The sequence below is a fragment of the Lucilia sericata genome, unplaced genomic scaffold, assembly GCF_015586225.1.
Source record: "Lucilia sericata isolate MDLA Ls3-8-SP2 unplaced genomic scaffold, ASM1558622v1 Contig000834F_arrow, whole genome shotgun sequence".
NCBI lineage: Eukaryota > Metazoa > Arthropoda > Insecta > Diptera > Calliphoridae > Lucilia > Lucilia sericata.
The window spans coordinates 92618-209366 of record NW_023994826.1 but is presented as its reverse complement, the minus strand read 5'-3'; the positions used below and the strand labels follow the sequence as shown (position 1 = coordinate 209366).

Sequence of the window (116749 nt, the reverse complement as noted above, 5' to 3'; positions counted from 1 at the left end):
TTAAAAGTCCATTTTCTCGGCAACTATAAGAGATAGAACGAAAACAAAGAAAATCTGTGATCACTTCATTTCCGAGAAAACCATGTTTTTTTCGGAAACTATAAGAGATAGAGCAAAAACAAGAAAATCTGTGATCACTTCCATTTTCCGCAGAAACCCTATTTTTGAGTGAAAACGTAAAAGTCCATATTTCTTGGAAACTATAAGAGATTAGAACGAAAACGAAGAGATCTCTGATCACTTTCAACCTTCCACAGAAACCCTATTTTGGGTGACAAACTTAAAAGTCCATTTTTCCGGAAACTATAAGAGATAGAACGGAAACAAAGAAATCTGTGATCACTGCCATTTCCACAGAAACCCCATTTTTGAGTGAAAACATAAAAGTCCATTTTTCTCGGTAACTATAAGAGATAGAGCGAAAACAAAGAAAATCTGTGATCACTTCCATTTCCCAGAGAAACCATGTTTTTTTCTGGAAACTATACGAGATAAAGCGAAAACAAAGAAAATCTGTGATCACTTCCATTTCCCACAGAAAACCCTATTCTTCGAGTGAAAACATAAAAGTACATTTTTCTCGGAAACTATAAGAGATAGAGAGAAAACAAAGAAAATCTGTGATCACTTCCATTTCCCCCATTTTTGAGTGAAAAACATAAAAGTCCATTTTTCTCGGTAACTATAAGAGATAGAGCGAAAACAAAGAAAATCTGTGATCACTTCCATTTCCCACAGAAAACCCCATTTTGAGTGAAAATACAAAAGTCCATTTTCTCGGAACTATAAGAGAAAGAGCGAAAACAAGAAAATCTGTAATCACTTCCATTTCCCACAGAAAACCCCTATTTTTGAGTGAAAACATAAAAGTCCATTTTTCTCGGAAACTATAAGAGATAGAACGAAAACAAAGAAAATCTGTGATCACTCCATTTCCCACAGAAAACCCCATTTTTGAGTGAAAATACAAAAGTCCATTTTTCTCGGAAACTATAAGAGATAGAGCGAAAACAAAGAAAATCTGTGATCACTTCCATTTCCCACAGAAAACCCCATTTTTGTGTGAAAACATAAAAGTCCATTTTTCTCGGTAACTATAAGAGATAGAGCGAAAACAAAGAAAATCTGTGATCACTTCCATTTCCTACAGAAAACCCCATTTTGAGTGAAAACATGAAAGTCCATTTTTCTCGGAAACTATAAGAGATAGAACGAAAACAAAGAAAATCTGTGATCACTTCCATTTCCCACAGAAAACCCGATTTTTGAGTGAAAACATAAAAGTCCATTTTTCTCGGAAACTATAAGAGATAGAACGAAAACAAAGAAAATCTGTGATCACTTCCATTTCCCACAGAAAACCCCATTTTTGAGTGAAAACACAAAAGTCCATTTTTCTTGGAAACTATAAGAGATAGAGCGAAAACAAAGAAAATCTGTGATCACTTCCATTTCCCACAGAAAACCCCATTTTTGAGTGAAAACATAAAAGTCCATTTTTCTCGGTAACTATAAGAGATAGAGCGAAAACAAAGAAAATCTGTGATCACTTCCATTTCCCACAGAAAACCCCATTTTTGAGTGAAAACATAAAAATACATTTTTCTCGGAAACTATAAGAGATAGAACGAAAACAAAGAAAATCTGTGATCACTTCCATTTTCCACAGAAAACCCCACTTTTGGGTGAAAACATAAAAGTACATTTTTCTCGGAAACTATAAGAGATAGAACGAAAACAAAGAAAATCTGTGATCACTTCCATTTCCCACAGAAAACCCCATTTTTGAGTGAAAACATAAAAGTCCATTTTTCTCGGAAACTATAAGAGATAGAACGAAAACAAAGAAAATCTGTGATCACTTCCATTTCCCAGAGAAAACATGTTTTTTTCGGAAACTATAAGAGATAGAGCAAAAACAAAGAAAATCTGTGATCACTTCCATTTTCCGCAGAAAACCCTATTTTTGAGTGAAAACGTAAAAGTCCATATTTCTTGGAAACTATAAGAGATAGAACGAAAACGAAGAGATCTCTGATCACTTTCAACTTCCACAGAAAACCCTATTTTTGGGTGAAAACTTAAAAGTCCATTTTTCTCGGAAACTATAAGAGATAGAACGGAAACAAAGAAAATCTGTGATCACTGCCATTTCCCACAGAAAACCCCATTTTTGAGTGAAAACATAAAAGTCCATTTTTCTCGGTAACTATAAGAGATAGAGCGAAAACAAAGAAAATCTGTGATCACTTCCATTTCCCAGAGAAAACCATGTTTTTTTCTGGAAACTATACGAGATAAAGCGAAAACAAAGAAAATCTGTGATCACTTCCATTTCCCACAGAAAACCCTATCTTCGAGTGAAAACATAAAAGTACATTTTTCTCGGAAACTATAAGAGATAGAGAGAAAACACAGAAAATCTGTGATCACTTCCATTTCCCCCATTTTTGAGTGAAAACATAAAAGTCCATTTTTCTCGGTAACTATAAGAGATAGAGCGAAAACAAAGAAAATCTGTGATCACTTCCATTTCCCACAGAAAACCCCATTTTTGAGTGAAAACATAAAAGTCCATTTTTCTCGGAAACTATAAGAGATAGAAGCGAAAACAAAGAAAATCTGTGATCACTTCCATTTCCCACAGAAAACCCCATTTTTGAGTGAAAACACAAAAGTCCATTTTTCTCGGAAACTATAAGAGATAGAGCGAAAACAAAGAAAATCTGTGATCACTTCCATTTCCCACAGAAAACCCTATTTTTGAGTGAAAACATAAAAGTCCATTTTTCTCGGAAACTATAAGAGATAGAACGAAAACAAAGAAAATCTGTGATCACTTCCATTTCCCACAGAAAACCCCATTTTTGAGTGAAAATACAAAAGTCCATTTTTCTCGGAAACTATAAGAGATAGAGCGAAAACAAAGAAAATCTGTGATCACTTCCATTTCCCACAGAAAACCCCATTTTTGAGTGAAAACATAAAAGTCCATTTTTCTCGGTAACTATAAGAGATAGAGCGAAAACAAAGAAAATCTGTGATCACTTCCATTTCCCACAGAAAACCCCATTTTTGAGTGAAAACATAAAAGTCCATTTTTCTCGGAAACTATAAGAGATAGAACGAAAACAAAGAAAATCTGTGATCACTTCCATTTCCCACAGAAAACCCGATTTTTGAGTGAAAACATAAAAGTCCATTTTTCTCGGAAACTATAAGAGATAGAACGAAAACAAAGAAAATCTGTGATCACTTCCATTTCCCACAGAAAACCCCATTTTTGGGTGAAAACATAAAAGTCAATTTTTCTTGGAAACTATAAGAGATAGAGCGAAAAAGAAAGAAAATCTGTGATCACTTCCATTTCCCACAGAGTGAAAACATAAAAGTCCATTTTTCTCGGAAACTAAAAGAGATAGAGCGAAAACAAAGAAAATCTGTGATCACTTCCATTTCCCACAGAAAACCCCATTTTTGGGTGAAAACATAAAAGTAAATTTTTCTTGGAAACTATAAGAGATAGAGCGAAAACAAAGAAAATCTGTAATCACTTCCATTTCCCATAGAGTGAAAACATAAAAGTCAATTTTTCTCGGAAACTATAAGAGATAGAGCGAAAACAAAGAAAATCTGTGATCACTTCCATTTCCCACAGAAAACCCCATTTTTGAGTGAAAACATAAAAGTCCATTTTTCTCGGTAACTATAAGAGATAGAGCGAAAACAAAGAAAATCTGTGATCACTTCCATTTCCCACAGAAAACCCCATTTTTGAGTGAAAGCATAAAAGTCCATTTTTCTCGGAAACTATAAGAGATAGAACGAAAACAAAGAAAATCTGTGATCACTTCCATTTCCCACAGAAAACGCCATTTTTGGGTGAAGACATAAAAGTACATTTTTCTCGGAAACTATAAGAGATAGAACGAAAACGAAGAAAATCTCTGATCACTGCCATTTCCCACAGAAAACCCCGTTTTTGAATGAAAACACAAAGTCCATTTTTCTCGGTAACTATAAGAGATAGAGCGAAAACAAAGAAAATCTGTGATCACTTCCATTCCCCACAGAAAACCCGATTTTTGGGTTAAAACATAAAAGTACATTTTTCTCGAAAATAAGAGATAGAACGAAAACAAATAAAATCTGTGATCACTTCCATTTCCCATAGAAAACCCGCTTTTTGGTTGAAAACATAAAAGTACATTTTTCTCGGAAACTGTAAGAGATAGAACGAAAACAAAGAAAATCTGTGATCACTTCAATTTCCCACAGAAAACCCAATTTTTGGGTGAAAACATAAAAGTACATTTTTCTCGGAAACTATAAGAGATAGAACGAAAACAAAGAAAATCTGTGATCACTTCCATTTTCCACAGAAAACCCCATTTTTAAATGAAAACACAAAAGTCCATTTTTCTCGGTAACTATAAGAGATAGAACGAAAACAAAGAAAATTTGTGATCACTTCCATTTCCCACAGAAAACCCAATTTTTGGGTGAAAACATAAAAGTACATTTTCTCGGAAACTATAAGAGATAGAACGAAAACAAAGAAAATCTGTGATCACTTCCATTTCCCACAGAAAATCCAATTTTTGGGTGAAAATATAAAAGTCCATTTTTCTCGGAAACTATAAGAGATAGAACGAAAACGAAGAAAATCTGTGATCACTTCCATTTCCCACAGAAAACCCCATTTTTGAGTGAAAACATAAAAGTCCATTTTTCTCGGTAACTATAAGAGATAGAGCGAAAACAAAGAAAATCTGTGATCACTTCCATTTCCCACAGAAAACCCCATTTTTGAGTGAAAGCATAAAAGTCCATTTTTCTCGGAAACTATAAGAGATAGAACGAAAACAAAGAAAATCTGTGATCACTTCCATTTCCCACAGAAAACGCCATTTTTGGGTGAAGACATAAAAGTCCATTTTTCTCGGAAACTATAAGAGATAGAACGAAAACAAAGAAAATCTGTGATCACTTCCATTTCCCACAGAAAACCCCATTTTTGAATGAAAACACAAAAGTCCATTTTTCTCGGTAACTATAAGAGATAGAGCGAAAACAAAGAAAATCTGTGATCACTTCCATTCCCCACAGAAAACCCGATTTTGGGTTAAAACATAAAAGTACATTTTTCTCGAAAATATAAGAGATAGAACGAAAACAAATAAAATCTGTGATCACTTCCATTTCCCATAGAAAACCCGCTTTTTGGTTGAAAACATAAAAGTACATTTTTCTCGGAAACTGTAAGAGATAGAACGAAAACAAAGAAAATCTGTGATCACTTCAATTTCCCACAGAAAACCCAATTTTTGGGTGAAAACATAAAAGTACATTTTTCTCGGAAACTATAAGAGATAGAACGAAAACAAAGAAAATCTGTGATCACTTCCATTTTCCACAGAAAACCCCATTTTTGAATGAAAACACAAAAGTCCATTTTTCTCGGTAACTATAAGAGATAGAACGAAAACAAAGAAAATTTGTGATCACTTCCATTTCCCACAGAAAACCCAATTTTTGGGTGAAAACATAAAAGTACATTTTCTCGGAAACTATAAGAGATAGAACGAAAACAAAGAAAATCTGTGATCACTTCCATTTCCCACAGAAAATCCAATTTTTGGGTGAAAATATAAAAGTCCATTTTTCTCGGAAACTATAAGAGATAGAACGAAAACGAAGAAAATCTGTGATCACTTCCATTTCCCACAGAAAACCCGATTTTTGGATGAAAACATAAAAGTACAGTTTTCTCGGAATCTATAAGAGATAGAACGAAAACAAAGAAAATCTCTGATCACTTCCATTTTCCACAGAAAACCCCATTTTTGAATGAAAACACAAAAGTCCATTTTTCTCGGTAACTATAAGAGATAGAGCGAAAACGAAGAAAATCTGTGATCACTTCCATTTCCCACAGAAAACCCCATTTTTGAGTGAAAACATAAAGGTCCATTTTTCTCGGATACTATAAGAGATAGAGTGAAAACAAAGAAAATCTGTGATCACTTCCATTTCCCACAGAAAACCCCATTTTTGAGTGAAAACTTTAAAGTCTATTTTTCTTGGAAACTATAAGAGATAGAACGAAAACAAAGAAAATCTGTGATCACTTCCATTTCCCACAGAAAACCTGATTTTTTAGTGAAAACATAAAAGTCCATTTTTCTTGGAAACTATAAGAGATAGAAGGAAAACAAAGAAAATCTGTGATCACTTCCATTTCCCACAGAAAACTCGATTTTTGAGTGAAAACATAAAAGTCAATTTTTCTCGGAAACTGCAAGAGATAGAACGAAAACAAAGAAAATCTCTTCCATTTCCCGCAGAAAACTCGATTTTTGAGTGAAAACATAAAAGTACATTTTTCTCGGAAACTATAAGAGACAGGGCGAAAACAAAGAAAATCGGTGATCACTTTCAACTCCGACAGAAAACCCTGTATTTGAGTGAAAACATAAAAGTCCATATTTCTCAGAAACTATAAGAGATAGAGCGAAAACAAAGAAAATCTGTGATCACTTCCATTTGCCATAGGAAACCCGCTTTTTGGTTGAAAACATAAAAGTACATTTTTCTCGGAAACTATAAGAGATAGAGTGAAAACAAAAAAATCTGTGATCACTTCCATTTCTCACAGAAAATACCATTTTTGAGTGAAAACATAAAAGTCCATTTTTCTCGGAAACTATAAGAGATAGAACGAAAACAAAGAAAATCTGTGATCACTTCCATTTCCCACAGAAAACCTGATTTTTGAGTGAAAACATAAAAGTCCATTTTTCTCGGAAACTATAAGAGATAGAGTGAAGACAAAAAAATCTGTGATCACTTCCATTTCTCACAGAAAATCCCATTTTTGGGTGAAAACATAAAAGTTAATTTTTCTCGGAAACTATAAGAGATAGAACGAAAACAAAGAAAATCTGTGATCACTTCCATTTCCCACAGAAAACCTGATTTTTTAGTGAAAACATAAAAGTCCATTTTTCTTGGAAACTATAAGAGATAGAAGGAAAACAAAGAAAATCTGTGATCACTTCCATTTCCCGCAGAAAACTCGATTTTTGAGTGAAAACATAAAAGTACATTTTTCTCGGAAACTATAAGAGACAGGGCGAAAACAAAGAAAATCGGTGATCACTTTCAACTCCGACAGAAAACCCTGTATTTGAGTGAAAACATAAAAGTCCATATTTCTCGGAAACTATAAGAGATAGAGCGAAAACAAAGAAAATCTGTGATCACTTCCATTTGCCATAGGAAACCCGCTTTTTGGTTGAAAACATAAAAGTACATTTTTCTCGGAAACTATAAGAGATAGAGTGAAAACAAAAAAATCTGTGATCACTTCCATTTCTCACAGAAAATACCATTTTTGAGTGAAAACATAAAAGTCCATTTTTCTCGGAAACTATAAGAGATAGAACGAAAACAAAGAAAATCTGTGATCACTTCCATTTCCCACAGAAAACCTGATTTTTGAGTGAAAACATAAAAGTCCATTTTTCTCGGAAACTATAAGAGATAGAGTGAAGACAAAAAAAATCTGTGATCACTTCCATTTCTCACAGAAAATCCCATTTTTGGGTGAAAACATAAAAGTTAATTTTTCTCGGAAACTATAAGAGATAGAACGAAAACAAAGAAAATCTGTGATCACTTCCATTTCCCACAGAAAACCTGATTTTTTAGTGAAAACATAAAAGTCTATTTTTCTTTGAAACTATAAGAGATAGAAGGAAAACAAAGAAAATCTGTGATCACTTTCAACTCCCACAGAAAACTTTATTTTTTGGTGAAAACATATAAGTCCATTTTTCTCGGAAACTGTAAGAGATGGAGCGAAAACGAAGAAAATCTGTGATCACTTCCAACTCCCACAGAAAACTTTATTTTTGGGTGAAAACATAAAAGTCCATTTTTCTCGAAAACTATAAGAGATCGAAAACGAGAGAGCGAAAACAAGGAAAATCTGTGATCACTTCCATTTCCCACAGTAAACCAGATTTTTGAGTGAAAACATAAAAGTCCATTTTTCTCGGAAGCTATAAGAGATAGGGCGAAAACTATTACAATTAGAACCTTACAATTTTGCACGAAGAACTTTAACATCCATCTAAACATTTTGGGTTATAAATTGATGGACTACCAGTGAGGGGAGCGGTACCTCCCATATGAATTAAATAAAAAAATTTGTTTACTAATAGAACTAAAGTCTTCAAATTTAGCACGAAGAACTTTAATATTCATCTGTAAATTTTGTAAAAACAGTGCAGATTTTCATCTGGGGGCTTGGAGCCCCCATATAATTTAAATAGGAATAAATATTCATATGAAAATTTTGAGAATAACGGTGGACTGTCAATGGGGGTTTGGCACCTCCCATATTAATTAAATACAAAATTTCGTTTATCTGGGAAACTAATAGAACTAGATTCTTCATATTATATTTTTTAATAAATTATTATTAAATCAATGATAAAGATAATGATGATTGAATTGAATTAAATATTTAAGACAATGACAATAATAAATAATACTCATACGCAACTGAGTTCTAGGGAAATACAAACATAAAGTGAGAAAGGATTTGAGGTAGAAAGAAAGGGAAAAAGTACGGGTTTTTGATAAAACAATATAATTATTTGTACTTCACTATGATGCGAGAGTGTTTAATTCCCAGCAGTTTTTCAAGAAGTCAATGTATCCTTTTGAGTTTAGAAATGAGTCAATCGTCTCTAAAAATCTCAAACAAAACACTTTAAACCCCCGAAAAGTTAACTATTTCAGGGTCAGATGTCAATTTCTTTACAAAGTTAGTTTTATGAAAACATAGGCATATGGTCAATTGAATTCTGCCTAAAAAGTATCTCACATCCCATAGATAGCTTAACAACCAGGGGAATGGTTCCACAGTCTACCCGACTTAGTCTATGTATGTGCATCTGATGATGATGGTGTTCAAATGTATAAGTTATTTGGTGTATGTGTTTGCGGCAAAAAGCATGTCAAACTATCAAAAAGCTAATCTCAAACAGCGTGACGTTTATTGTCTGTGAAACAATAAATGCATAAATGAACAACAAAATTTTTGAATAGGAAACACACACAGATAGACGTAGACATACATACACCCAACCATAACAATTGACAAATGAGCCGACAGACAGAATAATATGCAATGCATTATGGATTGTTACGGATGGCTTGTTTGTACTGCTTTCCCCTTTGTTTCTAAAATGTTTTTTTTTTCAATGTATGAAGAGCGGACGAACAAGAAGAAGGGAAGAAGGGGGAGGGGGCGGCAGTCAAAAAACGGTAGAGGAAAAAAGCAGGGAGGACGGACAAGGGAAAGGGGGAGGGGAAGAAGAGAGAAAAGAGGGGGGGGGGAGACAAAGAAACGACAGAGAGCGAGCGAGCGAGCGAGCGAGCGAGGAGCGAGCGAGCGAGCGAGCGGCGAGCGAGCGAGCGAGCGAGCGAGCGAGCGAGCGAGCGAGCGAGCGAGCGAGCGAGCGAGAGAGCGAGCGAGCGAGCGAGCGAGCGAGCGAGCGAGCGAGCGAGCGAGCGAGCGAGCTAGCGAGCGAGCGAGCGAGCGAGCGAGCGAGCGAGCGAGCGAGCGAGCGAGCGAGCGAGCGAGCGAGCGAGCGAGATATCTATCTATCTATCTATCTATCTATCTATCTATCTATCTATCTATCTATCTATCTATCTATCTATCTATCTATCTATCTATCTATCTATCTATCTATCTATCTATCTATCTATCTATCTATCTATCTATCTATCTATCTATCTTTATCTATCTATCTATCTATCTATCTATCTATCTATCTATCTATCTATCTATCTATCTATCTATCTATCTATCTATCTATCTATCTATCTATCTATCTATCTATCTATCTATCTATCTATCTATCTATCTATCTATCTATCTATCTATCTATCTATCTATCTATCTATCTATCTATCTATCTATCTATCTATCTATCTATCTATCTATCTATCTATCTATCTATCTATCTATCTATCTATCTATCTATCTATCTATCTATCTATCTATCTATCTATCTATCTATCTATCTATCTATCTATCTATCTATCTATCTATCTATCTATCTATCTATCTATCTATCTATCTATCTATCTATCTATCTATCTATCTATCTGCTACGCCCATATACAAAATAATGTTAAAAGTCGCATATCTTAGAAACTGCTTGTTTATTTAGGGCTTGACTTTTATAAAAGTATAAATTTTAAATTGAATAAAGTTAAAACTTACAAAGCTACATGCTTCAGTTCAAGCTGAGACTTGACGAATCAATACGAGATTGGACGATATGACACTAAAAACATATAAATCTAGGGGCTCAACGTGAATAAGATGTTTGATCTTATAGCTAACTTTGGTATATCTCAAACCTCACCTATGTCGTGAAAGTCTTACAAAGAAACTTAGAAACAAACGGGAATTTTTACATATATATGTTCTAAAATACATTTGGGTTGTGTCATATTTTCACAGTTCTAACTAGTTCAACTAGTAACATTTTAATGTTCCTTTTTAGATTTTTATTGAGGAAAGATTTTTTAAAAATTTGTCTTGATTTTTGTTGAGAACTTCACTTTTTTGTGAGACTCCACCCTAATATTCCTATAAATGTATGTAAGGGTATCATGGTGGTTGATATTAGTTCGTATTTATTATACATATTCCTGAGTTTGTATTTGAGCTTGTATTTTGTGGTTATAAGGATATTATATATCCTATTGTAGTAATAACACAATAAGGAACTTGCTTTTGTGTGTACTATATCTATGTAGTAAGTAAATCTATTAAAATCTCATAATGCTAATATTTCAAACTTATTAATTTACGAATATGTATGTATTTGTATTGTATTTATAGTGCCTACATTTAGGCACCATGTTGAGTGCAGTAGTAGTAGTAGTAGATACTTGATTAAGGAACTGTAATTTTAAACAGAAATAAGGAGTACAATAAGCAAAGCTTATATAATATGAATAGATAGAAATTATATTAAAATTATTAAAGATTTTGTAAAAAGTTTTTATTGAAGTTTAAATCATTGTATTTAAATTTTAATTAAGAGACAAATAAGTAAAATATTTCTGAAAATATTTCAATTAAAATAAACACTTATTTTTAAATAGTTTATGACAATTATATTCTTTTTTAAAAGTCGTAAGCTTGAATAACAGCGTGTTCCTAAAACCACACTTCTAATATTTTAACGTTTATAATTAACCTCGTCAACTGAAATATATTCTTAAAACGGATTTACTTACACATAAACTGAAGGTAGAAAAATGCAGAGTAGAAACAAAAAATGAAAGCATAACAAAAATATTCTTGTAAAATAAATAACGTGGAAATTTTTTTCGCTTTTAAAGCATTTAAGCCAAAAGGTCAACAGTTGAAAAAACGCAGCGAAAATATGATTAAAATATATTGAAAAGGAAAGAGTTAGAAGTAGTGACAATAAAATATAAATTAAGCAGATAACTAAAGCTTATTTTTTATAATCAGTGTGTTATAGAGAAAATACACTTGAAAAAATATAAATATTCAGAAGCAGTTGGTTGTTTGAGTTCAGACACAGGTTAGTGTCTGTTCAGTGTATGTGTTCAGACTCAATTAAATGTGTTTATGTCCTACGAGGAAGTCAATCGTCCACCATAGGTTACGAAGAGGCAGACAAGTGCTTTTTAAGTGTCCCCTCTCTCGCTTACAAAGGGGACACTAAAGTGACGATTATCTTCACCCCCGTTTACAAAGAGTACATCCGTGACAAAAGACGAATTAGAGCCAACCAGGTGGTTCAAAGTTAGTGGAAATCACTGTCTTTTTCGGATGCATAGACTCGTTGTCGAACTGCTGGGTAGATATAATTTATTTCTTATTTGTACAATTATTCTATCAAAATTAATCGATTAATCAACTGAATACCCTAGTTAGTATAAATATTGAGAACTTTACAAAGTTCAAAGGACCTTAAGTTCTATATTATTATATAAAATTTTTAATTCATTAAAATTCTCTCCATATATTTCATTTTAAAATTAATATTAGTAAAAATTCTATTTTAATTACTATAACATGAGAAAGTTCTGAACTGTAAACTAAAAACACTCCTAGTTGTTATGTTAACATATATTTTCAAAAATCTAAATAATTAAGAAAATTAAAAAAAGAGCAAAATCTACTAACCAAAAGTTAGGTCAAGGGGATGTTAAACCTTTGCTCTCGTATTTAGTTTCCTACAAATTGTTAAAGATTTACAGCTTTTATTTAACAGGAAAACGGATGAGTTTGTTGATAACGGAAGTACACAATTTGTTGTATTTTGTAAATATACAGGAGATAAAATAATAGGTATGTTTATAGTTGTGTTAGTACTTGTGTCACAGTTGTGCAAAAATAAATTTTATTTATGCATTTGAACATTGAAGGTGTTGGTTGTGAATTTACTTGACCTAATTTTAGGGAAATGGAATGAATAAGTGATCAATTTTAAAGGATGATACGTTATCCTTAAGGCAAAAGAAAGTTAGAGAAAAAAAGAGAAAAAGTTGTATTTAAAGAAGAAGATAAGAGAAGGAAAATATCTGTTTAGAACGGCAGAATATTCCCACTCATGGCCTGATTGTGCTAGCTCACAGTATCTGTGTTCAAATACAGTGTACTTTAGACAGAGGAGGAGGGGCGGACCCAACGGAGGGGGGCAGGGAGAGGCAGGGAAGAGCGAGGCGGAAAACAGAGCAAGGGCCGAGAGCAGACGAACGAAGAACGAACGAACGAACGAAGAACGAACGAACGAACGAACGAACGAAAACGAACGAACAACGAACGAACGAACGAACAACGAACGAACGAACGAACGAAAGAACGAACGAACGAACGAACGAACGAACGAACGAACTAACGAACGAACGAACGAACGAACGAACGAACGAACGAACGAACGAACGAACGAACGAACGAAGAACGAAACGAACGAAAGAACGAACGAACGAACGAACGAACAACGAACGAAAAACGAACGAACGAACGAACGAACGAACGAACGAACGAACGAACGACAACGAACGAACGAACGAACGAACGAACGAAACGAACGAACGAACGAACGAACGAACGACGAACGAACGAACGAACGAACGAACGAACGAACGAACGAACGAACGAACGAACGAACGAACGAACGAACGAACGAACGAACGAACGAACGAACGAACGAAACGACGAACGAACGAACGAACGAAAACGAACGAACGAACGAACGAACGAACGAACGAACGAACGAACGAACGAACGAACGAACGAACGAACGAGAACGAACGAACGAAACGAACGAACGAACGAAAACGAACGAACGAACGAACGAACAAGAACGAACGAACGAACGAACGAAACGAACGAACGAACAAACGAACGAACGAACGAACGAACGAACGAAACGAACGAACAAAACGAACGAACGAACGAAACGAACGAACGAACGAACGAACGAACGAACGAACGAACGAACGAACGAACGAACGAACGAACGAACGAACGAACGAACGAACGAACGAACGAACGAACGAACGAACGAACGAACGAACGAACGAACGAAACGAACGAACGAACGAACGAACGAACGAAGAACGAACGAACGAACGAACGAACGAACGAACGAACGAACGAACGAACGAACGAACGAAACGAACGAACGAACGAACGAACGAACGAAACGAACGAACGAACGAACGAACGAACGAACGAACGAAAACGAACGAACGAACGAACGAACGAAAACGAACGAACGAACGAACGAAACGAACGAACGAACGAACGACGAACGAACGAAACGAACGAACGAACGAACGAACGAACGAACGAACGAACGAACGAACGAACGAACGAACGAACGAAAACGAAGAACGAACGAACGAACGAACGAACGAACGAACGAACGAACGAACGAACGAAGAACGAAACGAACGAACGAACAACGAACGACGAACGAAACGAAACGAACGAACGAACGAACGAACGAACGAACGAACGAACGAACGAACGAAACGAAGAACGAAGAAACGAACGAACGAACGAACGAACGAACGAACGAACGAACGAAACGAACGAAGAACGAACGAACGAACGAACTAACGAACGAACGAACGAACGAACGAACTAAGAACGAACGAACTAACTAACGAACGAACGAACTAACGTAACTAACGAACTAACTAACTAACTAACTAACTAACTAACTAACTAACTAACTAACTAACTAACTAACTAACTAACTAACTAACTAACGAACTAACTAACTACACTAACTAACTAACTAACTAACTAACTAACTAACTAACTAACTAACTAACTAACTAACTAACTAACTAACTACTAACTACTAACTAACTAACCAAGTGGCTGTGTTAAAGTTTCTTGTACAAAAAATCGACTTCTCGTGGGAAATATGATGAATTTTCATTATTTGCTCCATTGCACAGTGAGACATTTGGTACTTTTTAGAACGAAAAAATAAAAAATTAAACGCTTTCCAATTGTCTTGCTTGTTATTATAGTTAACAGTAAACATTCCATATACTATAGAAAAATAACTAAAAATAGTGCAGAGTTCCTTTAACCCGAAATATGGGTGCTCAAAGTTGCTACTTTTAAAAATAAAATAATTTCTTGTAATATTCCTGAAGCGGCATATTAATTTTGAATGCGTATATCTTGGTAAATATTTCAGATATTTATATAGTTTCTTCCCTGTATTATAATTTAGTACTTCAAGATTATTCTGCAAAGATTGTTTAGACAAAAGCTCAATTGTAAAGGTTTTATTTTTAACTCTAAGGAAAAATAATATTAATAATAAAAAGATATTTAAAAATTTTATTTTTAATGGAATAGATCTAATGACTGCAGCCAATTGCAGTTATCTAATTATAACCCTTGCATAGGAAATTTTCTATAGAAACATGTATATGAAAATTGGCTGCGATCTTCAGAGATATTCAAAAGAAAATAGAGTATACATAAATTTTGGCCTTGGCACCATATATTAGCCCACAATTAGTGCTTTTAAAAAACAATTACTTAAGCCAATTAGGTGTCATAGCATTATTTAAAAAGTAAAATTTTCTGTTTATTTCCAGATTTAAATTCATAGATTATAAATTTATTTTGTTCTTTGTAAAAACCGCGGAATTTAAATTTTATTTTAAATTTTAATTAGAGTATAAATTGTTTGTTAATGTTGCATTCAATTATTTGCAAATATTTGTACAATTTGATAAAAATTTCTAAGAGTGACTACCCTAATATTCATTAGGGTTGTTATAAAAAGCATGTTTTTAAAAAGTATAGAAGAGCATGCACTAAAACTGCAATGCAGAGCATTTGAGACAAATCGGATAATACTAACCCGTTTAAAACAGTATCTAAACGTTGAAAATGTGTTTAAATAGGAAAATGGGTTTTATTAACTTTTTGCAGAGACTATGCTACAAATATTTATATTTTGCATTTTCTTATAAATAAATAGCAATCTGTATAAAATTGTCTTTCTAAAAATATATAAAAATTCAAAATCGATTGCAAAAGTTTTGAGATATATGCGACCTAAAATTTAATTTTTATTCAATATATACTTGTAAAAAAATGGGCGTGGCAGCAGTCTTATCGTGCTGATTATTATGTGGAGCGTTTGGCCAATTGTTTGCTAACTGTAACTAAAATTAGAACTCAATATCACTAAGATTTGATTAATGTCGTTCTAAAAGTGCCAAATGTCTCACTGTGCATTGGAGTTATACTCAAGGATCGTTATGAAATATAAGTGATCAAAGATTTTTAATTGGATCATTCTATAACTGTGTTCAAAGCCAATTTAATATATTTTTTAAGATATAATTCAATTGTCTGTGTCCCAACACAGTTCAGATATTGGTAGATCAGTGTTTATTCTGTTGCAGTTTAGTATTTATTTTATTTAAATAGTTTAATCCTTTTAAAATAAAATGAATAATATAAATAAATATTACTAAATGTGTCTTTATACAGAAACATTTAACTTAAATCCTTAAGCTTTATCAATAACACACATCATCATCATCATTGTCGGTAACGTCCTTACCACAACCATTAATCTATTGACAAGCTATTTTTTCCCTCTTATATAAAAACACAATTTTTAAGCAAATTTTCATTTCACGTTTACAGCATTAAACCTTAATATTTGTCTAATACTGCGACATTGAAGGCATTTTTTTTTTTGTTACACTTCGTTACTCTAGATATTCTTCCTTGCAGCAACACGTACTACAAAATGTGCTGATGTAAGAGAAAAAATCCTAGACACCGCAAATAATACAAGAAAAAGGAAATAAGCAAAAAAAGAAACGTGCAAGACTTATTTTAAAGACTCTATTAACCTGAGGTGGTAAACGTACACTTATGTACTTAAGTTTTATATTTTTTAAGTAAAAATCGATTTATGCTTACGAGCAAGCTGTCAATGAAGACTATTTTACTCAGGGGAAATTTAAAAAACAAGAGCATTTTTTGTAAAATTATATTAAATTTATATTAAAATTTAAGAAAAAAAGTTAAATTTCATTTTATTATAACAAATCATTTGTGTCATTTGAACAGCTTTTGTTAAGCTTTTTTAAACATATGTGTTAAGTGATAAATTTAATTTCACACTTCACAAAACTTATTCTAAATTTATTACAAAAAAAAAACTGACAATATTTTAATTTATATTCAACATTTAACTTTATATTGCTTTCAATTTCAAATTCTCTGTCTCATTAAATTTTTTTGTTGTTGTGGTTATTAATCCCCATTTAAATACAATCTATTGTTGACACATTTAAATCCCCACTTGTTAAATTTATAAATCGGTTTAATTCATTTAAATGTTCGTTTTGTGTTTTTCAAATTGTATTTATAATGTAATCATTAAGCGGAAAATATTGAAGGTAATATTGATTTTGTCATTAGGTTTGGAACACTTCTGGCAATGTCGATCTGTATTGCATGAAGGGTCCTGAAATTTTAGCAATATTTTAGAAGATAGATACTCTATAGAATCTAAAAGACCTACAAAGGTAAAATTGTGAAATGAGTCCAAATATAACAAAACAAGTTTAATTGATAAAAAGTTTAGAATCACAATATAACAATATCTCTGATTCTATGTACAGTAGAGAAGTGCGATCCATTGATTTCTAATTAACGAGATTTGTAAATCACTGTTTTTTTAAAATAGTGAGCATGATCACGATTTTCATTATGATCAAAAGTATGAAATTTCATCACGGATTACAATCCAACCAAGATTGTGGGTAGTTCATTAAGTTGATTTTAACGGGAAATATGAGTGATCAAAGGTGAAGCGTTATTTTAGGATCTGCAGCTGACTTTTTGGTTTGAACCCAGATCAAATCATTCCAAGGAAAGGCCGAGAATACATTTGACACCACAAGTTTATAGGCCCGGTAGACTAGAGATACCGGTAACACCTCTTTTCCCCCTAGATTGCAATCTCACTAAGATGATGGGAAGTTCATTAAAGATCTACAGCCGATTTTAAGTTTTTTAATAAAAAATAATTTTTGATGGAAGTGATCACTATTGATCGGAATGTGGTCCAAATATGTTCTAAAATTGTTTTCCTGTTTTACAAAAAAATTACCCCAAACCCAGCTAGTACCTGGAAGATGGTTGTTTGATTAATCACTAAACTAAGTCTTTTTTGACTCCTTTTGATGACATAAAAGTGAGTAATAAGTCGCGCGGTTAAAAAATTATTCAAAAATGACCCCGATGACCCTGATTAAAAACTGATTATTTGAAAAAAAAAAATGGAGAAAATGTACAATCGTCATAAATTGATCATTTTGGTGTTTAAAATATGATGGTTTTCAAAATTATTTTGTGATCATATTTCAAACAATTGGAAGATCTAAAATTGTTTCTTAAATAATTGTCTCTGTTTTCAACGGATCAACTACACTTAAAAATGGCTCAAAAGTAATTCGCAACTAATCAAAAATGAGTCGAAACTGATTAGAAAAGGGGCTAATAAAGGACTCTTTTAGAAGAGTCAGTAAGCGATTTTGTGTGGTCACCCAACTGATGTATTTTTGTATTTCTTTGTAACACACATAAAACTGACTCAGCAATTACTCAAAAATTACTAAAATATGATTCGTAAAAGACTCTAAAACGACCAGTCATTCGACTCAAAAAAGATTCAAAAATGAATCGGAACTGATCAAAAGAAGTGCTCATAAGAGACTCTTTTAGAAGATTCGCGGCTAGGGTAACATTTTTTCGACGAAAGTATCATTTATGATCAGAAAATGTGCTCATATGCGATCATTTTAATCGTGCACAAGCATCATAAATGACTCGAATGTGATGAAAAATTTCAAAAAATGCATAAAAATGATTCAGAAGGGTAACATTTTCTTCCGACGAAAGTATCATTTATGATCAGAAAATGAGCTCATATGTGATCATTTTAATCGTGCAGAAGAGTCATAAATGACTCGAATTGGATCAAAAATTTAAAAAAATGCAAGCTGGGCTGTATTTTATATATTTGTTTGTAACAGACATAAAAATGGCAAAAATGTGATTCGTAAAAGACTCTAAAACGACCAGTAATTCGACTCAAAAACTACTCAAAAAATATTCAAAAATGAATCGGAACTGGTCAAAAGGAGTGCTCATAAAAGACTCTTTTAGAAGAGTCACGGCTTTCTCTTTGCGAAAGTATCATTTATGATCAGAAAATGAGGGCATATATGACCATTTCATTCATGCAAATGAGTCATAAATGACTCGAATGTGATAAAAAATTTAAAAAAATGCTAGCTGGGTAGAGCCTAAAAAAGGTCTAAACATATATATCCTAAATTTGACTAGAATATTTCCTCATACTTTTAATCAATCGACCATCATTCATCAATATTTCTACTGCTTTTAATCAAACAACCTTCGTTCAACAGGTGTAGTAGGGTGTATATGTTTCAAAACAGCTGAATTACAACAATTTTGTTCAAATTGTGTTGGTATTGTATTGTTTGGTTTAAAATTGTTAAACAAATATTGTTATTGTTGTTTATTGTAAATCTGTTGAATACATATTTATGAACATAAATTGCTGTTTGCACAAAATAAATTGTACGAAAATGTTAGCAATATTTAACAGATTTGTAGGGATAAAATAAATTTGCTTTGAATAGCAGTTTCAAAAAGTATTAGAAAAAAAGTAATAAAATTGTATGAGAAAAATAAACATAAAAGTATTTGTACTTTTAAGTATAATATTCTTTCCAGAAGCAGAATTACAGTAAAACGAATTTCATCCTATTTGGCAGAAAATTTAAATTAATTTTAGCTTTTTAAGAAAGACATTATTGTCTGCAAAATAAGAACAAAATGTTATGAAGTGTAAATTTTGTAAATAAATAACTCTATAATAAAACAAATGATATAGATAACAGTTTAAATAATAATTTATAGCAAAACTTTATTATAATCTAAAACCACAATTTTGTTCATAATATCAATTTAATTTTAATATTTTTAGAATTTCATTTTAATATTATTAAATGTATTTTATTAGACAGAAGAGAAATTGAAATTCAATTAAACTTGTAAAAAAATGTATTTAATTAAATTAAATGTTTTATATTTTCATAATGACTTGATATAGTATAATAATGACTTTAATATGTATTATAGACAAAAAGTTTATCATAATTTTGTTATTTATTAAAATACCAATAATTATGGTCTGAAATTACTTCATTGAAATCTAATTACTTTGAATATAGAATCATATTATAAATTATTATTAATTATAAATTGATTTGGAAACAAGTAAAAAGTCTATATTAGTCTTTGCCGAATCTTATATACCCTTCACATAGTGTGTTTAAAAAAGATTAATATTATAAAATTTTAATTTATTTCATTTTTCCCAACTCTACTATTACTTTGGCAATGGAAAAACAAAACAAACAACAACACTAAACGAAACAAAAACAAAACTTCTCGAAAACATGCCAGACAGAATTATTGAAAATTTGGATCCCGATAATGTCTGTGGTCTTCAGAAAATTGATTTCAGCATACAGACAGACAAACAAACAGACAGGCATACAGACAAGCAGACAGAGAGACAGACAGACACACAGTCAGACGGACTGACAGACAAACAGGCAAGCAGACGGACATGGCTTAGGGGTATAAAAATCACCCTGACTTTCATATTAATATAACTAGTATACCCTAACCAAAATTAAATACATATCGTCACCTAAAACGCAAACGGCCCTATCTAACATTTTTAAAATTTTGCAGGAGAAGCAAAAAACTATTCAAATTGAAAAGTTTGTTTCTATTAACGCGATTTATTTGTAGTAAATAAACAAATTGTTTAATAGTGAAACCTATCATTTCTTATGGCAGTTGACAATGACGTATATAAAAATGGATAAATTGGACTTTATACCTTTAATATTTAAATGTTTTTGTGGATAGGGCTCTTTTGTTTCTTGTCAATACAATCGCTAATTTTTGGTCGGAGGATTCCAATTTTTTGTGTGGACATTTGTTTTGATGCAATACATTAGAATCAACTATAAAAGCGATTTTGAATTTTTGGTTAGTTAGGGCCGTTTGCGTTTCAGGTAGGGTTGCCAGATTCCGATTCGCAAAAAGCTGGACATTGGGTTTTAAAAAGCTGGACAAAACAAAAAAAAAGCTGGACATAAAAAAATACTGAGAAGATGTTAATTTTGGTTTTGTGTAAAGAATTTCACAGTGATACACCAAAAAAAAATGCAGGGGTTCTCATATACCAATTCCGTTTTGTTATAGTCCTTAGAGTACGAATATATTTTTAGTTTTCCCCGATCATTTCGTTAACCCTTTTAGATGTTTTAAATTTTAACAAGGAAGAGTGTTATATTCGGCTATGCCGAATCTTATACACCCACCATCAAACCTCGTTTGACTCGAATGAAACTTACTTATGTCGAATTTCATCTATATACATGTTGTCAGTGATGATAGAAGAGAGGAAACATAACTTAGTTGTATAAAAAATGTACAAACAATGTTGGCTAACATGATTTGACAAAGATAACACAAAAATTATTGCCCAAGTTATTGCAGTGTACTAAAAAAATCTATTTAGCTGGACAATTTAAATTTTAGCTTGAAACTGGACAAGCATCAAAAAGGCTGGACAATCCAGCCAAGTCCAGCTAGGCTGGCAACCCTAGTTTCAGTTGACGATATAAAATTCAAAAAATATAATTTGATGAATGAAAAAGTACCAAAAGTCCCTTTCAGTAGATTCTCATTCACTAAGGTCCCTATATTTTAAATTTTATATTTATATGTTCAATATCGTAAAAATATCAAAAAGTACCATCGGAAAAACGAAAAAGTACAAAAGTCCCTCTCAATAAATTCTCATTTAATAAGGATGTGTTCCGGTTAACCATTGTAGAGAAACCAAAAGGTACCATTTGAAGAATGCAAAAGTACCAAAGAGTACACACTTACAGAATATTATTCAGTCAAGACCATGTATGTTAAAATTTATGTTCCCAGTTGAATATTTTAGAAAATTCAAAAAGTACCATTTATGAGATAAAAAGTACTAAAAAGTTCTCTCTTAAAGAATCTTATTCAATGAGGACCGTGTATGTTAAATAGTCATGTGTTTTGAATTCATATTATAAATTTAAATCTATATATCACACATTAAACTCAAGCGATTCAAATCTGCATTCATTTGTTCCAGAAAAATTGTGCTTTCAAAAAATACCCAACAATTTACTTGAATTTGGTCCTATATAGGTCTTAGTACTCGAATTCCAAAATAATACTTACCAATAGCTTATTTTGTGTGAGTAAATAAACTACTTTTTCAAATTTTATAAAAATTGGTTCAATGAGTTTGAATAAAATTAAATTTCCCGTTTTTTCCCTTTTTGGTACTTTTTTCCCCTGTAAAATAGCAAAAATTTTGTTACAATAAATATTACAGAGTTAGTCCGTAATTTAATAGGAATAATTCAATAAACCGAAAAAGTTTTCTTAATGTGCTAAAAAAAAGTACCAAAAATACAGTTTTCTCACTTTTATACTCAAAAAGGACTGAATTTTAAAAAGTACGAAACTGGTGTCTCCTAATTTTGGGAGATATATTCAAAATATTTACAAAATTGTATTTTGTTTATTAGTTAAATAGTTATAAAGGGCCAAAAAAGGTACCAAAATCACCTTTGTTACACATTTTTACCCCTTAAAAGTACGAATTTCAAAAAAGTACCAGACACCCATTTGCTAATTTTAAGAGTAGATACAGGTTCATTTAAAATTTTTCAGCCGTTTGGGCTGTGCGATGATGCATCAGTCAGTCAGTAACCCTACTCTTTTATATATGTATGTAAATATATAGATTTTTTGTGTTCTTTATAAAATAATAAGATCAACTTCTTACAGACCCAGACAAAAAGCTAACTACTAACAAAATTCATTAAAAAAAAGGTTTTCTTGTCCATTAGTTACTGTTGTGATGCATTGTTTGCTGATTAAGGACATCCTTAGATAAACAATTTAAATTCATACACATATGTATGAATGTGAGAATCTATGTATGTGGAAAATTATAAGATCTAAGTTTCTATGGAGAACTAAAAATTTTTGCAACATTTATGTATGAGTGTTTAAACATGATTAAAGGAAGTCAATCTGAAAAAGAAGTTTTAAATTTTGAAATACATTTTGTCAACTTATTTTCTACATTAAAATTTTTATGGCAATTTTTAAAGGACTTTTTATACTGCCTTTTTAGGGACTTACTTTTCATATATGAATATGTTTGAGTTTCAGTATCTGTCTAAATAAACAAACTTTAAATATACAACATGTATCATCATCATCATCATGTGCATTAAGGTAGTGAGCTTAGAATTGTTATACAAAAATAACAAAAATAAATCCAACATCCAGCTGGAGTTAGAATTTGATTTATATGAAAAGTTGTAAATAAAACTGGACTGCTTAGTAAATAATCTACATTTGTTAGTTATTTTATCTGTTGTAGTTACATACATATCAGGGAAACTGACTACAACGAAGCAAATTTAATTAAAAATTTTTCCTTTGAAGTTTAATTTAAAATGTAAAATGCAATCAAAAGAAAATTAACTTTATTTAAAGAACTTTTTGGGGATTATACTAAATTGCAAAAAAAAAAAAAAATTTTAAATGAAATTCTGAAAAAAATAACCTAGCTAGCATTTTTTCGAAATTTGTATCACATTCGAGTGATTTATGACACTTCTGCGCGATTAAAATGATCATATATGCGATAATTTTCTATTCATAAATGATACTTTCGTCGGAAGAAAATGGTACCGTAACGGCGACTATTCTAAACGAGTCTTTTATGAGTTTTGAGTCAATTATGAGTCGAATTACTGGTCGTTTTAGAGTAATTTTCGAATCATATTATAGTAATTTTTGGGTCTTTTGTGAATTTTGTTTTATGTCTGAAATATAATTACAAAGTAAATTTATAAAAAATCATATTTTGGACACCGATGATCAATTTATGATTGCCATACATATGTATCATATATGGGGATAATTTTCGAATCACTTTTTAAGCGCTCATCTTATAAATTACTTTTACTGATTAATCATCCAACATTCTTACAAATGTTTAATCTATATGTACTTATATAAAAGAGTAGCGTTACTGACTGACTGATTCATTATCGCACAGCCCAAACGGTTGAACCTAGAATCATGAAATTTTGACAGTAGTTGTGTTTTTAGTTATGCAGATCCATTAAGGAAATGTGTACATTTAAGGGTAAAAAAGGGGAAAACGGATAAAACTGATTTTCTTACTTATCTTACCCAATATTAGTGATACAAGAAAAGATTTTAATGCACCTGCATCTACTCTTAACATAAGCAGATGGGTGTTTGTTACTTTTTTGAAATTCGTACTTTTAAGGGATAAAAATGTGTAACAATGGTGATTTTGGTACTTTTTTTTGGCCCTTTATAACTTTTCAACTAATAAACATAATACAATTTTTGTAAATATTTTAAATATATCTTCCAAAATTATGAGACACCTATTTCGTCCTTTTTTAAAATTCAATCCTTTCTGGGTGTAAAAGGGAGAAACTGTATTTTTGGTACTTTTTTGAAGCACATTAAGAAAACCTTTTCGATTTATTGAAGTATTCCTATTAAATTACGTACCAACTCTGTAATATTTATAGAAACAAAATATTTGCTGTTTCACTGAGTAAAAAAGGTACCAAAAAGGGGAAAAATGGGAAATTTAATTGAGACAATTTTTATAAAATTTGAAAAAGTAGTTCATTTACTGACACAAAAGATCCTATTGGTATATTATTTTGTAATTCGGGTACTAAGCCCTCTATAGCACCAAATTCGGGTAAATTGTTTGGTACTTTTTGAAAGCACAATTTTTCTGGAACAAAAGAATAAAGATTTGAATCGTTTGATTTTTATCTGTGATATATAGATTTAAACAAGAAAAATTTCGTAAACTTAATTCTCAAAAAAGTCTATTCCTACACGTAGAGGGGGAAAATGTTACTCTTTTTATTAGTACTATCCACAAGAGTATAATTTATTCCATTTATGGTACTTTTTCTTTCTTGAAATGATACTCTTTGTATGTTCTATGGTATGAATCCAAAACACATGATTAATAAGATTCTTTCAGAATGAAATTTTTAGTACTTTTATCTCTCAAATGGTACTTTTTGAATTTTCTAAAATATTCAAACTAGAATGGGACTCATTGGTACTTTCCCATTCTTGAAATGGTACGTTTTCGATTCCCTATAATGGGAAATCGGAACATATAACACAAGGTCATTATAAATGAAAATTTATTGAGAGAGATTTTGTACATTTTCGTTTTTCAGACGATACAAATACAAATTTTGTATGCATTTAATTTTGGTTAGGGTAGCGAAGCACCCGGGGTATTCCAGTTCTGGTATAAGTGAAGCAAAACAAGTGGGAATGTATAGTCGGGCAAATTTATTTAGTGTTTATAATTGAATTTTGACCTTCAAGTCATTTTCTAAAGAGTAGTTTGTATGGGAGTTAGGGTCATATTAGGCCCGATCATTACGTAAATCGTTAGTATTATTTAGACTCTTATAAAACTAAGTTTTACTGATTCTACAAATTTATATTTCTTGTATTAAAAGGACTCAAAAAAATTGTTTCAAAAACACTTTTTTATAGAAAATCAAATTCTTTCTAGAAAACTTGGATCTATACAAAAATGTCTGTAAAAGACTGTAAGTAACAAAATTGTTTCAAGACTGTTCATTTTATAGAAAATGTTATTTAATTCTTATCCTATAAAATTAATAATTTTAAATTTAAATTTACCTTTTTTGCAGCAGTAACTACTTTGTTCGACATTCTGTGATGATTTCCTTCTAATATTAATAATTTTGCACTTAACTTTAAAACACTTATTATTTTAATTTAAAAACAGGCTTTAGAAAGAGCTTTTTAAAACTTAATTATTTTATTTATTTATTTTTACTTATTTTGAACTCTTTTAATCATTTATTTTCTTAATTTCTTTTAAAAAACTAAATTTGCTATTTATAAACCTTTAGCAAAACATTTTTATTTCATTTTATTAAACTTCATTTCCTTTTAAACTTTGCCAAAGCTTTGGCCAAAAGTAAAACTATGTATGTATGCACTTCCGAACACTTTTATTTCATTAAAAACAGGCCATAGTTGGAGCTTTTACTTTGCATAACATATGTATATTTACTCTTAATTTTTACTCACGCTCTCTTTTCAATTACTGATTATTTCTTCACACGCACCTCCGCCTGCGTAATACATTTACACAAACTATTTGGCTACATCAAAAAATACGAACACGAGAGAATTTGCTATAACTATAAAAACGATGGATACATATTTTTTATTCCTGACTGCTCTGCCGGCAGCACATTTTTTCTTTGAAACTTCTTTAAATGATCTATTAACGCGATTTATTAACAAATTTTAATATTATTTAATTATATACTTAAGGACTTTTATGCTCTATATTCCTTTTTATAATAATTTTTCAATTTTTATTATAATTTAAAAACATTTCTATTATTAATTAATTTTTTATAACAACACTACCGGAAGACAAACGTATTGTTAAGACATCACACTAAAAACTGATTAATAAAACGTGAAACGAAAAGGAATAGTTTAGTGGAGTTACGCAAACAAAAACGGAAAGAGACAGATTGTATGCGCAAATTGGTTAGAAACTGGCTTAAATACCTTTATTTTCAACTGTCTAGAAAGAGTAAACGTAGTTATTAGAATAATTGCAATGAACAGTGCGCATGTCCAAAATTCTGATGGGATTATTAGAGAGAGGTAATAGAAGGAAATGCAGTAGTTTTAGTGAAAAGAGACCTGTTCGTATGATAATACAAGAACAACAATAAGGCATGTCAGGAACATTCATACAAGTGTATGCGAGCTGCTAGATCATAATTTTTTGTTTGTTTTTTATACATAGACTTGTGTTTAAGGTTGTGTCATAATAATGTCAAATCTCATATAAAGTAATTTGACAGTTATAAGGTTTTTGTTGGATGCTGGTATGTTCATAAAAATACCTTAACATAGGCTCTGTTGCATTAAGAAATGAAGTTTATTTAAATAGAGCTTTTTGTAAGTATGTGTGTAAAAAATGCAGGGATGAGTATTATGAAAATAATGTGTATTAATTTTGAGTTATTTAAACAGTACCATTTCTACAATTTGGAGGTATCTGAAAATTTTAATTTTTAAGGGAATTGTAGGTTTTAATAATTGAAATATACGAAAGTACAAACCTGGGTGTTATTAAGTTAGTCGGTTAGTTAGTTAGTTAGTTAGCTAGCTAATTAGTTAGTTAGTTAGTTAGTTAGTTAGTTAGTTAGTTAGTTAGTTAGTTAGTTAGTTAGTTAGTTAGTTAGTTAGTTAGTTAGTTAGTTAGTTAGTTGGTTAGTTAGTTAGTTAGTTAGTTAGTAGTTAGTTAGTTAGTTAGTTAGTTAGTTAGTTAGTTAGTTAGTTAGTTAGTTAGTTAGTTAGTTAGTTAGTTAGTTAGTTAGTTAGTTAGTTAGTTAGTTAGTTAGTTAGTTAGTTAGTTAGTTAGTTATAGTTAGTTAGTTAGTAGTTAGTTAGTTAGTTAGTTAGTTAGTTAGTTAGTTAGTTAGTTAGTTAGTAGTTAGTTAGTTAGTTAGTAGTTAGTTAGTTAGTTAGTTAGTTAGTTAGTTAGTTAGTTAGTTAGTAGTAGTTAGTTAGTTAGTTAGTAGTTAGTTAGTTAGTTAGTTAGTTAGTTAGTTAGTAGTTAGTTAGTTAGTAGTAGTTAGTTAGTTAGTTAGTTAGTAGTTAGTTAGTTAGTTAGTTAGTTAGTAGTTAGTTAGTTAGTTAGTTAGTAGTTAGTTAGTAGTTAGTTAGTTAGTAGTAGTTAGTTAGTTAGTTAGTTAGTTAGTTAGTTAGTTAGTTAGTTAGTAGTAGTTAGTTTAGTTAGTTAGTTAGTTAGTTAGTAGTTAGTTAGTTAGTTAGTTAGTTAGTTAGTTAGTTAGTTAGTAGTTAGTTAGTTAGTTAGTTAGTTAGTTAGTTAGTTAGTTAGTTAGTTAGTTAGTTAGTTAGTTAGTTAGTTAGTAGTTAGTTAGTTAGTTAGTTAGTTAGTAGTTAGTTAGTAGTTAGTTAGTTAGTTAGTTAGTTAGTAGTTAGTTAGTAGTTAGTAGTTAGTTAGTTAGTTAGTTAGTTAGTTAGTTAGTTAGTAGTTAGTTAGTTAGTTAGTTAGTTAGTAGTTAGTTAGTTAGTTAGTAGTTAGTTAGTTAGTTAGTTAGTTAGTTAAGTTAGTTAGTTAGTTAGTTAGTTAGTTAGTTAGTAGTTAGTTAGTTAGTTAGTTAGTTAGTTAGTTAGTTAGTTAGTTAGTTAGTTAGTTAGTAGTTAGTTAGTTAGTTAGTTAGTTAGTTAGTAGTTAGTTAGTTAGTTAGTTAGTTAGTTAGTTAGTTAGTAGTTAGTTAGTTAGTAGTTAGTAGTTAGTTAGTTAGTTAGTTAGTTAGTTAGTTAGTTAGTTAGTTAGTAGTTAGTTAGTTAGTAGTTAGTAGTTAGTTAGTTAGTTAGTTAGTAGTTAGTTAGTTAGTTAGTTAGTTAGTTAGTTAGTTAGTTAGTTAGTTAGTTAGTTAGTTAGTTAGTTAGTTAGTTAGTTAGTAGTTAGTTAGTAGTTAGTTAGTTAGTTAGTTAGTTAGTTAGTTAGTTAGTTAGTTAGTTAGTTAGTTAGTTAGTTAGTTAGTTATGTTAAAATCATTTGCCTTTCAGTTCCTAGAAAACATTCATAATTACCCATCCCTGCTGCGCATGTTTGTATGGAAAGAGTACAATCCAACCATATGCATACATAAAAACAAGCCTTTATTCAGAAATATTTATGAAGATGCTTCCAACCATCTTATCTGCCTTATCGCTGTCAAATTTCTTTGTATAATGTTTGACATTATTATGATATACCGCTAAGCACAAGTCTATGTATAGAAAACATGCAAAAAATTATGAGCTAACAGCTCGCATACACTTGCATGAATGCTCCTGGCTCTTCTCATTGTTGTTCTTAAGTAATCGTTTCACTAAAACTGTTGCATTTCCTTCTCTCTAAAAATCCCATCAGAATTTCGGACATGCGCACTGTTCATTGTAATTATTCTAATAACTACGTTTACTCTTTCTTGACTGTTATATATAAATGCATTTAAGCCTGTTTCTAATCAATTTGCGCATACAATCTGTCTCTTTCTGTTTCTTTACATCGTTACCCCCACTAAACAATTCCTTTACGTTACTCGTTTTGTTAATCAGTTCTTAGTGTGATGTCTTAACAATACGTTCGTCTTCCGGTAGTGTCGTTAGAAAAAAATGATGGATTAAACAATAGAAATTTGTTTAAATTACTATTATAAAAAGTGTAGAGCATAAAATGTTCATAAAGAAAAAGTTAAACTTTGTTAATAAATAGTGATTTATAATAGAATATTTGTTTTAAAACAAGAAGTTTTTATGAAAAAATGTGCTGCCGGCAGCGCAGTCGTGAAGAAAAATTATGTATCCATCGTTTTTATAGTTATAGCAAATTCTCTCGCGTTCGGGTTTTTTTGATGAAAAAGTGTTTTATGCAGGGGGAGGTGCGTGTGAATAAATATTAGTAATAGAAAAGAGAGCGTGAGTAAAATTGATGAGTAAATAAATGTTATGCAAAATAAAAGCTCCAACTATGGCCTGTTTTTTTTAAGAAATAAATGTGTTTGGAAATGCATATGAGTGTGTGAAAGTGTTTAGTTATATTTTTTGCAAATGTTTAACAGGAAATTAAGTTAAAAAATTAAAAATGTTTTTGTTAAAAATTAATTGAAAATTAATAATAAATGAGGAAAAAGAGTTAAAAATAAGTAAAAATAAATTAATAAAATAATTAAATTTTAAAAAGCTCTTTTTATGGCCTGTTTCAAATTAAAATAAAAATTGTTTAAAAGTTATTAAGTGCAGATTATTAATGTTAAAAGAAAATTATACAGAACTGGGAAGAAATCAATTACTGCTGCAAAAAGGTAAATTAAAATTTAGAAATATTAAATTCACAAACGAAAAATTTTTTCTATAAAAAGTATACCATTTAAACAGTTTTATTGTTGTATACAGTCTCTTACAGAAATTCTATAAAAAGTCTCTTTTGAATATAATTTTTATAGAAAATTTTCGTATTAAGACTATTTTTTCGAAAAGTTTTGTAAGAAAAGTGTCTTGGAAACAAATTTGTTTGTGTTATTTTTATAACAAAAGAAATTAATTTGAAGAAATTTGTATAAGAAAATAATATTTTTTAATAGTTTTTGGCGAAAATTTACTACAGAAAAGTGCATTTTAAGATAATAATCTAATATACATTGGGTAAAATGGGTAAAAACTTTCAAACTAGCGAACATTCAAAAAATATTTTTGACTCTCAATCTCTAACTGGTACTTTATGAGTTTTCTACGATATTGAAATCGAAGCATGAAATTAATAATAAAGGGACTTTTCGGTACTTTTTCATTCTTCATTGGTAGTTTTTTGGAGTTTTCCTTAAAATGAAACCTAGCATGTAGAGCCCGGTGTAAACTAAAATCTATAAAAGGTGGCTTATTGGTACTTTATCATACTTCGAATGGAACTTTTTGAGTTTTCTATAATATTGAATCTAGAAACATGAAATGAAGCATGTAGAGCCCGGGTTAAGTGTGATCATATAAATGGGGACTATTCGTGCTACGAATGAATTTAGAATTTTCTATATATTAAACCTAGAAACATGAAACTAAAACTACTACTAACTAACTAACTAACTAACTAACTAACTAACTAACTAACTAACTAACTAACTAACTAACTAACTAACTAACTAACTAACTAACTAACTAACTAACTAACTACTAACTAACTAACTAACTAACTACTAACTAACTAACTAACTAACTAACTAACTACTAACTAACTAACTAACTAACTAACTAACTAACTAACTAACTAACTAACTAACTACTACTAACTAACTAACTAACAACTAACTAACTAACTAACTAACTAACTAACTAACTAACTAACTAACTAACTAACTAACTAACTAACTAACTAACTAACTACTACGAACTAACTAACTAACTAACTAACTAACTAACTAACTACTAACTAACTAACTAACTACGAACTAACTAACTAACTAACTAACTAACTACTAACTAACTACTAACTAACTACTAACTAACACTAACTAACTACTAACTAACTAACTAACAACTAATAACTAACTAACTAACTAACTAACTACTAACTAACTACTAACTAACTACTAACTAACTAACTACTAACTAACTAACTACTAACTAACTAACTAACTAACTAACTAACTAACTACTAACTAACTAACTAACTAACTACTACTAACTAACTAACTAACTAACTAACTAACTAACTAACTAACTAACTAACTAACTAACTAACTAACTAACTAACTACTAACTAACTAACTAACTAACTAACTAACTACTAACTAAACTAACTAACTAACTAACACTAACTAACTAACTAACTAACTAACTAACTAACTAACTAACTAACTAACTAACTACTAACTAACTGAATCTAACTACTACTAACTAACTAAACTAACTAACTAACTACTAACTAACTAACTAACTAACTAACTAACTAACTAACTAACTAACTAACTAACTAACTAACTAACTAACTAACTAACTAACTAACTAACTACTAACTAACTAACTAACTACTAACTAACTAACTAACTAACTAACTAACTAACTAACTACTAACTACTAACTACTAACTAACTAACGAACTAACTAACTCACTACTAACTAACTAACTAACTAACTAACTAACTAAACTAACTGAACTAACTACTAAACTAACTAACTAACTTACTAACTAACTAATAACTAACTAACTAACTAACTAACTAATTAACTAACTAACTAATAACTAAACTAACTAACTGACTACTAACTACTAACTAACTAGCTAACTAACTAAACTAACTAACTAAACTACCTAACTAACTAACGAACTACTAACTAACTAACTAACTAACTAACGAACTAACAACTAACTAACTAACATAACTAATAACTAACTAACTAACTAACTAACTAACTAACTAACTAACTAACTAACTAACTACTAACTACTAACTAACTAACTAACTAACTAACTAACTAACTAACTAACTAACTAACTAACTAACTAACTAACTAACTAACTAACTAACTAACTAACTAACTAACTACTAACTACTAACTAACTAACTAACTACTAACTAACTAACTAACTAACTAACTACTAACTAACTAACTAACTAACTAACTAACTACTAACTACTACTAACTAACTACTAACTAACTAACTAACTAACTAACTAACTAACTAACTAACTAACTAATACTAACTAACTAACTAACTAACTAACTAACTAACTAACTAACTAACTAACTACTAACTAACTAACTAACTAACTAACTAACTAACTAACTAACTAACTACTACTAACTACTAACTACTACTAACTAACTAACAACTACTAACTAACTAACTAACTACTAACTAACTAACTAACTAACTAACTAACTAACTAACTAACTAACTAACTAACTAACTAACTAACTAACTAACTAACTACTAACTAACTAACTAACTAACTAACTACTAACTAACTAACTAACTAACTAACTAACTAACTACTAACTAACTAACTAACTAACTACTAACTACTACCTAACTAACTACTAACTAACTAACTAACTAACTAACTAACTACTAACTAACTACTAACTAACTAACTAACTACTACTAACTAACTAACAACTAACTAACTAACTAACTAACTAACTAACTAACTAACTAACTAACTAAACTAACTACTAACTAACTAACTAACTAACTAACTAACTAACTAACTAACTAACTAACTACTAACTAACTAACTACTAACTAACTAACTAACTAACTAACTAACTAACTAACTAACTAACTAAACTAACTAACTAACTAACTAACTAACTAACTAACTAACTAACTACTAACTAACTCTAACTAACTAACTAACTAACTAACTAACTAACTAACTAACTAACTAACTACTAACAACTAACTTACTGACTAACTAACTAACTTATATGAACATACATGCATCCGACAAAAGCCTGTCAAATTTTATATGAGATTTGACATTATTATGACACAACCTTAAACACAAGTCTCTTTAAAAAAAAAAAAAAACTTACAAAAAATGATTAGCTAGCACCTGGCATACACTTGTATAAATGTTCCTGACATGCCTTATTGTTGTTCTTGTATCATCATATAAAAAGGTCTCTTTTCACTAAAACTACTGCATTTCCTTCTATTGCCTCTCTCTAATAATCCCATCAGAATTTTGGACATGCGCACTGTTTATTGCAATTATTCTAATAACTACGTTTACTCTTTCAAGATAGTGGAAAATAAAGGTATTTAAGCCTGTTGTTAAACTATTTGCGCTTAAGTAAATAAATATATATATTTGTCCTTAAGTAAATAATTAAATTATATTAAAATTTGTTAATTAATCGCGTTAATAGAACATTTTAAAAAGTTTCAAAGAAAAAATGTGCTGCCGTCGTTTTTATAGTTATGGCAAATTCTCTCGTGTTCGTGTATTTTATGTTTTTTTTGTGAAAAAGGGTTTTTTTTGTAGCCAAATAGTTTGTGTCAATGTATTACGCAGGTGCTTGTGAAGAAATAATCAGTTATTGAAAAGAGAGCGTGATTAAAAATGAAGAGTAAATAAATGTTATGCAAAATAAAAGCTCCAACTATGGCCTGTTTTTTAATGAAATAAAAGTGTTTGGAAATGCATACATATGAGTATGTGAAAATGTTTAGTTTTATTTTTCGCCAAAAGTTTAAATATAGCAAATTTAGTTTTTTTTTAAAGAAATTAAAAAAATATTGAAAGAGTTAATAATAAGTAAAAATAAATTAATAATATAAGTAAGTTTACGAAAGCTCTTTCTATGTTTGAAAGTTATTAAGTGAAAATTATTAATGTTAAATGGAAATTATCACAGACAGAGTTGCGAAGAAATCAATAACTGCTGCAAAAAAGGTATATTTAAAATTATTAATTTCACAACTGTTTTCTATAAAAAGTACACCCTTTAAACAGTTTTACATTTTTATAGAACATTTTTATATAAAAAAGTTGAATTTTTAATAAAATTTTTCTTAACTTGGCTTCTTATGTTTCTTATAACAAAAGATGTTTAAAACTTAAAGTTTTTAGAAATGGTACTGTATAAATAAATCAAAACTAATAGACGTTATTTTTATAATATCCCTTCTACTTTACACACATTGTTGCAAAAAGCTCTATTGAAATAAACTTCATTTCTTTAAGCAACAAAGCCTTTTGTTAAGGTATTTTTAAGAACATACATGCATCCGACAAAAACCTTATAACTGTCAAATTTCTTTATATGAAATTTGACATTATTATGACACAACCCTAAACACAAGTTTATGCATAAAAAACATACAAAAATTATGAGCATACACTTGTATGAATGTTCCTGATATTCCTTATTGTTGTTCTTGTATCATCATACTTAAGTAATAGAAACAGGTCTCTTTTCACTAAAACTACTGCATTTCCATCTATTGCCTCTCTCTTAGAATCCCATCAGAATTTTGGACATGCGCACTGTTTATTGCAATTATTCTAATAACTACGTTTACTCTTTCTATACAGTTAAATGTAAATGTATTTAAGCGTGTTTCTAACCAATTTGAGCATACAATCTGTCTCTTTCTGTTTCTTTGCATCGTTACCCCACTAAACAATTCCTTTAAGTTTCTCGTTTTGTTAATCAGTTCTTAGTGTGATGCCTTAACAATACGTTCGTCTTCCGGTAGTGTCGTTAGAAAAAAATGATCGATTAAACAATAGAAAATTGTTAAAATAACTGTTATAAAAAGTGTAGAGCATAAAATGTTCATTAAGAAAAAGTTTAACTTTGTTAATAAATAGTTATTTATAATAGAATATTTGTTTTAAAACAAGAAGTTTTTAAGAAAAAATGTGCTGCCGGCAGCGCAGTCGTGAAGAAAAAATATGTATCCATCGTTTTTATAGTTATAGCAAATTCTCTCGCGTTCGGGTTTTTTTTTTTTTTTTTGGTGAAAAAGTGTTTTACGCAGGGGGAGGTGCGTGTGAATAAATAATAGTAATAGAAAAGAGAGCGTGAGTAAAAATGAAGAGTAAATAAATGTTGTACAAAATAAAAGCTCCAACTATGGCCTGTTTTTTAAGGAAATAAAAGTGTTTGGAAATGCATATGAGTGTGTGAAAGTGTTTAGTTATATTTTTTGCAAATGTTTAACAGGAAATATTAAGTTAAAAAATTAAAAATGTTTTTGCTAAAAATGAATTAAAAATTAATAATAAATGAAGAAAAGAGTTAAAAATAAGTAAAAATAAATTGATAAAATTATTAAGTTTTAAAAAGCTCTTTCTATGGCCTGTTTTAAATTAAAATAAAAATTGTTTAAAAGTTATTAAGTGCAGATTATTAATGTTAAAAGAAAATTATCACAGAACTGGAAAGAAATCAATTACTGCTGCAAAAAAGGTAAATTTAAAATGATTAATTTAAAGTGATGCTAATGAAAAGTGCATCTATAAAAAGTTGTCTTTTTAATATAATTTTTCTTAAATTAGCTTTTCTTATAAAAAAAAAGATATTATTTGAAGAAATTTTTATGAGAAAAAATATAGTAGGAATATTTTTTTAAAAAAATATTGAGATTGAGGGTATTTTCTAAAAAAAAGTAACTTTTTCAAACTGAGTTTTTATAAAAAAAAGAAATTTGTTCAATCAAAAAGTGCCCTTTTGTGACAGATTTATATAGATAGATGTCTTATTAAAACAAATTTCTCTAGAGCAACAATGTCTTTTATAAAGTTTTCCCTATTAAATAAGTTTCTTAAGAATTTTTCTCTATTTAAAAAAAATTTAAGAAAATTTTTTTTTTAAATTTTCTATAGAAACTTGTATTTCTAAGGTGAATTTTTAACAGAAGAGAGCTCAACAAATTATTAGACGTTAGTAGCACTGACTGTAATTTTCAAATGCATCGATTTTTTTCGAAATCATCTGTTTATATTTTGAGATATAGTTTTTTGGGTATACAACTAAGTTTTCGATGTTTTAAAAACGCTTCATAGCAACACTGTTTTAGGTTTACTATGACGTTAATAAAACCCCTTAACTCTCACACCCATTTTATAATGGTCGCATTACATGGATTGTAAAAGAGAGGCAAAAAAAGTACAATAATAACAATAAGAAAATGCAAATTGTTGCTAGTTTGCATGTGGCAGCAAAAACAACATGTAATAATTCAATTGATATGATTTCATATAGGATCTGTAATCTAGATGAGAGCTGTCTCCAGTTCCTCAATTTGCACATTCATCCTACTAAAGTCTACCGAGTTAATGTCCCGTTAAGACGTCGACCAAGGTTTTAAACTTCTACAGACTAATCCCATTTGTGTCTTAGTTAATTTACCTTGGATATGGAAAACTCTCAATCTGTTATATGAAATCTGAATTGGGTGTCTGATCTTGTTCTTGAAGATTCCTGATCTTTACACATTCGATCGTCTCTTTATTCACGTCCCAAGAGGAGTGAAAAAGAGCTGTGATAGGTATGTATTTTGAATTTTTGATTAATCTTCATTGCATGCAAGGCTATCAAAAGGAGGTTATCAAATATTAAGATTCTCGAGTTTTACAATTCGTTCCCACCGACATTTTGTAAATAAAGTTGTATTGGCGCAGTTAAGGTCTTAAAATATCTCAAATTCCAGATGTGATGGAGAAAATCTGTAGTCAAAGATCGTATTCAGCGTGAGTCAATCCTTTAGATAAGTATAAAATAGTCTCAAGGTTTCGACATTTTTAAAATTTTACCGCCGGTGTAATCCAATGATATCCTAAAATCACGAATTTTTCATTATCGGCCGGAACATCAAAAACTTACCTACATTTTGAAGCCAGCCTAATGTACATTCATACTTACATTTTATGACATTGTTGCTTCTTATTTACTACTTTAAAATTGTTGTCGATTCATAAGGGGCTGTTTTAAGTGTTATTGTTTTAAATGTTTAGACACACACACTCTTTAATACATACCCAGCAAAAACTGGGTAATAGCTTTCAATTGTAATTACTTACCTAACAACATACTTTTCAATGACCACTACATATCGCCTGGATTACATAGAAGTGGTCTAATAAGGTCTTACTAATAATGTATTATATAAATACTTTCTAATCCATTAGTCATTAGTATATGTCATTAGTATACGTTTTTTCATGCGATTTACAATGACTACTTTTTCTAATTACTTGTAATCGTTTGTGGTAAGTACTTGCCTCCAATGACATCACCGTGTTAAAATAATGACTTAAAATGCTATTGTGTAAGTAAATTTTAGCATTTTAACCCCTTACATGGTAATGAAAGTTTTTACTGGGTAATAATTTATACGGATTTTTTAGCTTTCAAAGCACTCAAATAAACAATACAAGTAAATATAAATATGTACATATGTGTGTATGTATATTATAATTTTGTTTACCACAATACACCGCTTACTTTTTGTGAAACAGAAAAACCGGCAACGGAAATAACATAACCTCACACAATAATTTTCGTCATGTTTTTGAAAAAGAGAAAATTTACTCAGTGGAGACTTTTTACTCACCTCTCTCAAAGTTTAAAACCTAAAGTAAAAGGTTTTTTTACAGTGTATAATGTTATCGTAACAGTTTATCCAAATGTTATTTAACATTGTTTATAATGTTACTGAATGGTATACTCTTAACATGTATGGTATATAACAGTTGAGTTTTTGCTATCTCTTTTAATATTTACAGTACTGTAAACGTAATTCTTGTTTTCGTGCTTACAGTAGTCATGTTTGCTTTTACTTTATCTAACATTATTTTTAGAGCAACAAGTGTTTTATAAAATTCCCTTGAAAAAGGTCCCGAAAAAAATGCAAATATTTTAACATTTGTTTGTGTTTAACATGCGGTCTGTTATATTAAACGGTTTATTCAGTCGTAACATGAATGTTAAGAGAGCAGTGTTTATGTTTTAATTTGGTGACCATAGTTTGATTTAATTTGGTTTAACAGAAAAAAATTGGTGCTTTGGGGTGACCAGTAATACATTCAAAGACAATTTTAAACATTCTAGTCTAGTCTATAGTCTAGTCTATAGTCTAGTCTATAGTCTAGTCTATAGTTTAGTCTATAGTTTAGTCTATACTTTAGTCTATAGTCTAGTCTATAGTCTAGTCTATAGTCTAGTCTATAGTCTAGTCTATAGTCTAGTCTATAGTCTAGTCTATAGTCGCTATCGTCTATAGTCCTAGTCTATAGTCTAGTCTATAGTCTAGTGCTATAGTCTAGTCTATAGTCTAGGTCTATAGCTAGTCTATTAGTCTATAGTCTAGTCTATAGTCTAGTCTATAGCTCTAGTCTATAGTCTAGTCTATAGTCTAGTCTATAGTCTAGTCTATAGCTAGTCTATAGTGCTCTCTCGTCTAGTCTATGTCTAGTCTATAGTCTAGTCTATAGTCTAGTCTATAGTCTAGTCTATAGTCTAGTCTATAGTCTAGTCTATAGTCTAGTCTATAGTCTAGTCTATAGTCTAGTCTATAGTCTAGTCTATAGTCTAGTCTATAGTCTAGTCTATAGTCTAGTCTATAGTCTAGTCTATAGTCTAGTCTATAGTCTAGTCTATAGTCTAGTCTATAGTCTAGTCTATAGTCTAGTCTATAGTCTAGTCTATAGTCTAGTCTATAGTCTAGTCTATAGTCTAGTCTATAGTCTAGTCTATAGTCTAGTCTATAGTCTAGTCTATAGTCTAGTCTATAGTCTAGTCTATAGTTAGTCTATAGTCTAGTCTATAGTCTAGTCTATAGTCTAGTCTATAGTCTAGTCTATAGTCTAGTCTATAGTCTAGTCTATAGTCTAGTCTATAGTCTAGTCTATAGTCTAGTCTATAGTCTAGTCTATAGTCTAGTCTATAGTCTAGTCTATAGTCTAGTCTATAGTCTAGTCTATAGTCTAGTCTATAGTCTAGTCTATAGTCTAGTCTATAGTCTAGTCTATAGTCTAGTCTAGTCTAGTCTATAGTCTAGTCTATAGTCTAGTCTATAGTCTAGTCTATAGTCTAGTCTATAGTCTAGTCTATAGTCTAGTCTATAGTCTAGTCTATAGTCTAGTCTATAGTCTAGTCTATAGTCTAGTCTAGTCTAGTCTATAGTCTAGTCTATAGTCTAGTCTATAGTCTAGTCTATAGTCTAGTCTATAGTCTAGTCTATAGTCTAGTCTATAGTCTAGTCTATAGTCTAGTCTATAGTCTAGTCTATAGTCTAGTCTATCTAGTCTATAGTCTAGTCTATAGTCTAGTCTATAGTCTAGTCTATAGTCTAGTCTATAGTCTAGTCTATAGTCTAGTCTATAGTCTAGTCTATAGTCTAGTCTATAGTCTAGTCTTAGTCTAGTCTATAGTCTAGTCTATAGTCTAGTCTATAGTCTAGTCTATAGTCTAGTTATAGTCTAGTCTATAGTCTAGTCTATAGTCTAGTCTATAGTCTAGTCTATAGTCTAGTCTATAGTCTAGTCTATAGTCTAGTCTATAGTCTAGTCTATAGTCTAGTCTATAGTCTAGTCTATAGTCTAGTCTATAGTCTAGTCTATAGTCTAGTCTATAGTCTAGTCTATAGTCTAGTCTAGTCTATAGTCTAGTCTAGTCTATAGTCTAGTCTAGTCTATAGTCTAGTCTATCTAGTCTAGTCTAGTCTAGTCTAGTCTAGTCTAGTCTAGTCTAGTCTAGTCTAGTCTATAGTCTAGTCTAGTCTAGTAGTAGTCTAGTCTATAGTCTAGTCTAGTCTAGTCTTAGTCTATAGTCTAGTCTAGTCTATAGTCTAGTCTATTGTCTAGTCTATTGTCTAGTCTATAGTCTAGTCTATAGTCTAGTCTATAGTCTAGTCTATCTAGTCTATTCATAGTCTAGTCTAGTCTATAGTCTAGTCTAGTCTATATCTAGTCTTAGTCTAGTCTAGTCTATAGTCTAGTCTAGTCTTCTAGTCTATAGTCTAGTCTAGTCGTCTAGTCTAGTCTAGTCTAGTCTAGTCTAGTCTAGTAGTCTAGTCTAGTATATAGTCTATAGTCTAGTCTAGTCTATAGTCTAGTCTATAGTCTAGTCTATAGTCTAGTCTATAGTCTAGTCTATAGTCTAGTCTATAGTCTAGTCTATAGTCTAGTCTATAGTCTAGTCTATAGTCTAGTCTATAGTCTAGTCTATAGTCTAGTCTATAGTCTAGTCTATAGTCTAGTCTATAGTCTAGTCCAACGGTTCCCAAATGGGGGTCCGCGGACCCCTAGTGGTCCGTTGTAAAATCCTAGGGGGTCCGCGAAGACGAACGAAAAAAACCATGAATAAACAATATTCTGCTTTTATATGTATGTACAAATATCTCCTATTTTTGTGCAATAATCCCAAATTTTTTGTTGACTTTTTGAATTTTATTTTTTCGGTTGTTTATCAGGTAGAAGCTAGGCCCTACAAATTTATTGTATAACTTTTATAAAGTAAAGTATTGCGTGATTTGTAATTTTTATTTCCTGTATATGTACTGAAATAATGGTTTTTATTTCAGACAAATAATACTCTGCCTTACAATTAAATTAGGGATACTGGTATTCCGGAGTATGAAGTTCAATTCAAAGACAAGCTTATTACAGATTTAAATCAAATTGTAAGCAAAAGTGTTCTCGTTTGAAAGGACTAAAATTATATATTTCCAAAACAGAGGTGACTCTTTATGCATCTCTTTATAAATATTCCAATCCGACGTGATACACAGATTTTAACTTGATTTTGTCGACCAATACATATTATTAAATTAACATCAGAAAATCCATAGCGTTTCGCGTAAATATTTAGCCAAAAACCATGAAGTAAAATAATTCGTTGGTATTTTAAAATTAAAATTTAAGTTCCAAATTCACAGTACTTTAACAAAGAGTTCAAATCATATATTATGCGGATAACGCATTCCGCAACAACATAGAAGAAGTCCAACTTTCTTATATTATTTTCCCGAAAACTTAGCTCACTTACTCAGTTCACCCTTTGCAATCGCAACAAATTTTTGAAACGTGACTCCTTAAGCACATGTGACAATATTTGATAAAGAAACCTTTTCGCTACCTTAAGAAAAATGAACATGAAAGATCTCACGATCATAAAATTAAACATCATGTTAACATATCAACAAAGAAGTCATTCTATCTTCAAAACATGCAATTGAAAACCTATCTGAAATATGACATCTCTACATTTATTAGACCTAGGGATTAATGAACTAGGTCAATTTTCGGATGGACAATTATTTAGAACAATAAGATATCAAAATATGTATGGGGGTCCGCGAAATTAAATAAGTTCTTCAAGGGGTCCGCGAAGTAAAAATCGGTGGGAACCGCTGGTCTAGTCTATAGTCTAGTCTATAGTCTAGTCTATAGTCTAGTCTATAGTCTAGTCTATAGTCTAGTCTATAGTCTAGTCTAGTCTAGTCTATAGTCTAGTCTATAGTCTAGTCTATAGTCTAGTCTATAGTCTAGTCTATAGTCTAGTCTATAGTCTAGTCTATAGTCTAGTCTATAGTCTAGTCTATAGTCTAGTCTATAGTCTAGTCTATAGTCTAGTCTATAGTCTAGTCTATAGTCTAGTCTATAGTCTAGTCTAGTCTAGTCTATAGTCTAGTCTATAGTCTAGTCTATAGTCTAGTCTATAGTCTAGTCTATAGTCTAGTCTATAGTCTAGTCTATAGTCTAGTCTATAGTCTAGTCTATAGTCTAGTCTATAGTCTAGTCTATAGTCTAGTTTATAGTCTAGTCTATAGTCTAGTCTATAGTCTAGTCTATAGTCTAGTCTATAGTCTAGTTTATAGTCTAGTCTATAGTCTAGTCTATAGTCTAGTCTATAGTCTAGTCTGTGTTCTAAAGTATAGTCTGTAGTCTAGTCTATTGTCTAGCGGGAAATTTGTGTAGGTTTGTTTACTTTCAGCACTTTTGTTTGGCCCAGCAAAATACATATTTAGGGTCATATATGATATCCATAGCAATTTAGATCTTTACGCTTTAGAAATGTCATAATTATCAGAGCAAATGTACGTTTAATAAGACTAAATCATCAAAATACCCTTCAAATTAAAATCTCTTTGTACAATAAATTACCAGACTAAATTTATAGTAACACAATTTTCTTTATATAAAATTAAATTAGTAGCATTTCAACAACTTCGTTGTAACTTCCTGCTTTCTTTCATTTTACAAAAAGTTTCCTTTATCAGGATACTAATATCGAATTTTTTATGTCACAACAAAATATTGACACATTTGTACCATATTCGTTACAAAATCTAAAAATCCTTTATATATTTTTGACTGCGTGGGATAAAAGAAATGTCTACATATTTCTTTTATATCCCTTGTATCCCTACATATTCCTACAAATGTGTAAGTACATTTTGAAAAAGCCACACAAAGATACTATGTATTGACCGTAGTATTATATCCTTATGGCGACAACAATCCTTTTGACCGGATGTAATCTTAAGAGATACTGTAGTCTAAGTGCTTGTTGTCATACACATGCCCAAATGCCAAAATACCGAATACACATGTATTTGTATTTACGTATACTCTAGCAATATTTGGCAGTATGATAAACATTCCAAATATTCGCAATACCAAAGCAGAAACTATAAATACTTATAGTTGTGAATGAAATTATAGCAGAATATAGACAGACATCTTATGATATTAGTTAAGCGATTCCCTAAATTTCCTACGAAATATTTGTTTACGTGAATTCAAAATTACTCAAAGCCCATAAATCTTTCTTTCTTTAATTCTTTCTTTAATTAAAAATTCCTAAAGTTAGTGCTATATTTTTCAGCATTCTTATAATCTGTATCGAAAACATATAACTTTCGCTCTAAGGTTATTGCAAAATGACTTCTGTACTACAATTTTCTAAATAAAAAACATGGAACGAAAAAGGAATACAAAAAGAATTGCAATATATCTTAAATCTTTACATCTTTTTATAACTAAACACACTGATTTCATAGTTTTTTATAATGCAGCAAAATTTTATCTTGTCAGAGATTTTTTACATTTATTGACATTAGTTCTACAAAAACAATAAAACAAGAGCACAGAAGTAGAGAGTCCACCCATAAATCTGCTAGTAATTTTGGCAAAGGTTGTAGGAAAATGTAGGTCAAATAAATCAGTAAAACTGTAATGCACGACTAAATATATATTTGTTTAAAGTCTGGCAAATTCATCTTGTAAAAAATTGGTCAGAGTATGAACATTTTTCTCGAAAAAACTTGGTCGGACACTGACAACTTTTTCTAGTAAAAAGTTTGTCAGATTATGACTTTTTTTTTTCTAGTAAAAAGTTCTTCAGAGACCGACAACCTTTTCTAGTAAAATGTTCGTCAGAGTATGACAAGTTATTCTAGTCAAAAGTTCGTTAGATTCTAAAAAATTTTTCTAGTAAAAAGTTCGTCAGGGTCTGACAATTTTTTCTAGTCAAATTTTCAAGAAAACGTTCGTTAGAGTCGGACAACTTTTTCTAGTAAAAAGTTCCTCAGAGACTGACAACTTTTGCTGGTAGAAAGTTTGTCGGAGTCCGACAACCTTTTCTGGTAGATAGTTATCAAAGTCTGACAACTTTTTCTGGTAAAAAAAATCGTCAGAGTCTGACATATTTTTTTGATAGTTAAAAGTTCGTCAGAGTATGACAACTTTTTCTAGTAAAAAGTTCATCAGAGTATGACAAATTTTTCTAGTAAAAAGTTCGTCAGAGTATGACAACCTTTTCTAGTAAGAAGTTCGTCAGAGTATGACAACCTTTTTTTAGTAAAAAGTTTGTCGGAGTATGACAACTTTTCTATTAAAAAGTTAGTCAGAGTATAACAACTTTTTATAGTCAAAATTCTTCAGATTCTGGCAACTTTTCTAGTAAAATGTTCGTCAGAGTCTGACAACTTCTTCTAGAAAAAGTTCGTCAGATTCGGACAACTTTTTCTAGTAAAAAGTTCGTCAGAGTCGGACAACTTTTTCTAGTAAAAAGTTCGTCAGAGTCGGACAACTTTTTCTAATAAAAAGTTCATCAGAGTCGGACAACTTTTTATAGTCAAAATTCTTCAGATTCTGACAAATTTCCTAGTAAAAGTTTGTCAAAAGTTCGTCAGATTCTGACAACTTTTCTAGTAAAAAGTTCGTCAGATTCGGACAACTTTTTCTAGTAAAAAGTTTGTCAGAGTATGACAACTTTTTCTATTCAAAAGTTCGTCAGAATATGACAACTTTTTCTAGTAAAAAATTCGTCAGAGACTGACAACTTTTTCTAGTAAAAAGTTTGTCAGAGTATGACAACTTTATCTATTAAAAAGTTCGTCAGAGTATGACAACTTTTTATAGTCAAAATTCTTCAGATTCTGACAAATTTCCTAGTAAAAAGTTTGTCAAAAGTTCGTCAGATTCTGACAACTTTTCTAGTAAAATGTTCGTCAGAGTCTGACAACTTCTTCTAGAAAAAGTTCGTCAGAGTATGACAACTTTTTCCAGTAAAAAGTTCGTCAGATTCTGACAACTTTTCTAGTAAAAAGTTCGTCAGATTCGGACAACTTTTTCTAGTAAAAAGTTCGTCAGATTCGGACAACTTTTTCTAGTAAAAAGTTCGTCAGAGACTGAGAACTTTTTCTAGTAAAAAGTTTGTCAGAGTATGACAACTTTTTCTATTAAAAAGTTCGTCAGAGTATGACAACTTTTTATAGTCAAATTTTTCAGATTCTGACAAATTTCCTAGTAAAAAGTTCGTCAGATTCTGACAACTTCTCTAGTAAAATGTTCGTCAGAGTCTGACAACTTCTTCTAGAAGAAGTTCGTCAGAGTCGGACAACTTTTCTAGTAAAATGTACGTCAGAGTCTGACAACTTCTTCTAGAAAAAGTTAGTCAGAGTCGGACAACTTTTTCTAGTAAAAAGTTCGTCAGAGTCGAACAAATTTTTCTAGTAAAAAATTCGTCAGAGTCGGACAACTTTTTCTAGTAAAAAGTTAGACAGAAAGTAGAAAGTTAGTCAGAGTCTGACAACCTTTTCTGGTAGAAAGTTGGTCAGAGTCTGACAACTTTTTCTGGAAGAAAGTTGGTCAGAGTCTGACAACTTTTTCTGGTAGAAATTTCGTCAACAACTTTTTCTAATAGAAAGTTCGTCAAAGTCTAACAACTTTTTTCAGTAATAAGTTGTTCAGACTTTTTCTAGTAAAAAGTTGTTCAAACTTTGACAACTTTTTCTAGTTAAATGTTGCTCAGAATCTGATAACTTGACTAGTAAAATGATACTCAAAATCTGAAAACAATTTTTACTAAATAGTATCTAAATATCTGACAACTTTTTCCGGTAAAAGTTGCTTAAAATCTGACTATTATAATCCTGAAAAGTTGCTCAAAGTTCTGTAGTTCAATCATAAAAGAGCTTTGCGCAAAATTTTTTTTTAAATTTAATTTATTTGAGTAGTTTTAAGCACACATTTCTTCAAATACCATATATAGCTAAAATATAATATGAATAAATTGTATTATTAATACATTATTAAATATTTCGTTACTTATACATAGTACATAGATAAACATTAGAGTCAAAAATTTTATAAATTACCTAAGCTTAAATATTAGTAATTAGCTAAATATATACTATAGGTATAATAATTTCAATTTAATACTTGTAAATATAAAAAAATAAATATAAAATATACATTAAAATTACTTACACACATATAAAACTTTAGGGGATTTCTCAATGAGATTTTTTTTGTTTAGATTTATTACTATTTTTACTACATATTTGTAGATACACATTTGGTTAAAGCTTCAGAAGATTTTCTTTGTTAAACAGCATTATACCGTCATCCTTGAAATTGTTAAACTCTGGCCTCCATTGATATTGAGGATGTTCTTGGAGCCAGATTATTGGCTAATTCTCAGCTATTGTTATTTGCACTCATACAGTTGAGGTTCGAAAGCCAAGTAAATGATTTAGAAGTTCTGTTAGAAATGAAAATTAAATATTTAATTAAATTAAAAATAAAGTACCTTTTCTTGCAAAATGTTGTTCAGATTCTGACAACTTTTTCTAGTAAAAAAATGTTTAGATTCTGATAACATTTTCTAGTGAAAAGTTGTTCAGATTCTGACAACTTATTCTAGTAAAAAATTACTCAGACTCTGACAACTTTTTCTAGTAAAAAGTTGTTCAGATTCTAATAACTTCTTCTAGTCAAAATTTGTTCAGATTCAAACAACTTTTTTTAGTAGAAAGTTGTTCAGGTTGTGACATCTTTTTGTTCAGATCCTGTCAACTTTTTGTTCAGATCCTGACAACTTATGTTGTTCATATTCTGAGAACTTTTTCTAATAAAAAGTTATTCAGAGTCTGACAGCTTTTTCTATTAAAATGTTGCTCAGAGTCTGACTGAGCAACATTTTAAACTTTTTTTAGTAGAAAGTTGTTCAGGTTGTGACAACTTTTTGTTCAGATCCTGACAACTTATGTTGTTGATATTCTGAGAACTTTTTCTAATAAAAAGTTGTTCAGAGTCTGACAGCTTTTTCTATTAAAATGTTGCTCAGAGTCTGACATCTTTTTCTAGTAAAAAGTTGTTCAGATTCAGACAACTTTTTTTAGTAGAAAGTTTATCAGGTTGTGACAACTTTTTGTTCAGATCCTGACAACTTATTCTAGTAAAAATTTGTGCGAATTCTGACTTTGTCCAGCAAAAAGTTGCTCAGATTCAGACAAGTTTTTCTAGTAAAACAGGGTTCAGATTCAGACAACTTTTTCTAGTAGAAAGTTGTTCAGACCCTGAAAACTTTTTCTGATAAAAAGTTGTTTGTATTTACACAAACCTTTCTAGTAAAAAGTGGTTAAGATTCAGACAACTTTTTCTAGTAAAAAGAGGTTAAAATTTTAATAACTTTTTCTAGTAAGAAGTTGTTAAGATTCAGACAACTTTTTCTAATAAAAAGCTGTTCAGGTTTTGACAACTTTTTCTAGTAAAAACATGTTCAAGTGCAATGTTTAAAAGCTTGTAAGGTGGTTAAGGTATAAAAAGCTTTATGATGACCATGACTATTTTGTTAAAAAATTATTTTGAAAAAACTAAAACCCAAAAATCATAAAATTAAAAAGTTAGTAAAAATAAATCAAATAAATAAATAAATAAATTTTATTTAAAAATAAATTCATTAAAAGAAAAACATATTTACTAAATTAAACTATTAAGCCATAAACTTAAAACTAATGTAAGTTGTTGCTACAAAAGTCATATTAATTTGTAGTTATATTCTGTTACTTTGTCTTATTAAGTACACAAAAAAAAAAGCTTAAAAAAAACTAAAATATATTTATTATTTAAATAAAATATATAAATTATTTTTTAAAAGGAATGAATTATTTTGTTGGTGCTAGCGAGTGCAGGTTAAATGTTTGTATAGTGGGTGTAAAAAGTTTTGTGAAAATTTGTGATCAAAAACCAAAAAAAAAAACAGTTTTTCTCAAGCTCACTTGACTTGTCGTGGATCTTCTCTTTGATATTTGGCAAAATCTAAGAAAATTTCCTCTAGTGTTGTCTGGGATATTGAATAATCCTCGATGTTTAAATCATCACGATTACGTTCCATGAGACCAAAGATTTTGGACCATTTAATACTTGAAAGGGGAATGTAGAAGGTGAGAATACCTTGGTATTCCTCTCTGTAGTTGAAAAGGAGAGAAAAAGAAGAGTTAGTTTGTAAAACAAAATGTTTTAGTTTTGTTACTTACTGTAAAATAGCTTGTGGAAACTCTCTTTCCACAAATGCCTTAACATTTTGTATATCCTGACTCATAATGTGGGCAGGCGCCGAAGATTCATCGGCATTTGAGATAATGGAGCTGTAGAAAGAAACGATTTTAAAAACATTCAAAACAAGTGACAATTTCAGCAATTTACTCACTTTCTTATCTTCACCATATCAGCATTACGTTTCACTTTAATCTTTAATATCAGACCCTTGGAGAATTTATTCTTTAAATGTTGTGTGGAGCCAATACATTTAAATTCACCATTCACCATAATGGCTAGACGGGTACACAACGCCTCACATTCTTCCATACTGTGAGAGGTTAATACTATAGATTTGCCTGAATCACGTATACGACAAACCATATTCCATAGCTGACGTCTGGCAGCTGGATCCATACCGGTGGTAGGTTCATCCAAATAGATGACCGAAGGACTACCTATCACCGCTATAGCAGTACTTAATTTACGTTTATTGCCTCCACTGTAAGCTTTCGTTTCTTTATCTAAATGTTTCATGAAACCAAACGATTTGGCTAATTCCTCCGTTATGTGATTAATGCGATCCTTGTGGATTCCTCTGAGTAAACAGAATATTTTCAAAGTTTCACGGCCTGTTAAATCTTCCAAGAGAGCATCAAATTGTGGACAATAGCCGATTTCCTTATATATTTCATTCATATCGGAGGCTAAGTTAAGACCCTTAACATAGGCGCTGCCAAAAGTGATGCGTTCATCACCAGTCATCATTTTAAAGGTGGTGGTTTTGCCGGCGCCGTTAACACCCAACAATCCAAAACATTCAACTCTGAAATTGCAAAAAAATAGGGATTTCAAAAACTTTGTATAAAATAGTTTGCACGAAGTTCAACTTACGGTTTAACACACAGCGATACTTGGTTAACCGCCAAAAATTTACCATAATATTTAGTAACACGATCCAGGACCAAATTTGTGACTGTTAATTCAGATTCTGACATATTCAAAATACGTTGTTTTTCATTATCAACATCTTCATCGAAATAACCATCTTCGGGTGGTGGAGGAGGTTTACTGGAATTGTTAAAACAAATTATTATGTTTTAAGGAATATTCTGTTTCACGTTTAATTCTAGTTTAGTTCAAGTTCAGTTCTATTAGAGTCCTAGTTCAGTTCTAGTTCTAGTTCAGTTCTAGTTCTAGTTCAGTTCTAGTTCAGTTCTATTTCAGTTCTATTTCAGTTCTAGTTCAGTTCTAGTTCAGTTCTAGTTCAGTTCTAGTTCTAGTTCAGTTCTAGTTCAGTTCTAGTTCAGTTCTAGTTCAGTTCTAGTTCAGTTCTAGTTCAGTTCTAGTTCAGTTCTAGTTCAGTTTAGTTCAGTTCTAGTTCAGTTCTAGTTCAGTTCTAGTTCAGTTCTAGTTCAGTTCTAGTTCAGTTCTAGTTCAGTTTAGTTCAGTTCTAGTTCAGTTCTAGTTCAGTTCTAGTTCAGTTCTAGTTCAGTTCTAGTTCAGTTCTAGTTCAGTTCTAGTTCAGTTTCTAGTTCAGTTCTAGTTCAGTTCTAGTTCAGTTCTAGTTCAGTTCTAGTTCAGTTCTAGTTCAGTTCTAGTTCAGTTCTAGTTCAGTTCTAGTTCTAGTTCAGTTCTAGTTCAGTTCTAGTTCAGTTCTAGTTCAGTTCTAGTTCAGTTCTAGTTCAGTTCTAGCTCAGTTCTAGTTCAGTTCTAGTTCAGTTCTAGTTCAGTTCTAGTTCAGTTCTAGTTCAGTTCTAGTTCAGTTCTAGTTCAGTTCTAGTTCAGTTCTAGTTGAGTTCTAGTTCAGTTCTAGTTCAGTTCTAGTTCAGTTCTAGTTCAGTTCTAGTTCAGTTCTAGTTCAGTTCTAGTTCAGTTCTAGTTCAGTTCTAGTTCAGTTCTAGTTCAGTTCTAGTTCAGTTCTAGTTCAGTTCTAGTTCAGTTCTAGTTCAGATCTAGTGCAGTTCTAGTTCAGTTCTAGTTCAGTTCTAGTTCAGTTCTAGTTCAGTTCTAGTTCAGTTCTAGTTCAGTTCTAGTTCAGTTCTAGTTCAGTTCTAGTTCAGTTCTAGTTCAGTTCTAGTTCAGTTCTAGTTCAGTTCTAGTTCAGTTCTAGTTCAGTTCTAGTTCAGTTCTAGTTCAGTTCTAGTTCTAGTTCAGTTCTAGTTCAGTTCTAGTTCAGTTCTAGTTCAGTTCTAGTTCAGTTCTAGTTCAGTTCTAGTTCAGTTCTAGTTCAGTTCTAGTTCAGTTCTAGTTCAGTTCTAGTTCAGTTCTAGTTCAGTTCTAGTTCAGTTCTAGTTCAGTTCTAGTTCAGTTCTAGTTCAGTTCTAGTTCAGTTCTAGTTCAGTTCTAGTTCAGTTCTAGTTCAGTTCTAGTTCAGTTCTAGTTCAGTTCTAGTTCAGTTCTAGTTGAGTTCTAGTTCAGTTCTAGTTCAGTTCTAGTTCAGTTCTAGTTCAGTTCTAGTTCAGTTCTAGTTCAGTTCTAGCTCAGTTCTAGTTCAGTTCTAGTTCAGTTCTAGTTCAGTTCTAGTTCAGTTCTAGTTCAGTTCTAGTTCTGTTCTATTTCAGTTCTAGTTCAGTTCTAGTTCAGTTCTAGTTCATTTAGTTTAAAAATTTTAACCTTAATACTTACAAACTTCTTTGTTTGATTTTATAAATCAGTTCACTAACTAGACTGTATTCACGTACTATAATGATTAAGAAGAATATAACAGCTGTCACCACCATGTAAACGGTTTCAGGTAAAACACCAGGTTCCTCCCAGGCAAAATAAGGGATAGTGTCTAAAAGAATAATAAAAGTTAGTAAAATAGAGAAGAGGAACAGGTTAATGATTACAGTTAGAATAAAAAGTAAGTCTTAAATGTCCACAATCTCTTTTTTTATCGGCTAGTTATAAATTCTTGATTTAACACTAGTAAATTATATTTACTTACTACAACATTTTGGTACTAATTGACATCTCAAGGCATCTGGTAAAATAACAATAAGATTGGCGCTGCAAGCTTCACGGGTAGCCACATTTATATACAGCTTATTTAAGCCCATAGCCAAAGAGAAATGAGGGAATATTCTAAAGAACCAGCCCAATAAATTGGCAGTATCCTTGGTATCGAAGAAATCAAACGACATAACTATAACCACGATAAACAATGCCATACCTAAGAACAAATAATAAATTAGTATAAAATCTTCGACATTCCAAAATTAATTACTTACCCGCAAATATATTTATTATAGAAATTCTAGCAAAACCCGTAGCAGGTTCAGTGAAATAAAACGAAATCAAATAGGTAAATGGAAGCACAGAACAACCGAATAATATGATAACCAAGAAATAGCGAGCTATAAAAGTTTATGCATTAAACAATATTATTTAATATTTAGCGTGGAATTCCAAAACTTACCCAGATCACCAAATGCCGAAAAACCCTGCTCCTGCCAACAGGCTATGGTGGCTATGACTATAATAGCGGTCAGGGCAAATGTCAAAATATCCCATAACAATTGTGATAACCAGAAAGTCCACACTTTAACGCCACCCACAAATTGTAACAGTTTAGAGCGTGTTTCACGTTCCTTAATCAAAAACAATATATAAAAGGCACTAACGAAACAGAAGCAGAAACACAAATTTGTGGATAACTGAGTGCCCAAATTATTGCCAGTGTTTAATTGTGTTAGACGAGTTTCAGTAGTATAGGGTAGAGGAGCATTTGTAATGGTAATCTGATAAGAGTCGTCCATTAAGGCTCTGAAAAAATTTAAATGATAACATTAGTTTAGTTCGGTTCTAGTTCTTTTCTTGTTTCAGTTCTGGTTCAGTTCAAGTTCTAGTTCAGTTCTAGTGCAGTTCTAGTTCAGTTCTAGTTCAATTCTAGTTCAGTTCTAGTTCAGTTCTAGTTCAGTTCTAGTTCAGTTCTAGTTCAGTTCTAGTTCAGTTCTAGTTCAGTTCTAGTTCAGTTCTAGTTCAGATCTAGTTCAGTTCTAGTTCAGTTCTAGTTCAGCTCTAGTTCAGTTCTAGTTCAGTTCTAGTTCAGTTCTAGTTCAGTTCTAGTTCAGTTCTAGTTCAGTTCTAGTTCAGTTCTAGTTCAGTTCTAGTTCAGTTCTAGTTCAGTTCTAGTTCAGTTCTAGTTCAGTTCTAGTTCAGTTCTAGTTCAGTTCTAGTTGAGTTCTAGTTCAGTTCTAGTTCAGTTCTAGTTCAGTTCTAGTTCAGTTCTAGTTCAGTTCTAGTTCAGTTCTAGTTCAGTTCTAGTTCAGTTCTAGTTCAGTTCTAGTTCAGTTCTAGTTCAGTTCTAGTTCAGATCTAGTTCAGTTCTAGTTCAGTTCTAGTTCAGCTCTAGTTCAGTTCTAGTTCAGTTCTAGTTCAGTTCTAGTTCAGTTCTAGTTCAGTTCTAGTTCAGTTCTAGTTCAGTTCTAGTTCAGTTCTAGTTCAGTTCTAGTTCAGTTCTAGTTCAGTTCTAGTTCAGTTCTAGTTGAGTTCTAGTTCAGTTCTAGTTCAGTTCTAGTTCAGTTCTAGTTCAGTTCTAGTTCAGTTCTAGTTCAGTTCTAGTTCAGTTCTAGTTCAGTTCTAGTTCAGTTCTAGTTCAGTTCTAGTTCAGTTCTAGTTCAGTTCTAGTTCAGTTCTAGTTCAGTTCTAGTTCAGTTCTAGTTCAGTTCTAGTTCAGTTCTAGTTCAGCTCTAGTTCAGTTCTAGTCCAGTTCTAGTTCAGTTCTAGTTCAGTTCAGTTCTAGTTCAGTTCTAGTTCAGTTCAGTTCTAGTTCAGTTCTAGTTCAGTTCTAGTTCAGTTCTAGTTCAGTTCTAGTTCAGTTTTAGTTCAGTTCTAGTTCAGTTCTAGTTCATAGTTCAGTTTTAGTTCAGTTCTAGTTCAGTTCTAGTTCAGTTCTAGTTCAGTTCTAGTTCAGTTCTAGTTCAGTTCTAGTTCAGTTCTAGTTCAGTTCTAGTTCAGTTCTAGTTCAGTTCTAGTTCAGTTTTAGTTCAGTTCTAGTTTAGTTATAGTTCAGTTCTTCTTCAGTTCTAGTTCAGTTCTACTTCAGTTCTATTTCAGTTCTTTTTCAGTTGTACTCACTTGATCATGGCATTATGCACCAAATTCACTGTCAAAGGCGCTGTATGTAAAGGTTGATTATTCAGCCAAGCAGTAATGTTATTAGGTCTTATGGAAGCCGCAGCCAAATACCTTGAATTAATGCGCACTTGTATTTCTTTACCCAAATCCAAAATGTAATCAGTGAAGTTTTGTTTACCCGTTTCAAGGAATTCATAATCACTGCCATACGATGATGATATACTCTTATATTTACCAGCTATTTTGTACGACAAGGAGTCCTGCGTTACATTATTGTCCACTTCCAAAACCGTAACCGCCAAAGGATATTGAGTTAAACTCATAGTCATGGGCTGTAGTTCATTAAAGGTACCCTGAGTGCGAGTAATTAAAACGGTAACAGTAACAAAGAATATGGGCATAATATTTTGTATAAGGAAGAGCAATTTATTGCGATAGGTATAGAGGAATTTCTTTAACATCATGGCACTCCATTGATTGGTCAAGAGATTGACACCCTTTAGCAAGTGGGTATTTTCGGTGAACAGACCTTCAGCTGTTAGGAAATATTAATTTTTTCAATAAGTGTTTTATAAAAACAAAAATATAGCAAGGAAACTTACAAGTTATTGATTCTACATCATCATCGGCATAACCGGAACCACCATTCATGATGGCACTGGCTTGTTTACGACTGCCATCATTGGCATTTTCAGCTCCCACTTTCATAAATACCTCTTCCAATGATGTAATGCCTATACCGTAACCATTTAGTTTTAAATCATCTGACTGTTCTTCTAAGGAACCAAACATTTCTTCAAATTTACTGGAGTAGTTGTCAGGCAATTGATAGGATAATTCGGCACCAATATCGGCTTCCGGTTGTAAATCGGGTATGTAAGTTTGCAATAACCTGGTAATTTCGTCAGCATTACAACCATCACGTTTAACACAAATCTATTCATATAAAAAACGTTATTGCAATAGCAGATAAATATACATTTTCATTTCAAGCTTTTCACTTACCAATCTATAACCCGAACCATATTTCTTTTTCAAAAAGAACGAAGTACCATGACATTTCAATTCACCATCACACATAATCGCTATACGATCACCCAAAACATCAGCTTCGTCCATGAAATGAGTAGTTAACAAAATAGTACGTCCCACCTTTTCACCTTGCAGCAGATCCCATAATTGACGACGAGCCGAAGGATCCATACCCGAACTGGGTTCATCACATAAAACAACTTTCGTATTGCCGGTCAAAGCACAACAAACAGATAATTTACGTTTCATGCCGCCCGAAAGTTTTTTCGAGGCCACATTAGCTTTATCTTCCAACTCGATCATCTTAACATATTTATCAACTTCCCGCTTAATATCATCTCCCTGAAGACCCTTCAAACGACTAAAGAAAGTCAAATGCTCGGCCACGGTTAAATCATCAAACAGCACATTATGTTGAGGACAAACACCCAATGACATTCTAGCTCCCTCTATGTTAGTGCGTATATCACTGCCATTAATAATGGCCGTGCCTGCAGTAGGAGGGAACATACCGGTCAACATGGAAATGGTGGTAGTTTTACCAGCACCATTATGACCCAACAACACTGTAATTTCATCTTCATACATATTCACCGACAAACCTTTTACCGCCATTTTATCACCAAATTTCTTTTTCAAGTTCTTAACCTGTAAACCCACATGTTTACCCGAAGGTTCTGGTTCAAAAGCATCAGGATTTTGTCTCTCTATATGACCGTTTGGTATATCCTCTACACCAATATAATCCTTTTCGCCACACCAAAATTTGGCGGTGAAAATAAAATTCCATTTCTTTGGTACACCAAATTCACCGGGGAATATTTGCTCAACATACAAACACACACACATATAGATAACACAGGAAGCCAACATCATAAGTATAATATAACCCACAGTAAGATTGTCATCAATATTGACGGGAGTGAACAGATTGCTCCATTGGAAACCCTCCCCCGTACCTTCAAACTCGAGTATTAATTTAAATGCAAAACCCATGGCAGTATTGGAAACTAAACACCAACCAAGTTTGGAACCCAAACTTAGGTCATCGTAAGTCTGTATGGTAAAGGAGAATGGCATGTAGGCAATGAACCAGACTAAACCGGTAACAGCTGCTGCGGTACTGGCCTTCGAGAAGAATGTGGCCATCATGAAACAGAAACAAATGCTTGTAATGATGTAGATCAGCATGAAGAAAAGTAAAACGGACCAATCGGCGTGGGTTAAGACGGCCACATCATCAGCCCAACGGATCTGTAAATAGAAACGATATAAAATTTAGTTCTTGTTCTGTTTTACTCAATTTATTTCTAGTTCAGTTCAGTTCTCGTTTAGTTCTAGTTCAGTTCTAGTTCAGTTCTAGTTCAGTTCTAGTTCAGTTCTAGCTCAGTTCTAGTTCAGTTCTAGTTCAGTTCTAGTTCAGTTCTAGTTCAGTTCTAGTTCAGTTCTAGTTCAGTTATAGTTCAGTTCTAGTTCAGTTCTAGTTCAGTTGTAGTTCAGTTCTAGTTCAGTTCTAGTTCAGTTCTAGTTCAGTTCTAGTTCAGTTCTAGTTCAGTTCTAGTTCAGTTCTAGTTCAGTTCTAGTTCAGTTCTAGTTCAGTTCTAGTTCAGTTCTAGTCCAGTTCTCGTTCAGTTCTAGATCAGTTCTAGTTCAGTTCGAGTTCAGTTCTAGTTCAGTTCTAGTTCAGTTCTAGTTCAGTTCTAGTTCAGTTCTAGTTCAGTTCTAGTTCAGTTCTAGTTCAGTTCTAGTTCAGTTCTAGTTCAGTTCTAGTTCAGTTCTAGTTCAGTTCTAGTTCAGTTCTAGTTCAGTTCTAGTTCAGTTCTAGTTCAGTTCTAGTTCAGTTCTAGTTCAGTTCTAGTTCAGTTCTAGTTCAGTTCTAGTTCAGTTCTAGTTCAGTTCTAGTTCAGTTCTAGTTCAGTTCTAGTTCAGTTCTAGTTCAGTTCTAGTTCAGTTCTAGTTCAGTTCTAGTTCAGTTCTAGTTCAGTTCTAGTTCAGTTCTAGTTCAGTTCTAGTTCAGTTCTAGTTCAGTTCTAGTTCAGTTCTAGTTCAGTTCTAGTTCAGTTCTAGTTCAGTTCTAGTTCAGTTCTAGTCAGTTCTAGTTCAGTTCTAGTTCAGTTCTAGTTCAGTTCTAGTTCAGTTCTAGTTCAGTTCTAGTTCAGTTCTAGTTCAGTTCTAGTTCAGTTCTAGTTCAGTTCTAGTTCAGTTCTAGTTCAGTTCTAGTTCAGTTCTAGTTCAGTTCTAGTTCAGTTCTAGTTCAGTTCTAGTTCAGTTCTAGTTCAGTTCTAGTTCAGTTCTAGCTCAGTTCTAGTTCAGTTCTAGTTCAGTTCTAGTTCAGTTCTAGTTCAGTTCTAGTTCAGTTCTAGTTCAGTTCTAGTTCAGTTCTAGTTCAGTTCTAGTTCAGTTCTAGTTCAGTTCTAGTTCAGTTCTAGTTCAGTTCTAGTTCAGTTCTAGTTCAGTTCTAGTTCAGTTCTAGTTCAGTTCTAGTTCAGTTCTAGTTCAGTTCTAGTTCAGTTCTAGTTCTAGTTCAGTTCTAGTTCAGTTCTAGTTCAGTTCTAGTTCAGTTCTAGTTCAGTTCTAGTTCAGTTCTAGTTCAGTTCTAGTTCCGTTCTAGTTCAGTTCTAGTTCAGATCTAGTTCAGTTCCAGTTCAGTTCTAGTCGGATTCTAGTACAGTTCTAGTACCAGTTCTAGTTCAGTTCTAGTTCAGTTCTATGTCAGTCCTAGTTAAATTTTTCACTTACCTTCATTAGAATTGTAATCAATATCGCCGATATGCCCAGCATTATAAATGATTTAACAAACCATGCCGTCCAGTGGATCCAATTATTTAAACCCATGATTTTCATAACTTCTTTCAACTGTTTCTCTTTTTCTGCTGTAATATACTAAATAAAAAACAATTATTAAATATTTTAATTATGAAAGAATCAAAATAATCAAGAATCCAAAAACTCACCTTAACAATATAAGTACAAGGATAAATAAAACTCAAAAGTATAATCAATGACATGATGGATGAAAGACCCTCTAACAGAGGATCAAATATATAAGCCGGATACGGATAACGTTGCATATACACATAAGGCAAATCATTATTTCCTGTAACCAATTTCATGTACGCCATCGAAATAGCATTTTGTACGGGTAAGAAACCCTCACGCAAATAGCCCACCGGCAAACCACCATCTTGAGAATCAGCATTTCTGGGACCCGACAAATCGATGGGCATAAAAAGTTTCATTGTCAACCAGGTCATGGGTAAATTTTGTGACGATGTTCGCAATTCACTGGGAAAACGTAAAGCAAACGAGAAATCCTTAGGATACGTGTCAATATCACTCCAACTATCATTGAATTGTACTCCCGTTAAATGTTTGCCACCTTCTAGGTCATATTGCATTGCTATAGCATCTTTATAGCCTTGAATACCATTTAAATTCAAAGCATTAGCAGCTTCTTGAACGATTTTCTTTAATAAAGGATTTTCAGGAGCATAGCCTAGGGAGTGGGGAACCGGTTTGGGATTGGGCAAATTCGCCATGGTTTCTCTAAAGGAAAGAGAAAGTAATTATTAATTATATTAATTTGTTTATTAGAAAGTTATTTAGTTATAATGGTACTACTTATTATTGGAGGGTTTTAATTTAGTTAATACACATACATTAAGGCTTTTGATGTAATTAAAATTTCTTAAATAATATTAGTATAAGTAATGACCACTACCAATCTAATTAAGTCTATGGATAATATTATTTTTAAATAAAATAACTTTTTTACTAATATACTAGTTCTCATATTGAAATTGAGACTAGACATGAAATACCAAATCCAAGAATGAAATAAGTAGAAAATAAATAAAAAAAAACGTTTAGGTTAAATTAAGACTACAACTATATCGTAAATATGTAATCAGAACTTTCGTGATATCTACTATATCACGTTATTCTCTTATTCATATTCTTATCAATTGATTATGGGATTTTATAAAAACTAGTATTTATGGAAGGTGTATATATTAAGCAATTACAAACCCTTAATGTTTTAGCGTCTAGAGAAGCTTCATTCCTTCTTCTTACTACATATTTATATTTATATTAGGAAAAAAACATACAACTAAATCAGAACTGTACTAGAGCTGAACTAAAATTGAACTAGATCTAAACTACAATTGAACCATAACTAAACTATAAATGAACTAGAACTGAACTAGAACTGAACTAGAACTGAACTAGAACTGAACTGAACTAGAACTGAACTAGAACTGAACTAGAACTGAACTAGAACTGAACTAGAACTGAACTAGAACTGAACTAGAACTGAACTAGAACTGAACTAGAACTGAACTAGAACTGAACTAGAACTGAACTAGAACTGAACTAGAACTGAACTAGAACTGAACTAGAACTGAACTAGAACTGAACTAGAACTAAACTAGAACTGAACTAGAACTGAACTAGAACTGAACTAGAACTGAACTAGAACTGAACTAGAACTGAACTAGAACTGAACTAGAACTGAACTAGAACTGAACTAGAACTGAACTAGAACTGAACTAGAACTGAACTACAACTGAACTACAACTGAACTAGAACTGAACTAGAACTGAACTAGAACTAAACTAGAACTGAACTAGAACTGAACTAGAACTGAACTAGAACTGAACTAGAACTGAACTAGAACTGAACTAGAACTAGAACTAAACTGAACTAGAACTAAAACTGAACTAGAACTAAAACTGAACTAGAACTAAAACTGAACTAGAACTAAAACTGAACTAGAACTAAAACTGAACTAGAACTAAAACTGAACTAGAACTAAAACTGAACTAGAACTAAAACTGAACTAGAACTAAACCTGAACTAGAACTAAAACTGAACTAGAACTAAAACTGAACTAGAACTAAAACTAAAACTGAACTAGAACTAAAACTGAACTAGAACTAAAATTGAACTAGAACTAAAACTGAACTAGAACTAAAACTGAACTAGAACTAAAACTGAACTAGAACTGAACTAGAACTGAACTAGAACTGAACTAGAACTGAACTAGAACTGAACTAGAACTGAACTAGAACTGAACTAGAACTGAACTAGAACTGAACTTGAACTAGAACTGAACTAGAACTGAACTAGAACTGAACTAGAACTGAGCTAGAACTGAACTAGAACTGAACTAGAACTGAACTAGAACTGAACTAGAACTGAACTAGAACTGAACAAGAACTGAACTAGAACTGAACTAGAAGTGAACTAGAACTGAACTAGAACTGAACTAGAACTGAACTAGAACTGAACTAGAACTGAACTAGAACTGAACTAGAACTGAACTAGAACTGAACTAGAACTGAACTAGAACTGAACTGGAACTGAACTAGAACTGAACTAGAAGTGAACTAGAACTGAACTAGAACTGAACTAGAATTGAACTAGAACTGAACTAGAACTGAACTAGAACTGAACTAGAACTGAACTAGAACTGAACTAGAACTGAACTAGAACTGAACTAGAACTGAACTAGAACTGAACTAGAACTGAACTAGAACTGAACTAGAACTGAACTAGAACTGAACTAGAACTGAACTAGAACTGAACTAGAACTGAACTAGAACTGAACTAGAACTGAACTAGAACTGAACTAGAACTGAACTAGAACTGAACTAGAACTGAACTAGAACTGAACTAGAACTGAACTATAACTGAACTAGAACTGATTTAGAACTGAACTAGAACTGAACTAGAACCGAACTAGATAAATTTCTTTAAACTAATTATCTAACATCATCTATGGAATTTTATATAGCAACTAGGATTGAAAATTTTTAACGTAAAAAAAAGTTTTATATATTGTACTTTTGCAAGAGATAAAGAACAATTTTTTTAATGTACATATATACATATTAACCAAAGTGGTTAAACGCGTTTAAAAATTTCAAATTACATCAAACAGAATTAGTCCGATTATATAGTGACATATGTTATCGAGAAATTGCCGATGTTTGACTGAAATTATCAAATTTCTCTAATTTAAAGTTTTATTGCAATTCAAAATTATTTCAGCACAGACAAAAGACAAGTAACGTTTTTGATTAAATAAATGACGTGTCGGTGCTATTGTGTTCTTAATTTTCACATAGTGTGAACGGAAAAAATAACGAGGCGTGATGGACAATTAAAACGCAACAGTTTGTGTATTAAAAAATTATATTATTAACATGCAAAAGTACATATGTATTTATTAATATTTTATTAAAATTTAAACCATTTGATTGATGGTTTTAATTTGAAGAATTTTGTATGTGAAAAATATTTAGTTTCCATAATATGTGTGACTAATATGCTAACGTGGCCATTTACAAAATGTTTCTGTTTTCGTTAATTTAACTGCAAATTACATTATTTACGTCATTAGCTAGGGAAGCAATGTGTAAAAAATCAATTAATTTGCAGAAAATACAGTGTAAATCATTTGCTTGTGGGTAGAGCATTTAAAAATTCTTTTGAATTATTGCAACAACGAATGTTAATAGTCTTAGTATGTATTAGTAGAAATTGAAAATATGAACTTAAATAATTATTTTTAAGTTTTAAATTATTGAGATAAACTTCTAATATAAGTATAGGTGGTTATGGGTTAAACATTTCAAACTACTGGGTTAACGTTTTAATAATACGATTATTAATTTGTTTAATATGTGTTAATTTCAAAACTAATTTACAAACAATTCCAGTGCCCATTACAAAATGCAAATATAAACAATTTAAAACGTGCAATATTTTACCTGTCTTTCGATAGAGCACTTAATAAAAATCTACGTATCGCTCGGGCCTTTACTACATAATCACTTTGGTTTAATTTTTTTAATATTATTTTATTTTTTATTTACATAAAAGAAATATTAAATGAAAATGTTTAAAAATAATTGAATTGGCAATAGTTATATTCTTTTAAAATTTAATTTTATTTTAAAAAGTTTATTAAATTTTTCTAACATTTATCACAATCCCAACTTCTGTGTAATATTTATTACAAAATAAAGAAAAATATCAAAATTACAAGTTTCGAAAACTTTATCTTTTTTATCTGAGAAAGTTTTCATAAAACTGAACTGGAAGAGAACTAGAACTGAACTAGAACTTAACTAGAACTTAACTAGAACTTAACCAGAACTGAACTAGAACTGAACTAGAACTGAACTAGAACTGAACTAGAACTGAACTAGAACTGAACTAGAACTGAACTAGAACTGAACTAGAACTGAACTAGAACTGAACTAGAACTAGAACTAGAACTGAACTGAACTAGAACTAGAACTGAACGAGAACTGAACTAGAACTGAACTAGAACTGAACTAGAACTGAACTAGAACTGAACTAGAACTGAACTAGAACTGAACTAGAACTGAACTAGAACTGAACTAGAACTGAACTAGAACTGAACTGAACTAGAACTGAACTAGAACTGAACTAGAACTGAACTAGAACTGAACTATCAATCAAATCAATTAATTTGCAGAAAATACAGTGTAAATTATTTGCTTGTGGGTAGAGCATTTAAAAATTCTTTTGAATTATTGTAACAACGAATGTTAATAGTCTTAGTATGTATTAGTAGAAATTGAAAATATGAACTTAAATAATTATTTTCAAGTTTTAAATTATTGAGATAAACTTCTAATATAAGTATAGGTGGTTATGGGTTAAACATTTCAAACTACTGGGTTAACGTTTTAATAATACGATTATTAATTTGTTTAATATGTGTTAATTTCAAAACTAATTTACAAACAATTCCAGTGCCCATTACAAAATGCAAATATAAACAATTTAAAACGTGCAATATTTTACCTGTCTTTCGATAGAGCACTTAATAAAAATCTACGTATCGCTCGGGCCTTTACTACATAATCACTTTGGTTTAATTTTTTTAATATTATTTTATTTTTTATTTACATAAAAGAAATATTAAATGAAAATGTTTAAAAATAATTGAATTGGCAATAGTTATATTCTTTTAAAATTTAATTTTATTTTAAAAAGTTTATTAAATTTTTCTAACATTTATCACAATCCCAACTTCTGTGTAATATTTATTACAAAATAAAGAAAAATATCAAAATTACAAGTTTCGAAAACTTTATCTTTTTTATCTGAGAAAGTTTTCATAAAACTGAACTGGAAGAGAACTAGAACTGAACTAGAACTTAACTAGAACTTAACTAGAACTTAACCAGAACTGAACTAGAACTGACCTAGAACTGAACTAGAACTGAACTAGAACTGAACTAGAACTGAACTAGAACTGAACTAGAACTGAACTAGAACTGAACTAGAACTGAACTAGAACTGAACTAGAACTGAACTAGAACTGAACTAGAACTGAACTAGAACTGAACTAGAACTGAACTAGAACTGAACTAGAACTAGAACTGAACTGAACTAGAACTAGAACTGAACGAGAACTGAAATAGAACTGAACTAGAACTGAACTAGAACTGAACTAGAACTGAACTAGAACTGAACTAGAACTGAACTAGAACTGAAGTAGAACTGAACTAGAACTGAGATAACTGAACTATTTCAAAATTAGTTTGAGATTGCGATAAATTTTTATAAAAAACTTAAAATATATATATATATTTAAATTATTGTACTTACTCGAATAAATTAAGATTACTTATATTTTGTGGATTATAATAGGTAATCGGTTTTGGTTCGGCCACCACTAATGTACGTACTAACACCAGTAATAAGGAGAAAATGGCCGGCAAAAATAATTCGATAATAAGTTGCCATTTTTGATTCCATTGTAGAAGCCAATTTTTCCACAGTAATAACTTAAACTTTTGCCAACTAGTAACTCGAACCATTTTAGTTTTTTTCTTAAAAATTTACTAATTTATTAAATACTAAGATGAGACATTAAGATTCTGTAGGATAACGATGGAAGAAGTAGGAGCAGCGGGATTTTATGTTTAACAATTCCTTTGTGTAAACCAAATGAGAATTTTAAAGATGTTAAAATACTGTAAGACAGAAAAGAAAAGTGACAAGTTAATAAAATAATAATATATATGGAAATACATAATATTTTTATTCTTATTTAACATAATTTCTGTGAAACTCTTAAATGTTTTTTATTATAGTGTTAAAATTATCGATATATTTTTATGTCACTTGTTTGTTTTTATTAACAGACTGAATATTTCCGATAAGATTACTATATATTTTTAGTATACCCTTATTATTTAGTTTTTTATACTTCTAACATTTATTTAGATTATGTTTACTAAAGCATTTACAATTTCTACAATCTAAAATGTTGATAGAAACATTGACTTTTACAAGTTCAATGTTACTTACTACAAGTGCAAATTCTTTGATGTGAATGAGTGAAAAAATCAATAAAATTTTCGATGACATTTATCTTTTTAAAAAAACATTTGTATAGAAAATTTTAGATAAAATCTCTTTTTTTATAGAAAATTTCCGATAAAATTTCTTTTTTTATACAAAATTTTCGACAAAATTTATTTTTTTTAGAAAATTTTCGATAAAATCGGTTTTTTTTAGAAAATTTTCGATAAAATCTGTTTTTTATAAAAAAATTTTCGATAAAATTTTATAGAGAATTTGCGATCAAATTTCTTTTTTTATAGAAAATTTTCGATAAATTCACTTTTTTTATAAAAAATATTCGATTTTCGATAAAATTTTTTTTTATAGACAGTTTTTGATAAAATATCTTTTTATATAGAAAATTTTCTATAAAATCTATTTTTTTAATAGAATATTTTCTATAAAATCTATTTTTTTAATAGAATATTTTCGATAAATTTCTTTTTTTATAGAAAATTTTCGATTTTATAGTAATTTTTTAATAAAATCTATTTTTATAGAAATTTTTTTTTATAAAAAATTTTTGATAAAATCTCTTTTTATAGAATATTTTCGATATAATCTCTTTTTATAGAAAATTGTCATTCTCTTTTTATAGAAAATTTACGTTAAAAATCCAATTTTATAGAAATTTTTTATTAAAAATTTTCGTTAAAAATCTCCTTCTCATAGAACATTTTCGTTAAAAATCTCTTTTTATAGAAAATTTTTGTTAAAAATCTCCTTTTTATAGAACATTTTCGTTTAAAATCTCTTTTTATTGAAAATTTTTGTTAAAAATCTCTTTTTCATAGAACATTTTCGTTAAAAATCTCTTTTTATAGAAATTTTTTATTAAAATTCGAAAATTTTCGTTAAAAATCTCTTTTTATAAAAAATTTTCATTAAAAATCTCTTCTTATAGAAAATTTTCGTTAAAAATTTCCTTTTTATAGAGCATTTTCGTTAAAAATCTCTCTTTTTATAGAAAATTTTCATTAAAAATCTGTTTTTATAGAAAATTTAGATTTAAAAATCGAATATTTTCGTTAAAGATATCTCTTTATAAAAAATTTTCGTTAAAAATCTCTTTCTTATAGAACATTTTCTCTCTTTTTATAGAAAAATTTCGTTAAAAATCTCTTTTTATAGAAAATTTTCATTGAAAATCTCCTTTTTATAGAACATTTTCGTTAAAAATCTCTTTTTATAGAAAATTTTCATTAATATTCGAAAATTTTCGTTAATAATCTCTTCTTATAGAAATTTTTAATTAAAAATCTCTTTTTATAGAAAATTTTCGTTAAAAAACTCCTTTTTATAGAATATTTTCGTCAAAAATCTCTTTTTATAGAAATTTTCCATTAAAAATCGAAAATTTTCGTTAAAAATCTCTTTTTATAGAAAATTTCCGTTAAAAATCTCCTTTTTATAGAAAATTTTCATTAAAAATCTCTTTTTATAGAAAATTTCGTTAAAAATCTTCTTTTTATAGAACAAATTCGTTAAAAATCTCTTTTAATAGAAAATTTCCATTAAAAATGTAAATTTTTCGTTAAAAATCTCTCTTTATAGAATATTTTCATTAAAAATCTCTTTTTATTCCATTTCCATAAAAAATGGAAGATTTTCGAAGAAATTCTTTTTTTAATGAAAATATTGTATACAATTTTTTTTATAAAATTTTCCATAAAATCTCATTTTATAGAAAATTGTTAATAGAACCTAGACAAAATAAAAATGTCTAATACATACTTTTAGTTTCATAATTTTATTATTGTCTTTTTTATTGTTTTTTTTTTTTTTTTTTGTCAATTCCTATTTTTATTTCGCAATTGTAAATGATAAATTTCAATTCGATTTTTTAGTTTTGTTATCTACATTTACAAAATGATCCCAATATTATCGCTTGTCTACGAATATACATATGTACATAACAAGTTTTAAAGTACAAACATATTTAGGCTGATCACAGTTTGAAAAAAAAAATTATCTATAATTTACAGAAAAATAAATTTCAATATAAAAACCTCAAAATATTAATATCTTAAAAAAATTCTAAAAAAATTATTTTTGGTACATTTCTTTAAAAAAAATATCTTTTAACTGTAAAATGGTTACAAATTTCGTTGTATATTGAAAAAATAAGTATTTTACGAAAGTCATGATTCATAGGAAATATACAAACTGTTTAATAATCGGATTAGATGAACATTCTTTAATGGATTAACGAATTCTTTTTTACCAATTACATTTGTCTTGGGTACCAGATTTAGTTAGAAATAAAACATTCTAAGACCAAATAACTATATAAAAAAGAAAGTATAAAAAGGTACAAATAAGAGGCCAAACAAGTGCCCTCTTTGACTTACTACCAACACTGTAAACGACTATACAACAAACTACATGTTTACATTTGGTAAATTGATACGTAACTAGTCCCCTGATTGTCTACACAGGCATAGTATAAGATCCAGTGTTAAATATATTTCGAATTATTAAAATTATATCAAAATTGATCACACAACAGAACTGATGTTAATCTGTATATGTTTACTATACCCCAGTCAAGGGACTAGTACGTTCAATATAATTAAAATTAGCCGAAAAGCATAATCATTAACTCAAAAATTACCATTAATTTAGTCACTTTATTAACATTGCTTTGTTATTAAACAAATTTACATGATGTCCCCCTATGCAGGCGTTAGATTATTTATACAGAAATAAATATACATACTAATCAATTTACTCTATCAGTTATTTAATGGCTTTGCAATGAATTAACAAAAAAGTATTAAACCTGACAATAAATTGGACATCATACCTGATAAGGTAAAACGAAATAAAATATTTATGTATACAATTTGTTTTACTATTAATTTACTTTCAAATAGAATTTCTCCTCAACACGCGTAAATGAAAACAACAACAAAAATGATTTAGTTTAAAAGATAAGAAAGAATTAAAAACATTACAAAATATTCATTAATAAAATTAGAAAAAAATAAAATAATTTATGCTTGAACTTGCAGTGGAATACCTATTGACATTTATTATAATAAGATTTCAAAATTAAATTGGACTAAAACAACATATTATGCAGTTAATGATAAGAGATCATTGTCATGATCACTTGTTATTTATCATATGGAAGAGGGAAATAATTTATGTTTAAATGAACTAAAACTAATTTTTCTAAATTAAATTATGGTCTGATCATGTTTATCTAAACGAAAAGAACACTAAATACAAATTAAACAAAAAAATAAAGAAAATTTTTTATATACATTTCGTTAAAATGACATTTTAAGAAAATTTTCAATGAAACGTCTTTTTATATATGTAAATGTTTCCATTTACTAGAAAATTTTTGATAAAATATCTTTTTTCATAGACAATTTTCAATAAATTCTCTTTTTGTAGAAAATTTTCAATAAATACTCCTTTTATAGAAAATTTTTGATAAATCCTTTTTTTATAGAAAATTTTCAATAAATTCTCCTTTTATAGAAAATTTTTGACAATTTCCGTTTTTTATAGAAAGTTTTCGATAAATTATAGCAAATTTCGACAAATTATAGAAAATTTTCGATAAATTATCTTCTTTATAGAAAATGTTCGATAAATTCTCCTTTCATAGCAAATGTTCGATAAATTATCTTTTTTTATAGCAAATGTTCGATAAATTCTATTTTTATAGCAAAAGTTCGATAAATTCTCTTTTTTCATAGACAATTTTCGATAAATTCTCTTTTTCTATAGAAATTTTTCGATAAATTCTCTTTTTTTTTAGAACATTTTGAATAAATATTATTTTTTTATATAAATTATCTTTTATTATAGAACATTTTCAATAAATTATTTTTTTATAGAAAATTATCGATAAATTTTTTATAGAAAATTTTCAATAAATTCTCTTTTTATAAAAAAATTTTCTTTTTATAGAAATTTTTCGATAAATTCTCTTTTCATAAAAAATGTTCGATAAATTCTCTTTTTATAGCTAATGTTCGATTAATACTATTTTTATAGCAAATATTCGATAAATTCTATTTTTATAGGAAATGTGCGATAAATTATCTTTTTTATAGCAAATGTTCAATAAATTCTATTTTTATAGAAAATTTTGGATAAATTCTCTTTTTTTATAGAAATTTTTTGATAAATTCGATAAATTCTATTTTTATAGAAAATTTTGGATAAATTCTCTTTTTTTATAGAAATTTTTTGATAAATTCTCTGTTTTTAAAGTAAATTTTCGATAAATTCTCTTTTTTTTATATAAAATTTTCGATAAATTCCCTTTTTTATAGAAAATTTTCGATAAATTCCCCTTTTTATAGAAAATTTTCGATAAATACACTTTTTTATAGAAATTTTTGAATAAATTCTCTTTTTTATAGAAATTTTTCGATAAAATCTCTTTTTATTGAAAATTTTCGATAAATTCTCTTTTTTTGTAGAAAATTTTCGATAAATTCTCTTTTTTTATAGAAATTTTTCGATAGGTTCTCTTTTTTAATAGAAATTTTTCGATAAAATCTCTTTTTATAAAAATTTTCGATAAATTCTCTTTTTTATAGAAGATTTTCGATAAATTCTCTTTTTTATAGAAGATTTTCGATAAATTGTCTTTTTGTATAAAAAATTTTCGATAAATTCTCTTTTTTATAGAAAGATTTCGATAAATTCTCTCTTTTTATATAAAATTTTCAATAAATTCTCTCTTTTATAGAAAGTTTTCGATAAATTCGGCTTTTATAGAAATTTTTTCAATAAATTCTCTATTTTTATAGAAAATTTTCGATAAATTCTCTTTTTTTATAGAAAATTTTCGATAAAATCTCTTTTTTTATAGAAAATTTTCGATAAATTCTCTTTTTTATAGAAAATTTTGGATAAATTCTCTTTTTTTATAGAAATTTTTCGATAAATTTTCTTTTTATAGAAAATTTTCGGTAAATTCTCTTTTTTTATAGGCAATTTTCGATAAATTCTTTCTTTTTATAGAAATGTTTCGATAAAATCTCTTTTTATAGAAAATCTTCTATAAATTCACTTTTTTATAGAAAATTTTTGATAAATTCACTTTTTTATAAAAAATTTTTAGTACATTTTTATTTAAACATTTTTGAAAAATTCTCTTTTTATAGAAAATTTTCTATAAATTCTCTTTTTTATATAAATTCTTTATAAATTCACGTTTTTTCTAGAAAATTTTCGATAAATTCTTTTTTTTATAGAAAACTTTCAATAAATTTCTTTTTTTTCGTTAAAATTTCTCATGTTCGTTAAATTTTTTTTATATAGAATTTTTGTTAAAATTTCTCCTTATAGAAAATTTTCGTTCAAATTTCCTTTTTTTTTTTTAATTATCGTTCAAATTTGTTCTAATAGAAAATTTTCCTTAAAATTTCTTTTTATAGAAAATTTTCATTAAAATTTCTTTTTATAGAAAACTTTCGTTAAAATTTCATTTTATAGAACATTTTCGTTAAAATATCTTTTTATAGAAAGTTTTCGTTAAAATTTCTTTTTATAGAAAAATTTCGTTAAAATTTCTTTTTATAGAAAATTTTTGTTAAAATTTCTTTTTATAGAAAATTTTCGTTCAAATTTCCTTTTTTTTTTTAATTATCGTTCAAAATTGTTCTAATATATTCACTTTTTTTATAGAAAACTTTCAATAAATTTCTTTTTTTTTTCGTTAAAATTTCTCTTTTATAGAAAATGTTCGTTAAATTTTTTTTATATAGAATTTTTGTTAAAATTTCTCCTTATAGAAAATTTTCGTTCAAATTTCCTTTTTTTTTAATTATCGTTCAAATTTGTTCTAATAGAAAATTTTCGTTAAAATTCCTTGTTTTAGAAAATTTTCCTTAAAATTTCTTTTTATAGAAAATTTTCATTAAAATTTCTTTTTATAGAAAACTTTCGTTAAAATTTCATTTTATAGAACATTTTCGTTAAAATATCTTTTTATAGAAAGTTTTCGTTAAAATTTCTTTTTATAGAAAATTTTCGTTAAAATTTCTTTTTATAGAAAATTTTTGTTAAAATTTCTTTTTATAGAAAATTTTCGTTCAAATTTCCTTTTTTTTTTTAATTATCGTTCAAATTTGTTCTAATATATTCACTTTTTTTATAGAAAACTTTCAATAAATTTCTTTTTTTTTCGTTAAAATTTCTCTTTTATAGAAAATGTTCGTTAAATTTTTTTTATATAGAATTTTTGTTAAAATTTCTCCTTATAGAAAATTTTCGTTCAAATTTCCTTTTTTTTTTAATTATCGTTCAAATTTGTTCTAATAGAAAATTTTCGTTAAAATTCCTTGTTTTAGAAAATTTTCCTTAAAATTTCTTTTTATAGAAAATTTTCATTAAAATTTCTTTTTATAGAAAACTTTCGTTAAAATTTCATTTTATAGAACATTTTCGTTAAAATATCTTTTTATAGAAAGTTTTCGTTAAAATTTCTTTTTATAGAAAATTTTCGTTAAAATTTCTTTTTATAGAAAATTTTTGTTAAAATTTCTTTTTATAGAAAATTTTCGTTCAAATTTCCTTTTTTTTTAATTATCGTTCAAATTTGTTCTAATATATTCACTTTTTTTTATAGAAAACTTTCAATAAATTTCTTTTTTTTTTCGTTAAAATTTCTCTTTTATAGAAAATGTTCGTTAAATTTTTTTTATATAGAATTTTTGTTAAAATTTCTCCTTATAGAAAATTTCCGTTCAAATTTCCTTTTTTTTTTAATTATCGTTCAAATTTGTTCTAATAGAAAATTTTCGTTAAAATTCCTTGTTTTAGAAAATTTTCCTTAAAATTTCTTTTTATAGAAAATTTTCATTAAAATTTCTTTTTATAGAAAACTTTCGTTAAAATTTCATTTTATAGAACATTTTCGTTAAAATATCTTTTTATAGAAAGTTTTCGTTAAAATTTCTTTTTATAGAAAATTTTCGTTAAAATTTATTTTTATAGAAAATTTTCGTTAAAATTTATTTTTATAGAAAATTTTAATTCAAATTTATTTTTATAGAAAATTTTAGTTCAAATTTATTTTTATAGAAAATTTTAGTTCAAATTTATTTTTATAGAAAATTTTAGTTCAAATTTATTTTTATAGAAAATTTTAGTTCAAATTTATTTTTATACAAAATTTTCATTAAAATTTCTTTTTATTTTCGTAAAATTTTTTTTTATAAAAAATTTTCGTTCAAAATTTATTTTTTTAGAAAATTTAGTTAAAATTTGTTTTTATAGAAAATTTCAATTAAAAATCTCTTTTTATAGAAAGTTTTCGTTAAAATTTCTTTTTATAGAACATTTTCATTAAAATTTCTTTTTATAGAAAATTTTCGTTCAAAATTTCTTTTTATATAAAATTTTCTTTGAAAATCTATTTTTGTAAAAAATTTTGTTAAAATCTATTTTCATAAAAAAATTTCGTTAAAATTTATTTTTATGGAAAATTTTCGTTAAAATTTCTTTTTATAGAAAATTTTCGTTAAAATTTATTTTTATAGGAAATTTTCATTAAAATTAATTTTTATAGAAAATTTCGGTTAAAATTTTTTTAACAGAAAATTTTCGTTAACATTTCTTTTAATAGAAAATTTTTATTTAAATTTATTTTTATAGAAAATTTTCGTTAAAATCTCTTTTTTAAAAAATTTTCGTTAAAATTTCAAAAATTTAATTTCGGTCAGGGTTCATATTTCTAAAATTACTTAATCTTGTTTAACTAATGTTAATATCTTTTAAAGTTCTAATGTACCTATTTGAATAACTAAAAATAGGCCTAAATTTAGTTATAAAATTGAAAACAAAGATTTTTTAAACATTAATCACAGTACTTACTATATTTTAAGTCGTTTTTTTTTATAACTCACACCTTGAATGGTTTGTTGATAATTTTAAATATATATGTATTTTTTTCGTTAAGCACAATTAAACAAATAATTAGTAGTTATGACTAATTATAATGTTTATATATTTATTATATTGTATAGAGATAAAAATATATTAATTTAATGAATTTTTTTAAAGAATTAACATTAATACGATAATAAAATGTTTTTTAATTAATATTTTTTTTCTTTTAAATGTCCTGGCACTTAAAAGTGCTTAAAGACCTAAAATCCGGTTGAGGTAGCTTTTCTTAACCGTTTTTAGTGTTATTGACCGTTTATTTGTATTACCGTCGAAACGTTTCGTAGCTCATAGAATTCGTAACTGAGTAAATTTATTGATAAACTGTTATTATATTTTTTTCAAATGGTCGTTTCGGGTTTTTCTAATCAATATTTTTTTTTATTTAGCTTATATTGTTTAAAAAGATAATAGACCAAATTTATTTCGCATTTACGATAAGAAAATGCGAAATTTAACTCGTGTGAGAATTTCTGTAAAACATGAGTGTTGAAACGAACGTCCTAACACTTGTTGAAAGTATGTTTCTTTGACGAAAATCTTAGATATAGAAATATAAATAAATATTTATGGACTGACTGACTGTTATTGTTGTTATTTCTTTTGGGGAATGGGGAAATCGTTTGAGTATTTGTTTACGGTAAAATTTTGTTAGAAATTTTCTATTACTCGTGACATTTAACGAATGTTTATTTTTTCAGCTCCCAGCAAAGTTGAAGTTCGATATTATAGTTTTTATCAGGGCTTCAATATATTGCGGTAGTATATTTATAAAGTACTTTGTTTTATTAAAAAAAAAGTAAACTATAAAAAGCTATTTTTAATAGTACTTGTATAACCATATGGATAAAAGGTTGACTCAGACGTTTTAAGGCAAGTAATTAACCTATAATGGAACCAATTTTATGATAACTTTGGAAATAAGTTTTCAATTTATTTAAAACTTGTAATAATATTAGAAAACAACATGATCTTTCAATATAATGTTAAATATTATTAAAAAAATTTATAATTCCATCATAATAGAGACCGCAATATGCCACTTATACCTTTCGATATATGGAAAAAAAGTAACTGATTAAACTCCTCGATTGTTCCTAACAGCTTCAAAAAATTAAATCTCTTTACCTCCACAAAATCTTGTTAAATCTCATTATCTTAAATTCTATAGAAAAATCTAGTTAACAACTATTTTAATCAATAAATATAGTATTGGAAAAAGTTAAATTATCTCCCTATCACGTGCTTAATTGTCCGAAACATAAAAATTTTCAGGTTGTAAAAAAATTTAAAAACACTTAAAAACATACATATTCACAGACTTTAAGAGATGTTATCGGTTTTTCGCTTAACTGATTGATAAAGTTAATGTACAAACGCCGTATGACTAAAAACTGATGATTCAGCAATTGGTTATTTTTATTATGGAAAATAAATAAACTGGAAAAAAATTAATATTAATAACTATAACTAATAATGTTAAAGGGGGAAAAATGCATATTAATTACGCTGCACTTTACAGTTCAATTTACTAAATAAAAAACTATTGGTTAAATGCACTTAATCTTATCAAAAACGATTATTTAATGAAAATAATTCACCACGAGACCTAAGTTATAAATTTTCATAAAACGGCACACTTTTTAGAAATGCACTTTAATTAAAATTAAAAAAAAAAATTTAAATAAAAAAATCCTTCGAGCCGGATTTGAACCAGCGACCTATGGATTTCTACTCAAGATTTAACAGCTCTACAGTCCACCGCTCTACCAACTGAGCTATCGAAGGTGTTATTTTTAGATTTTCCTAAAAGCTTTAGGTCCTTCAAATTAAAAATTTTATCAAACTGAATACATAAGTTATTATAATTCCTATTATCAAATTTGTTTTACTTTTTTTAAAAGATCAAAAAGTTTTATGATTATAACAAAAATATATAAATTCTGTAGCAGATTGCTCACTTCAGACGATTTTAATCAATCATTATACAATTTTAATATTATTTTTAAAATTTTAGAAATAAATTTTTTATTATCTAAACTTTAATAAAGCCATTTTCCTAAAAAAATATTAAAGAAAATCCTGACAAGATATTAATCCTTCGAGCCGGATTTGAACCAGCGACCTATGGATTTCTACTCAGGTTTTAATAACTCTACAGTCCACCGCTCTACCAACTGAGCTATCGAAGGTCTATAGTAATGAAATTGTGGCTAAAATTATTTCGTAAAAAATTCTAATAAAAATTATACCTATAATCTTTTCTAAAATACTAAGAGAAACAGATCAGAGATCCCAGGTTCAAAACGCAAAGTTTTCACATAATTTTTGAAAACTTTTTAAAAACAACTTTCATAATTTATATTTTTTTTTAAAATTTATACAAAAATTTAAATCCTTCGAGCCGGATTTGAACCAGCGACCTATGGATTTCTACTCAGGCTTTAATAACTCTACAGTCCACCGCTCTACCAACTGAGCTATCGAAGGTATATTATGCAGGAAATTGTTATATAACTTGACAAAAATAAACTTATATAATTTTATATAAAATATATAAAAATAATCGCAAGAATTCAGGTTCAAATCCGGGTTTAACGGTTCAAAAAAGTATCAAGGTTCTCTTTTCACTGATAAGAGTCATTGTTGATAACTTTATGCCTTGTTCAGATTCTTATATAAAAAGTAAATCCTTCGAGCCGGATTTGAACCAGCGACCTATGGATTTCTTCTTAGGATTTAATAACTCTACAGTCCACCGCTCTACCAACTGAGCTATCGAAGGTACATGTTATTGAAATGTGTGTAGTTATTCACAAAACTGGACTTAGATTATTTGAACTAAAATAAGAATAATTACTAATGAATATTAGTTCAAATCCGGGATTAACATTCAGGTATATTCAGATAACTGAATATTATATGATTATCATTAATAAGTCAAAACTTGATCATACACTTTCAATATCAAATTATATATGTATTGGTATTAGTGGATTAGTGCTGCTGTCCAGAGTTAATTTTATCTTTATTATATAAAAACATTAATCCTTCGAGCCGGATTTGAACCAGCGACCTATGGATTTCTACTTAGGATTTAATAACTCTACAGTCCACCGCTCTACCAACTGAGCTATCGAAGGTATAAAAAAACCGAAATTTGTAATTAAATTTAACTTATAGCTTATAGTTTAACTTTATAAAAGATTAAAAGAGATAATCGGTACTCCAAAAAATGGGCTTCTAGTTAAGTCTAAGCAGCAAGGATAATATATTCACTGTCGAGATATTATTTATCGGAGGGTCTTGAGATAATTAAAGTCCCAAATATTATAATCGGATTATATTTACTTAAAATTTTGTATTTGTGTGTTTTTTGTAATAAAAACTTAATCCTTCGAGCCGGATTTGAACCAGCGACCTATAGATTTCTACTTAGGATTTAATAACTCTACAGTCCACCGCTCTACCAACTGAGCTATCGAAGGTGTTTGAGAGAAACTACTTAAAATATTTTGAAAAAGTTTTAAATAAATTTAATATTTTTTGTTTGTGTGTTATTTACAAGTCAAAATTTTGATCAGTTCTTAAAAAAAAAAATTTTATCAGGGACATATTAAGTGCGACTAGCTATGGTATTAAAACCGAGTATTAAATTTTTATGAAATCTTTCTATTTAACTTTAAATAGGAGCAATTCAGATAAGATTATTATTAAAATTATGAGAGATTTATATAAAGAAAACAACTCCTTCGAGCCGGATTTGAACCAGCGACCTATGGATTTCTACTTTAAGGTTAGATAATTCTACAGTCCACCGCTCTACCAACTGAGCTATCGAAGGTGTATAAAGCCACTGATTTATAACATTTACAAAAAGTTTTTATTTTGAATAGAAACTATAAGTAGAGTTTTTAAAATGCATACCTATGTATGTACTTAAGTCAAGGACGAAGCTAGTAATTGTGTAAAATTGAGCGCCCCTACAATGAATATTAAACGTCATTCACAAAGTTTTATACAACTTCATTTACGAAATTAGATTGTAATATTCACACCAGAGGGGCCTTGAGATAAGATTTAAGTTTTAATTTTGTTTTAGGTTTATAATAAAAATTGAACTCCTTCGAGCCGGATTTGAACCAGCGACCTATGGATTTCCACTTAGATTTGACTTAAACTCTACAGTCCACCGCTCTACCAACTGAGCTATCGAAGGTGCATAACTCCCAATGTTAATAACATGTTTAAAAGTTTAAAAAAAAATTGTAAATATTAATAATAATATAGTTTAAATTTAACTCAAGTCATATTTGAACTAAGGACATATGCAAATCACGAGAGCGAACCAAATGCAGTTTTTGCGCTGCACTGAATACTAAATGAATTGCCCTTCAAAAGAGTTCCATTACTGGATTAATGGAAACTAATTTGATTTGTATTAAAAATACATAACAAAAAAGACTTTGAAATAAGATTTTACTTTAAAGTTATTATAAAAATCTAAACTCCTTCGAGCCGGATTTGAACCAGCGACCTATGGATTTCTACTTAGATTCGTATTAACTCTACAGTCCACCGCTCTACCAACTGAGCTATCGAAGGTGCTGGAATAATAACAAAAAAAATTGTTTATAAACTGCAGTTGAGTTATAAAAATTTAATCCTTTAATTAAATTTAAAAAAAATCAAAGGATTTGTTTTAAAAAACTATAAAAAGTATAAAAAATGTTATATAAAAAACTTAATCCTTCGAGCCGGATTTGAACCAGCGACCTATGGATTTCTACTTTCATTCAATATCAACTACAGTCCACCGCTCTACCAACTGAGCTATCGAAGGTGTGCGTGTTTTAGAGATTTCAAGTTTGTGATATTATTTTGTTCAAATCCCTTAACTAAACTTTAATTAAATTATGGCAAAATCTGCCATATCTTGAAAGGTTTTTAAGATTAGATATTCACAATGAATATACATAGGTCAAATTACAACATAATTCCCTAATTATTCATTCCAAACCATTTGTTGTTATATTTGACACTTTAATTTTGGCAAAGTTTTAATAAAAATTCAATCCTTCGAGCCGGATTTGAACCAGCGACCTATGGATTTCTACTTAGAAATTTGATAACTCTACAGTCCACCGCTCTACCAACTGAGCTATCGAAGGTGTATGTAAGAAGAAGGCATTATAATAATTTTAAATAAAAAAAGTTCAATATTTTCAAAAAAATATTTTGGTAATTTGTAAATGTTGTAATAAAGATGATATGTAAATGTGATATTTTTTCTTTAATTATCACAGTGATATTTTTTTAAATATTCTATTCCGATTCTACAAAAACATTAAATCCTTCGAGCCGGATTTGAACCAGGGACCTATGGATATCTACTTTTTGTGTATTGCCAAACTACAGTCCACCGCTCTACCAACTGAGCTATCGAAGGTGTATTATTACTGTTAACAAATGATAATTTTAAATTGAAATTATAATTTATTTTTATTATTTAATAAAAAAAAAACAGCTTGCAGTTATAAATCATTGAATGATATTTTGCCTCAGTTATAAAATTTTTAAGTTATCACAGTGATATTTGCATATTTTTCGGCAATTTTATCAAAAATTTTAATCCTTCGAGCCGGATTTGAACCAGCGACCTATGGATTTCTACTTAGGATTTGATAACTCTCTACAGTCCACCGCTCTACCAACTGAGCTATCGAAGGTATAACCTGCTGGGTATTTAAAGGTTCTATTGGAGTAAAGTTACCGAAATTAACATAATTTTAATTTTTAAACTGCATTTTGTCCACTTTAGATCCATTTCAATATAATAAAGGTTTTCACCTTAAAATAAAATTCTTAAATTTAAATTTTTTAATGATAATGTTTGAGACTAGACAAATATCATCACAACTGCATTTTTCATCGATTGTCACATTTATATATTTGACAGTGATGATATAAATCACTTATGCATTTAAGCTCAATTTAATAAAAACGAATCCTTCGAGCCGGATTTGAACCAGCGACCTATGGATTTCTACTTAGGATATGATAACTCTCTACAGTCCACCGCTCTACCAACTGAGCTATCGAAGGTGTTGAGAGGTCCAAAACAAATTGGTTTATTTCACCTTATTCGCAGAAATACCTATTAATATCAGATAAAATTAACATATACAATCACAGTTTCAAGATAAAAGTTTAAAAATTCCAAACATTTCTTTAAAAATTGTTAAAAAGTCTAAATTTTGAACAAAATATTTAAAAAAGGTCTCAACTAAATCGTTAACAATACCTATATGTATAGTAATCAGTTCCCATAATCAAACTACATACTTCAACTTTTTGCTTAAACGCCACAAAAAAGAATCCTTCGAGCCGGATTTGAACCAGCGACCTATGGATTTCTACTTAGGATTTGATAACTCTACAGTCCACCGCTCTACCAACTGAGCTATCGAAGGTATAGTGTCAAACAAAATGCACTAGTTTTAAAAATTTTAAAAATTAATCAAAAAATTCAATAAACCTTAAATTTAAAATTTAATACTCGTATATCATTAAAAAATCTACCTTTCACTTTTATTTCTTTATTTTGTTGTTGTTTTTCTTTCAACAACAAACGCACCTATTGTCTGGCGTTTTAAGTAGTAGTATGGACTAGTACATAGTGTAGTTGTTGTAAATCTATTTGGTTCAAAATCCCATTGATATGCTGCAGCATTAACATAAACTGTAAATGATAACAAATTATATAGACAACGTTTTTTATTCGTTAGCAACTTTTGTTGTAAGCTATTTTTAGTTTTATTTTTTTGCACCAACATATAAACACACACACACACAATTGCTGCGGTTTTATGTGTTTATATTTGTCTGCTGGTTTGCTACACCTTCGATAGCTCAGTTGGTAGAGCGGTGGACTGTAGAGTGTGAATAAATCTGAGTAGAAATCCATAGGTCGCTGGTTCAAATCCGGCTCGAAGGATTCTTTTTTAAAAAAAATATTTTTTTTTTATTTTTTAATTAAATTAAAACTAATTTTATTTTTATTACAAATTTAAAATTTTTTTTGTAATTTTTTTTGGCAAAAAATATATATTGCAGTTTGTGCATATTATCAAAGAAGATCAAGTATGCGTGTCATTTAGTTGATAACGAATCGAAATACATATCTGTTGGTTCCCCCCGGGACAAAAATTTCCTCATCTTGGTAGGATTGCAATCCGGAGGAAAAGAGGTGCTACCAGTACCTCTACTTTGTCGAGACTATAAACTGGTGGTGTCAAATGTATCCTCGGCCTTACCTTGGAATGAGTTGATCTGGGGTCTAACTAGAGAAGATATCGTTATCTTGTATCACGGGAATCGGTAGTCTGGAAGGCAGTGTTTCGGACTTTGTCTTGCCCCGGTTATTGGAGAGGTACCTTTGGGTTGTACTTGGTATAAATCGAGAATCGTGGGAAAGGAATATTGGTCAAAAGGCCAAGGGAGGATCTAGATTTCGAATTTCGGTGCTGTTGCCGAAAAAGACAACAGATCTGCCAGGGGAATCGGTAGCCCGCTGGGTAGAGTTTCGGCCTTTGTCTTGTCCCTATTATTGGGCGTGAACCTGAAGAGATTTCGAATTTCGGTGCTGTTGCCGAAAAAGACAACAGATCTGCCAGGGGAATCGGTAGCCCGCTGGGTAGAGTTTCGGCCTTTGTCCCTGTTATTGGGCGTGAACCTGAAGAGATTGGAACATGAAGAGATTGGAAAAATTTGAAATCTATATTTCTGGATAAGTTCAGTGACCGCTCCGAGAAGTGACTTTAGGGCTAAGCGTTGCGAATGATTTAGTGTCAAATGAATAAGATATGGAATGGATGAAGGGGTATGAAGGCCTCAATCCACCCGTTTACCTAGAATGATGTGTAGGATATATGAAATGTGTGCTGGGTTGGCTTTTTTGATAGATTCATATTTCGGTGCACCGATTATATCTGTAGGTTATGTTGCCGAATCAACAGAGTTCACTCCATCTGAGTGGTTGTAAACGGAAGTGTGGTCTTTGCATCCCGCAACGGGACAGCAAAGTTCAGAAAATAAATAGATTTGGTACTTTAACAAAGTGCTTGTATATGGACCGGCATAACCATGTGCAAAAATTGCCACCTGCATGTTCTTTGCAAGGCGAAGGTGATTCCTCTCTAGCTCAGTGGTTGAAAAATAACATCGTGAAATAGGCCGTTTGGCAGGTGTACACGTGGATGTCGGAAAAAACTTACTTTTCAGGCTATAAGTTTAAGATTTATCTTCAAATGTAAAAAAGATTCAGTAATATAGATCAGGTATTAGGTTTCTTCCATAAAGTTATGGAACTATAAGAAACTAAAATTCCTCAAGGTAAATAAGAATTTAAATTTAAAAACTTATGCCCCCTAACCGCAGTATATAGCCCTTATAGTACGCCAAAATAAGAAGCTATTAAAAAGTTCACATACATACGTCTCTCCTATCGACAAATCCCTGAGGAAAATCAGTTCCCTACAAATACTTCTAATATTCGAGAGACAATTGACATTTTCAAACAAAAGTCATTGGTGAACACATAAACTAGACCCGAATTCTATATGTATTTAACTAAAATGTATGTTATCAAAGTATTGCCTATATTTGTAAATGTGTTCTACTGAGATAAAATATATAGATTCTGGAACTAATGCTTTTAAAAAAGTTAATTTTTATCGATTTATTTTTTATCAAAAAGTATTTAAAAATATGTGGTGAAAAAGTGGATAAAAAATAAAACTTCTGTTTAATAACGGTTATTTAAAAATTGCATGTTTATTACTAGTATATAAACTAATAATTATCGTTTAAATAATTTGAGTATATTCAAGTGATCACAAGTGCTGACCACGTGGTTTTTCTGATCATAAACCCAGTAGAAGTATTAAGTATATCGATAAGTTTCGAATTTTTATAAGTACAGTAGTGACGATACAGTCATATGCATTTAGAATGGATAAAATAGCATGTGACTATTCAAATGCTAAATGTGAAGAACATTATGCTCAGCAATTGATCAATACGTTTGAGGAATATGAAAAGAGATATCAAAATCTAACTAGCAGAATATTCTAAATGCTCTGGTCCTGTCTTTCACGTAAATTGTCCTTGACTCTCTTTCTCTCTCTACTTGCTTTGATAGAAGGCATCTGTTTAATTGAAGGCATCTGTTTAATTGAACGCCTGTCTGATCGTATTGTTATTTTAAATAATCCTTTAAATAATATTGCACATCACGTCGACTATTAACGGATTTAGGGTATTTCAAAGTACTTTATTGCAAAACAGTAATTACTTTATTCAAAATGTCATTTTCTTCGGGAAACCCCTTCAATAAATCTTTTAAGAACTTGTGAATTTTTGCACGTACATTATAAGTGTTTAATTGACACTTTAAACTTTACGATTAAGCAAAACTTTTCTCTATTAACAACAATTAAAATTAAATTAATCATAATATTCTACTTTAGAGCATTTGCAAAAAAAAAAAAAAAAAAAAACAAAGGAGAATCCTAAAGAATTTTACAGTGTCTTATCAGATGACTCACTTTCCCCGAGCAAAAAAACCACATACTATTTAAATAAATTGTTAACCCACTTTAAATTAAAATGATTCATAGGGAAAGAATTTGTTAACATTTTTTTATCATGTAATTGAACTTTTAAGGTTAAAGGCAAAACATATAGTCAGTAATACTTAGAATCATCCGACTATCTGTTAATTTTGATGCAAATATATTTTACGAAAAAAAGATGCAATCGTAATTTCAAGATAGGAGATCGTGGTAAAGGGCAACATTGGAACAAACTTCCAATACAAGTCTGATTTGGCCGGTCAGTGGTTAATTATGCTGCTCCAGTATGGTCTCCTTCGCTGAGTGATACCCAGTGGAGAAATATTCAAAACTGCCAAAATGCTGCCCTACGGACTGTAACGGTCTGCATGTAAATAACCTTGGAGCACCACCTACATGAGGAAACGAAGGTCCTCCCAGTCAAGGAACATAATGTCATGTTGACTAAATAGTTCCTCCTGGGATGTCACCGGTGGAGTCATCCCAACTTTAACATTACACAGTTGCATGCTCCCCCGAGGCATGCCAGAAAGGAACTTCGTGTATTCGTGGAGAGCATACGAAGATATGTGCAGGATACCTTGAATCGGAGTTTGCATACAGCAGCTTTGAATGACAATCATAGAGACGCCATGAATACCGCGGTTTCAGGTTACCGCATCAATGTCGTTCTTGGAGGTTGCCCACCGCCCATATCAGAAATAGAGAAGAACCTGCCGCGGAAAACAAGAGTTGCTTTGGTACAACTGAGATCGGGATGGAGCAACAGGCTCAACGCCTACTGGTCCAGAATAGAGCGTGCCGTTCCCAATATATGCCCAACATGTGGACAGGGTCCCCATGATACCCACCACATATTCAACTGTCCAGCTCACCCTACTTCACTTAGTCTAATGGATTTATGGACTAACCCTATTGAAGTAGCCCAATTTCTTGGCTTGGACCCCGGATTAAAAATTGTATAGTTTAATATGTTACAACAACAACAACTCAACCACTTCAATTTGTGGTGGCGCATACTCAACTATGCCCGATATAGTGTTCTATGGATCCAAACTTTTACTCCCTAGGTCATATAGTAGTTCGGACTGACGTTAACTGACAACTCAACTTAGGTTCAGTTGTTATCAATAATCGATCCATGATTTTTATTACATTGGATTTCCTTTTATAGATCGCTTTATAAGGTTATCACACAAGGAGCGCCCATTAGATCCCTTAGCATCTTTGGTGTATTTTTCGAATCTCCATTTAAACTAATCTAAAGGATTGTTGATAAATTGTATCATACTATTTTCTCGGAAATAGCTAAAATGTCCAATAATTGTTCATAATATGCAAAAAAAAATCAAATTAGCAAATAAAAGTCAAGACCCCCCACTATGTCCATATTATTTTCTCAAAGAAAATGCAAATTAAATCTATTTCGACTCATTAAACTACTGTTCGAATTAATAAAAAATTTAACTTTTTTCCTTCACGTTCAAAGATTACCTCACAGCAAATCATAAAATTAAAATTCAAAGAAATTCAAGGTTCAAAAACTACACTACTTCTTCTTCCTTGTCTAATATCTATTTGATATATTTAACAACAAGAACAACATATTTTCTATCGTTTGAAAAATTTTATTTTTGTTTTTATGATCTCATATTAAAAGTTCTTGGAAAGTTACTTTTATGCAAAGGACGTCTAACAGTCTGGACTAACCAATTCGTCCTTAGTGTAGTTTTTTATGTACATATTACTTGATATTTCAGTGTGTAATTTAGTGTCAAATGTTTATAAAAATTACAAAGAATGTAGGTTGGTTCATTGTTGAAGGTTACATTTATTTATATTCAATTATTACACTTATCCTTGTTGAGAAAAGGATGAAGGAAAAATAAACAGCATTATTTTGTTTTTTGCTACTCCCTAGAAAGTATTATTTCATGCATGTTTATTTAATCCTTGAGTTAATAAATAACATTCTCATATTACTGACTCCTTGTTGTGTCAACAATTATGAAAGTATAAGAATAGTTGAGCAAACATAACCTTGTTATTTTCGTATATAAAACATATTTCGAAAGACGGTCTTACATGTTTCTCATGATTAGTAGTAAGGTAATGTTCTTATTGGAACTAGAAGATTGTTCAGTTAACCTCACGAGGAGTTTCTTTCAAAATTTAGAGCAACGCATAGGTAAAGTTTTAGAGTTGACGCAGAAATCCGACTCAAATGGGACCAAGATTTATATCCCTATGCATACATGCTAGTCGGACGATAGAATACATTTAGCTTTCGAATATTTATTTCAAATAATTCCATTAGGTCGTGCTGCGTGTTGATCCTATACTAAGCCAGGCAGTGACAGAGAAGTGAGATACAGTAAAATGTTCTCTTTATTTTGATATCTGCAGAAGCCTTTATTCGACAGATTGAGTCTACTGGAGCGAAGCACTAAGTGTAGTGATCGGTAACCTGAAGATTAATTTATTGCCGATTTTTGCAGACGCTACGCTTAAAACTCTTTTTAATGATAGAAAAACGAGAGTTCACATTTTACAAAAACATAATACAATGGAAAATAAGTTGTTTTATTTTAGATGTATACGTTTAAGGCACTTCTGGATGATAGTTTTAAGGTTGTACACATTTCACAAATGTGTGAAAGGATTTTATCACCCGCAAGAAAGCGTTTAATCCCCTTCTTGATGATAGTTAAAAGAGTCTACACATAAAAAACATAATACATTGTTTTCGAATTTTCATCTTCTCGTTGTGTACGTTTAAGTTACTTCTGGAGGACAGTTGGAAGATATTAATAAATAATAAGTCTTCTGGGTTCTTCTAGCAATTACAATCATGTGTCCCATATAGAACGCTTTCAGTTCTTCCGGACAATATATATAGTAGGACGATTGAATGCGCTAGCAAATCTATCGCCCCATAGCGTGGAATATACTTGCCTCGAGTTCTGCTATACAACGTGTTTATAGAGCACTTCAATTATATTCCGTAGCTGAGCTGGTGGTATATTTATTTAGGCCATATCGCCTCATCGCACAGTGGTATAGGAAAAAAAAAAGAGGGAAATAATTCGGTAACTTCTAAACGGTTAATCCGATTTTAATGAAATTTGGTATGCACAAAGAGGAGGTTTTGTCGAGTTTAGGTTTTGAATTTGGACCTTATAGGCCAACCAGGGGCCCGGCGGGGGGTCCTCAAATTAGGACACCTCGGCTATGTTAAATTTTTAAAACGATCCTATTTCTTCATTTGAGTTCCGATTTAAAAAAAATTTCGTATATAGAATCTCCTCATCGAGCACTATAAAAAATGTCGTCGTAGCAGTAAATTATCTCTTATAGTTTAGGAGATATTCGCATTTGAATATTAAAATTTTAAAATTTTTACCGTCCTTACTTTAGTTTTTTTGATAATAGCAGGTCCAAATATTTCCGATTTTCGCCATTTTTTTTTATTTGCTTAACAACAAGTTTATATACCAAGCAGTGAAAGAATTATGTAAAAATCATGACTGAGTCCAAAGTTATAGGCATTTAAATTTAAAAAATTAAAAAAAGGCGATTTTTTGTCATTTTTTTGGGAAAAAAGTATCTTTTTCTTTTTAAGTTATCTAAAAAGTTTCTAAGAAGATGTATATAGAATTTATACTTTTTGGAAAGCTGACTTTACATAAAATACGATAAATGAAACAAAACCTAAAAATTTTTGATACCGAGGGGACCAGGTCCATCCAAAAAAACCCTATTTTTTATGGAAAATTAAATTTTGAGCAAAAATTCTCAAATCGCATAGTCGATATCAAATTATAGTGACCTGTTTTATATGACCCAATAAGTTCTTAATCATTTTGTAACGGGTTTCGATAACCCCGCCCCTGGTATGGATATAAAAGGCAAAAAACCAAAAAATCCCATTTTTGGGATTTTTTAAAACTTTTTTGGGAATTCCGGGATTTCTAATAAGAAAATTCGAAATTTTTATTTAATTTTGGATTTTGAGTAAAAAAATCTACCTAACTGTAAAATTTCATCAAAAAATATTCATAAATAAAATTTTTATTGCAATTTGAAAAATTTGTATCTTCGCAAAAACTGAATAAAAAACATTTTTTAATTTTTTTTAAAAAAAGTATTCCGCGAATTTTTTAATTTTCAAAAATTATATACAGTTTTGAAAAATAGACAAAATTACCTTTCCATTGATATATAACATGCCTACCTAATGTTTTTTAAGTGACAAATTAATTAGGGAAAACTCAACATCTTTTAGAAAATTTACCTAGCACTATTATTTTCATCCATATATGTAACAAATTTAAGAGTTAACCTTATGGATGAAAATAATAGTGCTAGGCAAATTTTCTAAAAGATGTTGAGTTTTCCCTAATTAATTTGTCACTTAAAAAACATTAGGTAGGCATGTTATATATCAATGGAAAGGTAATTTTGTCTATTTTTCAAAACTGTATATAATTTTTGAAAATTAAAAAATTCGCGGAATACTTTTTTTAAAAAAAATTAAAAAATGTTTTTTATTCAGTTTTTGCGAAGATACAAATTTTTCTAATTGCAATAAAAATTTTATTTATGAATATTTTTTGATGAAATTTTACAGTTAGGTAGATTTTTTTACTTAAAATCCAAAATTAAATCAAAATTTCGAATTTTCTTATTAGAAATCCCGGAATTCCCAAAAAAGTTTTAAAAAATCCCAAAAATGGGATTTTTTAGTTTTTTGCCTATTATATCCATACCAGGGGCGGGGTTATCGAAACCCGTTACAAAATGATTAAGAACATATTGGGTCATATAAAACAGGTCACTATAATTTGATATCGACTATGCGATTTGAGAATTTTTGCTCAAAATTTAATTTTCCATAAAAAATAGGGTTTTTTTGGATGGACCTGGTCCCCTCGGTATCAAAAATTTTTAGGTTTTGTTTCATTTATCGTACTTTATGTAAAGTCAGCTTTCCAAAAAGTATAAATTCTATATACATCTTCTTAGAAACTTTTTAGATAACTTAAAAAGAAAAAGATACTTTTTTCCCAAAAAAATGACAAAAAATCGCCTTTTTTTAATTTTTTAAATTAAAATGCCTATAACTTTGGACTCAGTCATGATTTTTACATAATTCTTTCACTGCTTGATATATAAACTTGTTGTTAAGCGAATAAAACAAAATGGCGAAAATCGGGAATATTTGGACCTGCTATTATCAAAAAAAACTAAAGTAAGGACGGTAAAAATTTTAAAATTTTAATTTTCAAATGCGAATATCTCCTAAACTATAAGAGATAATTTACTGCTATGACAACATTTTTTATAGTGCTCGATGAGGAGATTCTATATACGAAATTTTTTTTAAATCGGAACTCAAATGAAGAAATAGGATCGTTTTAAAAATTTAACATAGCCGAGGTGTCCTAATTTGATGACCCCCCGCCGGGCCCCTGGTTGGCCTATAAGGTCCAAATTCAAAACCTAAACTCGACAACACCTCCTCTTTGTGCACACCAAATTTCATTAAAATCGGATTAACCGTTTAGAAGTTACCGAATTATTTCCCTCTTTTTTTTTCCTATACCACTGTGCATCGTTCTAAATGTGGCTTCATTTTCCTTATTCGATTCGTGCGTATTCGAATTAAGGTTCTTTTTGTCGAAAAAAGTCGAAAAATCGAAGTCGACTATTTTGTTCCAAAAAAGTCGATAACTCCACTATTGTCTGTGAAAAAAGTCGAAAGGTCGACTTTGTTAATAAATGTCGAAAAAAGTCGAAAAGTCTGAAAGACGAAAAAAGTCGAATAAAGTCGAAAAAATTCGAAGAAAGTCGAAAAGTCGTAAAAAGTCGAAAAGTCGGAAAAAGTAGAAAAGTCGGAACAAGTCGAAAACTCGAAAATTGTAGAAACAAGTCAAAAATAGGCGAAAATCTTAAAAAAGTGGAAAAAAAAAGTAAAAAACTCTAATATAGTGGGAAAAAAACTCGAAAAAGTCAAAAAATAGTCGAAAGAATTCGAAAATAGTCGAAAAAATCGAAAAGTCGGAAAAAGTCGAAAAGTCGAAAAAAAGTCGAAAAGTCGGAAAAAGTCGAAAAGTCGAAAAAAGTCGTAAAGTCGAAAAAATTCCAAAAGTCGAAAAAATTCGAAAAGTCGGAAAAAGTCGAAAAGTCGACTATTTATAAAATGCTTATAGTCGAAAAGTCTAAAAGTCGACTTTTAATTAAATGAAAAAAGTCGAAAAATCGACTTTTCACAAAATGCAAAAAGTCGAGAAGTCGAAAAGTCGACTTTTAACTAAATGAAAAAAGTCGAAAAGTCGAATTTTCGTATCAACTATAGAACCCTAATTCGAATCAAACAATTACATCAAGAAATTTGATTTGATTTTCAGTGATGGAATGAATCTGCAATAATATGTCTTTTTAGTGATTCATAATAATATGTAGGTCGACAAACTGTTTTATTTTCTAATAAAATTTAATTGAAATTTTACACCATTTCCCCCATAGCAGTCAAAAAAGAACCAATTAATTGATTTACATACCCTGGGTTAATAAATTCACACAATGTTTTTACATTTACTACCCTGTACCAGTCAAACAATATTACAAACTAAATGAGTTTGTAGACAACACTGATTTACGTCATAGGGCAGGGATGGAAAAATTCGATTTTGAAATGGTTTTAAAGTTGAACTAAAACAAAATAGTGCTAAATTTTGGCACTTTTTTATACATATTTTTCTAATTTAAATATTCAGTTTGTATAGTTTTTTATTATAACCCCCAAAGATTCTATGGAGTGACGCTAACGATATCATCAGAAACTTCTTCAGAATGAGCAATTCTGAGGAGGTTAAAATTCTGGAAATTATATCTAAATATCTTGTTAGCGGTGTTATTCCAGACATAACATCAATCACGAACCTTGTTTGGAACTTTTTAAGGAACAACGTAAAGAAGAATGAGTTTCTGAACATCGTGGTTTGTATGTAAATTATCCGGAAAAAAAAGTTCTTAACAATAAATCCATTTTACAGAAGTATTTGTATGGAAGCTTTATAAGAAATTTTATATCGATTCTTTAATTTTTGAAAATAAAAACTAATCTAGAATGAGATAAACTTAAGGTTTCCATGGATTGTTTTGGAATTTTATTCATATTTCGGTTATTTATGGGCCGTGTATGTTAAATAATCATGTGTTTTGAATTCATATTATAAAACATACAAATAGTATCATTTGAAGAAAGAAAAAGTACCAAAAGTGGAATAAATTCTAACTTAGTGGAAAGTATAATAAAAATAGTAAAATTTTTCCCCTTTTCGCTTAGAAATATACTTTTTTGAGAATTAAGTTTACAAAATGATGCGTATTTAAATCTATATATCACAGATAAAACTCAAACGATTCAAACCTACATTCATTTGTTCCAGAAAAATTGTGCTTTCAAAAAGTACCAAACAATTTGGTCCTATTAGTACTCGAATTCCAAAATAATATACCAATAGCTTATTTTGTGTGAGTAAATAAACTACTTTTTCAAATTTTAACAAAACATGGGTCACTGAGTTTGAATAAAATTCAATTTCCCGCTTTCCTCTGTTTGGTACTTTTTTCCCCAGTGAAATAACAAAAATTTTGTTTCAATAAATATTACAGAGTTAGTCCGTAATTTAATAGGAATACTTCAATTTTAAAAAAGTACGAAACAGGTGTCTCATAATTTTGGGTGATATATCCAAAATATTTACAAAAATGTTATTTTGTTTTTTAGTTAAGAAGTTATAACGTGCCAAAAAAGGTACCAAAATCACCTTTGTTACACATTTTCACCCCTTAAAAGTACGAATTTCAAAAAAGTACCAGACACCTACCTATTTATTTTAAGAGTAGATACGGGTGCATTTAAAATTGTTCTTGTATCACTAATATTTGGTAAGATAATTAAAAAAAACTAGTTTTACCCGTTTTTTCCCTTTTTTACACCTAAATGTACAAATTTCAAAAAATTCCTCCTTTGTCGATCTACATAACCAAAAACACATCTACTGTCAAAATTGCATGATTGTAGGTTCAGCCATTTGGGCTTTGCGATGATGAATCAGTCACAAATCATATTTTTAGTTATTTAATATGTTATAAACATATTTCCTTAATTTTTGATTGAAAACAATTACAATAGTATTGAATTTTCCAACCCTGCCGCACTTTGTTAAAAAAAGTAAACAGAGAGTGTTAAAGTATTTTGGTAAAAGAGACAAGAAGAAGGAGAAAAGAGCTGCAATAGTTTTGTAAAAATTGTTGACTTGTTTTTTTTTTTTTTAAAGTAGCAAAGTGCAAACTATTTTGTTTAATTGTTTATTATAATTTACTTAATTTTCTGCATTTACTTCCATAATTAAACCGTATTTTATTGCTTTCTTGACATTTATTATTGTTTATTAATCATTTAATTGAACCATGACTTGGCAAATATTTTAATAACTAAAGACTTTAACAGTTAATATTGTATAAAAATTGTCTCTCTTGTTAAATAACTATAATTAAAACAAATGATTTCATAAAATACATATATTTTCTTATTTAATAAAACAGCACTTACATAAGTTTTAGTTTTCCTTTGAAATTTGTTTATATTTTTTTTGTTGTGTATTTCGTCAAAATGAAAAATATTGTAATTTTGCATGTACGCTATCTGATTTTATTCACTCTAAATCTCAGTAATTTCACCATAAATAATTATTGTAAAACACACAAAAATAAAACAAATATTTTTTCTACTATTTTTTTTTATCACAGTTCAATTTCCGTTTTTGCACATTTTAACAATACAGGCACTTTTTATTTAATTATTTCTCAGTATAGCAATTATTGAACAAAACTATTTTTATTTTAATATTTATCAGTATTCTCTATGCAAATCTTATTAGTTTTACGTTGTTTAATTTTATTTCTATTTAGTTGTGATTTTTTTTCAACTATTTTCAATGACACACACTTTGCCCAAATAGATAGAGACCACGAACACCATGTGTTGTTAACTATAGCAATACTCTCGCATTACTAAATATCTAATGTTGAAAATAACAAAAAGGAAGGAAAACTAAAAACAACAACCACCACATTTTTAATACAAAATTAGTTGTCTACTAATTTTGTATTGAAAATGCGGCAGCTACAAATACAAAAGCAATTTGTATGTACTGTTGTGTTTGCAAAATGTAGAGAATAGAGAGACCAAAACAAAAATAAGTAAACAGCTGTTTAGCTTATTTTTCTATAACTCTCCTTGTATTCTTTTGTATATGTAAATAAAACGGTATCGTTTGTTTATGCGTAACGGAGAATGTCAGAGTTTGAAAATCAGTTTGTTACAGAAAAAAAAATAAAAAAATGCACGGGCCCATTTGAACAAATCATTAAAATTTTAATGTTGGATCCCATATAACCAGTAATTCTGTTTCAGTTCAGTTCTAGTTCAGTTCTAGTTCAGTTCTAGTTTAGTTCTAGTTCAGTTCTAGTTCAGTTCTAGTTCAGTTCTAGTTCAGTTCTAGTTCAGTTCTAGTTCAGTTCTAGTACAGTTCTAGTTCAGTTCTAGTTCAGTTTAGTTCTAGTTCAGTTCAGTTCTAGTTCAGTTCTAGTTCAGTTCTAGTTCAGTTCTAGTTCAGTTCTAGTTCAGTTCTAGTTCAGTTCTAGTTCAGTTCTAGTTCAGTTCTAGTTCAGTTCTAGTTCAGTTCTAGTTCAGTTCTAGTTAGTTCAGTTCTAGTTCAGTTCTAGTTCAGTTCTAGTTCAGTTCTAGTTCAGTTCTAGTTCAGTTCTAGTTCAGTTCTAGTTCAGTTCTAGTTCAGTTCTAGTTCAGTTCTAGTTCAGTTCTAGTTCAGTTCTAGTTCAGTTCTAGTTCAGTTCTAGTTCAGTTCTAGTTCAGTTCTAGTTCAGTTCTAGTTCAGTTCTAGTTCAGTTCTAGTTCAGTTCTAGTTCAGTTCTAGTTCAGTTCCAGTTCTAGTTCAGTTCTAGTTCAGATCTCGTTCAGTTCTAGTTCAGTTCAGTTCTAGTTCAGTTCTAGTTCAGTTCTAGTTCAGTTCTAGTTCAGTTCTAGTTCAGTTCTAGTTCAGTTCTAGTTCAGTTCTAGTTCAGTTCTAGTTCAGTTCTAGTTCAGTTCTAGTTCAGTTCAGTTCTAGTTCAGTTCTAGTTCTAGTTCAGTTCTAGTTCAGTTCAGTTCTAGTTTGTTCTAGTTCAGTTCTAGTTCAGTTCTAGTTCAGTTCTAGTTCAGTTCTAGTTCAGTTCTAGTTCAGTTCTAGTTCAGTTCTAGTTCAGTTCTAGTTCAGTTCTAGTTCAGTTCTAGTTCAGTTCTAGTTCAGTTCTAGTTCAGTTCTAGTTCAGTTCCAGTTCTAGTTCAGTTCTAGTTCAGATCTCGTTCAGTTCTAGTTCAGTTCAGTTCTAGTTCAGTTTTCTAGTTCAGTTCTAGTTCAGTTCTAGTTCAGTTCTAGTTCAGTTCTAGTTCAGTTCTAGTTCAGTTCTAGTTCAGTTCTAGTTAGTTCAGTTCAGTTCTAGTTCAGTTCTAGTTCAGTTCTAGTTCAGTTCTAGTTCTAGTTCAGTTCAGTTCTAGTTCAGTTCTAGTTCAGTTCTAGTTCAGTTCTAGTTCATTCTAGTTCGTTCTAGTTCAGTTCTAGTTCAGTTCTAGTTCAGTTCTAGTTCAGGTGTCTAGTTCAGTTCTAGTTCAGTTCTAGTTCATTTCTAGTTCAGTTCTAGTTCAGTTCTAGTTCAGTTCAGTTCTAGTTCAGTTCAGTTCTATTTCAGTTCTAGTTCTAGTTCAGTTTCTAGTTAGTTCTAGTTCAGTTCTAGTTCAGTTCTAGGTAGTTCTAGTTCTAGTTCAGTTCTAGTCAGTTCTAGTTCTAGTTTCAGTTCTAGTTCAGTTCTAGTTCAGTTCTAGTGTCAGTTCTAGTTCAGTTCTAGTTCAGTTCTAGTTCAGTTAGTTCTAGTTTAGTTCAGTTCAGTTCTAGTTCAGTTCTAGTTCAGTTCTAGTTCAGTTCTAGTTCAGTTCTAGTTCAGTTCAGTTCTAGTTCAGTTCTAGTTCTAGTTCAGTTCTAGTTCAGTTCAGTTCTAGTTTAGTTCTAGTTCAGTTCTAGTTCAGTTCTAGTTCAGTTCTAGTTCAGTTCTAGTTCAGTTCTAGTTCAGTTCTAGTTCAGTTCTAGTTCAGTTCTAGTTCAGTTCTAGTTCAGTTCTAGTTCAGTTCTAGTTCAGTTCTAGTTCAGTTCTAGTTCAGTTCCAGTTCTAGTTCAGTTCTAGTTCAGATCTCGTTCAGTTCTAGTTCAGTTCAGTTCTAGTTCAGTTCTAGTTCAGTTCTAGTTCAGTTCTAGTTCAGTTCTAGTTCAGTTCTAGTTCAGTTCTAGTTCAGTTCTAGTTCAGTTCTAGTTCAGTTCTAGTTCAGTTCTAGTTCAGTTCTAGTTCTAGTTCAGTTCGTTCAGTTCAGTTCTAGTTTAGTTCTAGTTCAGTTCTAGTTCAGTTCTAGTTCAGTTCTAGTTCAGTTCTAGTTCAGTTCTAGTCAGTTCTAGTTCAGTTCTAGTTCAGTTCTAGTTCAGTTCTAGTTCAGTTCTAGTTCAGTTCTAGTTCAGTTCTAGTTCAGTTCTAGTTCAGTTCTAGTTCAGTTCTAGTTCAGTTCTAGTTCAGTTCTAGTTCAGTTCTAGTTCAGTTCTAGTTCAGTTCTAGTTCAGTTCTAGTTCAGTTCTAGTTCAGTTCTAGTTCAGTTCTAGTTCAGTTCTAGTTCAGTTCTAGTTCAGTTCTAGTTCAGTTCTAGTTCTAGTTCAGTTCTAGTTCAGTTCTAGTTCAGTTCTAGTTCAGTTCTAGTTCAGTTCTAGTTCAGTTCTAGTTCAGTTCTAGTTCAGTTCTAGTTCAGTTCTAGTTCAGTTCTAGTTCAGTTCTAGTTCAGTTCTAGTTCAGTTCTAGTTCAGTTCTAGTTCAGTTCTAGTTCAGTTCTAGTTCAGTTCTAGTTCAGTTCTAGTTCAGTTCTAGTTCAGTTCTAGTTCAGTTCTAGTTCAGTTCTAGTTCAGTTCTAGTTCAGTTCTAGTTCAGTTCTAGTTCAGTTCTAGTTCAGTTCTAGTTCAGTTCTAGTTCAGTTCTAGTTCAGTTCTAGTTCAGTTCTAGTTCTAGTTCAGTTCTAGTTCAGTTCTAGTTCAGTTCTAGTTCAGTTCTAGTTCAGTTCTAGTTCAGTTCTAGTTCAGTCTAGTTCTAGTTCAGTTCTAGTTCAGTTCTAGTTCAGTTCAGTTCTAGTTCAGTTCTAGTTCAGTTCTAGTTCAGTTCTAGTTCAGTTCTAGTTCAGTTCTAGTTCAGTTCTAGTTCAGTTCTAGTTCAGTTCTAGTTCAGTTCTAGTTCAGTTCTAGTTCAGTTCTAGTTCAGTTCTAGTTCAGTTCTAGTTCAGTTCTAGTTCAGTTCTAGTTCAGTTCTAGTTCAGTTCTAGTTCAGTTCTAGTTCAGTTCTAGTTCAGTTCTAGTTCAGTTCTAGTTCAGTTCTAGTTCAGTTCAGTTCAGTTCAGTTCTAGTTCAGTTCTAGTTCAGTTCTAGTTCAGTTCTAGTTCAGTTCTAGTTCAGTTCTAGTTCAGTTCTAGTTCAGTTCTAGTTCAGTTCTAGTTCAGTTCTAGTTCAGTTCTAGTTCAGTTCTAGATCAGTTCTAGATCAGTTCTAGTTCAGTTCTAGTTCAGTTCTAGTTCAGTTCTAGTTCAGTTCTAGTTCAGTTCTAGTTCAGTTCTAGTTCAGTTCTAGTTCAGTTCTAGTTCAGTTCTAGTTCAGTTCTAGTACAGTTCTAGTTCAGTTCTAGTTCAGTTCTAGTTCAGTTCTAGTTCAGTTCTAGTTCAGTTCTAGTTCAGTTCTAGTTCAGTTCTAGTTCAGTTCTAGTTCAGTTCTAGTTCAGTTCTAGTTCAGTTCTAGTTCAGTTCTAGTTCAGTTCTAGTTCAGTTCTAGTTCAGTTCTAGTTCAGTTCTAGTTCAGTTCTAGTTCAGTTCTAGTTCAGTTCTAGTTCAGTTCTAGTTCAGTTCTAGTTCAGTTCTAGTTCAGTTCTAGTTCTAGTTCTAGTTCAGTTCTAGTTCAGTTCTAGTTCAGTTCTAGTTCAGTTCTAGTTCAGTTCTAGTTCAGTTCTAGTTCAGTTCTAGTTCAGTTCTAGTTCAGTTCTAGTTCAGTTCTAGTTGAGTTCTAGTTGAGTTCTAGTTGAGTTCTAGTTGAGTTCTAGTTCAGTTTTAGTTCAGTTCTAGTTCAGTTCTAGTTCAGTTCTAGTTCAGTTCTATTTCAGTTCTTGTTCAGTTCTAGTTCTATCTATCAATCAATCTATCTATCTATCTATCTATCTATCTCTCTATCTATCTATCTATCTATCTATCTATCTATCTATCTATCTATCTATCTATCTATCTATCTATCTATCTATCTATCTATCTATCTATCTATCTATCTATCTATCTATCTATCTATCTATCTATCTATCTATCTATCTATCTATCTATCTATCTATCTATCTATCTATCTATCTATCTATCTATCTATCTATCTATCTATCTATCTATCTATTTAAAGTAATTATTGCACTGAATTAAAAATCCTTTATTGTCACATGAAAAAAAATCAATATATCAGAATGAGTAAATGAAAACAAACCAAACGAAAAAAGACCCTAAATGAGGTCACTGCAAAATACCGACATCTGACATTCACACACGAACAAGGATTTATACTCGAATAAAAAAATTTCATGGTTAATGTACTTGAGAACTTAAACGAGTGCTTGTGAAGAGAAACATTTGTTAAGGTGGGCATTTTGAAGGATTTAATGTAAAAAAATTAAAGTTTAATTTCAAATACATTTAGTTGTATAGGTCGATGATCCGTTGAACCATTTTATTACTTAAAATTACCGAGGAAAACTTGCAATATGTTGCTTCTAATAAAACTATTGATTTCTCCCTTTTCTTGAGGGGTGTTTAAAATTTAATATCTTACTGAGTACAAATAATTAAATTTGTAGGTGATTTAATTTTCTTTCTGGGAAAATAGTGTTTAATGTTGATACGAATATTTAATTAACTTTGTAATATATGAAATATTTGTTTAAATAACTGTGAGACTATATAGTTTTAATTATTTATTATGAATGTCTAAATAATTTGTATGGCGTTGAAAACATTATTAAATATTTAAATCTTAACATTTTTATTTTTTTTTAAGGAGAACATTAAACTTATGGTCAGTTTAATATTAGAGCCCTGCATGAGTGGCTCTATTTGTCACCCACAATGAGTAATCCACTGCATTGCACTCAACTCATTTTGTATTTTGAATATTATTTACAAAGAGTGTGTACATTTGATTTTAATAATTCAAATTTTTGTTTTACTCAATCATTGCGAGTATTTTTGTGTAAGTGTACGTCTACATTCAAATCGAGTAAGTTAACAACTTACGTATATTAAAAGAATACAAAATAAATATTTTGAATCGAGTGAATCGAGTTTTAAATGCCAAAAGAAAAATAATTTAAAAAGAAAAATAATAAAAAAACATGATATCGCAAATTAATTTAAAAATGAAAACAATGAGGTATATCTAATTAATAAATACTAAACCGTATGATAATTGTATAACGTATACAACGTTTTAGTGGATAGTGACACAAAAAGGAAAGCATTGTATATATTTACCAAATGGATTATTGAAAACTGCAGACCTTTTACATTGGTGGAAGATTCCGGTCTTCATGAACTTGTTAGCTTCGTTTTGTCCATCGGCTCAAAATATGGTATGCACGTCGATGTAAAATCATTACTTCCACACTCAACAACAGTAGGAAGAAATGTTTGTAAGCTTTACGATGTAGCATTTTCTGAGATAAAATCCGACATCACTAAAGTAAAGGACATTGGGTTCGCTCTAACCACCGATTTGTGGACGGACAGCTATTTACACAAATCATTTTTGGCAATAACAATGCATTATATAAAAGATACACAATTGATTAACGTTTTGTTGGGAATACGCAGCATGAATGGCGAAAAATGTACTAGTAAGTTGTATATACCATTATAAAATTTTAATGGCCACTGATTTCTTATTAATTATTCTGAAATCCTTTAGGTGATAACATATACTGCAAAGTTTGTAACATACTTAGCGAATTTGATTGTGTATTCACTGAAAATGTTACCGTCGTGACGGACAGAGGATCAAATATGGTTGCTGCTTTCCGCAGCACTGCCCATATATATTGTATTAACCATCTACTGAATAATGTTATTCAGAAATCCATAGATGCAGTCCCAGAAGTAAAATTTATTTGCGATGTAGCCACCAATATAGTGGGGTACTTTAAAAAGTCTGGGATAAATTCAAGTATAAGAAAGTCCTTAAAAAGCTTTTGTCCATCAAGATGGAATACTTTCTATTATCTGCTGTCGTCATTAAAAAGCAGCTGGGACGAAGTTGTTTTCATATTACAAGAAAGGCATGAAATCCATCGTATACAGAATATTGATTTAAGAAATATAACTGCTGTGTTGGATATAATTCGACCCTTTGAAGAAGCCTCGAAGATACTAGAGGGAGAGAAATATCCAACAATTCATTTAGTCTACATTTATGTAAACAGCCTTCAAAAGAAATGCGCTGAAAACAACGAGGATATAAGTATTGCCCAGGCTTTGAAAAGCAAGCTTAGGCACTACTTGGATACTGTAGTTTTTTCTAATTTGTCCATCTGGCATCGAGTTGCTCTATTCCTGTTCCCCCCTGCAAACAAATTGCTAAGTTTTTCTGAAGAAGATCGAAATCTTATAAAATTAAAATGTATCGAGTTGATACAAAGCCTAGTACAGAATTGTGAGCCTATAACAGAACCACAACTGTCAGTAGCCTCAATCTCATCGAAAAATTTAGAGCTGTTTTCAGATTTTATTCGATCATCTGATTTTCAAACCAACGAGGATTTAGTGGCCTCAGAGTTGAGACGATACGAAAACACAGAAGTGTCATTTTTTGATGATTTCGACACACTTAAGTGGTGAGATTCGCATAAGAACGAGTTCCCCTTTTTACACAAATTAAGCTGCCGAATCTTAGCAATACCAGCAAGTAGCGCACCTTCAGAACGGGTTTTCTCTTGTGCCCGCAACGTAATTTCTGAAAAAAGATGCTCCATTGCCTCAAATGATATTGCTGTAAATCAAATTATTTTCTTACACATGAATCACAAAAAATACGCTGTTCCACAAGAAGAAGGTGCTCTCAGTGCTAATATATAATTATAAGAATCCTTATATTTCATATTTTTTCACTTTACAGTAGTTTTGTTTACATCTCTAAATAACATTCAAATATAATTATTACATGAGTTAAATTAATAAAATATACATATATACATAACAATAATGCATTTTATTTGTAATCTCGCTATAGAAATTCATAAGAACGGTAATTCGTTCAAAGAATTGCATTCTAATTAAAACACATAATAAATCCTTCTATAATTCGATTCACTCGCTGTTTTGCACTCGATTTGAAACACAAAAACACTCTCAATACTCATATCATACAATACTCTTTACATTCATGTATTTTACTTTATTTGAATTTTTTGTCATATACATTTTTGTTTTGAATAAATTATTATATTCATTCAAAAAACAATGAGTGAGTCAAAAACAGTACTTTCAAAAAATTAAATGTTTTAAAATATTATTTAAGTCACTCATGCAGGGCTCTATTTAATATTTGTAATACGATTTTAAATTTTAATTATTTTGAACTCAAAAATATTAGTCTTGAATGTTTTTTCTATAACTTTGAAATAAATCATGGGATTTGAAAAATGAAATTATATAGTAAAATCAGCAATAAATATAATTTACATTAAAAACTAGTTATTATTCAGTTGTAGTTAATTTCTAGTTCAGTTCTAGTTGATTCAAGTTCTTTTCTAGTTTATACCCCTTATTTTAACAACATCCAGCGCCATCTTTTGCATAAAATATATTTAGCTCACAACTAAACACAATCATCTCAGCAAGTAACCGATTACTCGTTTATTTCTAAAAAAAAACTACAACCCCGCAGTCGGCAACAATTACGAACGTCAAATCAAAACAGAAAAATCAACAACTAATATTTTTTTTCGTATACGTTTTTTCCCCAAGTTGGGAGGTGTTGAATAATTTTTTTGGAGATTTTATTTATATAGATTTAAATTTATAAAAAATTAAAATTATGTGATAAATGAATATTACAAAATTTCTATAGTTTTAAATAAATTGTATTTATAAAACAAACAAAAAAAAAAGAACTATAAAGAAATAGGCCAAGTGATAAAAAGAAAACTAAAATCCAATTGTATGTAAATGAGTATGTGTATGAAAATAGAAAAAAAGAAAGAACAACAACACATAATAGAGGAAAGAATAAACGAGATAAGAAATGACCATAAATTAGACGAGAAGGAGTAATATTAGTTTCTATAGAGATTAGAAAAAAATATTAAAGAATTTCTTATAAAAGAATAAAATAATTTAATAAATAAATGCAGTCACTTAACACACACATGAAAATTGTGTTTTAATTAAAATTGTTGGTGGAATTATAACAAATTAAGTTTCCGTTGTGGTCACAGTAAGAAGAATTTCACAGCACAATTATGTCTTCGGCACTGGACATACAAATCGTGTCTGCTCCCAATCTGGCGAAAATAGAAAACTATTTAAAAGATGCCTCCTATCGTGAAACCATCGAGTATAGTGCAAATTTCAATACACGTTTGTGTCTGGAGCGTCGTCTACGTTTACCTTTTCTCGATCCACAAACTGGAGTGGCCCAGAATCATTCCCATTTGTTTATGGACAAGAAGCAGCGTATGCCCGGCTTTAGACAGGGTCAAATCTATACGTATCCGGCTACACGATGGCGTAAAAGTAGACGTCAATATTTAAACAAAATGTACAAGTGAGCACAAAATTTATGTTTTTCTGGTGTTTTTTTTTTTTCATTTAAAAGACAGTGGGTCTAGAGGGAAGAAAAGTGTAAGATTAAAAAACTAAAAATTTCAGTTTGTGGGAATAAAAAATTAAAAATAATAAGTTAAATATAATGAATTCAGCTAGCTGAATAAAAATTTAAATTATCTAACATTTTATTAAAATTTTTGTTATATTCAGCTGTCAAAATTGTAATTCAGCTAACAAAATATATAAAAAATAGTCTGGATCAGTTAACCCTTTAATGTACTTTTTAAATTTTATCGTAAAACGTTATTCAGCTAAATGAATTTGTAAATTATATAGCAAAACCAACAGACAAATACGTTAAAAACTACAATTCAGCTAGCTGAATAACGAAAATTCTTCAAAAAATGTTATAGATTTGAAAGAAAATAACATTCAGCTGCTTAAAATCCCATTCAGCTAATGAAATATCCCACAATTCGTTATTCTCACTATTAATATTACAAATTTCAATGTTAAGTGTAATTCAGCTTGCTGAATTTAGAAGTAGTTTAATATATCATAAATTAATTTAAAAAATTAAACAATGGCATTATTCAGCTACCTGAATAACAAAAATTTTTAGACAGCCTAATGAATTTTTATAAAAATTACATTCAGCAAATAAAACAACCGCTAATTCATTATTTCCACTGTTTATATTAACATTTTTATACAAAACTTCTTTGAAATTGCAATTCAGCTAGCTGAATTGAGGGAAGAAAAGTGTAAGATTAAATTGTTGGTGGTAAAGAAATATCAAAAGATATACATTATCTTTTAAAAACCTAAAAATTTCAGTTTGTGGGAATAAAAAATTAAAAAAAAAATAAGTTAAATATAATGAATTCAGCTAGCTGAATAAAAATTTAAGTTATCTAATATTTTATTAAAATTTTTGTTATATTCAGCTGTCAAAATTGTAATTCAGCTAACAAAATATATATAAAATAGGCTGGGTCAGTTAACCCTTTAATGTACTTTTTAAATTTTATCGTTAAACGTTATTCAGCTAGATGAATTTGTAAATTATATAGCAAAGCCAAAAGACAAATTTAAATTTTCAGAAAAATACGTTAAAAAATACAATTCAGCTAGCTGAATAACGAAAATTCTTCAAAAAATGTTATAGATTTGAAAGAAAATAACATTCAGCTGCTTAAAATCCCATTCAGCTAATGAAATATCCCACAATTCGTTATTCTCACTAATTCAGAATGCTGAATTTATAAGTTGTTTAATATATCGTAATTAAATTAAAACAGTGGCTTCATTCAGCTATCTGAATAACAAAAACTTTTAGACAGCGTATTAAATTTGTACAAAAATTACATTCAGCAAATAAAAGAAACGATAATTCATTATTTCCACTGTTTATATTAACATTTCTATACAAAATTATTCTGAAATTGTTCTTCAGCTAGCTGAATTTGTAAATTTTATAACTTAAAATACTTATCCAGCTAGCTGAATTAAAAAAAAAACTGATATAATTTAAATACATTAAATAAAAATAAAATGCTTACTGTTCTTAAATTGTAATTCAGCTAATAAATTAACTCAGAATTCAATATCCCCACTGATTATATTAACATTTCTATACCAAATTTCTTTGTGAGAGCAATTCAGCTAGCTGAATTTGTATTTTTTTTAAATAAATCCCTTTGTTATCTAAAAATATACTAATAAGATAACATTAAATTACTATTCAGCTTGCTGAATTAGTGAAATACAATCACTGGATTAATTCAGCAAGCTTAATAGTATACATTTTTAGTTAAATGTAGTAAATTTTAAATCAAGTTGCATTCAGCTGCTTGAAATGTAATTCAGCTATTAAAATATTCCACAATTAATAACTCTCACTTTTAAAACAAATATTTTTTTTTAGTATAGTGCAATTCAGCTGTCAGAATTTTAAAATTTTTTTGTATTTTTTACAGTTAGCTAAAAATTTATAATTAATATGATTTAAAATCTATATTCAGCTAGCTGAATTAGAATAATTTGATAGTGGATTAAAAAATATAACTATAAATCCTAATTCAGCTAGCTGAATTGTAATAATATGACTTGAAATCTTAATTCAGCTAGCTAAATTACAATAATTTGATTAGAGGATTAAAAATAAAGATTTGAATTCCTAATTCAGCTAGCTGAATTTGAATATCTGTAAACATTCTTAGAAAAAAGAGACAAATTTTAATGTTTCAACTCTCGCACAGATGAAATCACATTCACTAAACTGTATTTTTCTAATTGATAAAATGTTCATATTTTTTTCAGATTTCCCGATCGTCCTTTCCAGGCTTTACGCAAAGATCATGAGGCTCTAGTAGCTAGCACAGCAGGCTCGGGAGCTGCAGGCACTGCTTCACCCACAGTCTCCGCGGGATTACAACAAGATCCCGACCTTAATAGTTCTTTGATGGAAGAGTCCTCCTCTTTAGGAGCAGCTGGCGGTGATACATCCGATAGTAAAGACAGCCAACAGCAACCGCAACAACAGCAGCAGCAAACACAATCATCTCAATTAAAAGAAGACCTGCCTAAAGAATGGTTTTACGATGATATTGATATCAATGATAACGATTCATTGGAAGAGCCAAAATCTCCTGCCGACGATGAATACGATTATGATCCACGTTACGGCACCAAGAAACGAAGAAAGCGTGGACGTGGCAAAAAAGCTACTCTGACACCAGGCGAGGGAGGAGGTCCGGGTCCAGGGCGACGTCGTTCTGGTGCAGGACGTGGACGTTCAGCTTCTTCGGTACAAAGTGCCGCTTTTACTGACACTTCCCTATCGGGTTTAGATTCTATAGATGGCATGGGTACTGGTAGTGCAGAGGGAGGAGCTACTTCCACACCCACCACAACCACCGGTAGGCGGGCTCGTGGTACGGGCACTCGTGGTAGACGTCGTACTAAGGCGGGCACTTCCGGCAATTGTGATCCTCCCAGTCCTGGTAATGCTGAACCTCCCTCCTTCGAATCGGCAGCCGCTGCTGTAGGTGTTATGGATAATCTATCGGCTGTGGGTGAAGATCATAGTGCAGATTTACGCAATTATCGTAAATATTTGTAAGTTCTTCTCATTTCTGGATTTTCAATAGTAATTTTGAATTGTAATATTTTATTATTTAAAAAAACACACAACATTGTTTTTCTATTTGTTAGCAATTAATTGAAAATAGTTTTAAAAAATGGTTAATTATATTATGCATAAACAAATAATGGTTTATAAATAGTTATTCATATATTATTCTTTTAAAAAAACCAAAAATTTTTAGAAATATTCAACAAATATCAAATTTGATTTTTAACTTTTTTATTCAAATTTTTAAAAATAATAACAACCGTGTTTCCGATTTGAAAACTAATCATATTATTTCACACACTTTTATCCTTTCAAATAGTTCCAAACTATTAGACCATTTCTAAACCAAAATAAAATAATAAAATTATTTCTAAATCCCTAAAAATATTTTTATTTTTAACCAAAAAATACAAAAAAACAAAAATAACCCTAAAAAGCTTTAATCTTAAAAAATATGTTATTTCTTTTATTAAAACATCTCTACAAGAGCTTCTCTTTGTTCCTCTCTTTAACTACAATAGACAAATTATTATTATTTTAATTATTATTATAACTAAATATTTTTTTTTTTGTTAATGAACAATTTGTACATACAGACAAATATATTAAAGGTTTCATTAATACTATTATTTTATTATAAATATTATTTAATATTTTATATTACACCATATAGGTACATACACATACATATAATTTTATTTATCCTGGGGTTTTTGCAAATCATAAATTATTAGTTATACAAAGATTTTTATTAATATTTCTATAAGTTACTTAAAAATTTTATGAAATTTAAATTTGTAAAAGATAAAAAAACACACATACACAAACAAAAAAAATTTATTAAAGATTTTTAAATAATAAATCATATCTATGTATATTTCAATTAATAACTGTAATATTTTATTAATTATATTTTTCTAAGAAGTGGGATCGACTTGACTATAATCTAGTCTAAAGCCCAGTCTATAGTCTAGTATATGGTATAGTCTATATTGTAGTATATGGTAGTATGATCTAGTTTATATCATAGTATAGTATGATCTAGTCTATAGTGTATTCTATACTCTATCTATAATCTGGTCTATAATTTAGTCTATATTCTACAGACTAGTCTATAGTCTACTCTATATTCTTGTCTGTAGTCTCGTCTATAGTCTAGTCTATAGTCTAGTCTATAGTCTAGTCTATAGTCTAGTCTATAGTCTAGTCTATAGTCTAGTCTGTAGTCTAGTCTATAGTCTAGTCTGTAGTCTAGTCTGTAGTCTAGTCTATAGTCTAGTCTATAGTCTAGTCTGTAGTCTAGTCTATAGTCTAGTCTGTAGTCTAGTCTATAGTCTAGTCTATAGTCTAGTCTATAGTCTAGTCTATAGTCTAGTCTATAGTCTAGTCTATAGTCTAGTCTAGTCTAGTCTATAGTCTAGTCTATAGTCTAGTCTATAGTCTAGTCTATAGTCTAGTCTATAGTCTAGTCTATAGTCTAGTCTATAGTCTAGTCTATAGTCTAGTCTATAGTCTAGTCTATAGTCTAGTCTATAGTCTAGTCTATAGTCTAGTCTATAGTCTAGTCTATAGTCTAGTCTATAGTCTAGTCTATAGTCTAGTCTATAGTCTAGTCTATAGTCTAGTCTATAGTCTAGTCTATAGTCTAGTCTATAGTCTAGTCTATAGTCTAGTCTATAGTCTAGTCTATAGTCTAGTCTATAGTCTAGTCTATAGTCTAGTCTATAGTCTAGTCTATAGTCTAGTCTATAGTCTAGTCTATAGTCTAGTCTATAGTCTAGTCTATAGTCTAGTCTATAGTCTAGTCTAGTCTATAGTCTAGTCTATAGTCTAGTCTATAGTCTAGTCTATAGTCTAGTCTATAGTCTAGTCTATAGTCTAGTCTAGTCTAGTCTATAGTCTAGTCTATAGTCTAGTCTATAGTCTATAGTCTAGTCTAGTCTATAGTCTAGTCTATAGTCTAGTCTATAGTCTAGTCCTATAGTCTAGTCTATAGTCTAGTCTATAGTCTAGTCTATAGTCTAGTCTATAGTCTAGTCTATAGTCTAGTCTATAGTCTAGTCTATAGTCTAGTCTATAGTCTAGTCTATAGTCTAGTCTAGTCTATAGTCTAGTCGAGTCTATAGTCTAGTCTAGTCTATAGTCTAGTCTAGTCTAGTCTATAGTCTAGTCTATAGTCTAGTCTATAGTCTAGTCTATAGTCTAGTCTATAGTCTAGTCTATAGTCTAGTCTATAGTCTAGTCTATAGTCTAGTCTATAGTCCTAGTCTATAGTCTAGTCTATAGTCTAATCTATAGTCTAGTCCATAGTCTAGTCTATAGTCTAGTCTATAGTCTAGTCTATAGTCTAGTCTATAGTCTACTCTATAGTCTAGTCTATAGTCTAGTCTATAGTCTAGTCTATAGTCTAGTCTATAGTCTACTCTATAGTCTAGTCTATAGTCTAGTCTATAGTCGAGTCTATAGTCTAGTCAATATTCTAGTCTATAGTCTAGTCTACAAACTAGTCTATAGTCTACTGTCTGTAGTCTAGTCTATGGTCTACAGTCTAGTATATATCCTAGTCTATATTCTAGTCTATGGTGTAGTCTATAGTCTATTCTATAGTCCATTCTAAAGTCTAGTCTAAAGTCTAGTCTACAAGCTAGTCTATAGTATATACATAGTCTAGTCTATAATTTAGTCTATAGTATAGTCTAGTCAATAGTCTAGTCTAGTCAATAGTCTAGTCTATAGTCTGGTCTATAGTCTGGTCTATAGTCTAGTCAATAGTCTAGTCTATAGTCTACTCTATAGTCTAGTCTATAGTCTAGTCTATAGTCTAGTCTATAGTCAGTCTATAGTCTAGTCTATTGTCTAGTCTATAGTCTAGTCTAAATTGTAGTCTATATTCTAGTCTGTAGTCTAGCCTATAGTCTTGTCTATAGTCTAGCCTATATTCCAGTCTATAGTCTAGCCTATATTCCAGTCTATAGTCTAGTATACAGTGTTGTGTAGACTAGTCTATACTCTAGTCTACACCATAGTATACATTCTGCTCGAGCCTATAGTGTGTTCTACAGTCTACATCCTAGTCTACCGATTAGTCTAGAGCCTCGGCAATAGACTGTGCAATTAGGTCGCCTTTAATCCAGTATAAATACTTATATTCTGGAATATTGTCTAGTATAGACTAAACTATTGTCTAGCCCATAGTCTGTACTACAGTGTTAGCAAAATCAATTTAAATTTATAATTAAAAAATAAAATTAATTAGTAACAGTATCCAATACTTAAAAAATTTCACTAATTAATTCACTTTTAAAATATTTTTCACTTAAATATTTTCTCTTAAAATTTAACAAATCAAAATTTATGTATTAATTCTAGCATAAATTCAGCTTTTTCGAACATAATTAGTTGCCCACAATTACCGATTTTTGCATGCAACAATTTTGCGATGTACAACATGCATATTTTCAAATATTATAAAAATACAAATTCAAATATGATATCTTCAACTAACTTATTAAGAGGACATTATTTAGACAACAAAAATTGCACCTGATTATAAAATGTTAAACACTTTATTAGTTGAAAATTTGAAAAAAGAAATATTTAGTAAAATCATAATTTTTTAAAAAAGAACAAGAGGAAAATATTCAAAAGAAACGTCATCATAATTTTGAATTTTGTAATTGGCTAAAAGCCCATAATTTACGGTTAAATGAAATTTTGTATTCATCACTTAGGTGGTATCATCAGGCAACCAGTGAAATCAGCATCGTCGAAATTTAAGAAAAAATGAGAAACGATGGTAAGCTAAACAGTTATTTTAAAATTCTAATTTATAAGAGAATTTCCACAAGCAAATTTGTATAACTTTGCAACCTGCCCTCGTATAGTAAACAATGTTTTATGGTGCAGTATCGCGTTGTATGTTATTTGGTCTTAACTTTTAAAGACTCTCATTAAAATTCTTAACTACAAAAACAAAATATTGCATAATTTGTATGTGTGTTTATAAATATTATTTATTTAATATTTTTTTTACTTAAAAGCCGCATTGTTTGTAAATCCATTTGGCTGGCGTTTTGGTCTCAATATTCCTATACACACAGTAGGTTGGTTGCACTGTTGGGGTTTTTTTTCGCACCATCGTAAATATCGAAATTTAAGTTGTAAATAAATCATAAATCAAAAAACCGTTTATTTTAGGTGTGAGTTTTTGCAATAAGAAAGTAAGTTTAAAGTTCCTGCAAGATGAATCCAACACTAAACGTTACCCTACAATTCATTTACAATAGCATTCTCTTTAAACTATTAAAAGTTTTCTTAGTCTACAGTCTAGTCTATAGTCTAGTCTATAGTCTAGTCTATAGTCTAGTCTATAGTCTAGTCTATAGTCTAGTCTATAGTCTAGTCTATAATCTAGTCTATAGTCTAGTCTATAGTCAATAGTATAGTCTATAGTCTAGTATATAGTCTAGTCTATAGTCTAGTACATAGTCTAGTATATAGTCTGGTATATAGTCTAGACTATAGTCTAGTCTATAGTCTAGTACATAGTCTAGTATATAGTCTGGTATATAGTCTAGTCTATAGTCTAGTCTATAGTCTAGTATATACTCTAGTACATAGTCTAGTATATAGTCTGGTATATAGTCTAGTCTAGTCCATAGTCTAGTCTATAGTTTAGTCTATAGTCTAGTCCATAATCTAGTCAATAGTCCAGTCTATAGTCTAGTCCATAGTCTAGCCAATAGTCTAGTCTATAGTCTAGTCTATAGTCTAGTCTATAGTCTAGTCTATAGTCTAGTCTATAGTCTAGTCTATAGTCTAGTCTATAGTCTAGTCTATAGTCTAGTCTATAGTCTAGTCTATAGTCTAGTCTATAGTCTAGTCTATAGTCTAGTCTATAGTCTAGTCTATAGTCTAGTCTATAGTCTAGTCTATAGTCTAGTCTATAGTCTAGTCTATAGTCTAGTCTATAGTCTAGTCTATAGTCTAGTCTATAGTCTAGTCTATAGTCTAGTCTATAGTCTAGTCTATAGTCTAGTCTATAGTCTAGTCTATAGTCTAGTCTATAGTAGTCTTAGTCTAGTCTATAGTCTAGTCTATAGTCTAGTCTATAGTCTAGTAGCTAGTCTTAGTCTAGTCTATAGTCTAGTCTATAGTCTAGTCTATAGTCTAGTCTATAGTCTAGTCTATAGTCTAGTCTATAGTCTAGTCTATGTCTAGTCTCTAGTCTATCTATAGTCTAGTCTTAGTCTAGTCCATAGCCTAGTCTATAGTCTAGTCTATAGTCTAGTCATAGCCTAGTCTATAGCTAGTCTATAGCTAGTCTAGCCTAGTCTATAGTCTAGTCTATAGTCTAGTCTATAGTCTAGTCTATAGTCTAGTCTATAGTCTAGTCTATAGTCTAGTCTATAGTCTAGTCTATAGTCTAGTCTATAGTCTAGTCTATAGTCTAGTCTATAGTCTAGTCTATAGTCTAGTCTATAGTCTAGTCTATAGTCTAGTCTATAGTCTAGTCTATAGTCTAGTCTATAGTCTAGTCTATAGTCTAGTCTATAGTCTAGTCTATAGTCTAGTCTATAGTCTAGTCTAGTCTAGTCTATAGTCTAGTCTAGTCTATAGTCTAGTCTATAGTCTAGTCTAGTCTATAGTCTAGTCTATAGTCTAGTCTATAGTCTAGTCTATAGTCTAGTCTATAGTCTAGTCTATAGTCTAGTCTATAGTCTAGTCTATAGTCTAGTCTATAGTCTAGTCTATAGTCTAGTCTATAGTCTAGTCTATAGTCTTGTCTATGGTCTAGTCTATAGTCTAGTCTATAGTCTAGTCTATAGTCTAGTCTATGGTCTAGTCTATAGTCTAGTCTATAGTCTAGTCTATAGTCTAGTCTATAGTCTAGTCTATAATCTAGTCTATAGTCTAGACTATAGTGTAGTTTAGTATATAGTCCAGTCTACAGTCTAGTCTATAGTCTAGTCTTTTGTTTTTTTTTTTGTATAGTGGAGGAGGAAACCTTACATAGGTCCCATAAAGGGTATGTCGGATTCCTACCGACTAAAACCACCTCCATCGTCAACACCACACTCCGCGGAACTGCCACCATGTACTACTTCGCGGGGTGGTCAGCTTTGACGCTGAACTTCCTTAACTCTCAGAGTTCGTCTCCTAGGCCACGTTCTGTCCTTGCGAATAATCTCTGCATCTCGCAAAGCTATATTTATTGAAGTTATGTACATGTTCACCAATGACCAGTTATGTTCTGATTTTAGAATTGCTTCTATTATATTGTCTGTCCTTATTTGTTCGCCAATGCACGATTCCAACCTGCTTCGTAGTCCAAAGAATTGTGGGCAATTAAAAACGACATGTTCTACTGTTTCATCTAGTTCTGGGCATCTTGGTGAGTTGTCATGGCCAAACCGGTGTAAATAGCTCCTATAGATACCATGTCCTGTAAGAAATTGCGTCAAATGGTAGTTCAGCTCACCATGGCCATATATTGATGTCTGGGATTAGTTGAAAGGTCCATCGGCCCTTACTTGTACTTTCCCATCTCCTCTGCCATTCTCTCATAGTTTTCTCCCTTTCTATCCGGCTTATTTCCACCTTTGGGATATCTGGGTTTCTAAGTTTCTCTTCGTAGACAGCCGATAGTTCTTTGGCTGCTAAGTCCACAGGTATTATGCCCGCTACTACATTTGCTGCTTCTGCAGAAAATGTCCTGTAACCACTACATACTCTTAGGCAGCTTCTTCTATGTATTGCAGAAATGTTTTTTCTAGATGCTTCAGATATTGCGCATTCCCAAATTGGTGCTTCATAAAGAATAACTGAGTTCGTTATTAAATTAAATTAAATTAATTTAATTATTATTAATTTTATTATTATTATTAATTATTATTAATTTAATTATAATTAAAATTCTTCTACTCTGTCGTTTAGTATATAGTCCAGTCTACAGTCTAGTCCATAGTCTAGCCTATAGTCTAGTCTATAGTCTAGTCTATAGTCTAGTCTATAGTCTAGTCTATAGTCTAGTCTATAGTCTAGTCTATAGTCTAGTCTATAGTCTAGTCTATAGTCTAGTCTATAGTCTAGTCTATAGTCTAGTCTATAGTCTAGTCTATAGTCTAGTCTATAGTCTAGTCTATAGTCTAGTCTATAGTCTAGTCTATAGTCTAGTCTATAGTCTAGTCTATAGTGTAGTTTAGTATATAGTCCAGTCTATAGTCTAGTCAATAGTCTACTATATAGTCTATAGTCTAGTCCATATTTTAGTCTATAGTCTAGTCCATAGTCTGATCTATAGTCTAGTATATTAGTCTATAGTCTAGTCTATAGTCTAGTCTAGTCTATAGTCTAGTCTATAGTCTAGTCTAGTCTAGTCTATAGTCTAGTCTATAGTCTAGTCTATAGTCTAGTCTATAGTCTAGTCTATAGTCTAGTCTATAGTCTAGTCTAGTCTATAGTCTAGTCTATAGTCTAGTCTATAGTCTAGTCTATAGTCTAGTCTATAGTCTAGTCTATAGTCTAGTTTAGTCTATAGTCTAGTCTATAGTCTAGTCTATAGTCTAGTCTATAGTCTAGTCTATAGTCTAGTCTATAGTATAGTCTATAGTCTAGTCTATAGTCTAGTCTATAGTCTAGTCTATAGTCTAGTCTATAGTCTAGTCTATAGTCTAGTCTATAGTCTAGTCTATAGTCTAGTCTATAGTCTAGTCTATAGTCTAGTCAATAGTCTGGTCAATAGTCTAGTCCATATTTTAGTCTAAGGTCGAGTCTATAGTCTAGTCCATAGTCTGATATATAGTCTAGTATATTAGTCTATAGTCTAGTCTATAGTTTAGTCTATGGTCCATAGTCTGGTCTATAGTCTAGTCTTTAGTTTAGTCAAGTATATTCCATAGTCTATAGTCGAGACTATAGTTTATAATCGAGGCTATATGTCTAGTACATAGTCAAGTCCATTGTCTGTATAGAGTAGAGACTATAGTATAGTCTTTATTGGAGACAATATTCTAGTTCATAGTCATGACTATAGTTTGTACTATAGGAACAATAACGTAGGGTATCACAATAAGGAAATATACATTATCTGATCAAAAAATAAAAAAATCTGGTTCTTTTTGTGTTTTGCGGAACTTATAAAATATACAGTTGATTAAGTGAAGGTGTTTGAAATTTTTTTTAACCGATGCACAGTGGTATAGGAAAAAAAAAAGAGGGAAATAATTCGGTAACTTCTAAACGGTTAATCCGATTTTAATGAAATTTGGTGTGCACAAAGAGGAGGTGTTGTCGAGTTTAGGTTTTGAATTTGAACCTTATAGGCCAACCAGGGGCCCGGCGGGGGGTCCTCAAATTAGGACACCTCGGCTATGTTAAATTTTTAAAACGATCCTATTTCTTCATTTGAGTTCCGATTTAAAAAAAATTTCGTATATAGAATCTCCTCATCGAGCACTATAAAAAATGTAAATTATCTCTTATAGTTTAGGAGATATTCGCATTTGAATATTAAAATTTTAAAATTTTTACCGTCCTTACTTTAGTTTTTTTAATAATAGCAGGTCCAAATATTTCCGATTTTCGCCATTTTTTTTTATTTGCTTAACAACAAGTTTATATACCAAGCAGTGAAAGAATTATGTAAAAATCATGACTGAGTCCAAAGTTATAGGCATTTAAATTTAAAAAATTAAAAAAAGGCGATTTTTTTGTCATTTTTTTGGGAAAAAAGTATCTTTTTCTTTTTAAGTTATCTAAAAAGTTTCTAAGAAGATGTATATAGAATTTATACTTTTTGGAAAGCTGACTTTACATAAAATACGATAAATGAAACAAAACCTAAAAATGTTTGATACCGAGGGGACCAGGTCCATCCAAAAAAACCCTATTTTTTATGGAAAATTAAATTTTGAGCAAAAATTCTCAAATCGCATAGTCGATATCAAATTATAGTGAACTGTTTTATATGACCCAATAAGTTCTTAATCATTTTGTAACGGGTTTCGATAACCCCGCCCCTGGTATGGATATAATAGGCAAAAAACCAAAAAATCCCATTTTTGGGATTTTTTAAAACTTTTTTGGGAATTCCGGGATTTCTAATAAGAAAATTCGAAATTTTTATTTAATTTTGGATTTTGATTTGATTTGGATTTCAACATCTTTTAGAAAATTTGCCTAGCACTATTATTTTCATCCATAAGGTTAACTCTTAAATTTGTTACATATATGGATGAAAATAATAGTGCTAGGTAAATTTTCTAAAAGATGTTGAGTTTTCCCTAATTAATTTGTCACTTAAAAAACATTAGGTAGGCATGTTATATATCAATGGAAAGGTAATTTTGTCTATTTTTCAAAACTGTATATAATTTTTGAAAATTAAAAAATTCGCGGAATACTTTTTTTAAAAAAAATTAAAAAATGTTTTTTATTCAGTTTTTGCGAAGATACAAATTTTTCAAATTGCAATAAAAATTTTATTTATGAATATTTTTTGATGAAATTTTACAGTTAGGTAGATTTTTTTACTCAAAATCCAAAATTAAATAAAAATTTCGAATTTTCTTATTAGAAATCCCGGAATTCCCAAAAAAGTTTTAAAAAATCCCAAAAATGGGATTTTTTGGTTTTTTGCCAATTATATCCATACCAGGGGCGGGGTTATCGAAACCCGTTACAAAATGATTAAGAACTTATTGGGTCATATAAAACAGGTCACTATAATTTGATATCGACTATGCGATTTGAGAATTTTTGCTCAAAATTTAATTTTCCATAAAAAATAGGGTTTTTTTGGATGGACCTGGTCCCCTCGGTATCAAAAATTTTTAGGTTTTGTTTCATTTATCGTATTTTATGTAAAGTCAGCTTTCCAAAAAGTATAAATTCTATATACATCTTCTTAGAAACTTTTTAGATAACTTAAAAAGAAAAAGATACTTTTTTCCCAAAAAAATGACAAAAAATCGCCTTTTTTTAATTTTTTAAATTTAAACTTTGGACTCAGTCATGATTTTTACATAATTCTTTCACTGCTTGGTATATAAACTTGTTGTTAAGCAAATAAAAAAAAATGGCGAAAATCGGAAATATTTGGACCTGCTATTATCAAAAAAACTAAAGTAAGGACGGTAAAAATTTTAAAATTTTAATATTCAAATGCGAATATCTCCTAAACTATAAGAGATAATTTACTGCTACGACGACATTTTTTATAGTGCTCGATGAGGAGATTCTATATACGAAATTTTTTTTAAATCGGAACTCAAATGAAAAAATAGGATCGTTTTAAAAATTTAACATAGCCGAGGTGTCCTAATTTGAGGACCCCCCGCCGGGCCCCTGGTTGGCCTATAAGGTCCAAATTCAAAACCTAAACTCGACAACACCTCCTCTTTGTGCATACCAAATTTCATTAAAATCGGATTAACCGTTTAGAAGTTACCGAATTATTTCCCTCTTTTTTTTTTCCTATACCACTGTGCGATGCCTTTTTTTTTAATAAATTATGTTTTATATCTTCATTTTTATGATGTTTTTATTTACAGTTGATTCTGACTCAACTTGATACTTGAACAACAGTTTAAAAATGATTTAACGTAAAGTACTAATACAGATTTAAGGAAGAGATTTTAATTTGAGATTTAGGGAAAAAGTGTTTTAATTTAGTAAATCATTATTATTTAAATAAACAGCTATTTCAAAAATATTCTATTACTACATATAAATACTTTCCTTACCCGTTACCAGAATTCTCTTATCAAAATTCTTGCCCTATTTTTCTATTATTAAAATTACTCATACTGCATACTTGCGTATAAAATTGCACACCCAAAAAAATTTTATTAAAATTCCTCTAATAAAAACTGAGCAAAATCAGTATGACAAATATCGAGTGGATTTTCAAATATTTATCTATTTTTATTTTAATTTTGTGTCATTTTAAAAATAAACTTTTTGAAATGTAATAAAATGCAAATTTAACACTAACGTGTACTTTACGCATCTCAATAGATTTGTCATCAATGGTTGCCAAAATAATTTTGAAATTTGTGCAATTTTAAAAAATCTCAATATTAAAAATAGACAAATAAATTTTATAAATATGCAATTTGTTTCTTATTGCAAAAATGTTTTTCTTTTTTTGTAAATTGATAAAGAAGAAATTTTTAAAATACTAAAGGGAATTTGAAATACCCTGCAGTATGATGCTTTTAAATCTTTCAAAATTATAAACCAAACTTGTAAAACCATTTTTAAACTTCAGACGATTTGATTATTTCAAATTTGTTTTCTATATCTTTTGAAAGTTAAGATGACATGGACTACCACCGATCTCTAACTCTTACTGATTTGCTAACAATTCCTTTTTAGTGAATAGCATACAACTCCTAAAAATTTTTATTCACTTTAAATTAAATAAATACAAATTATTTTTAAGCAAAAAACATTTTTTTTGTAAATTAGAACATGAAAATAATAAAAAATAATTAGTAAATAATAAAATAAAAACTAAAGACGACATAATATTCACTTGTAATTCATACAAACTTAAAGAGTGAGTGACTTGTTCTGAATTCCTAAATGTTTACATGCCGCAACCAAGCAGCATTGAAAAAAATAAATCTTAAATGTTTTTTTATTAAATTTATTTCAAAATTTATTTCGCAAAAAGTGCATAAAACTTTAGTTCTAAAAATATACCCATTCGTATACTTAGGAATTCTATTAGAAAATTCTATTTAGAACAGGAAAAACAACAACGAAAAAATAGGATATTTAAGTGTATCCACTAGAAACCATCCGTTCCCATTTTGTGGAAATCGAGATGAATATATACATATGTACGTCTATAGAGAGAGGAAAGAATTGTTCGAAATATTTAAGAAATAGAAAAAGATTAGTGTACAAAACACACGTTGCAAAGTATTATTGCCGGTGTGTTGTTGGATTCGTTTTGTTGCATGTTTGATGGCGGCGGCGGCGTCTGTAAGTGATTTAGCAACGCCATCCGCATTTTTATGATCGTAAACAAAATTTAGCAAGTAGGGTGATGGTGGCCGTATGTGGCATTTGTAGGATCTAGTCAAAATTATTAGACTTGATGAAGAACTAACTAACTAACTAACGAACTAACAACTAACGAACTAACGAACTAAACGAACGAACTAACTAACTAAACTAACGAACGAACGAACGAACTAACTAAACTAACTAACGAACTAACTAACGAAAAACGAACAAACGAACAAGGAAAACGAACGAACGAACGAACGAAGAACGAACGAACGAAACGAACGAAACGAAAACGAACGACGAACGAACGAACGAACGAAACGAACGAAAAAGAACGAACGAAAACGAACGAACGAACGAACGAACGAACGAACGAACGAACGAACGAACGAAACGAACGAACGAACGAACGAACGAACGAACGAACGAACGAACGAACGAAGAACGAACGAACGAACGAACGAACGAAACGAACGAACGAACGAACGAACGAACGAACGAACGAACGAACGAACGACGAACGAACGAACTAACGAACGAACGAACGAACGAACGAACGAACGAACGAACGAAAACGAACGAACGAACGAACGAACGAACGAACGAACGAACGAACAACGAACGAAACGAACGAACGAACGAACTAACGAACGAACGAACGAACGAAACGAACGAACGAACAAGAACGAAACTAACGAACGAACGAACGAACAACAACGAACTAACGAACGAACGAACAACGAACGAACGAACGAACTAACGAACGAACGAACGAATAACGAACGAACGAACGAACTAACGAACGAACTAACGAACAACGAACGAAATAACGAACGAAAACGAACAACTAACGAACGAAACTAACTAAACGAACGAACGAACGAACGAACTAACAACGAACTAACGAACTAACTAACTAACAAACGAACGAAAACTAACAAAACTAACTAAACTAACTAACTAACTAACTAACTAACGAACTAACTAACTAACTAACTAACTAACTAACTAACTAACTAACTAACTAACTAACTAACTAACTAACTAACTAACTAACTAACAAACTAACTAAGTAACTAACGATACTCAAATATTCCACACTTGTATATAGTTGTTATTTTAATGACAGAGCGTCGGTCCAAATTAATATCAAAGTTGACAAAAGGAGACAATTTTCGATTCGAATTGAAAATTATAATAGAGTGCATATTCCAGACTTTGGACGAGACTATTTTCTCGACTACAGATGAGACCACAGTTTAGACTATAAACGACTACTGTGCAAACTAAAGATGATTCTATACACTCCGACTATATGAATCTCTGCCAGATACCAGACTATGGTCTGGTCTACATAGTCCAGACTAGAGATGACACTATAGATCAGATTGAAGTCGAGACTATAGGCAACACTACAAAGTTAAATATGCTCCAGACTATAGACGAGAGTTTTGACCAGATTATAAAGATTACTGTGGAAACTATAAACGAGACTATAGTACAGACTATACAGTCGAGACTATTGACAGAACTATAGTCGAGACTATATACTAGACTTAACTCGAGACAATACCCAAGACGAGGCATGAAAAATTAAAATTTTGAAATAGTACTAGTCATAACAAAAATAAGTACTTCTTTAGGTTTTAAAGTACTAAAGTAGTTTTTCGCGAGACTATAGACTAGGTTTAGACTAGATTAGAGAATAGACTATAGACTAGACTATTGGCTAGACTAAAGTATTGATGCCTGGACTAGAGTATAAAATATATTCCCTTTAATATCGATGTTAGGTATTCAAAATTCGTCCTAGCCGTCATTCTAACATTCCTACTTATTCTTACTTTGCAAATGTTTTTACTTTTCACTATTGAGTTATTTCAAAAGCTGTTTTTAGTCTTCTGATTTATTTTTATTTAAAAAAATTTTTCTTAATTTTTTTTTTTTTTTTTGTAAATTCCATTTAATATCGTTGATGTGTTGTTATTACAATTGTTGTAAAGATGAGCTGTTTCAAAGTCATTCACACTTAAGAAATTCTTGTTGATCTGCAGCAGCATTAGCATTCAGCGTCATTATAATTTTTTTTTTTTTTATTTTCAGATTTGTGGCAACGAATATTTTTGCAAAAATATTTTTACTATTTAGTTCTTGTGTGTGTTAAAATTGAGTAATTTTTAGTTATTTTGTAAATATTTTATTTTTTTGCTAAAATTTATATGACTATAATTTAATTAATCATTTTAATAGGTATTTTGACATGTTTTTTATAATTGTTTATTAAATGTTTAACATAACAATTTTTATGAGCTGCCTAGTATTAAAGACTGTCAATGATATTTAGAGATCATTAAATAATAGCATTAAAATATGAAATTATTGAAAATGTTTAGAATTTAACAAGTTGTTAATTAATTACTGATTCGTACTTGATTCAAGCATTTTGTACTTATTTCAAGTAAAACCCTTATATTTAAACCGATCTGGATTGATTCAAATAGGTATACTTTTTTATAATTGGCAACACCTGTAATTAAATTTCAATTTATTTTATACAAATTATATTCATTTCTTTAAACAAATGCACATTTAAGAAAATAAATTCTTTACAATACGTTAACATTCACTTGTATGCGTCTGGCGTTTTTCCCAGATCAAAAGTTCATTTATAGTTGGAACATCGAAATGACGTTTATTTTAAACTTGAAAAGAAACAGATTTTTGCCAAAACTTGTAAAAAACTTAAGTTCAGGGTCAATAATTCTTTGCAGTGAATTAGCCAATTTTCTTTTAAACAAAAAAAAA

The 116749-nt window shown here is 30.0% G+C and overlaps 2 protein-coding genes and 14 non-coding genes across 20 annotated transcripts; 2 read left to right on the top strand and 14 right to left on the bottom strand.

The window, feature by feature from the left end:
* Positions 1–45737: 45737 nt before the first annotated feature.
* LOC119608422 (ATP-binding cassette sub-family A member 3) lies at positions 45738–89885 on the bottom strand. 5 transcript variants are annotated; one of them, XM_037962844.1, is made up of 17 exons: positions 89422–89885; positions 62503–62870; positions 61693–61755; positions 56805–57396; positions 56590–56733; positions 53824–55104; positions 53421–53754; positions 52819–53353; positions 51158–51504; positions 50970–51095; positions 50687–50911; positions 50383–50533; positions 48649–48825; positions 47927–48580; positions 47754–47864; positions 47496–47684; positions 45738–45976 (listed from the first exon to the last, which is right to left on the bottom strand). In XM_037962844.1, the coding sequence occupies exons 2-17, from the start codon at positions 62712–62714 to the stop codon at positions 45913–45915; spliced, it is 5205 nt and encodes a 1734-aa protein (XP_037818772.1). In that variant the 5' UTR covers positions 62715–62870; positions 89422–89885; the 3' UTR covers positions 45738–45912. The 5 variants fall into 5 exon arrangements, with proteins under 5 accessions (XP_037818772.1, XP_037818771.1, XP_037818773.1 ...); XM_037962843.1 differs by lacking the exon at positions 89422–89885 and adding an exon at positions 71092–71203; XM_037962845.1 differs by lacking the exons at positions 61693–61755; positions 89422–89885 and adding an exon at positions 71092–71203.
* Trnay-gua lies at positions 72857–72951 on the bottom strand. The gene is made up of 2 exons: positions 72915–72951; positions 72857–72892 (listed from the first exon to the last, which is right to left on the bottom strand). It is a non-coding gene; the product is annotated as a tRNA-Tyr (tRNA).
* Positions 73261–73355, bottom strand: Trnay-gua. The gene is made up of 2 exons: positions 73319–73355; positions 73261–73296 (listed from the first exon to the last, which is right to left on the bottom strand). It is a non-coding gene; the product is annotated as a tRNA-Tyr (tRNA).
* Trnay-gua lies at positions 73559–73653 on the bottom strand. The gene is made up of 2 exons: positions 73617–73653; positions 73559–73594 (listed from the first exon to the last, which is right to left on the bottom strand). It is a non-coding gene; the product is annotated as a tRNA-Tyr (tRNA).
* Positions 73854–73948, bottom strand: Trnay-gua. Its single transcript has 2 exons — positions 73912–73948; positions 73854–73889 (listed from the first exon to the last, which is right to left on the bottom strand). It is a non-coding gene; the product is annotated as a tRNA-Tyr (tRNA).
* Positions 74212–74306, bottom strand: Trnay-gua. Its single transcript has 2 exons — positions 74270–74306; positions 74212–74247 (listed from the first exon to the last, which is right to left on the bottom strand). It is a non-coding gene; the product is annotated as a tRNA-Tyr (tRNA).
* On the bottom strand, positions 74912–75007 carry Trnay-gua. Its single transcript has 2 exons — positions 74971–75007; positions 74912–74947 (listed from the first exon to the last, which is right to left on the bottom strand). It is a non-coding gene; the product is annotated as a tRNA-Tyr (tRNA).
* Positions 75286–75382, bottom strand: Trnay-gua. Its single transcript has 2 exons — positions 75346–75382; positions 75286–75321 (listed from the first exon to the last, which is right to left on the bottom strand). It is a non-coding gene; the product is annotated as a tRNA-Tyr (tRNA).
* Trnay-gua lies at positions 75673–75768 on the bottom strand. The gene is made up of 2 exons: positions 75732–75768; positions 75673–75708 (listed from the first exon to the last, which is right to left on the bottom strand). It is a non-coding gene; the product is annotated as a tRNA-Tyr (tRNA).
* Trnay-gua lies at positions 75912–76006 on the bottom strand. The gene is made up of 2 exons: positions 75970–76006; positions 75912–75947 (listed from the first exon to the last, which is right to left on the bottom strand). It is a non-coding gene; the product is annotated as a tRNA-Tyr (tRNA).
* Positions 76239–76334, bottom strand: Trnay-gua. Its single transcript has 2 exons — positions 76298–76334; positions 76239–76274 (listed from the first exon to the last, which is right to left on the bottom strand). It is a non-coding gene; the product is annotated as a tRNA-Tyr (tRNA).
* Trnay-gua lies at positions 76796–76892 on the bottom strand. Its single transcript has 2 exons — positions 76856–76892; positions 76796–76831 (listed from the first exon to the last, which is right to left on the bottom strand). It is a non-coding gene; the product is annotated as a tRNA-Tyr (tRNA).
* Trnay-gua lies at positions 77172–77268 on the bottom strand. Its single transcript has 2 exons — positions 77232–77268; positions 77172–77207 (listed from the first exon to the last, which is right to left on the bottom strand). It is a non-coding gene; the product is annotated as a tRNA-Tyr (tRNA).
* Trnay-gua lies at positions 77542–77636 on the bottom strand. The gene is made up of 2 exons: positions 77600–77636; positions 77542–77577 (listed from the first exon to the last, which is right to left on the bottom strand). It is a non-coding gene; the product is annotated as a tRNA-Tyr (tRNA).
* On the top strand, positions 78065–78160 carry Trnay-gua. Its single transcript has 2 exons — positions 78065–78101; positions 78125–78160. It is a non-coding gene; the product is annotated as a tRNA-Tyr (tRNA).
* An 8073-nt stretch (positions 89886–97958) lies between the features above and the next one.
* LOC119608424 (zinc finger protein ubi-d4) lies at positions 97959–102462 on the top strand. The gene is made up of 2 exons (XM_037962849.1): positions 97959–98785; positions 101110–102462. Exons 1-2 carry the CDS (start codon positions 98481–98483, stop codon positions 101909–101911), a joined length of 1107 nt encoding a protein of 368 aa, XP_037818777.1. The 5' UTR covers positions 97959–98480; the 3' UTR covers positions 101912–102462.
* The last annotated feature ends 14287 nt before the right edge of the window (positions 102463–116749 follow it).

Coding starts and splice junctions, on each gene's coding strand:
- LOC119608422 (XM_037962844.1), bottom strand. CDS start 62,714: ATGGTTCGAGTTACTAGTTGGCAAAAGTTTAAGTTATTACTGTGGAAA. Junction 48,826..50,382: donor AAAATCAAACAAAGAAGTTT/GTAAGTATTAAG, acceptor TAACAATTCCAG/TAAACCTCCTCCACCACCCG. Junction 48,581..48,648: donor GTATCGCTGTGTGTTAAACC/GTAAGTTGAACT, acceptor TTGCAATTTCAG/AGTTGAATGTTTTGGATTGT.
- LOC119608424 (XM_037962849.1), top strand. CDS start 98,481: ATGTCTTCGGCACTGGACATACAAATCGTGTCTGCTCCCAATCTGGCG. Junction 98,786..101,109: donor TATTTAAACAAAATGTACAA/GTGAGCACAAAA, acceptor TATTTTTTTCAG/ATTTCCCGATCGTCCTTTCC.